The sequence below is a fragment of the Dipodomys spectabilis genome, unplaced genomic scaffold (genome assembly GCF_019054845.1).
Source record: "Dipodomys spectabilis isolate Male_0828 unplaced genomic scaffold, ASM1905484v1 ptg000783l, whole genome shotgun sequence".
Classification (NCBI taxonomy): domain Eukaryota; kingdom Metazoa; phylum Chordata; class Mammalia; order Rodentia; family Heteromyidae; genus Dipodomys; species Dipodomys spectabilis.
Window position 1 is genome coordinate 24,082,339 of NW_024871460.1, and position 102,818 is coordinate 24,185,156.

At 42.6% G+C, this 102,818-nt stretch overlaps 1 protein-coding gene across 6 annotated transcripts; it reads right to left on the bottom strand.

Moving 5' to 3' along the window:
• Nucleotides 1–9,706: 9,706 nt before the first annotated feature.
• Esrp1 (epithelial splicing regulatory protein 1) lies at nt 9,707–77,317 on the bottom strand. Of its 6 annotated transcripts, none has more exons than XM_042673175.1 (17): nt 76,825–77,312; nt 76,250–76,378; nt 74,927–75,040; nt 70,320–70,434; nt 55,278–55,376; nt 55,094–55,148; nt 53,400–53,510; nt 53,153–53,285; nt 53,025–53,067; nt 50,993–51,294; nt 49,447–49,665; nt 46,026–46,212; nt 40,122–40,290; nt 36,848–36,852; nt 23,329–23,461; nt 17,396–17,505; nt 9,707–11,359 (listed from the first exon to the last, which is right to left on the bottom strand). In XM_042673175.1, exons 1-17 carry the CDS (start codon nt 76,954–76,956, stop codon nt 11,211–11,213), a joined length of 2,205 nt encoding a protein of 734 aa, XP_042529109.1. In that variant the 5' UTR covers nt 76,957–77,312; the 3' UTR covers nt 9,707–11,210. The 6 variants fall into 6 exon arrangements, with proteins under 6 accessions (XP_042529109.1, XP_042529114.1, XP_042529112.1 ...); XM_042673180.1 differs by having other exon boundaries at nt 46,014–46,212; nt 76,825–77,282; XM_042673176.1 differs by lacking the exon at nt 36,848–36,852 and having other exon boundaries at nt 11,272–11,359; nt 23,329–23,479; nt 46,014–46,212; nt 76,825–77,317.
• Between the last annotated feature and the right edge of the window lie 25,501 nt (nt 77,318–102,818).

Sequence of the window (102,818 nt, forward strand, 5' to 3'; positions counted from 1 at the left end):
GTCAAACTGTGATCCTCACATCTCAGCCTCCTAAGTAAGTTTCAAGCCTGACCTCTTGTGTCCAGCTCCTTTTGTCTTCCATTGTTTGTGTTGTTTTCGTTTGGTCTTGTTGTATAGCTCAGGCTGAGCTCATATTTGCTATTTTCTTCCCTCCTCTTCTCAAATGCTGCAATTACAGATGTTCACTACCGCACCTGGCTTAGCAGAGCTTTTTTTTTGTCAGTCGTGGGGCTTGAACTCTGAGCCTGGGCGCTGCCCCTGAGCACTTCAGCTCAAGGCTAGCTCTTTACCACTTGCATCCCAGCGCCACTTCCAGCTTTGTGGTGCTTAATTAATTAGAGATAATAGTCTCAAGGACGTTCCTGCCGGGCTGGCTTTGGACCGCGATCCTCAGATCTTATCTTCCTGAGTAGCTTGGATTACAAGCCTGAGCCACCGGCACCCAGCCAGCAGAACTCTTAATTATTACAAAAGTTTTGTTCTGGTTCTGGGTCACCAAAAATGGTGAAATAAGCGTTTTATGATTAGATTACCTTAGAGAAAAAAAAAAGATACTAATACAGTTTATGAAGAGTGTGTATAGGTACTACACAACACAACAGTTTTCATTTGTAATGCCATATTTTCACTTCAAGCACCAGGACCGTTTCTCCAACCTTACTTGGTAGTAAATTTAGAAATGACAATAATTTTAGAGCTGGAGGGGGGAAAAGCATAGAATTCACTGAAGTCATTGAGTAATTATGGATGTTTCTTTCTTAGCAAGCAGCAAGATTGTCCTAAAAGTACCTTCATTAAGCTAGGATATTTGGGGAGAGTTGTTTTATGTTTCATTGACTGAGTATGTCATGCACCTAAATATGTCTTTGGCCTTCAGTCAGCACTGCACTAACAAAAAACAGTGGACCAAAAAAGGCCACAGGTCAAGCTGTGAAATGAAAAAAATGAGCCTTGAGAACCACAAAATATGACAGGGACCCTAGACATGGACTAGCCCATTTTTATGGAACATCAAAACTCAGTATTTTCCAAGTCTATGGTCTTAAGGTAATAGATGTACTGTAGTGTTTTATTATGATTGTTGTGAGAATTGAACCTAGGGCCTCACTCAAAGGAAAGCTGCTCTACCAGTTGAGTCATACCTCTAGCCCCTTTTTAAAAAGCTTTGTTTTGTTTATGTCTGTCATGGGGCTTGAGACCTGGGTGCAGTCCCTGAGCTCTTTTGCTCAAGGCTAGCACCCTACCACTTTGAGTTATAGGTCCACTAAAAGTTTTCTGGTGATTAATTGGAAAGAAGAGTCTCATAGACTTCCCTGCCCAGGCTGGCTGCACTCTGATCCTCAGATCTCAGCCTCCTGAGTAGTTAGAATTACAGGCCTGAGCCACCAGCACCTTTTTTTTTTACTAGTTTTGAGAGAGTTTACTTAATTTAGGAGTAATCTCCAACTTGTGATCCTCCTACCTCTGCCTCTCAAGAAGCTAAAATTATAATCACCGTCACTACACTCTGACATGCTATAATTTCATGATTACCTTGTAAATTTTCCTAGATTACTAAGAAGGGGGCAAAGCTTCTTAAAATGAGAAATGGAATCATTCAACCATTAGATGGAAATCAACAGAAAAAATTGTACCTCTAGAACCTTCCCTTGGGCCCTCAAGTCTAAGGATAACAAGAGTGGAATAGCCTACCCACAAGTCAGTGTAATCTAATATAAATGAAATAAGACATTTCTTGTTGAAAATATATTCTTTTTTCTTTCCTTCCTTCCTTCCTTCCTTCTTTCTTTCGCCAGTCAGGGTACCTGAACTCTGGGCCTGAGCACTGTCCCTCAGCTCTTCAACTCAAGGCTAGAGCCACAGCACCACTTCCAGCTTTTTCTGCTTATGTGGTGCTGAGGAATCGAACCCAGGGCCTCATGCATGCAAGGCAAGCGCTCTACCACTGAGCCACCTTCCCAGCCCCTTGAAAATAGATTCTTTATCTAAAAAGGCAAAACTCTTTAACTGCTCAAGACGTTGCATTGCCGCAGTCATTATAGGTAAGTTTTCAAGAGGTCAATCCAAAGGCAAGTAGCTTCCAGGTAGTACTGTGCATGGCTAGTAGACACATAGCCTTAAGATGACTTCAGTTGATTTTTTTTTTTCAGTCATAGGGTTTGAACTCTGGGCCTGGGCGCTGTCCCTAAGCTCTTTTGCTCAAGGCTAGCACTCTATCACTTGAGCCACAGCACCACTTCTGGTTTTCAGGTGGTTAACTGGAGATAGTCTTACAGACTTTTCTGCCCAGGCTGGCTCTGAACCTTGATCCTCAGATCTCAGCCTCCTGAGTAGCTAGGATTACAGGTGTGAGCCACCGGTGCCTGGCTTTCAGATGATAATTTTATTGACAGTTTTGCCAAAGCAACCAATGGGATGTTAGGTACCTATCCAAAATGTATACTCTTTGCTCCACTTGGACTAACCCCAAACATACCACATTTTCCCAGAGTTTCATGTACAAACTATTCTAGGAGCAGTATGATTTTTTTGCCACCTTCAAAAAGGATAAGGCTGAATCTGGAAGCAGTGGATGTTGTCAGGGAACAATGTGAAATATTCTGTGTTTTCAGAAGAGGACTGGGGTAAACTCAGAAATACAATGCTTGTCTAGCATGTGTGAAGCCCTGGATTCAGTTGCCAGCACTGAAAAAAAGAGTCTTTAGATTAGCTGTTAATTGGACCATGTAAACTTGGATGGAAGATACTATTCTTCAATGTGGCTCAGCATTAACATTCTTAGAAACATAACTAATTACTTAGTTATGTTTCTAAGAATTTGTAAGAACTATGAAATTCCAAAGTTATTTTCCTTTGTGACGTCAGGTAAAATTGGATTAAATTTCTTTCTCAGTGTAAACTTGAAAGTCTATAAATATATTAATAATTAAAAACAAATTATTTTAAAATTAAAATAAGAAAATGTAGATTAGGAGTACTAAATGAAGTAAAGCAATGGAAATTAAAATGTTCAAAGAAAATGTACCAAAAAATTACTGGCTAGCTGGATGCCACAGGCTCATACCTAAATCCTTAGCTACTCAAGAAACTGAGATTTAGCAGACCTCAATTCAAACCTAGACTCCATCTCCGAAGTAACTAGCCATAATAATAATAATAATAATAGTTGTTATTATTATTATTTTTTTTTGGCCGGTCGTGGGGCTTGAACTCTGGGCCTGGGCACTGTCCCTCAGCTCTTCAGCTCAAGGTGAGCGCTCTACCACTTGAGCTACATCGCCACTTCCGGTTTTCTGGTGATTTATTGGAGATAGGAGTCTCATGGTCTCTCCTGCCCGGGCTGGCTTTGAACCGCGATCCTCAGATCTCAGCCTCCTGAGTAGCTAGGATTACAGGCGTGAGCCACCAGCGCCCGGCCATAAGAATATTGCACTACTTTTTTTTTTTTTTTTTTTTGGGGGGGGTCCGGTGGTGGGACCTGAACTCTGGGCCTGAGCACTGTCCCTCAGCTCTTCAGCTCAAGGCTAGCGCTCTACCCCTTGAGCCACAGCACCACTTCCGGCTTTTTTCTTTTGTGGTGCTGAGGAATAGAACCCAGGGCCTCAGGCATGCAAGGCAAGCGCTCTACCACTGAGCCACCTTCCCAGCTATTATTATTATTATTAGGGTTGGAGGCATACTCAAATGGTAGAACACTAGCCAAACAAGCCACGTAAGATCTAGAGTTCAAACCTTATACCATCAAATGGAGGAGGTAGGGGGAGGAGGGAAAGGAGGACAAGAAAAGCTGCTGCCAATTAAATCTACAATACATAATGACAACCAGGATGTGATAATAATTAAAGATGACTGCTGAGGGACGTGAGGTAGATCTGATGGCAACATCTGTCACTCTGTTGATCATCAGAATTGACTTGGCTGATTGCTGGGCTGACAGGCATCCTATTCCTTCCTCACTCTCCACACGTCTCTCTCCCAAAGTTGCATTCAGTCTAGGGTATATGAGGAGTTGATCTCTCCCACTAGAACCTCCCAACAAGCCCTCAAATCTTGAGAATAATCATACTTTTTTTTTTTTCTTTTTGTCGTTGTCGGGGGGCTTGAAGCCAGGGCCTGGGCACTGACCCTCAGCTTTTTTTGCTCAAGGTTATGTTCTACTACTTTGAGCCACAGCTCAACTTGTTTTTTGTTTGTTTTTCTGGTGGTTAATTGGAGTCTCACAGACTTTCTTGCCTAGGCTGGCTTTGCACCTCGACCATCAGATCTCAGCCTCCTGAGTAGCTAGGATTACCGTAGTGAACCATCAACATCAGCTAACTCATATACTTTTTTAAAAAAGCAGTGCTGAGGATTTGAACTCAGGGCCTACCACTTGCTAGGTTAGCAAGATCCAGCTGTTTCTCAATTCTTTTTTCAATTTCTTTTTTAGGAGTCTGGCTTTCTGGGTGGTGCTCATGCCTGAACTGTGATCTACCTCCGTATAGACTTCCCATCATGTCTGGGATCACAGACACACCTCACCACATTGCTTCCTTCCATGGAGATGGAGTCTCATAGTCTTCTCTGCCCAGGCTAGCCTGGTACACTATTCTTCCAATCTCAGACTCCTTTCCATCTCAGGTCCTTGTCTTTGTGAGGCTAGCGTGTTACCATTTAAGCCATGCCTCCAGTCCCCGCTGTTTTCTAGTTATTTTGGAGATGGAATCTAGCCAACTTGAACTGCAGTTAGCTGGCCTTGAACTGCAACCCTGAGGTATCAACTTCCTGAGTAGTTTCAATTATACATGTGAGCACTAGCACCTAGCTACATTTTTTTTAATAATACAGTAAAAATTCAGAATTAATCATGATAGCATTTTTATTTGGCTTGGTGTAGTTGTATATGTCTTACCTGCTATTGGAGAGACTGAGGTAGGAATACAATTCTGAGGCTAGCCTGGACAACTTAGTGTCACCTGTCTGAAAAAAAGAAGAGGGGGGGCCAGGTGCTGGTGGCTCACGCCTGTAATCCTAGCTACTCAAGAGGCTGAGATCTGAGGATCCCGGTTCAACGTCAGCCCTGGCAGGAAAGTCCATAAACTCTGGGCCTGGGTGCTGTCCCTGTATTCTTCAGCTTAAGGCAAGCACTCTACCACTTGAGCCACAGTGCCACTTCCGGCTTTTTTCTTTTTGCTTATGTGGTGCTGAGGAATCGAACCCAGGGCCTCAGGCATGCAAAGCAAGCGCTCTACCACTGAGCCACCTTCCCAGCCCCGTCCATTAGACTCTTACCTCCAATAAACCACTAGAAAACCGGAAGTGGCACTGTGACTCAAGCAGTAGAGCGCTTGCCTTAAGCTGAAGAACACAGGGACAGCACCCAGGCCCAGAGTTCAAGCCCCATAACCAACAAAAAAAAAGAAAAAAATGAGGGGGGGGGGGGGCTGTGAGAATGTACCTTAATTATAAAGCCCTATATAGCATGTACAAGGCCCTGGGTTCAATTCCCCATAGTATCCCTACCCATACCATCATTTTTTTCTTTTTTTTGACAGTCTTGGGGCTTGACTCAGGGCCTAGGCACTGTCCCTGATCTTCTTTTGCCCATGGCTAGCACTCTACCACTTGAGCCACAGTGCCACTTCTGGCTTTTTCTGTTTATGTGGTACTAAGGAATCGAACCCAGGGATTCATGCATGCTAGGCAAGCACTCTACCACTGAGCCACCTTGTCAGGCAAAACTCTGAGAACCTTTCTTTTTTTTCAATCTTGGGACTTGAACTCAGGGCCTGAGTGCTGTCCCTGAGCTTTCTAGCTCTAAGCTAGTGTTGTACCACTTGGAGCCACAGCACCATTTCCAATTTTCTGGTGGTTAATTGGAGATCAGAGTCTCATGGACTTTGCTGCCTGTGCTGGCTTTGAACCATGATCTTCAGATCTCAGCCTAGGATTACAGGCATGAGCCACCAGCACCCTGCCTCCATCATTCTTTTCAAGTTCCTGTTAGAATATTGAGTTTGCACTCTTTGGCTAAGATTCAGATTGTGAAAAGCCTATAGCACTATATGTCCAGTGGATGGCAGAAGCAGACAAAATTATGCTCAGGTAAATTTTGTGCCTAACTGGCTATAACTACGTGTACTTAAGCATAAAAAAGTGACTGAAGCAGGGTGGTGGTGACTCAGGCCTGTAATCCTCACTACTTAGGAGGCTGAGATCTGAGGGTCGAGGTTCAAAGCCAGCCTGGACATCCAGTACAATGAGTGCCCCGAGGTGGTTTACCACTAGGGTTGTTTGGCCAGTATTTTGAATGTATTTATCATTGATAGATTTAATAACTTATGATCAACTCAAGAATTCACCCTGCCACCTCAGGCACAAGTGCTTAACCCTTCCCCCTTTAGTGTAATTCTAATAATGAAGTACCAGGCCATAGACACCCCCCCACACACACCCACACCCACAAAGACCATCAGGAAGCCCTCACTGATATCTCGCTGATGTAAATGCACGAGAGTCATTTATTACAGCTCGAGGTAATCGGTCACCCGCGGAGGAGGGTGTGCGGGTCCCTAGTCCGCTTACTTACCTCTCAGGTCCTGAACTGGCAGTGGCTTGCGGACCGCTAACAATGGGGTGTTCCAGGCTGATAGGCAAGGCCGTAACACACCCAATTCCAGTAGGCGCCGGATATGGGGGGTAATTCCCATTCTGGCCTCTCAAGGCAAGGGGTATTGTCTGACCCTAGCTGGACGGGCCCCGGTTTTAACTCCACGCACCCGCCTGTCGGTGCCTGGCTAGCCCCACGCCCCCGGTTTCTGCCCAGGCCGCAGGGAAAGCCTGTAGCCAATAGTTTATGTCGCCATCTGGTGGTGGCGGGTGCTAGTGCAGGCGATACTCGTCTTCCAGACTAAGGGTGACTTGGATGGGGCGATCTGGTTGCTCTAGAACTGAAGTCCCGCCCGGCTGGAAGTGAATTTGAGCTCCAATTTTGGAGAGCGAGTCTCGCCCCAATAGGGGGTAGAGGCCCTCTGGGCTGACCATGGGCGAGTGGGATCCGCGGCCCACGCCTAGGTTCACTGTGCTTCGGGTAGTCCATGAGTATTGGTTCCTCCCGGTAGCGCCTGCACCCAGGAAGATTTTCCGGATAGCTGGCCCCGGGGCTCGAGTAGAACCGAATGTTGAGCCCCGGTATCCACTAAGAAATCTTCGGGGGTCCCCTCCCCTCTGAGAGTTACCCTGGGCTCGGGGAGGGGGGCCGAACCCCGTCCGCCATAGTCGCTGAGTTCCGCCCCAGTGACTAACACTCGGCGGGGACTGTGATCAGACCCGTGAGTCCTGCGCCTTGATTTCCTAGGGCAGTTTCTCGCCGAGTCCTGTTTAAACACACTGGTCTCTCCGCAGCCCCCCCCCCCCACGTTGGCCATCATCTTCACCTGTATCCCTTGCCAGATCGCGATGGGCGACGCCTTCCGCCTGTAGTTCGGGCTGTGTGCACTCGGCCCGTCTTTCTCCGGCGTTTCCCCTTCCCCTGACCTATCTTTCCGCGGCCCCCTCTCTTTCCAGCTTCTCTTCCTTAGTCTCTCCACTGTTCTATACTTTCTCCTCCATGTCTCGTGAACTTTTCTCATTCTATCGGTGTCCTTTCTGCAGCTTTCCTTTAATATCAGGTGCGGCCTGAGTCGCGAATGACAGGGCGCCTCGGGATCCGTGGGGTGTGTGCCGATCAGCCTCCGCGAGGCTTTCTAAGAAGGCTGCCCTGTTCTGGCCAAATTCGTGGGCCTGCGAGCTGCTGCGCTGAGACCCGCCCTGAGGGCCGGCGAGAGACCCGGAGCCTCACCTTACCTTCCCGTGGGTTGTGGGTTGTGGTCCCGGTCAGGGCTGGGGCGCGCGATCCGTAAGCACAGGGTCAGTGGTAGGCGGCCCGTCAACCCCCGGAACCCTCTCAGCGCCTGGAGCAGCTGCTGGCAACGTCCCAGGTGGGCTGGTGAGTGAACCGAACAGTCTAGATGAATCACATCTTTAGGGGTGTCAGAAAGCCGGCCACTTCGGGTCCTCCAGTTGTATAAGTCACTCGTGGCAAAGGTTCCCCGTTGCGTCAGGGGGTCCCGTGGGGCGCAGGGCGGTACCGTGGAAGTGGGATCCGCGGCCCCCAGCACTGGCGGGAACCGCCCGGGCGCCCGCCCTCTGGTCCCTGCCGCTGCCGCTGCCCTTCCCCGCCCCGCCCCAGTGCTGCCGCGTCTCCCTCACCCGGGGAGGGCTGCCCCGGTGCCCTCCCTCTAGCTCTCCCGCCGCTGCGGGGCTGGGAGGTGTCGGAAACTGATAGGGGGGGGGAGGAGGGGGGCGGGGAGGACAGACTCTTCCTCGTTGCCTCCCTGCGACTCTTTGTCGGCCCCTGGCGTGGTAGAAACCGGAGTGAAAAGGCTTTCATCCAAGGGTCCTGCCGACCCAGAGCGTGTGCATCTGGCCAGGGCGGCCTCGCGTCTGGGGAGAAATCCACACTGGCCACCCTCTGGACGGTGTGAAGATCCACGGCTCCTTCCGCCCGCCACCCGACGTGCAAGGCGGGCCACTCCGAGCTGCAAAAGGTGACTGGCTTACTCTTCCGAATTGCTACACGTAAAGCACGTGCTCTCTTTTTCCCACGGTCGTGGAGAGAGGCGTGGCGGGAGTGGTGTCAGTCTGCCCCATCTATCCGCTGCACTAAGATACAGTATCACCGAAAAACACAGAAACAAGACGACGGACACACAGAGTCCCTCGGGTCCACCGGAGGCAGATACAGTATCACCGAAAAACACAGAAACAAGACGGACACACAGAAAGACAAAGTCCCTCGGGTCCACCGGAGGCCGATCTGAAACCAGGACGCGGCTCCGCCGGGAGCCCGCGGGCGCGACCCGCAGCGTCCCGTGGGAACTCCGAGCGAGGAGCCCGCGCCCCTGCTCCTCCAGCGAGGGCCTCGCCCTCCACAACGCGGGGCTCTATGCTCCTCCAGAAGGGCCTGGAACGCCTTCCAGGACCCACAGCCGGCTGGCAACCTAGGTGCGTCAGCCTATTCAGAGTGACAGGCCCCAGGAACGGAACAGTAACACGGTGTCCAACTCTCCGGTTAGGGGGATCCTGGACGAGCCCCAGCTGAAGGACCAGGCCGTAGGATATCCCCCCCACAGACCATCAGGAAGCCCTCGCCGCTGTAAATGCACAGCTCCAAACCCTCCGACTCTGCAGGTCAGGATTTGCGAGCCCGACCCTTCCTTCAGCAGCATTTTTACTGTGTATGAAGTGGGGGGGGGGGGGGCAGGAGAGACGGGACGGGTCATTACAACACTGGTTATGCGATTGGTGGGCGGCTCTCGGGTAAACCTTGTCTGAAGCTCACTGGCTGGGGTATGATCATTTCCAGTAGGGCAGGGACTCTAGCTTAGCGGTTACAGGATAGGTTAAATCATCCACAGTAAGCATCTTGTAGGTTGGGGTAGGCGGGGCCAATCACAGGAATGCTGAGGGCGCTATTCCTGGACTATTTCCTGTCCTAAATTGCTTCCTGACACAGTTGGGAGGTAATCGATCAGGGCGGTCTGATTTCTTATTTTTACTGTTAAATTTTCTTGGAACATGAACTGACACTCGTTTCCCAGTAACAGATAGCAGATGTTTTCCTTAGAGTTTCTGAAATCACTGCCAACTTATTTTGGCCTCTCAACAAGCAACAAGAATGTAAACATTGAGCTTAAGCAGGCAAATTTTATTATCAAATGTAACAATTCTACAAAAACTCAGTAGTATTGTAATATTATTGTCTATCTTAAGTCTTCCAGAACTTCGAGAAGAGACTATCTTAAGGCATCAAGTACAAATACAAAGAACTTTATTCTTGATGTTAAGTGCAAGTTCTCACAAATTTTCCCCAAAATTTTTTCCTTTCTTTTTTACTACTGCAGTTAAAGGGCCATAGCTGGTCAGGAAACGTTTGGCTCTCCTTTAAGATGTTAATGAAATTAATGCAAACTAAAGGAAATTAGCAGCCACAGAAATCTGCATGACATTGAATTCAAGCAAAGGACAATGTGAATAACAAAGAAATATATGCACTTAATCAAATCCTTTTCCTCTTTGGAGTTAAATGAGGCAGCAATACTAACTAGCTAGTTATTGCACTTTTGTAGCATAAACATGGCTAAACACAGTGCTAAACACAGACAGCATCAGAACTATAATTGCATCAGTGTTTACCTCAGTCTAGCATTCTGACTACCAGTCCTACTCTTTTAAGTTTTAATTAGTTGACAGGTTACTACAGAAGAAGGCTTAATGAAAGCTATCTTAATATATACAAGCATTTACTTTAGTTAGTATATTGCTTTCTAGAATACACTGTTCAAATGGTCTTATGTTGGTGATATTAAAAACTATGGGATTTCTCTTATTAAAGTTCAAACCATCAACAATGAAAAAAAGTACAATATAAAATAATACATATGAAGCCACAATATTTGGTTACAATTCAACCTAAAAATCTACATGTAGCTGCTTCATTTTTGGTTTCGCATTTTGGCCCCTACTTTCATTGTTATTTACAACTGGTACCTGCTGAGAAAAAGATCCAAAGTTTTTAACTATGTATATGGTCAAAAGGATATAGCTTTTCTTCTAAATTATCCTCAGGTATTTGTGGAGGTGGGGGAGACAGAGGAAGGAAGGGGTGTAGGAGGTGCTGCTGATCAAGCCCAGGGCCTCACACATGCTATGCAAGTGCTCCTTACCGAGCTCTATGTACCACCAGGCTGAATTGGGTGTTTCAGAAATCATTTAACTGGGGTTTGTGTGTTTGTGTCTGTGTGTGTTTGTGTGTGTTTTAACCTGTAAGACATCATGATAGTTAGGAGGTTGGGAAAATACTAGTTTTATTCCTTTTCTTAAGTTTGTGATTTAAATATTGCAAGACCTTATGCTTCAATTACTTAGCAAAAGGGTATGATTGTACAGAAATGGAAAGCAGATTGGGAATACATAAGAATAAAACTTACATAACATTTAATGGCAGAGACACTAGTGGACTATTTTTAATCAAAGACTTAAGCTTAGGAACCATCTATGATGCCACATTAGCTGGAAGTAACAGAGACATCTGATCTCAAGTTCACATTTAAATGCCTATCTGCAATCAGCAAGAAGCCAGGCATGCTGCTATTAGGATTTGGCTTTGCTGGCTCAAATTTTTCACTCCATCAAAAATAAGGCACAAAAATAAGCCAGGCCCACTGTCCAATCATAGTTGCTGAAATACTGCAGCCTGAGTGTAGACAAGCTTCCCCCAAAATTATTAGAAGTTTTCTTGTGTCTGATGGTTTTAGGTTCATCACACATCTTTCAAACACTAGGGGGAAAAAATAAAAAGTGTTACAGTCTGCAAATTTAACTTTTAGTAACCACAAAACTGATTTCAAGTTCCTAAAGGACCAAAACATTTTTAATGAAACAGTTCCAATATTTTTCCCCCCAACAACTGGCATTCATACAAGATAGGCTTGGAAAGAATAGCACTTGCAAAGAAAGTCTACACAATACTATTGTAGCTAGGATTACCTGTACACACCGTGTCTAGTTCAGTGTTGAGGAGGGGATAATCCCATGAACTTTTGTGTCTCTGAAGGCCTTGAAGTGGGATCCTCCCAATCTCGACTTTTAAGGCTAAGGCCAGAAGCCAGTGACTCACACTGGCACCATCAATTGCATCAATTGATGGTGTTTGAGTCCCCAAGTCAATACAGCACTTTGAATATTAGACACAATTTTTAAATTCTCATATAAGATATTTAAAATAATTTCTTTTGGGCTGGGAATGTGGCTTAGTGGTAGAGTACTTGCCTAGCATGCATGAAGCTCTGGGTTTAATTCCTCAGTACCACATAAACAGAAAGAGCTGGAAGTGGGGCTGTGGCTCAAGTGGTAAAGTGCTAGCCTTGAGCAAAAGAAGCTTAGGGACAGTGCCCAGGCCCTTAATTCAAGCTCCATGACTGGCAAATAATAATTAAATATTATTTCTTTTTTTAGTGGAGGGAGGGGTACCCAGGATGGAACCTAGAATGTTATACGTGCTAGACAAGCGCTTTGTCACTGAAGCTACATCCCAGCCCCTCAAATAATTTCTAACAAAATCAATTAGAAAAGAAATCCAACGGCTGGGAAGGTGGCTCAGTGGTAGAGCGCTTGCCTTACATGCATGAGGCCCTGGGTTCGATTCCTCAGCACCATATAAGCAAAAAGAAAAAAGCCGGAAGTGGCGCTGTGGCTCAAGTGGTAGAGCGCTAGGGACAGTGCCCAGGCCCAGAGTTCAGCACCCTCCCCCCCAAAAAAAAAGAAAAGAAATCCAAGAAACGATATCATGACAAACAATAAGCTCTCCATGCCAGTGATTGGTTTACATTGATCAGTATTATTTCATTCTAAAATACAGCTGTTTAGATCATCCTACCCCCACTTCATTTAATATGGTGCTGGGGGTCAAACCCTGGTCCTCACATATGTTAAGCCAGTGCTCTATCACAAAGTTATATCTCAAATCCCTCTAGATATTTTGAAATAGGAAAATTTAAGCAGAGAACAATTGACAGTAGATCTTGATATCCATATTCTCTAATTTTCTAAACTCATGCAGCAGCTTATAAATACTTCCCCTTCTACCCCAGTACTGAGGTTTGAAACCAGGGCCTCATTATCTCTGAGCTTACTTGTTTGACATTCCACCACTTAAGTCATGCCTTCAACTTGGCTTTTTGCTGGTTGTTTTTGGGTATAGAGGCTCATAATCTTTTCTGCCCTCAAACCATGATCCTCCAAATCTCTTTATTACAGGTGTGAGCCATTCTTGTCCCTTATCCACTCCCCTGCCCTCCCCCAATAAAACCAAACACTACAACTAGTAACATAATATTCACATCGTATTGTCTAGAGCTAATTCAAAAACTACAAGAAGATGTGTATACATTAGAAGAAAATACTATAAGCACTTTAAACCATGCTGGTCCCAGACCTAATTCTCTCCAATAACAACAGATGCTTTTAGTAAACAGATCTAGGATGTGAAATATTAGATAGGATCCTCTATGCTGTTTAATTTACATAATATGCACACAGAAAACTTAAATTGAAAACTTTATTTTAGCTAGACACTGTACAGCCCTGCACATGCAAATGAGAATGAGGGATGAAGATTGAAATGGAAACAGCTTTTCAGAGCAAAGTCTTATATGGCCATTTTGAAATATGGTCAAGACTAATTTTATTTTAGTGAGAGATTCTATAAACGGTAAGCAAATGTCTAAAAAGTACTGAAATACTGGTAGTGGTTTATAAGGTGACAATAATTTAGCCATCAGGTTACAACTGAAATGCTTTTCCTCGAATACATACAAATGCAGATAAGAAAGCTCTATCAATTACTCAACACTGTTGCCTACTTTTTATCTTCCATAGGCAACAGTATCTTAATTTTCCTTAAAGAAATGTCTGTCACTTCACTTCATCTCAAGCCCATAGAGAGGCCATTTTACCACTGAACGGAAGGCACAACCCAGCAAGCAAAGGGGGAGCCCTGCCTAGTTCTGGCCATTGTGGTTTCAGAGATAGAGATAAGCTATGAAGTCACAATTCCTGGCTTGTTTCTGGACCTATAAATCAGGTGTTGCCATGCGGACCTCATGGAAAACTTGGCTGAGAATAGTCCAGCTAAGTCAGTCAGCCCTGGCCCTCCAGTTATGCCTGTGAGTTCTATCTTCCTCCTTGTTAATCCATTATACTATACTGGGGAACACCTTTGTAGGTGCTTTGTACAATGTTACAATGTAGTTATGTTACAAAGGTTAGAATTTGTTTTAAAGAAGTTAAAGCCCCAGACCTGCATCTTAATCTCAGTAGTAACCAACGAACTTTTAGAATTTGGGAATGAAGCGGCAGGCTCCTAACTGCATGGCAGAGGGTGTTGGGGAGGGGGAGAGATAAAGGGAGAGAAGGGAAGGGAGAAAGAGAAAAGAGAATCATAAAAGGATGAGAAATTGTTTTGCTTCCTACACTAAAAACCTTAACACAAAGACAATTTCTACCTTTTCTTCCTAATAAGATATGTGTTAAAATTATTTTATAGCCAACACTAGTGGCTCACATTTATAATCCTAGCCACTCAGAAGGCTGAGATCTAAGGACTGATGTTCCAAGCCAGACAAGGCAGTAAAGTTCCTGTGATACTCTTATACCCAATTAACCACTCAAAAACCAGAAGTGACACTGTGGCTCAAAGTGGTAGAGCACTAGCCTTGAGTAAAAGAACTCAGGGACAGCACCTAGGCCTTGAGTTCAAGCCCCATGACAGACCAAACAAACAAACAAATAAAACAACACAAACTTTTAGTTTATAATAAATTGACATTAAAAGTATTTATATACATAAGAGTTTTATATTGTTTAAAATAGCTGGACACAGCTAGAGAGCTGCTCATGGCTCACACCTATAATCCTAGCTACTCAGGAAGCTGAGATCTGAGGAAAGAGGTAGGAAGCCAGAACAGGCAAGAAAGTCTGTGAGACTCTTATCTCCAATTAAACACCAAAAATCTGAAAGTGGGCCGGACACCGGTGGCTCACGCCTGAAATCCTAGCTACTCAGGAGGCTGAGGATTGAGGTTCAAAGCCAGACTGGGCAGGAAAGTCAGTGAGACTCTTATCTTCAATTAACCACCAGAAAACCAGAATTGGAGCTGTGGCTCAAGTGGTAGAGTGCTCACCTTGAGCTGAAGACCTCAAGGACAGCGCCCAGGCTGAGACTTCAAGCCCCATGACCTACATGCTTCATTTCTTGTTGGCACTGGGGTTTGAACTAAGGGTCTTGTAGTAGAAATATTCAATTCAAATATTCAATATTCAAATATTAATGTGGTAAAAATATTCTACCACTTGAGCCACACTTCCAGCCTAAGAATGCTTAATTTTAAGATATTTCTTGGCCAAAAGATACCTATTATTAAAATCTTTTTGTTAGAAACTATAAAAGAAATCACTTTCAAATCATAAAAGTAATCCAAATTTTACACTTCAAGGACACTACTGTTTGATCACATATTTTAATAGTTTTGGCCTCAGTTTTACTGGATCTACATGGAAAAAAGGCAAATGAGACACAGTGGAAAAACTCTTCATTTTTTTAAATCACCTTGCATAAGATTTTATAAACATAACAGTATTCAATACAGAAATTGAATTTTTATATTTTTGTATCAAATAAAAAAGCATAAATCCATATTGTAGGTAAATAATATTAGGAGCAGGGGATAGAAATTATCCTTGTGGAAAATTTCTAAAGCTGGGGCTGGGAAGGTAGCTCAGTGCTTGCCTTGCATGCATGAGGCTCTGGGTTCGAATCCTCAGCACCACATAAACAGAAAAAGCTGGAAGTGGCCCTATGGCTCAAGGGGTAGAGTCTTAACCTTGAGCTGAAGAGCTGAGGGACAGTGCCTAGGCCCAGAGTTTAGGCCCCATGACCGGCAAAAAAAAAAAAAAAATTCTAATGCTATTTCATAAGTAAACATTCCCCTAGTGAAAGTAGACTGCATTCAAAAAGTAAGGGTTATGCCAGGCACCGGTGGCTCACGCCTGTAATCCTAACTACTCAAAGGCTGAGATCTGAGGATCACTATTCAAAGCCAGGCCGGGCAAGAACATCCTTACGACTCTTAACTCCAATAAAACCACCAGAAAACTGAAAGTGGCTCTGTGGCTCAAGTGGTAGAGCACTAGCTCTTCAGCTCAAGGCCAGTGCCCAGGCCTAGAGTTAAGCACCATGACCAAAAATTTAAAAAAAATAAATAAAAAAGTAAGGGTTTTGTGGTTGAAAGCTAGAAAGCATGATCTCAACCAAAAAACGAAGGTCAACTTCACCAATAATGATAATGTCACGTGTATCACATATTTCTGATGTCATATGACTTGAAAAGAGCACACTTAACCTGTCTGATCTTCATTCATATAAGTTTCACCAAAAGAAAAACATAAAACAAATATAAATTGAAAGTCAGCCCACAAAATACTTCAATATAACTCAAAAGTGAGACAGTCATGAAAAACAAGGAAAGAATGAGTAACATAGAGCAGAAGCCTCTAAGGAGACAGGATACCCAATGCCATGTGGACTCATGAGCTGTAACCTAGAAATGCCGGTGAAATCTTAATTATGTCTATGCCTTAAATAATAGTGAATAAAGGAACAAACTTTTTTTTTGGTTGGTCGTGGGGCCTGAACTCTGGGCCTGGGGACTGTCCCTCAGCTCTTCAGCTCAAGGCTAGCACTCTACCGCTTGAGCCACTGTACCACGTCTGGCCTTTTCTACTTATGTGGTACTGAAGAATCGAACGCAAGGCCTCATTCATGCAAGGCAAGCACTTTATCACAGAGCTACCTTCCCACCCCAAGGAACAAACTTAGATTTATTAATCCACCTGATTCTCAAGACATTCCGTTAAGCCACATACGTAGCAAGTGATTTTATGCTCATTTCACAGAGAAAGGTACGTCATGTGTATATATGTACACAAAACACAGGTACATCCAACCACAGGGAGATCTGAGGATCATGGTTGAAAGCTAGCCAAGGCAGGGAAGTCTATGAGACTCTTACCTCCAATTAACCATTAAACAAACAAACAAACAAGCAGAAAACACAAGTGGAGCTGTGGTTCTAGCTTTTAGAAGAAAAGCTCAGGGCCAGGGCCAGGGCTCTGAGTTCAAGCTCCTGGATGGCATGGGGAAAAGCAAAAAAAAGGCCAGGTGCTGGTGGCTCAAGCCTGTGATCCTAGCTACGCAGGAGGCTGAGATCTGAGGATCATGGTTCAAAGCCAGCCTGGTCAGGAAAGTCTGTGAGACTCTTATCTCCAATTAACGACCAGAAAACTGGAAGTGGTGCTGTGGCTCAAGTGGTTGAGCCCTCACTTTGAGCTCAGGTACAGTGCCCAAGCCTACAATTCAAGCCCCATGACCAAAAAAAAAAAAAAGATGACTCAGGAAAAGACATGTGGAACTACTCCACGGCTGAACTGTACACTTTTAAATGGCTAATTTTATGTTATATCAAATTTACGTCTTTTTTTTCCTTTAAAAAAATGCCCAATTTATATTTCACATGGTAGACTAAATGAATGTCCAAATGTTTTCTCCTTATCCCAAAATAAAGGACAACTCGCATTTATATGTTGCTTATAATAGGGTTTTTTTCAAATGACAAACTTAATTTCAATCTCCAGTCCTTCTAGGTTTAATATACATTAAAAAAAAAAAAGAGGACCCTCTCATCTAGCCCCTAAAATATCTTCAGCTTTATAGCCTATTTGGACCTTTATAATTCAGCTTGCATGTGTACAGCCTTACCTTCTTTTCTGAGGATGGTATAACTGCTGGGGCCCTTAAATACAAACCCATTCTTTGGGTAGAGTCCTGGCCTGGTCATTTGTGTGTACAAGTCCATCCTCGGTTGCATACTAAAATGCAAATTAAAATAAACAGGATGAAAAGATGGACAACCTGTCACTCTGGATGATATCTCAGTTAAATTTCCAGCAAAAGTATAAAACATTTAGACTGTAGAAAAAAATAGGCACATACCACATATGTAACAGTTCATTCAAAATCTTCATTCCTTACTTAACATAAAAAAAAAAAAACTATCAAAATCACCTCAGGAAGAGAAGTTAGACTGGACACATGCATTAGAAAAATAAAAACACCACCAACCCAGAAAGTTTTAAAAGAGCAAACCTATAGACATCGTTAATAGTACAGTTTCCACAAGAAGACTTTTTTCTTTGTTAGAAAAAATAGTGACTCATGCTATAATCTTCACTAGTCAGGAGGCTGAAGTTTGAGGACTGCAGTTCAAAGCCAGCAAGGGCAGAAAAGTTCATGAGACTCTTATTTCCAAAGAAGTGGTACTGTAGCTCAGTGATAGAAAACTAGCCTTGAGCAAAAAACCACAAAACAAAAAAACTCAGGGACAGTGCCCAGACCTTGAGTTCAAGCCCCATGACCAACAGAAAAGAAGATAGTACAGTGTATGACTGGAAATCATAATTGGAGCATCTATTATATAATAAGCCCCAGTATTCCATACTGCCCAATAACCTTAGGAATTTTAAGTGGTATTATAATGTATTTGAAATTTCAATCTAGTTATCTTATTTGGGCACCAAATAAAAAATCTTAGAAGTAACAAAAAATACTATAATTAAAGTCAGAACTTTGACCATAAACAAAAACCAACCCTTAGGGGCTGGGAAGGTGGCTCAGTAGTAGAGCACTTGCCTTGCATGCATGAGGCCCTGGGTTCGATTCCTCAGCACCACATAAGCAAAAAGAAAAAAGCCAGAAGTGGTGCTGTGGCTCAAGTGGTAGAGCGCTAGCCTTGAGCTGAAGAGCTGAGGGACAGCGCCCAGGCCCAGAGTTCAGGCCCCATGACCGGACCCAAAAAACAAAAAAACAACATTTATCAGAAATGCAAAGACATTGTTAGTAAAGGATAATACAAAGAGCAAATGAGAAAAATTAAAGAAATAATATAAGGATACCTGATAAGCCATTCAGAATAATAAGTCCATCAACTAAAATAGGCACACAAAGATATTTTACTGAAGAAGATGATGCCCTTAATTGACAAGTACTTTCAAGACACTTGATTATCATAAAATTCTGTTCTTACCTGGCAGCCAGGGGCTCATGCCTGTAATCCTAGCTACTCAGGAGGCTGAGATCTGAGGATCACAGTTCAAAGCCAGTCTCGGCAGGAAAGTCCATGAGACTCTTAACTCCAATTAACCACCAGAAAACGGAAAGCAGTTCTGTAGCTCAAGTGGTAGAGCACTTGCCTTGAGCTGAAGAGCTCAGGGACAGCACCCAGGCCCTGAGTTCAGGCCCCACGACCAACAACAACAAAAATTCTGTTGAGCTCACTAGTCAAATAGAACTAACTCAGGTAAGGCGACAGATTTTGTTTTGAGACCAGAGGCTGCTACATGGCTCAGCCTGGCCTCTAATTTCGATCAGCCTCCTAAATTATGGGATTACAGGTATATGACACCATGCTCAGCTATGGTAGCAAGTTTAATGGCAGAATCTAAGCCCCATATCCTAATTCAACCAGTAGAATCCATCTCTCTGTAACAATCCCTCTTTCTGGCCACGGAACCCAATGACATATGGAAAACACAGTTAGAGTAGTTTTAAAAGAATTTTAAAGAAGGTAGGAAAGAATACATCAAAAAATTTAATGTACTTTACAGAACGGTGCATTTTATTACTACATTTAGTTGGGTTTGGGGGTGTTCTGTGTTTGTTTTTTGTGTTTTTTGGGGGGGTTGGTTTTTGTGTTTGGGGATTGAACTCTAAAAACCTGATGGGTCCGAAAAATGAGATAAAATGGTATTTCTTAACAGTTACTGGTTTTAGTTTCTTTTTTTTTTGTGTCTGGTTGTGGTGCCTGAACTCTGGGCCTAGGCACTGTCCCTCAGCTCTTCAGCTCAAGGGTAGCACTCTACCACTTGAGCCACAGCACCACTTCTGACTTTTTTCTTTTTTGCTTATGTGGTGCTGAGGAATGGAACCCAGGGCCTCATGCATGCAAGGCAAGCGCTCTACCGCTGAGCCACCTTCCCAGCCCCTGGTTTTAGTTTCTTCTAGAGTCATTTAGAGTTATTTGATATAATCAAAAGTATAAAATTTGTTAAATTATTTGGCCTTATTTTTGATTGTGGGACTTGAACTCTGGGCCTGGGTGATGTCCCTGAGCACTTCAGCTCAAGGCAGCACTCTACTAACTTGAACCACAGCGCCATTTCCAGTTTTCTGGTGGTTAACTAGAGATAAGAGTCTCACCGGGTGCTGGTGGCTCACGCCTGTAATCCTAGCTACTCAGGAGGCTGAGATCTGAGGATCGTGGTTCAAAGCCAGCCTGGGCAGGAAAGACCGCGAGACTCCTATCTCCAATAAACCACCAGAAAACCGGAAGTGCGCTGTGGCTCAAGTGGTAGAGCACTCGCCTTGAGCTGAAGAGCTGAGGGACAGCACCCAGGCACAGAGTTCAATCAAGCCCAGGACCAACCAAAAAAAAGAAAGAAAGAGTCTCATGGACTTTGCTGCCCAGGCTGGCTTTGAACCAGATCTCAACTTTGATCTTCAGATCTCAATCTCCTGAGTAGCAATGATTATAGGCGGGAGCCGTCAGTGACCGGCTCTCCTGGCTTTTTGCTATTCAGTTTGGTGCTACTTGGACTCTTCTTTCTGGGCTGGCCTCAAAGAACCTCTCTAGGTTTTAGCCTCCTGAATAATCAGGATTGGCACCCAAATTCTACTATCTTTTAAAATACAGAATCAGAGATTATGAACAAATTTCATTCATTTGACCAATTACTTCCTGGATATTTGCTTTTTAATATAATTACCATACTTAAGTGAACCTAAATCATTCCTCATAGCTTCAATTATTAAAGGCAGATACACTAATAATTTAACATATAAGATGAGGTAATTGAAGTTTCAATTAATCCTAATTCACTGATCCAATGTATAAAATTGAAGCACTCCAAAAATGAAGGCCAAAGCCTGGTGCCAGAAAACCAGAAGTGGCTCAAGTGGTAGAGCACTAGCCTTGAGCTTAAGAGCTCAGGGAGAACACCCAGGCCCAGAGTTCAAGCCCACTACCACCACCAAAAAAAAAAAAAAAGAAGGCCAAATAACTTGACAAACTTTGTACTTCTGATAATACCAAATAACTCTAAACTTAAATGACTCTAGAAGCAAGTAAAACCAGTAACTGTTACAAATATCATTTTATCTCACTTTTTGGACACATCAGGTATTTAGTCACAAATTTAGAAATACACGATTATGTTTGTGGAAAATACTGACAAATGCCAGCAATGACATTCTCTTCATAACTGCAATTTTGCTTAATAAAATTATGCATAAACTGCTAACTTATGTGTAAGATTGCTTAAGTTTACTAAGTGTGAACATAAATTAATCAAAAGAAATTAATCTCACTGAAAATTCAAATTCAAATATTGCTTGGACTTCCTACAGTAGAAAAATAAAAAGTAAATAAAATGTTTTCTCTAGGAAATTAAGTAGCCATTTTAATTAACTTTTGCAAAATTTATATTCTAACAAATCAGATATGAAGAAAGATAATTTTTCCCCTTTAAAGATCCTCCAAAGACAACATAATTATTTAAGAATAAAATATCTAACACCACTGATTTCTTTTGCTGGTACCAAGGCTTGAACATAGGTCCTGAGCACTGTCCCTGAACGTTTATGCTCAAGGCTAGCACTCTACCACTTGAGCCACCACTCCACTTCTGGCTTTCCTTTTGCTGCTTAATTAGAGATAAAAAGTCTCACAGACTTTCTTGCCTGGGCTAGCTTCCAATTGTGATCCTCAGATCTCAGCCTCCTAAGTATCTAGGAATTACGGACTTGAGCCACCATCACCCAGCTCTACTGACTTCTCAAAGAAACTTTTAGAATTAATAAGAATTTCACTTCTTAGATTAAGAATGTGCTAAGTCAGGCAGTAATGAAAGGGCTGAGAATGTGGCTTAGTTGGTAGAGTACTTGGCTAGCATGCATGAAGCCCTGGGTTCAGTTCCTCAGTACCACATAAGTAGAAAAAGCCAGAAGTGGTGTTGTGACTCAAGTGGTAGAGCGCTAGCCTTGAGAACAGAGAGGTTCAGAAACAGAGCCCAGGCCCTGAGTGCAAGCTCCAGGACCAGCAAAAAAAAGAAAAAGTAACTTGTCCACCTTCAACTTTGTACTATCAGTGTACTACCAACTCTCTTCACTTGTCAGAAAATATTCTGTTTATATTGAACGTCCTTAAGACAATTACAGAAACTTAGTAGGTTTGGGGCACTAGCTTCATCAGAGATAATTTTATTGTTTAAGTTTTTATTGTAAAGGTGATATACAGAGGTAGAGATAATTTTAATTGACCATACTCCCTCTACTCATGAATAAAAAATTCATAAACCTAGTCCATTCTAACTGTGAAATGGCAGACACAGCTCTTACACACTATGCTGCAAATGCTCCAATGGTTTTAGGATTTCACTATGTTTTCTAGAACATCTCAACATAAATGACTCAAGCTAACTTCAGCTCCAAGAGGAGAGAAGACATAACAGTAGAAAAAGGAAGACAATAGAAAGAATACAGATTATTTTTCAACATTGAGGGATAGGGAATTTTGGTATCAGGTAACTGATGTAAGAAAGGTAGGTAATTGATATAAGGAAAAAAAGTATCTACTCAATTAAATTGGCAATTAGCAGACATTTTTCACTGTCTTGTTAAAAAATCTTATTTTAAAATGTACCATTTTTTTAGCTTGTCATGCATCAGTTGAGGGGTGCAGCAATGGTAGAAAGTAACTGACCAAAGCAAATGTAGCTTCACTAGCATTAATAATTTCATAGGAGGGTCATCAAATACTCCAGAGCTCATTCTAAGGACCCAAGTGAGCCTCTCCAATGAATTAGGTAATGTGGCTGGGTGCTGATGCCTCACACTTGTAATAATAGCTACTTAGGAGGTTGAGATCTGAGGAATGCAGTTTAAAGTCAGCCCAAGCAGGAAAGTCAAGTCTACGACTCTTATCGCTACTCAACTGCCAAGAGCAAAAGCAAAAAATAAATAAAGACTGTAAGTAAAGCTGTGACTCAAGTGGTAGAGCACTAGCCTTGAGCAAAAGCAGCTTAGGATCAGCGCTTACGCCTGGGGTTCAAGCCCCAGGACTAGCACCACATACACACACAAAACCACCACCAACAACAACAAAAAGGAATTAGGCAATGTTTACTTGTGGTTCTTTTTTCCCCCTCTTTTCTAGGTGAGACAAAATCTTTGATTTGTAAATACAAAATACTTTTAAAAACAAACTAGCAAGTAGGGGGGTAGAACCCAGGAAACTGTATATACTGGACAAATGCTTTTCTAAGGTAGTATTCCTGATGAAAATGCTTGTACTGTTAGATGTCCTAAAACATTTTCCAAAACCAGCACAAGTATCGAAACAATAATAACCACAAACATCAAAAGATTATGTGAAAACCATTAAAACAGCCTGAAAAGCCTGGAATCTTACCAAGAGGATCAATTTCATATATGCCCCTCAGCAAGGACCCATAAGCAAATCCATTACCACACACACATACAAGAGTTTCAGAAAATCAGTTTCTTTCCTGGCTACATTCTTAGGGCAAATGAATTCAATAAAAAGGGCACTGAGTATTTTTCTTCTTCAGTCTACTAACCTGGTAACCTTGGAAGAAGTTAAGAATTTCCTTAACTCCAGTATTGTAGGCCAGGCCCTGCATTCTGACCACCGTGCCAGGCTGCGGAGGAACACCGCTAAGATTAGCAGCTGTTGGGAAGTAGCCAAGACTATTAGGCGAACCTGGGGGACTAAAGGAAGAGAAAGCACAGTGAACCAAACAGACAATGTTGAGTATTTATTCATTTTTTAAAAATTAGCTACTTAAGGAAACTGACTTTGTGAAGGTGATCTTCCTTCTACTTCTCAGAGCTCTCTTTCCTAGGACAGTGAGAATACTGTAGTAGTTTCACATTTTATACCAGTCAGAAGTTGCAGAGGGAGTGAGGTTAGCACCATTACATGCAGGATTTCCCCAAATCTCTGTTCTTGTGTTTTTTTTTTTTTTTTGGGGGGGGGGTCCAGTTGTGGGGCCTGAACTCTGGGCCTGGGCGCTGTCCCTCAGCTCTTCAGCTCAAGGCTAGCGCTCTACCGCTTGAGCCACAGAGCCACTTCCGGCTTTTTTCTTTTTGCTTATGTTGTGCTGAGGAATTGAACCGAGGGTCTCATGCATGCAAGGCAAGTGCTCTACCACTAAGCCACCTTCCCAGCCCAATCTCTCTGTTCTTAAAACAGAGAGAAGGAGCTGAGAATAAAGCTTCGTAGTCACTCAGCCACAAAGTACCACTTCAAAGCTCAGCTCATTGATAACTGGTTAATTGTCAGGAATACTAGGCATAAAAAGGCATGAGTACAAAAAAGTCACAGGAACTATAAACAGAAACCAAAAGTAACCATAGCCAGATCTAATTTTTTTTAAAAAGGACATTTCTAACTATAAATAAAAACAAATACATAAACCAAGAATTCAGCGAAGAGAAGCACACAGTACCCTTGAGTTAACTCTTCCAACATGATTTTCCTAATGTGGGAGCAGGGGCAGCTGGAAGGGATGCATAATAAATGGTTAACATGGAGGGAAGATTGATAAACACGGCCTTGGGATATTATCTGTAGCAACTATTTCCAAAGAACACAAGCCAGGTGAACTTAATTTTTTGTGGTGATTCTAGTGATCACCTTAATTTCACCGTTAGTTTACCAAGTGATCCAAATAGTTTAACACTTAATTCCATACTTGCCTCCACCCAATGTATTTTCTAAAACTATTATTGGTAGCCAGACAATTGTACTCTTAGCTACTCAGAAAAAGGAGATTAGAGGATCTTTGTTCAAAACCAGTCAAGACAAAAAATAAAAAATAAAAAACTTAATCTTCAATACGCCAGCAGAGGGGCTGGGAAGGTGGCTCAGAGGTAGAGTGCTTGCCTTGCATACATGAGGCCCTGGGTTTGATTCCCCAGCACCACATAAGCAGAAAAAGCTGGAAGTGGCGCTGTGGCTCAAGTGGTAGAGCACTAGCCTTGAGCTGAAGAGCTGAGGGACAGTGCCCAGGCTCAGAGTTTGGGCACCATGACTGGCAAAAAAATTAAAAATTAATTGATTAATTAAAAAAGATTAGCCAGCAGAATGCTAGACTGCAGGCATGGCTCAAATGAACAACTGTGAGCGAACAAGCTCAAAGTTCAAAGTTGAGAGTGCTATACAAATAAAATACATACAAACACACATGGAAAGATTTGTTAAAGTTATTGACTGAAAGGCCACTTTCTTACCAACATAAGATTATGACCGTCCATTCATTTTTTCTAAGTAATTGTCCCATTTCAAATACAAGTAAACATAAGGGAAGGCAATAAAAGTCTTTGAGCTATCTATCAAATATAATCAAAACGTATGAGCTAATAAAATAGGCCATTAGTACCAAGTACTGGTCACACTCCTCCCTCATCACTGAGATATGAACTGAGGACCTCCTGCTTACTAGGCAGGCATTCTACCAGTTGAGAATAGAGTCCTAGGCTCTATTTTTTTTTTTTTTTTTGTTTGTCGGTCGTGGGGCTTGAACTCTGGGCCTGGGCGCTGTCCCTCAGCTCTTCAGCTCAAGGCGAGTGCTCTACCATTTGAGCTACAGCGCCACTTCTGGTTTTCTGGTGGTTTATTGGAGATAGGAGTCTCACGGTCTCTCCTGCCCCGGCTGGCTTTGAACCGCGATCCTCAGATCTCAGCCTCCTGAGTAGCTAGGATTACAGGCGTGAGCCACCAGCGCCCGGCTTACTTTTTTTTTTTTCCTGGTCCTGGGGCTAGAACTCAGGGCCTAGGTGCTATCCCTGAGCTATAGTGCTCCAGGATAGTGTTCTATCATTTGAGCCACAGCTCTACTTACATCCTTTTTGGTGTTTGAGTCATAAGGACTTTTTTGCTTGGACTGGCTTCAAACCATAACTCATAGATCTCATCTCAGCCTCCTGAGAAGCTAGGATTACAGGCATGAGCCACCAATGTCCAGCAAAAGCTTTTTTTTTTTTTTGGTTATGAGACTTGAACTCAGCCTGGGCTCTATCCCTCAGCTCTTCAGCTCAAGGTGAGTGCTCTACCACCTGAGCCACAGCACCATTTCCAGTTTTCTGGTGATTTATTGGAGAGAAGAGCCTCAGAGACTTTTCCTGTGGTCTGGCTTTGAACCTCGATCCTCATCTCAGTCTCCTGAGTAGCTAGGATTACAGGCATGAGCCACCAGCACCCAGTTTAAAAGCCTATTGTTTCTTTCTTTCTTTCCTTTTTTGTTTTGGTTGGTCGTGGGGCTTGAACTCTGGGCTTGGGCGCAGTCCCTGCACTCTTCAGCTCAAGGCGAGCACTCTACTGCTTGAGCCACAGCGCCAATTCCTCTTTTCTTTTCCTTCCTTCCTTCTTTTTTCTTTCCTTCTTTTTTTTTTTTTTTGGTTGGTCATGGGGCTTGAACTCTGGGCCTGGGCACTGCCCCTCTGCTCTTCAGCTCACGGTAGCTCTTTATCACTTGAGCCACAGCACCACTTCCGGTTTTCTGGTGGTTTATTGGAGATAAATAGTTTCACAGCTTTTCTTGCCTGGGCTGGCTTTGAACTCTGATCCTCAGATCTCAGCCTCCTGAGTAGCTGAGATTACAGGCATGAGCAACCAGCACCCAGTTACAAGAGCCTATTCTTAATAAATTAAAAATAAACAGGCTGGAAATGTGGCTTAGTGGTAGAGTGCTTGCCTAGCATGCATGAAGCCCTGGGTTTGATTCCTCAGTACCACATACACAGAAAAAGCTAGAAGTGGCACTGTAGCTCAAGTGGTAGAGTGCTAGCCTTGAGCAAAAGAAGCTCAGGAACAATGCCCATGCCCTGAGTTCAAGCCTCAGAATTGGCAAAAAATAAAAAAGTCCTTGGGGCACCAGTGGTTCACGCCTGTAATCAGATCTCAGGAGGCTGAGATCTGAGGCTCACAGTTCAAAGACAGCCTGGGCTGAAAAGTCCCACCAGAAAACCAGAAGTAGCCCTGTGGTTCAAAGTGGAATGCTAGCCTCGCACAAAAGAGCTCAGGGACAGCAACCAGACCCTGAGTTCAAGCCTCACAACTAACCAAAACATAAAAACAAAAATAAACAGCAAATGAACTTTTCTGCCATAGCTGGCTTCAAACTATGATGTTCAGATCTTGGCCTCTTGAGTATCTAGGATTATAGATATGACATACCCATGTTAGGTGCCGAAGATTTAAATTAGGAGAGTGCCAGAGGAACACAACTGTGAAGGCTTAGATTGCTCTGGGCTGGCGCAGTATACAGCATATAGCACACTAGCAATCAGATCTTGGGATTGAGGGCATGGGGCTGGAGGCATGGCTCAGCCACACAGTCTACTTGACAAGTGTGAACCTCAGAGTTTAAACCCAGTAGCACTGGGGGAAAACAAACAGATCTAAAACAAGGCAATACTTGTGTCAAAGACTTTGTCAGGGTTAATTTCCCCTGTAGGTTTGTTTTGGTACAAACTGTCATATGCAAAAGCTGTATTCCCTACTCCCCCCCAAGTTAGGGAAGAAGTTGTTTTCTTTTGCAATTAATGTTTTCCAATTTAACTTGCTCACAGCCAATTATATTTACAGCAATAGCAACTTAACTGCCTAAGATTTAAAGGACATACTACTGAAATAGGTATTCCTATCTATATGTCCCCCAAGATCTTATATAATTTTATATCAAACTGAGTCATATCACACAAAATTCTGTGCAGAACAAAGGAAGATATTTAAACATACTGGGATCCCAAAATGCTCACCACATAACCACACTCAAAAGATACTCTCAAAAATAAGCTTTAGGCTGGGCAACAATGGCTCACACCTGTAATCCTAGCTACTCAGGAAGCTGAGATCTGAGGATCAGATCTAAACCAGGCAGGAAAGTCCATGAGACTCTTACCTCCAATTAATCACAAAAGTGGAGCTGTGGTTCTACTAGTAGAAGCCTAGCCTTGAGCATAAGAATCTCAGAGACGTTGTCTAGGTCCTAAAGTCAAGCTAAATTCAAGCTCCAGGACTGGACTCAAAAAATTAAAAAAAAAAAAAAGCTTCATACAACCTTGCAATAGTATTGTACATACTCTTTAATGCTATCAGGTAAACACCAGAAATAAAGATAGTAAGATAGGACAGGATTTGTAATTTGAGGATTTGCCATTTCTCTAGAGAAGGCCCAGGCACTATCTATCTTGTTAGAGAAATAGGTTAAGTAAACAGTACATGAAAGAAATATATTCTCCTTGCTGGATAGAGTCACAACATATCAACATGTGCAAGGCTTGAGAAGCCCTGCAGAAAGAACTCTGCTTCCCACTGCCTTAAATTACTACAAAGAACCTTTCTTTTTTTGGGGTCGTGGGGCCTGAACTCTGGGCCTGCGTGCTGTCCCTCAGCTCTTCAGCTCAAGGCTAGCACTCTACCACTTGAGCCACAGCGCCACTTCCAACTTTTTTTTTTTTCTGCTTATGTGGTGCTGAGGAATCGAACCCAGGGCCTCATGCATGCAAGGCAAGCGCTCTACCACTGAGCCACCTTCCCAGCCCTACAAAGAACCTTTCAATTAACAGTTCATAACACCTTCAGTGTAACGAAAGTCACATAGTTGAAAACTGACAGTATTAGTCCTTACAGGTATAAAGTCTGGACTTGCTTTTCAAGTAAAATTGACCTACACTAACCATTGACCTACATTAACTTTTGAATTTTCATCTGACATCAACAATCTCAGGAAAAGTTAACTTTTAAGTAGTTTTCCTTAATTTCGTATTTTTGCTCTCTGGACTTACAGTTCTGTTAATTCTTCTCAGGGGTCTTTGTGTGAGAGAGTATCTTGTTCTTTTTTTTTTTTTGGTCGGTCGTGGGGCTTGAACTCTGGGCTTGGGCTCTGTCCCTGCACTCTTCAGCTCAAGGCAAGTGCTCGACCACTTGAGCCACAGCACCACTTCCACTTTTCTGGTGGTTTATTGGAGATCAGTCTCACGGACTTTCCTGCCTGGGCTGGCTTTGACCCACGATCCTCAGATCTCAGCCTTCTGAGTAGCTAGGATTACAGGCATGAGCCACTGGTGCATGGCTATCTTGTTCTTTTTTTGAAACAGGTTTTCAATATGTACACCAGAGGTTATTCTTAAGATGTTCCTGCCTCAGCCTCCCCAGTGCTGGGATTACAGACATGCACCCAATCACGCAGCATTTAGGGCATTCCGTATTTACCTTTACTATATCTTATTTTTTGGGGGGGGAAGGAGGTTTCAGTTGTGGGTCTGAACTCTGGGCCTGGGCACTGTCCTTCAGCTCTTCAGCTCAAGGCTAGCACTCTACCACTTGAGCCATAGGGCTATTTTTTCTGCTTATGTGGTGCTGAGGAATCGAACCCAGGGCCTCATGAATGCTCGGCAAGCACTCTACCATTGAGCCACCTTCCCAGCCCCCCTTTACTATATCTTTTAAGATGCTCGTGTTCCAATATGTTCTCAGGTGTACATAATATCAAAATGTAACAAGCTCCTCCAAGCATAACCTTATACCATTTGGACAAAGCTCAAGTGTTCAAGGACTATGAAAGGAGTTGGGAATAAATTTTCCACAAAAAAATTTTACATAATAGAGAATTTATATACTGTTAAAAATAAGTTTAAGGGCTGGGAATGTGGCTTAATGGTAGAGTGCTTGCCTAGCAGGCATGAAGCCTTGGGTTCAATTCCTCAGTACTATAACTACCACAAGCACCAGGAGTGGTGCTGTGGCTCAAGTGGTAGAGCACTACCCTTGAGCAAAAAAGCTCAGGACAGTACCCAGGCCCTGAGTTCAAGCCTCAGGACTGGAAAAAAAGTTTAGGAATTATGCTTAAATTTGTTCTAATTATGTCAAAAATACAAAAAGAAACCTGTACTACAGTTAAAGTATTTTTTTTTTTATTTTACAACATGACAGACTTGCTTACTTAACAAGGATTGCTGAGTTGAGGACATCCTCAAATGGTAGAGCTTTGTACATAGCAAACACAAAGCCTGGGGTTCAAATACCAGTATCAGAAAAACAAACAAACAAACAAAAACAAGCCTTACATACAAAGGCAATTTTTTTAATTTGGAAAAGTATTCTTGTTGCTTGACTAAAAGTATAAAATTATCAAGGGAATGATTGTCTGACAGGCTTGTAAAAAAGATATATAGTATTTTAAGAAAAAAACCCAGAGCTGGTCACCAGTGGCTCACACCTATTATCCTAGCTACTGAGGAGGCTGAGATCTGAGGATCATGGTTTGAAGCCTGCTCAAGCAGAGAAATTTCTGAGGCTCTTAGCTCCAATAAACTATCAAAAAGCCAGAAGTGTCGGGCGCTGGTGGCTCACGCCTATAATCCTAGCTACTCAGGAGACTGAGATCTGAGGATCACAGTTCAAAGCCAGCCTGGGCAGGAAAGTCCATGAGACTCTTATCTCCAATAAACCACTAGAAAACCGGAAGTGGTGCTGTGGTTCAAGTGGTAGAGCACTCGCCTTGAGCTGAAGAGCGCAGGGACAGCGCCCAAGCCAAGTTCAAGCCCCACAACCGACCAAAAAAAAAAAAAAAAAGCAAGAAGTGGAAGTGTGGCTCACATGATAGAGTGCCAATTTTGAGCTATGAAGCCAAGTAGGGAGTCTTGAGTTCCAGCCCTAGTACTGGAACTAATCAAAAAAATAACCGAACAAGCAAACAAAAAAAGCCTTTTTTTTTTTTTGTCAGTCACGGGGCTTGAACTCTGGGCCTGGGCGCTGTCCCTCAGCTCTTCAGCTCAAGGCGAGCGCTCTACCACTTGAGCTACAGCGCCACTTCCGGTTTTCTGGTGGTTTATTGGAGATAGGAGTCTCATGGTCTCTCCTGCCCGGGCTGGCTTTGAACCGCGATCCTCAGATCTCAGCCTCCTGAGTAGCTAGGATTACAGGCGTGAGCCACCAGCACCGGCACAAAAAAACCTTTCTAACACTGCCATTTTGATGAAATTTTAAAATAAAAAATAAAATCTGAAAAAGACCACATAGTAAAAAACATTTTCTAATAAAATCATTAAGGTGCTGTTTTAACAGACAAATGTCAAGTCTTCCTGTGGCCAGTTGTTTCTTTTGGACCAGGATAATCTCTTAAAGATATACACAGGAAAGCTGGTAAGTAGGACCAAACCAATAACATAAGCTGTTTCCAAGGCTGTCATGTATTTTAGTTAAGTTCTTTTAAAAAGGACGTTTTACACAAAAGGAGTTAAATAGTTGACAGAAGTAATTAATTACCAAACTTACAGGTGTTTGGTCTGTCAGATTGCTCAGGGGAGGGGTAGAGACAATAGCAGGAAAACCCAAGGAAATATATAAAGATTAGCAAAATACTATTTTTTTTGGGGGGGGGGGGGGAGAGGTTGTGTCCATCCTGGGGCTTGAACTCATGACTTTGGCACTGTCTCTGACGTTTTTTTTTTTCTTTTCATTTGAGCCCTAGTTCTACTTCTGTTTTTTTTTGGTACTTAATTGGAGATAAGAGTTTCTTGCCCCAGGCTGGCTTCAAACTTCAATCCTTTGATCTCAGCCCCCTGAGTAGCTAGGGTTACAGGCGTGAGCACTGTGCTTGGTGCAGTGGCACAAAGCTTGGAGGCTGAGACAAGAGAGCTACTGGAGTCTGGGAGTTTCAGGTTAATCTCAGCGACCTCTTACAACAAAAATATACCATGAGACATACCCAGACACTACCATCACAAAACATGCAATGAACTGGCTGCCAAATATTTCTGTGTATATTGCATCTCTGTCATTCATTAAAAGGGGCTAACAACTGGGCGCCAGTGGCTCATGCCTGAAAATTTTTTTTTTTTTTTTTTTGACAGTTGTGGGGCCTGAACTCTGGGCGCTGTCCCTCAGCTCTTCAGCTCAAGGCTAGTGCTTTACCACTGCGCCACAGCACCACTTCCGGCTTTTTTCTGCTTATGTGGTGCTGAGGAATCGAACCCAGGGCCTCATGCTAGCAAGTCAAGTGCTCTACCACTGAGCCAACTTCCTAGCCCAATGCCTGTAATTTTTATTGAGCAAAAAGCAGCTCTGAGACAGCACCCAGGCCCAGAGTTCAAGCCTTAGGACTGGCAAAAACCACCACACACACACACACACACACACACACACACACACACACACACACACACACACACACACACACACACACACACACACACACACACACACACACACACACACACACACACACACACACACTCCACACACAAAACCCACACACACACACAACCCACACACAAAAAAACACAAAGTGCAGCCAGACACTGGTGGCTCACACCTGTGATCCTAGCTACTCATCTGACATCTGAGGATCACAGTTCAAAGCCATCCCAGGCAGGAAAATCTGTGAGAGACTTTTTTTTTTGGTCCGGTCATGGGGCCTAAACTCTGGGCCTGAGCGCTGTCCCTCAGCTATTCAGCTCAAGTCTAGCACTCTACCACTTGAGCCACAGCGCCACTTCCAGCTTTTTTCTTTTTGCTTATGTGGTGCTGAGGAATCAAACCCAGGGCCTCATGCATGCAAGGCAAGCATGCTCTACCACTGAGCCACCTTCCCAGCCCATCTGTGAGATTCTTATTGCCAATTAACCGCCAGAAAACCAGAACTGGCTCTGTGGCTCAAGTGGTAGAGTGCTTGCCTTGAACTGAAGAGTTCAGGCACAGTTCCCATGCCCAAAGTTCAAGTCCCACAACCAACAGGAGAAGAAAAAAAGTGCATATAAAAGGCCCGAAGAGAGACAGCTTAATGGTAGAATACTTGCCTAACATGTGCAAGGTTCTACATTGGCTCCCAGCACTAAAGGGTGTCAGGACAGCTTCCTGAAAACTGAGGTGAAACTATATCCATCTTTATAAAAACTCAGCTATAAAAACAAACGAACAGGATGGATTAAGGATTAAAATAGAAAATGCAGGTATCTTTCAGATGCTTGAAAAATTTTCTGATCAGTTGGAAAGAATTCCAGAATGGAACATAGTACCACTACGTGGTAAACAAACAATGCAAAAGCTTCAATGTTATTTATTATACCTATATAATACTCACAAGGCAAAAACAAAAGCAGATTTTGTAAGAAATGGTTATTCCAAGAAAAAAGTTTTTTTTTCCTTACTACACACCTGTCATATAAGCATGCAAATAAACCATGAAAATACTTAAACTTTGCTTCTTCCCTTTGCTGGCTTGAGCTGTTACTTTGTTATTAAATAGTTATACAAAAGATAAGGTGACACATAAGAAACATTTATCTTAACATTTTTATGTATTACTATGGCATTTCTCAATTGTGCTATAACATTGCTACAAAGAACAGCCTTTTCTAAGAGTGAGAGGCCAGAGTAAAAGAGGAATCTGGTTATAATAATAATAATAATAAAGCTGGGCATTGTAATACCTATCTATAATGCTAGCACTTGGGAGGCTGAAGCATGAGAGGAAATGAAAGGGAAAAGGAGAGAATGGGGAGAAAAGAGAGAACAGAGGAAAGAGAAAAGGGATGAGAAAAGCAAAGGAAAAATCAAAGCAAGACAGGAAAAGAAAAATATAAGGAAAAAAGAGCAAGTTTGAGGAGGAATGACAAAACAGGGGCCCACGAATGGATTGTTTTTCTAATTCTTCTCTGTCTTGGCTATACCTCCGAACACTGGTCCTTTCTAGGGGGGAGATGACCATGAGGTCCTTAAGGAGAAAAGGAAACTATCTGAAGATTTCTGCTTTCATTTCACTGGTTCTTTAAGATGCTGTTATGACAGTGATACATTCAGACTGGCAGGGATTCGTTTTAAGAATTAAGGTCATGGGCTGGGAAGATAGCTTAGTGGTAGAGTGCTTGCCTTGCATGCATGAGGTCCTGGGGTCGATTCCTCAGCACCACAAACACAGAAAAAGCCGAAAGTGGTGCTATGGCTCAAGTGGTAGAGCACTAGCCTTGAGCTGAAGAGCAGAGGGACAGTGCTCAGGCCCAGAGTTCAGTCCCCACAACCAGAAAAAGAATTACGGTCATTCTTTAATTTCATGTTTTCTCCTTCAATGTTACTGAAATAAGTAACCTGTCCTTATGATGAAAGACACTGTACTGTAAGAAAAAGTGGCTACAGAGCTTATCTTCAGAGTTTTCAATATACTAAGTTACAGGAGATAAAACAGAGACAAAGGTCCTGTAGTTCTAGCCGAAGGAGTCAGTCCAATGGCACTGACTTTGCATAGTTACACATCTGCCTGCTACACTACATGAGAAAGAGTCCATGTTTTATTATCTAAAATGTGTTCAATACATCACACTTACAAGGTGCTTGTATTTGCTTAAAAGGTGCTCATAGATTGGTCAATTAAACTAAAAGGCAGAAATAGAATAATTTAAAATCCATTAACTTTTTTTTTTTTGAAGCTGGGTGTTGTACAACCCTGTCATTCCAAAACTCCAGAGCCTGAGGAAGGAAGGAAGTTTGAGGCCAGTGTGGACTACATATATACATAGTGAACTTTAATCTCCAGGTCCTCATAGGTTCAAATAGCTTGCATGATGACTTGCACTCTAAGAATTGGTTAAAAATAAAATTAAAGGTCTGGGAAGGTGGCTCAGTGGTAGAGTGCTTGCCTTACATGCATGAGGCCCTGGGGTCAAGTCCTTAGTACCACATAAGTAGAAAAAGCCAGAACGGGTACTATGGCTCAAGTGGTAGAATGCTAGCCTTGAGATAAATAGCTGAGGGACAGCACCCAGGTCCGGAGTTCAGGCCCCACAACCGACAAAAAATAAAATAAAATAATAATAAAATTTAAGCTGGGCACAGGTGGTTTGTACTTGTAATCCTAGCTACTCATGAGTACTGTGGACAGCAGTTTGAAGCCAGGCTGTGAGACCTCTTATCTCCCATCAGCTACTCAGAAAAAGTCAAAGTGGTGCTGTGGCTCAAGCCTTGAGCAAAAAAAGTTCAGGGACTTGAGTTCAAACCCCAGGACTGGCATGCAAGCTCGTGCACACACAATTTAAAAAAAAACAACCAAAAAACGATTAAATTCAAATAAAAAAAGGAAACACCAGAGCTTGATTAAATATCCTTTGTATATATATAAAAAAATAGCCTTCAGTATTGCCATCTTGGACTTTTCTACCTATCAGAAAACAGATCAAAATAAATAAAAATTATTCAGGTAGCTAATCTTTTCAGTAGGCTGAAATGGCCCTATTGTCACACTAAGTTGAAAACAAGTATTGTTTCCCTTGTAGATATGCGCCCAGTCTATGGTATGAACTGTAGCAGCTCAACAGATTAAAACAGAAAGTACTTGTCTGTTTCTGGGCATCTACTTGGTTCTGTTTGTCTGTGTGACTACCCTAGCATATAGGTCACACTACACACACAGTCTTAATGTTTAGAGTAAGCCCTCCCTGCTTCTTCCTCTTCCGCAAGAGTTATCACAGTTTTTCCTGTACTTTCATCTTCTTCTATTAGCTTCCTACAAATACACTGCTAATAGATTTTATTAGAAATGCATTCAATCTGGAAGTGGCGCTGTAGCTCAAGTGGTAGAGCGCTCGCCTTGAGCTGAAGAGCTGAGGGACAGCGCCCAGGCCCAGAGTTCAAGCCCCACGACCGACAAAAAAAAAAAAAAAAAGAAATGCATTCAATCTGAAATGCTTTTTGGCATATTCCTCAATGTTTCCAATATTGATTCTTCCAAAGTCCATAGGCATGGCCTGTATCTCCATATATTGAAATCTTCTATAGGCCCTCTCAAGAGTTTAAAATTTCCATATTAAAAAAGATATATCCATATTGTTTGTGGAGTGTAGCTAAAGTGGCGGTGTACATACCTATCAATAGAAGACAAGAGTCCAGAGGAGGCTACAATGCTTGATAAGAAATGTACTCATTGTCTTGCCCATGTAATTGTAACACCTCTGTACAATATTTTCACAATAAAAAAAAAGACAAGAGTCCAATCCCAAGTAAAAAAATAAATTGATTTAATATATTAATATTCTACCCAAATTGTAAGCATTCTGTTCCTTTCCTTCTTTTTTTCTATTCTTTCCTTCCTCCCTTCCTTCCTTCTTTCCTTTCCTTTCCTTCCTTTCCTTCCTTCCTTCCTTCCGTTAGTTTGTTTTTTGGGGTTTTTTGGGGAGGGGGTAAGTCATGGGTTGGGCCTGGGCGCTGTCCCTCAGCTTTTCAGTTTAAGGCTAGCACTCTACCACTTGAGCCACAGTGCTACTTCTGGAGTTTTCTGCTTATGTTATGCTGAGGAATCGAACCCAGGGCCTCATGCATGCAAGGGAAGCACTCTACCACTGAGCCACCTTCCCAGCCCTTTTTTGTTTTTGTTTTTTGCCAGTCCTAGGACGGGAACTCAGGGCCTGGACACTGTCCCTTAGCTACTTTTTTGCTCAAGTTCTACTACTTGAGCCACAGCACCACTTCCAGCTTTTTATTTATATGGTACTGAGGAATCATACCCAGGGCTTCATGCATGCTAGACAAGCACACTAGCACTAGGCCACATTCCCAGCCCTCCCTCCCTCTTCCTTTCTTTCTTTTTCTTTCTTTCCTTTCTTTTCCTTTCTTGCTTGCTTGATCTCTTATCTTTCTCTTTCTGTGTTTTTGTCTTTGCCAGTGAGGCTTGAACTCAGGGCCTGGGTGCTGACCCTAAGCCTCTTTGTAGCTCAAGGCTAGTGCTTGAGCCCATAGCACCACTTCAGCCTTTTCTGAGTAGTTTATCAGAGATAAGAGTCTCATGGACTTTCCTGTCTGGGCTGGCTAAGAAATGCAGTCCTCAGATCTCAGTCTCCTAAGTAGCTAGGATTACAGGTGTTAGGTACCAGATTCCAGCTTACACACTTACACACACACACACACACATATGCATATATACACACACATATATACACAGATATACATAGATAGCCAGTCTTGGAACTTGAACTCAGGGCCTAGGCACTGTCTCTGAGTTTCTTCTGCTCAAGATACGTATCACTTTATCACTTGAGCCATTTCTGTTTTTTTTCTTTTTATCTGGTACTAAGGAATCAAATCAGGGCTTCATGCATGCTAGACAATCATTCTACCACTAAGCCATATTCACAGCCCTAATATTTTGTTCTGGTTTTGTTTTTGTTTTTTTGGGGTCCGGTCATGGGGCCTGAACTCTGGGCCTGGGCGCTGTCCCTCAGCTCTTCAGCTCAAGGCTAGCACTCTACCACTTGAGCCACAGCGCCACTTCCAGCTTTTTCTTTTTGTTTATGTGGTACTGAGGAATCGAACCCAGGGCCTCAGGCATGCAAGGCAAGCGCTCTACCACTGAGCCACCTTCCCAGCCCTATTTTGTTCTTGAGATTTTTTTTCAAATTATTCCATGCTAGGATGTAACAAAATGATAGAGCTGCACTTACTCAACAAGTACAAGGTCACAGGTTTAAATCCTACCATTGCAAAAAAAAAAAAAAGGCTAGATTTTCAAGAATAAAAATATGCAAACCATTATACTTGCAAAGTTTCATAAGTTTTTGTGAATAATTTCAGTAGAGTTAGGGAATTGCTATTCTAAGTAATACATTAAGCTGGATGCTGATGACTCCTAGCTACTCAGGAGGCTGAGATCTGAGGGTAATGGTTTGAAGCTAGCCTGTGCAGGAAAGTCTGTTAGACTCTTATTTCCAATTAGACACCCAAAAGCCAGAATTGAAGCTGTGGCTCAAGTGGTAGAGTGCCAACCTTGCACAACAAAGCTCAGGTATAACACACAGACCCTGAGTTCAAGTCCTACACCAGCAAATAAAAAAATATATAAATATTGGTTAATTTGGAAACATAGTGCATATTACAATTCAAAAACTCTACTTCTGGGCTGGGAAGTTGGCTCAGTGGTAGAGTGCTTGCCTTGCATGTATGAGGCCCTGGGTTCGATTCCAGCACCACATAAGCAGAAAAAGCCCGAAGTGGTGCTATGGCTGAAGTGGCAGAGTGTTAGCCTTGAGCTGAAAAGCTGAGGGACAGCGTCCAGGCCGAGTTCAGGCCCCACAACCAAAAAAAACAAAACAAAACAAAACAAATTCTACTTCTATCAAATCTTTGCATAGAAATAAAAGTGTTTGAAGATGATTATGAGAAAAGAAAAAGAAGAAGAAAAAATCACTAGCAGCTCTGGTAAACAAAAAATTGAAGTTTAAATATCTGAAAGTAAGAACTATTGTTTTGGTAGTTTTTACTTTTCAGACATCAAAATAATAAAGTTATTATACAGGTATACCATTCTTCCTGAGGCAGATAGACAAGTTTAAAAAAATGTCAAATTAGCCGGGCACCCGTGGCTCACGCTAGTAATCCTAGCTACTCAGGAGGCTGAGATCTGAGGATCACAGTTCAAAGCCAGTACGGGCAGGAAAGTCCGTGAAACTCTTATCTCTAATAAACCACCAGAAAACTGGAAGTGGCGCTGTGGCTCAAGTGGTAGAGCACTAGCCTTGAGCTGAAGAGCTGAGGGACAGCACCCAGGTCCAGAGTTCAAGACCCACAACCACCACCACCACCACCACCACCACCAATAATAATAATAGACACATTTAGATTAGGAGGTACATGAAATGGGAGTCATATACTTTTATGCACTATACTTCTATAATCTTAGCATTAAATAATGAGCACCTCAAGAACTTTTTTTTTTTTGGGGGGGGCGGTCCGGTCATGGGGCCTGAACTCTGGGCCTGGGCACTGTCCCTCAGCTCTTCAGCTCAAGGCTAGCGCTCTACCACTTGAGCCACAGCGCCACTTCCGGCTTTTTTCTTTTTGCTTATGTGGTGCTAAGGAATCAAACCCAGGGCCTCAGGCATGCAAGGCAAGCGCTCTACCACTGAGCCACCTTCCCAGCCCCCACCTTATGAACTTTAAAACCACTAGTTGCAAAAGAATTAACAGGCAGGGGACCAAAACTGCCCAAGCAATTAAGCCACAAATGTCAATTCTTCCTGCCTTGGGGTCTTCAATTCATTGCTCATGATCTCACTTCTAAGGAATTCTTTCTTTTAAAAGAGCCTAAATAGCAAGTCCATAATGGAACTGGTTATTATGGAAAGGAACTATAGAACAGATAAGTGCACCAGGCATTCCAGCCTCACATTCTGATGATATAAGACAGGGTAGGGTAACCAGAGCCCAACAGCATCAAACAATTGTCCGAGACTCCAGAAGTGAAAAAACTGTGTTGGGCTAGGTGTCTGGCTTGGGACTCAAGCATGAACAGTTTCCTCGTGCTCTTGATCTTTTTTCTTTTTTCCTTCACAGTGCCAGGAATCAAACACAGGGCACGGAGCATGTTGCGAAAGTATTTTACCACTGAGTAACACCCAAGACCTTTCCAAGTCTTCAAAGACAACAAGCTGACAACTTTCATGCCTGTTTTTCCCCCTTCATGTCTTTCTTCCAATTCTTATTGTTAGAATACTTTCAATGGCAGTGAACAAAATATAATTAAAAGGGTCTCCTGAGAGATCCCCAAACTTCTTGCATGAAGTCTACATTGGAGGAAGAAGAAAAATACAATTCAATATAACAAATGCAGGGGTCAGAGAGGTTAGTCCAGGCCATTATCATACTCACATAGAGTCACTGGCACAGATTTAAAAGGGACCCCAAATGTTGGCCAATAAATATCCCATTATTTTACAGATCCAGAAATGTTAAAGGGTTTGTCCTAGTTAAAATTTACGAAATTAAAACTCACATCTCCCAGTTCTCCAACTGACCATCTTTCCATTATACCATGCTGCTTCCCAGAAATTAATTGCAACTAGAAAATACTTAAAATATAATGACTCCATGATAATACTGTATATGCAATTCTGGATTTGTTTATACTAAAGATGTAAGAGGAAAAGAATTTAAGCCCTCAAAAATTTCAAGCAACAGTTTTTATTTATTGTGGATTGACACCAGATCATGCTATTGAAAAATAAAAATAATACAATGGTTCATTATGGATTTTCCTGTTTCACAATTTATTGCCTTGATATGGCCACTCTATCTCAAGGATCACAGAGCTACTCATTTAAATGGCTGTGCTAACAGGAGTAAATAGGGGAAGCTGAATGCATAGGTGAACTGAAAGGTTTTGCTATCCATAGGTGGTTAAAAAATAAACTTCTTTCAGTTTATCTTGAAACAATTTTCTTGGTCAGAGATATAACCAGAAAATGTAGCCTCTTAATGCTAACCTTCGACGTGGCAGACAATATTCTTTTGTGTATTTGAGGGCTGGCCATCAAAGAAGTTCTTTGTTTCAGTTCCTTCCTTCCACTTCCTTCAGAGGCTTACCTGGGATAGTACGCTGTGTAGTTCATGAAGAGCTGAGTGCCTGCTGGGTAGTAGGCTGTGGAGGGCTGTAGCGCTCGTGGACTCAAAAGTACAGAGGGTTGATAAATGGCAGCTTCTGTAGGAATCACTGCTGCTGGAGCTGGGAATGTGTAGGAGGGAGGAGACAGGCCTAAACAAGCAAAGAGAGAGCCTTTAGACATGTTCTTAACAGACACAACAGTCATAAAGGCACTCTTCTAGCTATACATTTTGAAGGAAAAGACCATTACTTTTTCCTACCATTCCATGCAACGTAGCTAGCTTTTATTACAGCATGAAATGGAAAAGATTAAAAACATTTCACTCTAAACTATACCAAGCATACTCTGCGCCACAGTGAACTGACCCAAAGGGAATAGACCAAGTTTGTTCATTAAAGGAAATTCAATACATGGCCTTTGAAACTAATCTACATCTTCAAAGCTGTTGAAGAAAATAAAAGTCTAAGCCAGACAAGATGCCGCGTGGCTTATGCCTATAACCCTATTTGGAAGCTGAGATTGGAAAGATTGCACTTCTAGACCAATCCAGACAAAAAGTTTGCAAGAACACTAATAAGCCATTAGGCTGGACATGGTAGCATACACCTGTCATTCCAGCTACACAGAAGCCTGAAACAAGGTAGACTATAGTTCCCGGTCAGCCTAGGCAGGAAAATCCATCTCAACTTGAGAAACTAAGCATGGCAGAAAGAGCCTATCCTCACAGCTTTGGCAGGATTATAGTCCATGCATGTACTTGGGAAAGAAGGGAGATGCTACCTCAAAAGTAAGCATTGCAAACAAGGACTAAAGGGGTAACCCTGCAGTAGAATGCCTGCCTAGCAACTGTGAGGCCCTGAGATTAAACTCCAGTATCAGAAGGGGAAAAAAATCCAACATGGGAAATAGACTTGGAGATCCACATGCCCTGGTCTTCCCTAAGAGTTAGCTGATAAAAAAGCTGGCTCAGAACAAATAGAAGAGAGCCCACAGATGGAAGGCACAGTTAACTTGTGGAGTGCATATTTAGAACATGTGAGGACCCAAGTTCCATCTCCAGCACCATTGGCAGGGGTGGGCTAGGGGGATCTCTTTGCTTTCTGAATCTTCCCTATTCAGAAAATCTAAAGTTAGAGACATTGCTGGTGACTAGCTTTTACATGTTGGATGAACACAACCAGCCAGACTATGTGTACTGAGAAGAGGAAACTGAGTTGACTGAATCTGAGATTAAGTTTTGCATATAGAACCACAAGATTAGATTACTCAAGCAGCAAAGGCTCATGGGAAACTTGCAAACAAAAAAAAATTTCTAAGATAACTTCCCATTCTCATTTTGTTCTTATGGGTATTCTCCACATCTATGGAGATGAGCAATTAGTCAGTGGAATATGGGGATACAGAACAAAGGACAATACTGATTTCATATTTAATTGTAGGCGCCTCTTGCATTGTGTTTCCCTCTGCCTGCCATGGTTCTGAGGACTGAACTTTGGTTCTTAACTATACTAGACAAATGGTCAACTATTAAGCTATATTCCCAGTCCTTCATTTTTCTTGAGGGTCTTGCTGTATAGTCTCAAAACTTAAATCGTCCTGTTTCAGCCTCCCAAATATTGGGATCACAGGAATGTATCATCCCATGCCTTGCTGTGGTACCTCTTTTATATTCATTTAAAAAAAATTGTGCTAACCCAGGTGCTGTTAGCTCACACCTATAATCCTAGCTACTCAGGAGGCTGAGACCTGAGGATCATGGTTCAAAACCAGCTAGGAGACTTATCAGTAAAAAGCTGAAAACTGACCTATTGCTTAAGTGGTAGAGTTCAAGCCTTGAGTGGAAAGAGCTCAGGCACAGACCCAGGCCTTGAGTTCAAACCCCAGAACTGGCACACACAAAAATAATTGCGCTAAACACAGTTTGTGTTTGTGTGTGTGTGTGTGTGTGTGTGCACATGCAATTTTTATTGTTATTAAGGAGTGTACAAAGGAGTTACAATTCCACAAATAGATAATTTACACAATTCTTTTCGGGCAATGTTATCCCTTCCTTCACTTTCCCTGATACTTATAGTTTGAAATATGATCGCTATTTTTAAGGAACCCCATAGAAAATAATACAAACTGAAGTATCATAGAAAATTATATTAACAATGTGCATATTCTGATTTTACATCTAGTGAAGCAATTCATTATAGACAATGTGGAACAACATTAAGAAAACATATAGAAGTGGCACTGAGGCTCAAAGTATTAGAGTGCTATCCTTGAGCAATAGAGTTCAGGGAGAGTTCCCAGGCCCTGAGTTCAAACCCCATTACCAACAAAAAGAAAGAAAAGGAAAAGAAAGGAAAGGAAAGGAAAAAAGAAAAAGAAAGAAAGAAGAAAGAAAGAGGGGGGAAGGGAGGGAAGGCAGGAGGGAGGGAGAAGGAAATGAAGGGAAGGGAGAGGAGGGTGGAAAGGAAGGAAGACATAACAGATATGTCTGTTCTACTTCAAAAAAGAAAAATAGAATGGTAGGCCAGGCGCCGGTGGCTCACGCCTGTAATCCTAGCTACTCAGGAGGCTGAGATCTGAGGATTTCAGTTCAAAGCCTACCCCAGGCAGGAAAAACCGTGAGACTCCTATCTCCAATAAACCACTAGAAAACCTGAAGTGGTGCTGTAGCTCAAGTGGTAGAGTGCTAACCTTGAGTTGAAGAGCTGAGGGACAGTGCCCAAGCCCAGAATTCAAGCCCCATGACCGGCAAAAAAAAAAAGGAAAGAAAAATGGGATGGTAAAAATTCTTTTTTTTTTTTGGTTGGTTTTGGGGCTTGAACTCTGGGCCTGGGCACGGTCCCTCAGCTCTTCAGCTTAAGGGAGCACTCTACCACTTGAGCTACAGCGCCACTCCCAAATGGTAGAAATTCTTAACTAAAGAGATGCTCTTGCTAAAGATTTATGTGTTTCTTAAATGAAAGTACTTCTATTTTTATATTCCTAAAAATCAAGTTGACCATAAAATGCACTTCGTTAACTTCAAAACTTTATACTCATTCACATATCATTAAATGACATTAAAATGATGAAATTTAAAAATCAAGATTTTGACAGCATCTCTTTGCCAAATGAAATTTTCAAAAAAGATCTCTCAGTGGAGAGTGTTAACCAATGTAAATGTTAAAAACTTTAACTATGTTAACAATCACTATTTTTGTATTTGCTGTGTAATTAGGCAGTGACTTAAAAGTATACTGACAGGAAAAAAGTTCAGCAGAACAAGTTCAATATTAGCAGATATACATGATTTTCTTTCTCTCTCTGTCATTCTATTTGCTGTACAATCCTGGGGCTTGAGCTCAGGGCCTGGGTGATGGCTGTTAGCTTTTTCCCTCAAGGTTCTACCACTTGAACCCCACTCTACTTCCAGCTAACTGGAGATAAAAGTCTCATAAACTGTCCTGTCCAGAATGGCTTCAAACCACAATCCTCAGATCTCAGTCTCCTGAGGAGCTAGGAAATAAGACACTGGTGCTAGGCAGACTGGTCATTCATAAAGAAATAAACTTCAATGAAGAGAAATGGAAAAACTGTGGTTAAAATTCCTGTATTTCTCTATATATCACCTTTATAATAACAATTAAAATTTTTTAAAACTAAAGCCGGGCGCTGGTGGCTCACGCCTGTAATCCTAGCTACTCAGGAGGCTGAGATCTGAGGATCGTGGTTCAAAGCCAGCCCGGACAGGAGAGACCGTGAGACTCCTATCTCCAATAAACCACCAGAAAACCGGAAGTGGCGCTGTAGCTCAAGTGGTAGAGCGCTCGCCTTGAGCTGAAGAGCTGAGGGACAACGCCCAGGCCCAGAGTTCAAGCCCCACGACCGACAAAAAAAAAAATTTTTAAACTACAAAGCATGGTAAATATGAACATAACCAGGGTTTGTATTCAAAACATAAAAAATACTGTATTTTTGAAAAATATTAAAAGATACAAAAATTCTTTGTGCTGGAGGCATGGCTCCAACAATAGAGTACCTGACTGGCAAATATAAAGTCTTGAATTCAAACCTCAGTACAACTCTACATATATATGGAAAAAGAGAGAGAAAGAGACAGAGAGAAAGACATTAGATACCTATAAATTATATACATATATGCATTCATATGGGTAACTGCCTTCATGAACTATAATGCAGGTATACATTTACTTATATACCTTTAAATGGTATATTATACACACATATCTGTACACATGAGTATATACATATGTCTACCTACATATGCATGCATATAAAATATTCTTTTGTGAACTGTGTATTGAAATTTTTTCCTTAGGCAAAAGGGAGGGAAAAAAATAAAGCGTGCAAAAAGCAGTTTTCCTTCAGGAAGAGAAAAAAGTAAAAGGATATCACAACATAGAAACCTGGGTCATACCTGAAAAGGAACTTAGTTGTTTTATTTTTCTGTGTGTATGCATGTATGCAGGTACTAGTGCTTGAACTCAGGGCCTTATGATGTCTCTTGGCTTTGTTGCTAAATGCTGTCATTCTATCACTTATATTTACCTCCATTTCTAGCTTTTGCAGGTTAGTTGCAGATAAAAATCTCATGGAGTTTGCTGCCTGGGTGGCTTTGAACCTTGATCCTCAGATCTCAGCACACTGATTCGCTAAAATTACAGGCGTGAGCCATTGTGCCCAGCTTCAGAACTTCGTCTATTTCATATAGATTGTCACTAAACAATACTGTAACAACTTCTACATTTTCAGTCATTTTTGCATAGAAAACATACAAGTAAGATTACGTCAGGATATTTTCTTAAACCTAGTTACAAACTTTCAAAACTTTATGCTCATTCACAATTAACTCTTCAAATATTCACCAACAGCAAGCAGCAGGTAAGTGGAATATTAGCACTGAAGAACTCCAAAGGGAGAAAAGGACTAAGCCCCACTGAATGTTCTACAAGTAATATTTCATAAAATTGACTAACTGGCATGGATCCCTTTTTACTATAAAGTAAAACTAATCTTCTACATCTATACTCTTTTTGGGAATGAAGCATATGTTTGAACTGTATTCCAAATAATATGTTCTTTAAACATCTCCAACATGCATAACAAGGTTATTGTCTTACATAAAGGTGAAAACTTCATTTAAAATAACAAAAAAGCCTCCAGCTTTAACATTAGATTCTCAAACATTCCTTAAGTCACTAACTAGGACTTGCTCTCTACAAATATAAATACGGGGCTTATTCCTCCCGGAACAGGATTTCAGATGGCTTGCACCCAGATGCCAACGAGCAAGAGCATGGTTTGGAATTAAGCACTGATCCTGCGACCCAATGGAAACTTTGGCTCAATTGTTTACGCATTTATGTATTTTTACTAACTCACTCATTCTAGACATCCTGGCAAGCAATAGAAATGCTCTCCAGGTTGTCACTCACAAACCACAATTGATATTCAAAAAATGAAAAGCAGGTGTCAATCATTCTTCATAAAGCTTAATGCATTTAAGAGGGGGACGGGGAAAGCATCCAATTATCCATTTATTTTCCCTTTAAATGCATATTAAAAATCTACAAAGCCAGGTTGCCTCCCAGAGTCAGTGCTTATCTGGAACACACTAAGCTTCAGAAACCACGTGCTTATCACTGGAAAAGCAAGAATAAAATTTGAAAGGAGGTATTTGGAGCATCTCTAATTATGGGTGTCCACAACCAAGGTCTTAAATGATTACCAGATACTACTGATTTCAGATGGGAAAGCCTTATATAACCACCTTGCCTGCCTCAGAAAGAACCAGGGACACAGAAAGTTATGAAAGCAGCTTAAGCACCTACCAGCATACAGCGTAGAATAGCGCCAAGACCCAAGAAAAACTTACATGGTAACTTACATGGCGGTGGGGATAAGCCATTTCGATTTAAAGTGCCCCCCATTAACACAAAGTTCATCTCCTCAGCTGAACACTGAAAGACTTCAACATATCTGTCCTTCATGGTTTTTTTATGACACTTTTGCGCAGCCATAAATGCTCTGTCCGCAGACTTCATCTGGATAAAGGCATCTCCTGATGGGCGGCCCTGAGGGTGTAGGGGAAGAATAAAAACAAAAGGAGACTGTCTCCTTCAACAAGGAAATGAATGGTTGCTTACAAAACATGCAAAGTGACAATCACCCATAGTACAGACATATTTAGCCACAAAATCTGGGTGACAGTGTGAGTGGATGAAATCTGATGTGTGTTTTATCCCCTAATGGACCACAAAACCGTGAAGGAACAGTTTTGAGAGCTCATAGCTGAAAGTGATCCTTCTTGGTTTCTGTCAAATTAGTATCCGATTTACAAGGTTTTGAAAAGGTCTCCTTGTGACTGCCAACTTCAAAATATAGGATTGCATATTGGATTCTCCCCCTCCCTCCATTCCCCATCTGAAAAATCCGATTAAGTCTCATTTGATTGGGAAAAGCTAGGAACAGAACCAGTCTTAAAGCTTTACATATCCTCCTACAGGAAATAGGACAAGCCAGAATTGTCTTTTGGCTCTCAGTGCTCATCTATCACTGACCCGCCAAGTCCCTTTTGCTTTGCTTCCAATGTTGGAATGTAGCTTAAGGGCCCAGTGTTGGGTAGTGACCCACCAGTCTTATTTGGGAGCTACACAGTAGTTTGCTAAATATCCCTATTTATAAACAACTTACAGATTTCTGTTACAAAAACTTGGAATACTTTTGCTTTACCATGAACATTTTTGTGTGGCAGAAACAGACCAAACTGGTTTATAGTTCTGCTTTCTTTTTTTTTTGTCAGTCATGGGGCTTGAACTCGGCCTGAGCACTGTCCCTCAGCTCTTCAGCTCAAGGTTAGCACTCTACCACTTGAGCTACAGTGACACTTCCTGCTTTCTTTTTTTATAGTTCCGTCTAAATGTTTCCTAGGAAGTACGTGATCCAATTACCATGCAAGTTACCATAAGAGTTGCCATACCAAGGAAATTAGCAACAAACACAGTCCAAGATAGAAACCTAACATCTTCAGGGTAACTAAGAGTTTGTCCATCATTTTTAAATGATTAGCATTTTTAAATGGTCAAATGACAGGCGAATCTGTCCACTGTTGTTAACCAAAGAGGAATGACCTCTAATGTATTAGAAACATGACTCAAAAAGAAGTAGTTCGCTGGTGATGCTCGATTGTGGAGACATGTATTCAAAAGGACTTTAACCAGTGAAGCATGCTAAGAGAGGTGTGAGGTAAGAAGGTGTGCAGCTTAAAATGAATGCAAGAGTTAGAATGAGTATGTGCTGGTGTAGAAACTAAGCAAGGGCTGAGGAAGGTTTCCGATTCCTTGTGCAAAATGGCACGTGCCTCCCAGTGAGACAAGATTATACCTATAAAAGTGACCAGACCTCCAAGTGAAAGAAAAAGTAGGAGATAACAGGAAAAAAATTTAGTTTTTCCATTATAAGACCATATTCCACTTATAATACTCAAAAATTTGTTTTCCAAAACAATACAATTTTACCTTCTATCAATTAGAACTGCTTGGCTTATGAGTATTCATATTTTTCCTGTTTAAGCTAGCACAAAGCACTGACAGCCTACATTTTTAAATTTCCTTTAACCCATAAGTTGCATCATAGGAAGAAATAGCTTACATTGACACACTGAAAGAATTCAAACAGATATTGACAGAGGACTCAACAATTCATTTCTTTCTTTTCTTTTCTTGCCAGTTATGGGGCTTGAACTCAGGGCTTGGGCACTGTCCCTGAGCTCTTTCACTCAAGACTAGCACTCTACCGCTTTGAGCGACAGTACCACTTCTGGCTTTTCCTGCTATGTGGTACTGAGGAATTGAACCCAGGTCTTCATGCATCCTAGGCAAGCACTCTACCACTAAGCCATATTCCCATTCCCAACAATTCATTTCTTAATATAGCTGTGTGCCTGTAAGCTCCACACACTGTTAATAGAGGGCATAGATACAAATTAGCAATAATTTTACATTTTATTTATTTATTTATTTATTTTTGGTCCGGTCGTGGGGCCTGAACTCTGAGCCTGGGCGCTGTCCCTCAGCTCTTCAACTCAAGGCTAGCACTCTACCACTTTGAGCCACAGCACCACTTCTAGCTTTTTGCTTATGTGGTGCTGAGGAATCGAACCCAGGGCCTCATGCATGCATGGCAAGCGCTCTACCACTGAGCCACCTTCTCAGCCCAATTTTACATTTTATTGACTAGAATTTGATGTCTAACATATTAACAAAAAATTGTGAAATGTCATTATATAAGAACCTGTGGATACAAAACACACAGGATGTTCATGTTGTAAACAGATTTGTCTGTGACCACTGACATGAAAACAACAGAGATGCTGCAACAAGTGTTATATGCACTGCTGTTATATTTAGTTCTTATCTGAGACTACTGATAAATAGTAGATTTATGTGATGAGAAAAATCAAAGCTGAATTTCAATTACCATGTGAATTATCATAGTAATAGTATCCTTTTCTGGAGTATACTCTAAAGACTTCTTATATGCATGTGTATGTGTATATACATATACATACATACATATATATATATATATATATATATATATTTTTTTTTTTTTTTTTTTTTTTTTTTTTTTTTTTTTGTCGGTCGTGGGGCTTGAACTCTGGGCCTGGGCGCTGTCCCTCAGCTCTTCAGCTCAAGGCGAGCGCTCTACCACTTGAGCTACAGCGCCACTTCTGATTTTCTGGTGGTTTATTGGAGATAGAGTCTCACGGTCTCTCCTGCCCGGGCTGGCTTTGAACCGCGATCCTCAGATCTCAGACTCCTGAGTAGCTAGGATTACAGGCGTGAGCCACAGCGCCCGGCTTACATATATTTTAAAGGTAAACACAGTAAGTATATTTGTTTGTTTTGGGACCGGTCGTGGGGCCTGAACTCTGGGCCTGGGCGCTGTCCCTCAGCTCTTTAGCTCAAGGCTAGCGCTCTACCACTTGAGCCATAGCGCCACTTCCGGCTTTTTTCTTTTTGCTTATGTGGTGCTGGGGAATGGAACCCAGGGCCTCAGGCATGCAAGGCAAGCGCTCAACCACTGAGCCACCTTCCCAGCTCCACAAAAGTAGAGAAACCACAAAAGTAGAGAAACCCTCCATGTGTGTGTGTGTGTGTGCGGGGGGGGGGGGGGGGGGGGGGGGGGGGGTCTAAAAATGAGTCCCTATTATAGTTTTTTTTTCCCTCAACAAATATTGATTCTTTTAATAAAAGAAAGCATTTTTTCACTGGAAACAAGCAGGTCAGCTACCCAACTTTTTTTACCTGATGATTCAATACCATGTGAACCCCATGGGTACGTATATCTGTAGAAAACTCCCCCAGGAACTCCAGGATGTCCTCTATTGTGGCCGCATAGGGAAGACCTCGAAGGCGTATACAGTCTCTAATGTTGGTAGGGTGCACAAATTGCTGAGGTAGTACTGGAATAATGGGAGGTGTTGGAAGTGGGATGAGAGGGGCAGAGGAGAATCGATTCAGCACCTATATGCAAAGCAAAACACAAGCGATTTAGTCTTCTTGTTCTAATGCCGTCTGCAGCCGAGTAATGGATTCACCTGAGAGCTGGTTAGAAATGCAGTCCAGAAGCTGGTTGCAGCTCAGTGACACAAAGCTTATGCTTAACACATACAGAAAAATGTATACAAACTTAATATATACAGAGTGCACACTTAATATGTGCAGAGAGCACATGCTTAATGTGTATAATGCCAGAAGCTGAAACCCTAGTACAAAAACCAAGAGAAATGCTGTCTCTGCTCTACTCTAGAAATTTTTAGCAGGGTCCTTGAGTGAGTTAAGTGCATTCAAGTTTCAGAAGTACTGATGGAGACATCTGGGCAATTCAGCTGACAAACTGTGGTACCTACTTCTGCCCAATGTATAAGAAGACATGTCAGAATCTAAGGTTGTGTCAACCTGGACAAGCACAACAATTATGACAAGTATCTTAAAAAAGTCAGCTGTTTGCTAGCTACTCAGGAGGCTGAGATCTGAGGATCACAGTTCAAAGCCAGCCCAGGCAGGAAAATCCGTGAAACTCTTATGTGGCTTAGTGGTAGAGTGCTTGCCTAGCATGCATGAAGCCCTGGGTTCGATTCCTCGGTACCACATAAACAGAAAAAGCCAGACGTGGTGCTATGGCTCAAATGGTAGAGTGCTAGACTACTCTACCCAGCCCCGGACACAAACTTTTAAAAAGTTAGTAATCATAAAGATAGATAATAACTGATTTTCTATATGACAAGAAACAACTAAGCATTTTATAATACCTGCCAAATACCAAAAAAAAAAAAAAAAAAAAAAATCAATCAAAAATTGATGGTAAGCTTTACTAGTATGCTTGTGCAGGAATATCTTTTCTTTGTAGAAGAAAAGCAAACAACCCCAATGCACAATAATACAAGAATGTATAAATCAAATATGTACCTCAATGACATTCATTTGAAGATGAAAAATTTTAAACACAAGCAAACTTTCAAGGTATGACCTACAAATATTAGACAAGAATACACACAAACTATTTCCTGTGCATGCAACAAGGTAAGGCTCCTTTTTGGTCACAGAATGAGACTATTTCATGCACCAATACTTACTACATTCTCCAAGTTTTTAGACTGAATAATGTATGGTAAAGAACAGAAGTTAACACTCATTACATGTGCCAATACCTCATCATCATTATTTTTTCCCATGACATTGTGATTTTCATTTAAGAAGTACTTATTAAGTAAACAAAATACCACAACTTAATCTAAAACAATTAAAATGAAATTGATGTGAAGGTTCCCATCTACTCTTAAAAACCAACCTGCTGAACTTCAGCTGCGGTGCTCCTGAAGAGCTCAATGTATCTTTTACCCAACAAGTCCTTGTGCTTCCTCAATGCATTCTGCGCATATTCCTCACAGGCAAAGAGCACAAAAGCATCGCCTGTTGGCCTACCATCTGGGTAGGTGACAAAAAGGATGCCTTCCTTTCCTCCAGTGATGGGGCAATGCTGACCGAAGAAGGCCACCACTTCCTCAGCTGTAGCTGTGAAAGGGAGCCCTCTCATCCGGACAATGACTTGATTTTCCTTGGAGAGAAACTGCGCAACCTCATTGGATGTTCCTAGGGAAAACAATTATTAGCGAAAGCAGGGGGAAATATAGTCAAGACAACAATTTTGTCAAATATATAATATAAAATGCCAGGCAATGTTTTGAATTAAAAATAACTACACTCAGCCGGGCGCTGGTGGCTCACGCCTGTAATTCTAGCTACTCAGGAAGCTGAGATCTGAGGATCGAGGTTCAAAGCCAGCCCGGGCAGGAAGGCCATGAGACTCCTATCTCCAATAAACTACTAGAAAACCGGAAGTGGTGCTGTAGCTCAAGCGGTAGAGCGCTCTGAGCTGAAGAGCACAATGACAGAGCCCAAGCCCAGAGTTCAAGCCCCACGACCCACCAAAAACAAACAAACAAACTACACTCCTACTGAACTTATACTAGCTTAGGAGTAAGAATTTTATTTTCCCTCAAATTTTGAAACTCTTCCCCTAGCATTTTCATAAAATGCCCATTAACTTAGGAAGCTGACAAGATAAAATAGTATAAAAATTATCTGTATTTCAGGCAGGGAATATGGTTCAGTGGTAGAGTGCTTGCCTAGCATGCATGAAGGCCTGGATTCGATTCCTCAGTACCATATAAACAGAAAAATCTGAAAGTGGCACTGTGGCTCAAGTGGTAGAAAACTAACGTTGAGCAGAGGGCTTAGGGATAGAGCCCAGGCCCTGAGTTCAAACCCCAGGACTGGAAAGGAAAATTATCTATGTTTCTCAGGGATGTATGAAGTCATCATAGTAGTCATAGGTCCTGGGTAGGGTTGAGCTAAGTAGTACCATGTGTGATGAGCTTGCACAAAGCCTTGCATCCAATTCTCAAGAACCACAACAAAAGTAACAAGTAGCACAGGCCCTTGGGCCACAAGGCCTGAGCCTAAATTCTATTTGCTAGGTTATGACATTTGTGAAGTTTAGTTTCTGTGCCTTAGTTTCCTCATCTATAAAACTGCCTTCTTTATAAACTACAAGAAAGAAGTAGGTTGATACATTTAGGAATTTGAGTGTGTTATTTTCCTTTTTGTTAAAAAGTTTACACATTCAAGGAAAGACCACAGTGTAGTTACATACTTTGGGAGTAGGAGTTTATGATCATAGTACATTAGATATGAAAATACAATGAAATCATTATTTTCTATAACTTGCATATGCTAATAAAATACAAAAATAATAAAAACTTCAAATAAATTATGTGTGTGTGTGTGTGTGTGTGTATTTTTTCCAGTCCTGGGGCTTGAACTCAAGGCCTGGGTTCTGTCCCTAAAACTCTCTATTCTCAAGACTAGCACTCTACCACGTGAGCCACAGCGCACTTCTGGCTTTCTGGTGGTTTAAGTTGAAGATAAAAGTCTCACACAATTTCCTCCTAGGGCTGGCTTTGAACTGGGATTTTCATATCTCAGCCTCCTGAATAGCTCAGATAACAGGTATTAGCCACCAATGCCTGGTTTTTATTAGTGACTGCATATGAACCTTTCACCTTGTGCATCTTTATTTTTGATGGCTATTTAACTACAGAAAGTTAGCTTACGCCTTAGGGCAAATGTTACAGTACATTAAACTCATTGATACCATTAGTGATTTCTTATTATCTTAAATAGAAAAAAAATGTTTTCATGTTTCCTTGGGAAATTTTTAAAAAATCCATAATGTTGCACATCTATTTAGTATATATGTAAGGTTTTAAGTTCTTTTTTTTTTTTTTTAGCTAAAGCCATGTATTATAAAGGGCACTTACCACCAGCAATTTTAAGAAAATCTTCACCTGTGGCTTTGTAAACCTAAGAGAAAAAGAGACGTGAAATCATGGTTTTGTAAGCCTTTCACCATTCAACAAGTGAAGTGTCGGGCGGCATGAGGACATACCTCAATGTACCGGGTCCCCATGTGATGTTTGTGCCTCTGCAGTGCTAGGTCTCTGTGCTCCTCACTCACAAACCTAACCAGAGCTTCTCCATTCCTTCGACCCTGAGCATTTAGACAAAGTGCTGCACCTCCCCTTTGAAAAAAATAAAACAGATGGCTGCTAGAAAACAACACAGTGAGGAGAAAAATGAGAGTAAACCCTAAATTCCTTCAAAATAGAGTAAAACACAAATCAAAGAAAACCAACTTGGCAATATTCAGTCCTTTGAAGAATCTTGCAATATCTTGATCTGAAGACTGCCAGGGTAAACCTCGTGCCCTGACTACAGTGTTATCATCAATAAGTTCCATCTTGCTGCTGTGGATAAGCAAAATATGAGGTTGTAGTATTAGTGCTTGTAAGTCTGACATTTACTACTCCACCCCCTTCAAGGCAATTTGTCTAATTTCAGGTCTCTTTTATCTGGAGTTCAGATAAACTAGCAATACTGACTTCCTTTGTAACTTTGGAAACTGTTTGGGTAGAAAGTATTCTTTAGTGAGGTCACCTAAATCTGGCTGCATATGTAGGTCCAATACAGCCAATTCACCCAGGAAACCATCTATTAGCTAAAGAACTACTTGTTTGCCATAAACTCAAAAGCTCCCTGGATCAATTCATAGGAAGCAAAGATCTTCCAATCTCCTCATGGCCTGATCAAAAACCAAAAAGGACAGATTAAAATCTATTCTCAGTATACAGTATACAGGGGTTAAATCCCATTTGGCAGCAGAACTAGTGATTAACTCATTTCAGGAATGTGTCTATGAAGTCAGAAGTCTGCCATTAAGATGTTTCCCTTTCAAACCAGAGAGCCATCACAGAGTGTTTATGGAAACACTTTAGAGTCCTCACACCTTAATGAGTCATTTGCAAATCACCTATTATGCATTTTGATACCTTTTGATGTTCTTTCCTCATATTCATATTTTCAGTAATCCTACATGTTTCTAATGAGTTACTTTCTCCACAACTGAATAGGCTTCAAAGTCTCTCTATGGGCAAAGCTATGACAACTTTCTATTCATAAATTTCATACACTGTAGTGATTGACAAATATAACAGAGATATCACCATTTCATACTCTTTGCTGGTTATTTCCTTTGGTTTAATGACAGGAGTGGTGGGTCAAGTTGCAGAGCACTTACCTAAGCAAGTACCAGGCTTTGAGTCTAAATCTCAGTATAATCTATCAATCTATCAATCAAACTTTTAAGAAAATGAAGAATATGATGAACATACCTAACTTATCTCACCAAAAACCATAAACTTTTAAAACCTATGATTTTTTTCCTTGGAAGTTTTCCAATTGGGTAGACTTGAAGAGATTAAAATAACAATCACAAATATAAACACAAGATCCAAAAGTGTATCTTGTGAATGACTGAAGAGGCCACACTTCACATTTTTAATGCCAACATACAGGCTTTCTTTAAGTAATAGCTGACCTAACAAAAGAAACCACAGCACAAACATTTAGTAAAGTTACTAAAATACAACAGGGGCTAAATGTTGCAAAATGAGTAAGCACAATTTTTTTTGTTAGTACTTGGGACTTAATGTAGGATGCTGCACTTGCTAGGCAAGCACTTTTGCCACTAAGCTGTATCCCAGCTCAAGAACAATTTTTTTTTAACTCAAAAGAAGCCAGGCACCGGTGACTCACGCTTATAATCTTAGTTACTCAGAAGGCTGAGATGTGAGGATCTCAGTTCAAAGCCAGCCCAGGCAGGAAAGTCTGTGAGACTCTTACCTCCAATTACTCACCAGAAACTTAGAGCTACAGCTCTAAGTGGTAAAGTGCTAGCCTTGACAGGGACAGCGCCTAGGCCCTGAATTCAAGCCCCATGACTGACAAAACACAAAACAAACCCTCAAATGAATACTATTCAACTTCTTACCAAGTGCCACTTTCAAATTTGTAGTTTACTCTCTCTGGATCTGAAAACCTGTGATCTAAAAATGGGGAGAACATAGAAGTCATTATTTTACCTACTTGAGAGTAAAGTTGTAGGAAGAAATTCAAATAATAGTCAATAGTGGGATCAGTTACCAGAACTAAATTATTACAATAGTAATACTCACTATAAGGCTCTGAAATCATTGCTAAAATTATATTTCCCATATCTTCAACTTGAGAGGCTCCATATCGGGAGACTGAACTATTCTTCTCAAAGTTTAAACCTTTGAAATTAAGTTAAGGAAACATTTTGGAAAGGTAAAATAAGGGTACTGATAGCCCTAAATTTGGCTCACACAGAGCCAAGAGTCCAGAGCTGCTTCTCGTCAGTCAAATTCACCTGTACTCCATGAAGACTCTGATTACCCATTTCAATCAAATGCCCAAGTCAGTCCAGTCCTGTCCTGCTTGCCAACAAGATTTTTTAAAAAGGCTATTTAGGTAATAACAAATGGCAGGTCTAACAATTAACCCACACAGAGAATGTGTGTATGCAGTCAGAATTCTACATTTCATACTATCAAGAAAGCAAAGAATCTTTCAATGTATCCATCTTTACTGCATAAATAAGACAATTACTATGTAACTTAAAGGTAATGACACTCAAGACCACAAGACATTAAATGACAAATTTTGTCCTAATATCCAAAATGAATATTTTACATTATTGATGACCTTTTACTCAAACTTCCCTTCCAAAATACTTTCATATCTCTGTTCTTTCAATGTAGCAAATGCTAGTCCTTTAAGAGTAAATTTTAGAAACAATTCGAGGACCCAGTAGTCACACATACCTGCACATGTGCATATATATATGCACATACATACATACATATATACACACACAACCTATGTTATCTGGGAAACCTCTAGTCTCATTCTCTAAAGTGCTGGAAATATATTCATGTGTCACTATGTCCAACTAAAATAAGGTCATGTCAATATATATACACTGGGAAACATATGGCTCAAATTGAAATTGAGGGTAAAACCAGAATAGGTGTTTATTATTTACACTCCAAAATAAGTATGTATCTCCATCAAAATATTTACCTTATGAAACTAGCAGTCATTGCATCTTTCATTTCACTACTATAGTCATTTGTATCATATAAGTTTTATAGTGAAATATAATGTATATCAATTTAAGAATGAAATATAATAGTATACACCTGTAATCTCAGTACTAGGAAGGCTGAGGATCATGAGTTTGAGGTCAGATTGTAATAATGTTATCATACCAGAACATTCACCAAGTAACTTCATCACAGGGCATCTAGTTAAGATACATCTAATCTCATAAATGGTAAAAGATATCTAACTTTCTTACTTTTCATATTGCACCAGAACTGCCACATAGTACCAAAGCCTTCCCTAACTGCTCTAGGCTACACCATCGATTTAAGAGCCCATCAAATATAATCTTGCCAATAAATTACTTTTCTTCTGCATAGTACACTTCCTATGTGCTGATATTTAATCTGTATGCAGCCAACAGTAACTTCTAAGACCATATTGACATAAACAGATCCATTCATTAAATGCCACTTCATATCAATCACCAAGCCTTCCTTCCAATTTCTACAATAGCTTCCCAAGTAGGTAAGAGTAAGCAAGATGGAGAAAGCAGAATTTTAAAATGTTCCCCAATTCACTTAGTCACCCAGCTGGCAGGCAATGGAACTTGAATTACAATTAAACTCTTATTTGATTATTTCCCTACACAAAGGTTAAGAAACTTGTTTTGAGCAGTACTAAGGTGCTTTTTAAAAAAGATTTTTTATGGTTATTAGAAAGGTGATGTACAGAGGGGTTAAAGGTACATAAGTGAAGTGAAGAGTATATTTCTTTTTGGACAATGTCACTCCTTCCTGAAGGGCTTTTCTAAAGCACAGATAAAACCCAAGTGAGTAAAACAGAGATCCAAAGTGTAAAGTCTCCTATCTGTGAAGTTTATTTGTAGCTAAAGAATCGTTTTACTAAAGACTCCTTTTTAATTAAGAATATGGTTTTGGCATTTGGCCAACTGGGTTCTACATGACACGTACCAACATGTTTTCCTTTGCGCATCACACAGGGAGGATCAGCAACTCTAAGCTGCTAACAACTTTGAAAAGTCACCAGACCTCCTGTGTGCCCAAACCGCCTCCTTTTACACACACACACACACACACACACACACACACACACACACACACACACACACACACACACTCGTCCTTTCTCACACTTGTTCAATACATAATCTTTACCTGAACTGAACACAAAAAATAAAAGTTGTTCTGTGGAACTGTTTTAGTATCAATCCCTATCAAGGGATCGTCACATTTAGAATTACTGGCTTCACGCCTGATCTTGAGAGAAGGAAAGATGAGTCTGGGCCTCCTAATTTATGGCTCGTCATGCAACTTACTCATTCTGCCCTTGAGGCAGCTACAACAGCACAAACAGGCTCAGCCAGCTTTACAAATGAGAAATGCCAGGAGGGACTGAGGAAGGGTACAGCCCAGCAGGGTGGGAAAAAACATTTCAGGCCATCACTGAGCAAAGCTCTACATTTATACAAAGATTAGAGAAGTGAAGACTGTGTCTCTCAACAGGGGGAAGTTTACCTTAGCATCATCTTTGGTGAAACAGGCTAAGAACTAACCCATGCTTTCATTAGCTACAGGTATAATTCACAGAGAATCTACAAAGTTCATTAATATTGTTTAGACATTGAAAAAGTTCCTCCTTGACTGACAGAAAATGAACACATTTAGTTTCAGGACACCTAGTTTTCACTCGTAAGTAGCATCTTGTTCACATTGCTTTTACTTTGTATCCAAGAGAATCACACCTATAAAATAACAAATTGTAGTAGCTGTTCAACAAGCAAGTTTAAACTCTCACAAGTACATCTCACAAAACTCTACCTCAAGGTTACACTTACATGTTAGGGACCCTGTAGAAAATAACTTTGTAACATCCTCTTTTACTGTTTTCTTTTTTTATTTTCAGCATATCATAACTATAGAGGTTGTCAGACCTACTTAAATGCCCATGGTAATGAACAAAAAAATAACAAACCTGTAAACCATTGCAAAGAAAAAGCAACATAGTACTCCAAGTATGCAGTACTCTAAGTACTGAGTTCCATACAAGTACATGAAGTAAAAAGGAAGAAGAAAGCAATAAATTATTCTTTTTTGTTTGTTTTTATTTTTTAGTTGGTTATGGAGCTTGAATTCTGGGGCTGGGCGCTGTCCTTGAGCTCTTCAGCTCAAGGTGAGTGCTCTACCACTTGAACCACAGTACCACTTCCAGTTTTCTGGTGTTATTTGGAGATAAGTCTTACAGACTTTCCTGTCTAGGCTTTTAACCATGATCTTCAGATCTCAGCCTCCTGAGTAGCTAGGAATACAGGCGTGAGCCACCTGCTCCTGGCTTTGATTATTCTTAAAAGAGTTGTATAAGTTAAAAAAAATTTTTTTTCAACAGGGTCTGGTTTTTTTGGTAATGGTGAATTCCTCTTTGTTTTTGATGCCAGAGATCTAACATGCACTTTACCACTATCTGTGGCCCTGAGTTTCACACACAGCCAATCTGCTTTACTTTAAACTGAGCTTTGAAAGAAGCAATCAAGAATGTCACCATGAAAATGTACCAGCAGGAGGCAAGGCAACAAACCTTTTATACCAGCAATAAAATGCTAGGCAAAGGATCTAAAACCTTAGTTTTAACTCTACTTCTCAGTTCTACCTTTCCAAAAGAAAAAAATAAAATCCTTACCTAAGAAAGACTGTAGGAGGTATTATTGTAATGAGTGAACAAAATTTCAAACAAACTTGATGAGTGAAATATACCCTAGAAGAAATCAGATGTAGTAGTAGAAGTTAACCAGCGAACGAGATCAAAGACTTTATTTCATAAAAATACATTTAGACTAGGGATCCCCTTCAATCTGAGAGTTTGAGAGGCTTAACATGCACAAGGCTATAGACTGGATACTCAGCCCTGAAAACAAAACAAAATAAACAACAAAAATGACATTTAGGGCATGGGAGCACATGCCTGTAAATCCCAGCTACACATCAGGTAAGGCTCCAATATCGCAAGTTCAAGCTCAGCCTGAAAATCATAATGGGAACTTGTCTTGAAAGAGATATTTACTTGAGATAAATAAATTAGAAACAAGGAGACTTCATGAGAATGAAACAAGTGTTCTATCACAAACAAAATCATCCTACAGTAGTCAAGCTCAAAAAAAGCAAAACATATTCTTTGAAACCAAAACATATTCTTTTATAATTAAAATAAACCATATGAAATCAACCTAACTCTGAGGGATGGCAAAGAATATACAGTATTTCAAGTCACTTAACTTATTACGGACCACAAGCCAATGTATTTGCCAACTTGGTTTACAACATGCCAATGTGATACCAAAGATAACTCCTTCCCCTCTAGCTAACAAGGTCAACTGCTAGCACAGCTTAACTGTACACTTAAGGATATTCTAAATCCTTTTCATATGAAGAGGTATCAAGGAAGTTTCAATGCTTCCCTCCACAGAATTACAATGGCCCTGTTCAATTAATCATAAATACCTAAGGGTAGAATGAGCCAAATTCACTATGTGTGTATGTACATACACATATACATGCATATACACCCGTGCATGCACACATATTTTAGGAGGAAGGGAAATAGAACTGGTGTTACAAATCAGGGTTTGGTGATTGCTAGACAACCACTCTCTCTCTAAGCCTTGCCTCTAGCACACACATTATTTTACAAATAGAAAAGCCACATTAACATTGCAGTTTACTGTACTAACATGCTTTGAACACCGTCTCGGAAGTCTCCCATGAGGCTGACGAAGTGTAAAACAGTTTAAACAAAGTTTGAAATTAACAAGGAAGTCCTTTTCAAAGTCACTGACAGCCGCCGATAACCTAGTGAAGTCCCCAGATCCCAGTCTCCAGGAGGGTCGGTGGACCACACACAGGCTGAAGGATTACTAACACAAGTCCTTACAACAACCTTTCCCATTTCAATATGGGGAAGCAGGCTGACAGTATAACTGATTTGTCCCTGGTAATTATGACTCTAGAACTCATTTAATTAAAATGCTATTAAGACCATTCCCTGTATTTTAATTTTCATTTTTTTAAAAATTTTCAATTTTTTTGCTGGTTTTGAACTCAGGGCCGGCCACTGTCCTTGAGATTTTGTGTTCGAGGTTAGCATTCTACCCCTTGAGCTACAGCTCCACTTCTGGCTTTTTTGGTCATTAATTGGGGATAACAGTCTTATAGACTTTTCTGCCCAGGCTCACTTTGAATGATGATCATCAGATCTTACCTCCCAAGTAGCTAGGAGGACGGGCATGAGCCACCAGCACCCAGCTTTAGTTTTATTTTTTTGTCAGTTGTGGAGCTTGAACTCTGGGCCTGGGTGCTGTCCCTACGCTCTTCAGCTCAAGGCGAGGGCTCTACCGCTTGAGCCACAGTGCCACTTCCTTTATTTTTTATCTAAGAGAAAAAACAGGCCAATGCCACTATGTCAGAGTACTTGAAAGTACAAACAAATCCGAACCCTTTATGCTCACCAGGAAGTGGCGTACACATATCCTTACTAACTCCTGGATGAGTTAATTATTTTTATCCTGCTACTAGAAAGCTGTACTGAGAAATTTAATTCACCAATCATGTCAAATAGCACAAAGATGCAATGACCAACAATCAAACAGAAATTCATAAATTTACCTTTGCATTACTGCAAAATGGTTAATGACTATATGCTTTGAAAACCAGGATTATCTAAATTAAAAAAAAAAAACACTATCTTTTAAGAAGAAATGACTTGCTAAGTAGATGAACAAATGTCCTTAAGTAATATCATCCAATTATAGTGGAGAAAAAAAACATATATTTTTGAAAAAGAATGTCATTTCCATAAATATTCCATAACCAAATTAAGGAAACTACTATAAGTATCACCAAGAAACTTAAGATCATTTCTTCCTTTAAAAAGAAAACCGCCAATGGGATGAGAAGGTGGCTCAGTGGTAGAGCGCTAGCCTTGCATGCCTGAGGCCCTAGGTTCGATTCCTCAGCACCATGTAAGCAAAGAGAAAAATGCCGGAAGTGGTGCTGTGGCTCAAGTGGTAGAGTGCTAGCCTTGAGCTGAAGAGCTGAGGGACAGCGCCCAGGCCCAGAGTTCAGGCCCCATGACCGGACCCCCCCCCCCCCAAAAAAAAAAAAAAACGGCCGGATGCCAGTGACTCATGCCTGTAATCCTAGCTACTCAGGAGGCCAAGATCTGAGGATCACGGTTCAAAGCCAGCCCAGGCAGACTCTTATCTCCAATAAACCACTAGAAAACCAAAAGTGGAGCTGTGGCTCAAGTGGTAGAGCGCTCACCTTGAGCTGAAGAGCTGAGGGACAGCGCCCAAGCCCAGAGTTCAAGCCCCACAACCGACCAAAAAAGAAAAAGAAAAAGAAAACCAAAACCGGCGCCGGTGGCTCATGTCTGTAATATTAGCTGCTAGATAGAGATCTCAAGAGGCTGAGATCTCTATCTACAATGAACCGCCAGAAAACCAAAAGAAGAGTTGTGGCTCAAAGTGGTAGAGTGCTAGCCTTGAGCAAAAGAACTCAGCAACAGCACGCAGGCCCTAAATTTAAGCCCCATAACTGACAGAGAAAGAGAGAGAGACAGACATGGAAGCTGGGTACCAATAGTTCATGCCTGTAATCCTACCTACTCAGGAGGCTGAAATCTGAGATAGGATCATGGTTCAATAGATTTTTATATTTTTAGTTACCTTTAATGTTTTCCAAAGAAGCTTAACTACAATTTTTCCATTTGTCTTTCTTGTAGAAGTTTATTTCTTTAAGACTGAATAATATTTCAGGCACTGGTGGCTCAAGCCTGTAATCATAACTAGAGGAGGCTGAGGACTGAGGATCATACCAGCTGGGGCAAGAAAGTCCATGAGACTCTTCATTGCCAATTAGCACTCAAAAAGACCAAAGTGGAGGTGTGGCTCAGTGGTAGAGCATTAGCCTTGAGCAAAAACACTCAGAAATAGTACCCAGGCAAAAAAAAAAAAAAAAATCACAGAACACGGCTATGCCCCTCATTACACCATCTTGCCTGATTACACATAAAGTCTTACAAAATGCAATGGTACAGTTCATCTGCTAGATAAGGTCTTCTGAGCTTTGATTGCATAATGCTAAAGCAAGCAACACACGTGCAAATGGAGTAACTAAGAAGGCTAATAACACCAGAAATAGCTTTCTGACCAAATACAAGAGGGAAAGAAATGTTAAAGAGCCAGAAACCCTTAAGCCTTTTCTTTCATCAAAGTGCTCTTACTTCTTTATTTACATAGCACATTACAGCTCACAAAGCTTACATTTGGGAATAACCAAGGCAAAGTGAGACTTAGGTATAACTCCCAGAGTAGCAAGGACTTCTCAAGCCTTTATCAGGTGACCCTAGAGAGCTCAATCTTTAGTCTCCTTTTCCACTACACAATGACAGATTTGGGGCTGAGGATGTAGCTCAGTGACAGAATGCTTGCAAAGAAAATGACAACATTCTCATTTTATCTATTAACATTTTGGAATACTGTATATTCATGTTCTTTTTTTTTTTTTTTGTCGGTCATGGGGCTTGAACTCTGGGCCTGGGCACTGTCCCTCAGCTCTTCAGCTCAAGGTTAGCGCCCTACCACTTGAGCCACAGCACCACTTCCGGCCTTTTCTGCTTATGTGGTGCTGAGGAATCGAACGCAGGGTCTCATGCATGCGAGGCAAGCACTCTACCACTGAACCACCTTCCCAGTCCCTATATTCATGTTCTTGTACATTGAAAACATACTCAAGGGGCTGGGAAAATGGCTCAGTGGTAGAGTGCTTGTCTCACATGCATGAGGCCCTGGGTTCGATTCCTCAGCACCACATAAGCAGAAAAAGCCGGAAGTGGTGCTATGACTCAAGTGGTAGAGGGCTAGCCTTGAGCTGAAGAGTGGAGGGACAATACTAAGGCCCAGAGTTCAGACCTCACAACCAACCAAAAAAAAAAAAAAAAGAAGAAACAAAACAAACTCAAGCCTTTATTCCTTTGTTTACAGAAACAAAGTTATGTTAAACAACAATGCAGCAAAACTATTAAAAACTGATTAACTGTATGTTACAAGAACTACTTCTCGGTATTTACCCCCTCCCCCAAATTAAAATTTCTGCCCACACAAAAATCGTGTAAAGGCCATTTAGGGTAGTTTTATGCATAACTACCACAACTCAACTGAGCTCAACAAAGTTGTATTTCACTAGGACAATGAATAAACTGTAGTACATTTAAGTAAGAAATATCAGTATCACAGAAAAGAAATGAACTTCTCAAGCACAAAGGACCCTTAGACATATATTAGGTTAAAAACCCAATATGAAAAGATGGCATACTGTTTGTATTCCAAGTACATAACAATCTGGAAAAGACTAAAATTAATTTAATACAATAAAAAGGTTAGTGGCAGGCATGAATAGGTGGTATAAAGAAGCTTCTTAAAACAATAAAACTGCCAGGCCACTACCAGTGGTTCAACTCCTGTAATCTTAGCTACTCAGGAGGCTGAGATCTGAGGATTGCAGTTCAAAGCCAGCCCAGGCAGGAAAGTCTGAGAGACATCTCCAATTAACCACCAGAAAACTTGAAGTAGTGCTATGGCTCAAGTGGTAGAGTATTGGCCTTGAGCTGAAGAACTCAGGGACAGCACCCAGGCCCAGAGTTCAAGCCCTACAATGGACAGAAAAACAAAAAACAATAAAACTATTTTTATTATAAAGTTTCTCTTAAAAAAACACAAAAAAACTATTTTTTAATTAATTAATTTTTTTGTCAGTCATGGGACCTTAATTCTGGGCTTGGGCGTTGTCCCTCAGTTCTTCAGCTCAAGGCTAGCGCTTTACCACTTGAGACACAGCGCCACTTCTGGCTTTTTCTGCTTATGTGGTGCTAAGGAATCAAACCCAGGGTCTCATGCATGCAAGGCAAGCACTCTACCACTGAGCCACTCTACCACTGAGCCACCTTCCCAGCTCCACAAAAAACTATTTTTTATAAGTTGGTACTACTATGTGTTCTGACACAATAGTAGATACACATTATTATACATCTGTCAAAACCCAAACAATAGCCAAGAGCTAGTAATTCACATCTGTAATCCTAGCTACCTCAGGAGGCTGAGACCTCAAGGATCTCAATTCAAGTTCAGCTGGACAGAAACATCCACTAGGCTCCATCTCCAAATAATGGGGGCGGGGGGGGAGAATAAAAAGCTGTCTACAGGGCTGGGAAGGTGGCTCAGTGGTAGAGCGCTTGCCTTGCATCCCTGAGGCCCTGGGTTCGATTCCTCAGCACCACATAAGCAACAAGAAAAAAGCCGGAAGTAGTGCTGTGGCTCAAGTGGTAGAGTGCTTGCCTTGAGCTGAAGAGCTGAGGGACAGCGCCCAGGCCCAGAGTTCAGGGCCACGACCGGACCCAAAAAAAAAAAAAAAAAAAAGCTGTCTACAGATATAATCAAGTAGGACAGCCCCAGTAAACAAGCAAGCCAAATAAGCACCAAGGTCCTGAGTTCAAATACCAGTACCATTAAAAACAACCAAAAAAAAAAAAAGCCCAAATAGCATACACTAGAAGTGACTCTAAACTATAGACATTGGAAGATAATTTGTCTAAGTAGGTTCAACATTAACAAATGTACCATCCTTATGTACCATGCTGACACTGGGAGGTTGGATTGTATGGAAAAGACAAAGGGAAGAAGGGATTTGATTACCACCAACAAAAATTAATTAAAAACCAAGCTCGGCTGTGGTGGCTTACTCAGGAGTCTGAGGTCTGAGGACTGGGGTTGGAAGTCAGCCTGAGCTAAAAAGTCTGATAGTCTTTTATCTCCAATGAACCACCACGAAGCAGGAAGTGAGTTATGGCTCAAGTGGGAGAGTACCTGGCATGAGAAAAGAGCTAAAGGATAACACAAGTCCTTGAATTCAAACCCTAATGTCAGCATCAATAAATAAACAAGAAGATAACTATTCCACACTAAGGAGACTTAAACATGTCAACCTGCATTCCCTTACTTGTTCTTTTGGAAGTGTTGACAGGAACCTTAACCTCATTAGTTAACCGGTGGAACAGATAATTCCACAGGAGATGGCTTTCCACCTACTCGGCAAAACCATTAAAGATGTGCAATGACTATCTTGATGTCCCCAAATTCATGACCATTTTTGTGTTAAGAAAGTAAGTGCTGGGGCTGGGAAGGTGGCTCAGTGGTAGAGCACTTGCCTTGCATGCATGAGGTCCTGGGTTCAATTTCGCAGCACTACAGAAGGAAAAAGAAAAAAGCCGGAAGTGGTGCTGTGGCTCAAGTGGTAGAGCACTAGCCTTGAGCTGAAGAGCCGAGGCACAGTACCCAGGCCCAGAGTTCAGGCCCCATGACAGGACCGCCCCCCCCCCCCCAAAAAAAGAAAAATGAAAAAAGAAAAAAAGAAAGTAAGTGCTAGCCAGGAGCTGCTGGCTCACATTTGTAATCCTAGCTACTCAGGAGGCTGAGATTTGAGGATTATGGTGGTTCAAAGCCAGCCTGGGCAGGAAAATGGGTGAGACTATCATCAACTGCCAAGCAAAGCCAGAAGTGGAACTCTGTCCCAAGTAGTAGAGCACTACCTTTGAGCAAAAAAGATCAGGGACAGTGCCCTGGCCCTAAATTCAAGGCCCAGGACACACACAAGAAAGCAAGAAAGTAAGAGAGAGAGACAGACAGACAGAAAGGAAGAAAGGAAGGAAGAAGAAAGGAAGAAAGAAGCAAGAACAATGTTTAACAGTCTGAAAGGGGGCTGGGAAGGTGGCTCAGTGGTAGAGTGCTTGCCTTGCATGCATGAGGTCCTGGGTTCGATTCCTCAGCACCACATAAGCAAAAAGAAAAAAGCCGGAAGTGGCGCTGTGGCTCAAGTGGTAGAGTGCTAGCCTTGAGCTGAAGAGCTGAGGGACAGCACCCAGACCCAGAGTTCAGGCCCCACAACCGGACCCAAAATAAATAAATAAATAAAATACCCCACGACCAGACCCAAAAAATAAATAAAATTAAAAAATTAAAAAAGTCTGAAAGAACAAAACTCTTCACTACAGATTTTTGTGGAAACACATGAACACAAACTTATTATGATTAATTGACCTCAGAAATTGGTTTAGTGGGGGCTGGGAAGGTGGCTCAGTGGTAGAGCACTTGCCTTGCATGCATGAGGTCCTGGGTTAGATTCCTCAGCACCACATAAGCAGAAAAAGCTGCAAGTGGTGCTGTGGCTCAAGTGGTAGAGTGCTAACCTTGAGTTGAAGAGCTGAGGGACAGCGCCCAGGCCCAGAGTTCAGCCCCCATGACTGACCAAAAAAATAGAAAAAAGAAAAGAAGAAATACACAATCACAGGAGAAAGCGAGACAATAATATTGACAATAATAAACATCTGTCCAAATGTAACAATGAAATTCCCCTCTATATTATTCATGTAAGCTAATAAAAAGAAAAGAACTACAAAATGGTATCCATTTTTAATGAATAGGTTGTTAAATGTCCATGAGATTCCTGCTTCAAATTTCAGGGGCAATGCCCATGAAACAGTTCAACTTAGGTTATTCACAACTTAATCGTTTTGCTGTAGTCAAATATGTCTGGTTTTCATTGCTGTGGCACTTGAAGATGAACTGCTAGAGTTTGCTGATAGAGCCAGGATTAAGAGAATGACAAGGCTGGGTATAATCCAATTCAGAATGCTGAGATTTGAGTTGCAGTTCAAAGCCACCCACACATACAATTTTGAGACTTTTATCTCCCACTAATCAGCAAAAGCAGGAACAGAAAGTATGGCTTAAGTAGTAAAATACCAACTATGTACAGAAAAAGCTAAGCAAGAGCCTGAGTCCCTGAGTTCAAGCACAAGTTCAAGTCCCTGATACCAGCACAAAATAAACAAAAAAAGAAGTAACAAAAAAACATGCACACCAACCTAGTCATTTAATAAAAGTTCAGGGGCTGGGAAGTTTGCTCAGTGGTAGAGCGCTTGCCTTGCATGCCTGAGGCCCTGGGTTCGATTCCTCAGCACCACATAAGCAAAAAGAAAAAAGCCGGAAGTGGCGCTGTGGCTCAAGTAGTAGAGAGCTAGCCTTGAGCTGAAGAGCTGAGAGACAGCGCCCAGGCCCAGAGTTCAGGCCCCACGACTGGACCCAAAAATAAATAAATAAATAAAGTTCAGATAATAAAAAGTGCTACAAAGTGTTGGAAAACATAGCACACAGTAAAAAAGAAACCCAAGTAACCAATCTTTTCATTTCTTTTCTTTTTTCTTTTTTGTGTGTCTTCCAGTCCTGGATTTGAACTCAGGGCCTGGGTACTATACCTGAGCTCTTGTGCTCAAAATTAGCCCTTTACTTCTTGCAGCCACAACTCCATTTTTTTGTGGTGGTCAATTGGAGATGAGAGTCTCATGGACTTTCCTGGTGGGCTGGTTTTGAACCATGATCCTAGGATCTAAGCTTACTGAGTAGCTAGGATTACAGGCTTGACGACGCCACCTACTCCCAGCGTCCAGTAACCATTTCAAAGTAACATATCAAGGTAAGGTGCTAGAGCCAGAGGCTAGCCAGCCCAGTTTCGCAGGAAAGTCCACGAGTATCTTATCTCCAATTACCCACCAGAAAACCAGAAGTAGTGATGTGGCTCAAAGTGGTAGAGCACTAGCCTTGAGCAAAAAGAGCTCTGGGACAGCAACCAAGCTCTGAGTTCAAGCCCCACAACCAACAACAAACAAATCAAGAAAACCAAATTGCCTAAAGAACCATCAGATTGTAGCAATGGACATTTTTATTGTATATTCACTTATAATCATTAATCTTCACTTTAAGGAGAAACTGAGGGGTTAATAGCATGGCCCAAACAGATAGACTGCCTGTCTAGTATTTATGGCCCTGTGTTCAAACACCAGGAGAGAGAGAGGGACAGAGGGGAAGAGAAAAGAGAAGAAAGGGGGAGAGGGAAAGTGGAGGAGTGGGAGAGAGGGTGATAGGGAGGGAAGGAGGGAAGGTGAGAGGGAGGGAGGGAAGGAGAGAGTGGAGAGAGGAAGAGAGCGAGACAACTGAATAGTTGGATATAACATTTTTTCCTTTTTTTTTCCTTGAGAGGCTGGTCTCGAATTAATAATTCTGCCTTATTCTCCAAGGCACTGGGAGTATAGGTATGCACTAAAACACCCAGCAAGGTAACTTTCAATATACTGTCTTTTTCACTGAAGATGTCTTTCTAAATTAAGAGGGCAAGGGTTGGGGTTAGCTTAGAGGAGGAGCACTTGCCTAGCAAGTGCAAGGCTGTGGGTTCTCTCCTCAGCTCTGGGGGCGGAGGGGGGGGACTATAAAAGAACAAAAGAGAAAAACAAAAGGCAATGAAATTAAAGCATTTGAAACTTTTCTTCTAGTATCTACTGACCATTTATGTACATTTGCTGGGGATAGAAACTAGGATTTCAAGAATGCTAAGCATATGCTCTCCCACTAAGCAATACCCAGCCCTGAATTTTGTTTTGCTTTGTAATAGTATATTAAATATTTCAACATATGCTAAGAATGAAACTGTCCCTGAAACTGTGTTTAATGCCTTATCTCCAATGTGACTATATAGGGAGATAAGGTCTATATATGGAAATAAGGTCTTTAGTGGGTAATAATTTTAAGTGCGATCATAAGAACAGATGTTTCCAGCTGGAAGCAGGAGGCTCACACCTGTAATCCTAGCTACTCAGGAGGCTGAGATCTGAGGATCATGGTTCAAAGCCAGCCCGGACAGGAAAGCCTGCGAGACTCTTATCTCCAATAAACCACCAGAAAACCGGAAGTGGCGCTGTGGCTCAAGTGGTAGAGTGTTTGCCTTGAGCTGAAGAGCTGAGGCACAGCGCCCAGGCCCAGAGTTCAAGCCCCAGACAGACAAAAACAAACAAAAAAAACACAGATGTTTCTAATCAGATAGAACAAAACCAAGGTTATGGCTTTTAAAAATAATGAGGAAGTTTAACACTAACCATTTACAAGCCAGGCATGGTAGTACACGACTATAATCTCAGCCTTTCTGGTGTGGCAAGGCAGGAACATTAGTTTGAGGCCACCCTTGGGCAGGTGTGGCATCTACAACAAGTTCTGAAAGTAACCTAGATGGACTTGGTGATATTCTCAAAGTAGATGTCAAGGAGTCATCTGCATTGTATTCAAGTTTGCATTCTGATATATTAGCACATAACTGCTTATTAGCATTTTGAAGATCATTCATGACCATAAGATTTAAGACTTTAAAATTTACTTTTCTAATACATTATGCATCAAATACCCTATCTTAGTAATTAATGAATTTGGTAGACAATCTGGACCTCATTTTATCATTCCCAAATATATCATGCTAGAGTGACTATAATTGTGAATATATTACAGAAACTCAAGAGGCTAAAAGCAGTAATCGTTACTTAAAAAAAATAATTTTACTAATTCTTTTTTTGTTTTGTTTTGTTTTTGGGTCCGGTCGTGGGGCCTGAACTCTGGGTCTGGGCACTGTCCCTCAGCTCTTCCGCTCAAGGCTAGCGCTCTACCACTTGAGCCACAGCACCACTTCCGGCTTTTTGCTTATGTGGTGCTGAGGAATCGAACCCAGGGCCTCAGGCATGCAAGGCAAGCGCTCTCCCACTGAGCCAACTTCCCAGCCCCAATTTTACTAATTCTTAAGAAGCCAAAATGAACTCAAGACCAAAGGAATGAAGAGCAAATAGTGTAGAGGTGTGCATCAAAAATAGTCTTCACATTCTTCTGCAATTCACCACCATCACCATCAAAAAAAGTCAAAAACCAAAAAAATTCCACCGTCTGACATTGAATCTTATCTTAGATGTAATCACCTCACAAAAATCTACCTTTAAGATCATCCAAAGTTCACGTTCACTTAGTCATAACCACTTCAAAAGACAGGGCAATTTCATCCATGCACTGACAAAGTTGAAAGCATTTAAAAGTTCCTTAAATACTGTTTTTTTCTGGATCTATATTTCAGCCGATTCTTGGGTAATCTTTTAAAGGATACACTCTGTCATTGCTGCAATGTCCAGTTTCTCAATATCAGGTGAGCCAGGGCAACATTTCTTGAATTCTTTTCGAAGATCAAAGAAGGAATAGAAGCATTCAGGTAGTAATACGTTCTGAGGAGTACAAGGTAGAGATTGTAAACGGAACTCAAGTACTAACAATTAAATATAAGTCTATCATACTGCCACCTGAGCTATGACCCAGCCCACAACATTTAGAAATATATGACTCATCCAGTGCATTATATGTATGGAAATGTCACAATGAACTCTACCTTGTACAATTAATACATGCAAGAAAAAAAGAACAAAAAAAGACTGTAGCCAACCATAAATGGCTCACACTTGTAATAATCCTAGCTACTCAGGAGGCTGAAATTTGAGGATCATGGTCCAAAGCCAGTTCTTGCAGTAAAATTGTTAAGACTCTTACCTCCAATTAACCACCTAAAAGCCAGAAGTAGAACTGTGGCTCAAGAGGTAGAGCGCAAGTCCTGAGCAACAACAACAAAAGCCCAGAGTCCAATTCACCCCGAGTTCAAGCCCCAAGTTCCATAGACACACAGACTCTGTGTAGGAGTAGCTTTTTCTTAAATATTGGGTCTAATTATTATATTAGTTCCTGAATACAAGCCTTACCAAAAAAAAAAATCTTGTTTTAACAAAATAGACTGGAACATTAGTGCTATTATTCATCCCATTCAAAACATTTCTGACGCTATAACACATTTGGGTTCTTACACTTTCAGCCTATAATTATTTTAGAACATCTGTGTTTTTAGCTGTCAGTTGTCTCACAGATGCATAAGTTTAGACAAAAAGTTAACTTATAATATTTAGTAGAGTTCTAACTACTGTGTCCTAGTAATATATACTTTAGTATTGTTAGTTTAAAATGGTAAACACTTAACTGAAAGATTATTTTGGTCACAAACAACAGACCACATTCGTTTTCCTGCACACTATTTTGATTGTGCCTTGGAACTCAAAATGAGACTTTAAAATGTGCCTCACAGGTCAGGAGCTGTACATCAGTGATAAAATACTTGCATAAGCAAAACTTTGCATGGGTTTGAGCCTCAGCAACAAACAAAAAATAAAAAGACTGCTTAAAAATAATTAGTACATATAGATTATTTATTTTAATAATTTATTGCAAGTTGTTGTTTTGCTTTATTATATAATTATTTTATATTTTTTGTTTAGAGATAGGATCTTCTTAAGTAGCCTAGTCTGGCCTCCTGCCCTAGCCTTCTAAGTTCTAAGATCATAAGCATGTACTACTATACCTAGCTAATTCTGAAAAACAAAATTTAGATTTAGTAACTAAAAAATATTTTGTATATATTTCTACTCACTTGTTGGTTCGAATATAAAGGAAATAAAGGCTTTAATACTTATGAAATATCTCTGCAATATCTCATCTATCCAGCATATTCTTTGGATCCTGAGATATTGGCCTTTTGTGCTATATTTAAAGCTACAGGCTATAGTTGGGTGCTAGTTGCTCAAGCCTGTAATCCTATCTACTGTGGAGGCTGAGATTCAAGGATTGCAGTTTGAAGCTAGCCTGAGCAGGAAAGTCTATGAGATTTTTATTGCCAATAAACTACTCAGAAAAAGCCAGAAGTGGGGATATGGTTCAAGTGGTAGAATGCTAGCCTTGAGCAAAAGAAACTTAGGGACAATGTCCAGGCCCTGAGTTCAAGCCCTAGGACTGGCAAAAATTAAAAAAGAAATATAAAAAGAAAGGCAGCTCAGTGATGGTTGTTCTCGTTTGTATTCCTAGTTATCAGAAGGCTGAAATCTAAGGCTCATGGTTCAAACCCAATCCAAGCAGAAAAGTCCACGAGACTCTTATCTCTAGCCAGCAAAAAGCTGAAAGTGATGTAGCTAAGTGTTAAGAATATCAGCTCCGCAGTAAGAAGGAATCAAGTGAGAGACCTTAAGCACCCTAAACACCCAAACATATATATGCATACATGCATGCATACATACATACACATACATACATACACACACACACACACACACACACACACACACACACACACACGATGTTTGTAGTAGTAACTCCTACATACAGTGGTAAGAAATCCATTTACATAGCTGCATCTATTTAAAATAGTGAGCATCTTATTTACTACTTATAAAAATGTTTAAGGTACATTAAATCATAATCTATAGAGGTCTGTAAAAATGCTTTTCCTATGCATGGTGACTTGTGCTTGTCATCCTACCTACCATGAAAAGAATGAACAAAAGGAAGGATCAGAGTCAAGGCTAGCAGGAGCAAAAATAACTAGTACAAAGAGATCTGGAGATGTGACCCAAGTGGTACAACACCTGTCGAGCAAGCACGTCTCGTTCTAAATTCAAACCCCAGTACTGCCAAAAAGGAAGGAAGGAAGGAAGGAAGGAAGGAAGGGAGGGAGGGAGGGAAAGAGGGAGGGAGGGAGGGAAAGAGGGAGGGAGGGAGGGAGGGAAGGAGGGAAGGAGGGAAGGAGGGAAGGAGGGAAGGAGGGAAGGAGGGGAGGGCAGGCAGTTTTCTAAAGAAATCTGGAAGAATATATCCAGAAATGTTTATTTTAGAAAAACTTTTTTTGGATAGGCACCAGTGGCTCAGGCTTGTAAATCTAGCTACTCAGGAGGCTGAGATCTGAGGATCATGGTTCAAAGCCAGCCAGAACAGGAAAGTTAGTGAGATTCTTATCTCCCTCCAATCAGCCACCGGAAAACCAGAAGTGGCACTGTGGCTATAAAGTGGTAGAATGCTTGTCTTGAGCTGAAGAACTCAACTTTTTTGTGCTCTAGTCCTGGGCTTGAACTCAGGGCTTGGTTAAGATTTTATTCCTCTCCATATGTTTTTTGAGAAATAAACTCTCGTATATCTCATCTCTATTTCCGGATCAAAGATACAGTAACTGATCTAAACCTTCCATAAAATTATTACTAAGGACCTTGTAAAAGGCAGAGAAACTTAAGTTTCTCCTTTAGACTTGGTTTTTTCTTTTTATTGTTTTCTGGTTTTTGAGCTGAACTACAGAATCCAGGCTGATTTCAAACTCGGATCATCCTACCTCACCCTCCAGAGATCTGGAATTACAGGCATGAATCAGCACAGCTGGCTTCTCTTTCAGACTTCAATTATACATTTAACTAACTCCCCAGGTTTCCCTACTTCAGGGACTGAAGAGAAAGATACTATGCCCTGGCTCTATTTGTCTACCTTATCAATTGTCAAACTCCAGCTTTCACTGCAAAATTTTCCTCAGTTACCTAAATGTATTTTCTCTTTTCAAGCTCAGCAACTGCCTTTTTGTTTTACTACCAAAAAAAAAAAAAAAAAAAGCTACAGTCCAAATTAATTTGCATTAGCAGTAATGACATGTTAACTATGATTGGCTAAAGTGGGTAGCTCGCTCTAGGCTGTTCTACAGTGTTTACGTGTTCTTCCCAGTGAGAGAATTCACATTCTGCCTAGGATAAAACTGCATTTTATCACTCCATAGTCTCTTCCAAATCAGGAAAGTTAGCAAAGGTGAAAGATAAGTACAAGCACATTGATGGACTTGGTTTTGAACATTTACTTAAAGTCAAAGTGAAGTGCACTGTAATTAATATTTAGATGTGATTTAGACAGTCTTGAATGGGGATTTTTTTTTTTTTTCCTGTTCATGGGGCTTGAATTCTGGGCCTGGGCGCTGTCCCTGAGCTCTTGAGCTCAGGGCTTTACCACTTGAGCCACAGCACCACTTCCTTAGGCAGTCTTTTTAATGAAGTTACTAGAAATAATTTAATTTAAAAGATTAAAAGATTTACTTGAGTACTTTTGCTCCTCCTTTTTTAGAATAAACCATTTTCACAAATGGAAATATAATTACATATTAAAATATTATTTTCCTTCCACACTTGGGGAGAAGTTCAGACCCTTCATTAGCTCTGGGAAAGAGAAACAAGTACTTTGAAAAGTAAAGTTCATACCTACACACACACAAAAAAGGACTGTAATGTCACCAAAAGGTATCTATAAAGTTATAAAAGTACTGCAATCCCAAGCACCTGTGTGAAATAGTCATGTATTTTTAATTGTGATAAAACACTAAATATTAAACATTTTCCCATATTACTAATTTACTGTACCACTAAACACCTTCCCCAGACCCTCAATCAACAATTTTCAAGTGTACAATTCCATACAATTAAGTACTTTCACTTGGATGTATTTGTGTGTGTGTCTGTGTGGCTATGTGTGAGACCACTCATTCTTGGGGATAGAACCCAGGAATTTTCACATTAAGTGAGCTACAACTTTAACCCAGCACATTAAAATTTTCCAAACATCACATCCACCCTTTGTCTTCCCATACTGAAATTCTGCACCTATAAGACGGTTATCCCTCGTAGGCAGGAACTCATAAAAATATAATAAGAATAATTTGAATAAATCATTTTTTAAAAAGCCTGCACTCGCTCGCCAAAAGCCCAATCATTTTTCCAGAGGCCAGCATAAATAGAATAACTTGGATACTTTTATTTTAAGCTTCCAGTCATTTCCAAAAAGTATGGGTTTTTTTGTTTTTGTTTTTCAGAAGCCAGCACTCACCTTCTTGGAAGCCTCGGGATGCAGGATTTGCCTGACATGAAGTTGTCCATCAGTACAGAGACAGAAGGAAGTTCCTACCCCAATATTCAGTTCATTGCTTACTGACTGGTTAAACTGTAAGAAAAAGACGTCCACAGGGAAGGATGCAATAGACACAGGATTTATAAATTCGTCAATGTCGCACTTGGCAATAACCTGGGAACATCGTGGTGAAGACGCTAAAGTGGGACACCAGGGCTGGCAAAAGATGACCAAGAATCCTCTCCCATACACTGGCCAGCTGGCTTTGGGAAGGCCGCTTTCTCGAGGCGTTCCCTCAGAGTAAGTGCATAAAGCCTTTGGCCCTCATTTCCACCGCAGCCCGCGCCCACCGCCTGATCTTTAGGGTACATCCGTCAAGACCGGCCGGGACGTCTTTGTCACCAGCAGGTTGCTTTCACATTACATCATCATTTTCTGATGTGACTTTTTTTTTTAATGTTTGGACGTGCCAGGCTCAAAGTATAAATTTAAAATAAACAAAAGTGGGTAAAGACCTTCGTAACGGCCGGTCACTTTTCTTAGAATAGACCCTAGAAATGATCATTTTCTTCCAGAATTCCAAACTCGTGTGCGGGGCAGAGGCCGCGAGCGTGCGGCGCCGCAGGTACGCCGCGCCCCGCCCTACCGCGATTCCCGCACTCGTCAGCACCCCCCCCTCTCCCGGGGAGAAGCGTTTTTGAGGTCATTTCAAGCCCAATAAGGGGATTCCAGCAGTTCCCCGGTGACCCGGCCAGCAGCCCTACGAGTTCCGACCTGCAAACCCGCCCTGGGATTGGATCGAGGCCACGGAAGAACGACGGAACCGAGCCTTTCTTTTAGGAGTTCAGAAGACGGAAACCAGGCGGGCTTTCGTGGTGGGAGCACCGAGCGCGGGGCGAGTGCGCGCGGGGCGAGTGCGCCCCCGGCGTGCGCCCGGCGCCCGAGCTGCGGCCCCGCCGACCCGCGCGCCACGGGGTCGAGATGCGGGGACGGGGACTCCGCGCTGCACCCACACGACCGGTGACACGCGGCCCTTCTACCCCCCCTCCCCAGGAACCACTCAGGACGCAACTCCACAACGAACAAAATTTGGATCCCAAATCTTGGGATTTGGGGGGTGGAGACACCCCTCCCAAAGGACGTCCTTCGGGGCCCGCGAGGGTGGCGCCCACCAACGCCACGGGGAGTCTTCCCACCCCTGGGACGGGGGGGGGGGGGGGCGCCCCGAGAGGGCGTGGAGCGGGCGGTGGGGTCGGGCCCGCTCGGAACCCGGGGGAAGGTGGCGCGGCTCAGGGCTGTCACCTGTCGGAGGGCTTGGTCCAGCTGCGGCGCGGAGGACAGGCTTTCGGCGTCTATTTTAGTTTCTTCTTTACAATCCTCCGTCAGTTCCAACTGATCCGGTCTAACTAGTACTTCGTGCAACTGTCCCACCTCCAGCAGGGAGAGAAGGGTCAGTTTTCCCCACCGTCAATTCGGAAATGCCCTCCCCACCGCCCTCTCCCGCCCGCCTGCGCCCCGTGAGGGGTCCAGCTGCGGAATCACAGCTCGTTAGACGCCCGCGGCTCCGGTGGCCCCGGGCCCCCTCCCCCGGTGTCTCGGGAGCCCACCCCCGTCGCGCCCGCGCGTCCTCGGACCCGCCGCGAATGCAGCTCGGCCGCGCCTCGACACCTGGGCCAGGTTTCGGGAGAGTGAAATGGCTCCAAGGCGGGTGGAGAACAAGTTTGGTTTTACTCAGGATCTCGGTAGGCCTCGGGTCCGGCCGCACAAGCGGGCAAACCAGTCCTTCCCCCCCCCCCTTTAAACCTATCCCCTCTCCGACTTCTTCAAAAACGTCTTGCCCCGTTCCCAGTCGCTGAACAAAAACGTGGTGAGGTTACCTTCTTGTTCGCCAGATCCACGACTTTCCATAACAGCAGAATCAGCTCCTTCTCATCCGAACCCAACTTGGCTCCGGTGGCCCCAGCAGTGATCCCGAAAAGCACCACCAGGTAATCCGGAGACGCCGTCATGACGATAGGTGGGGAGGGGGAGAAGGGGGGACGGGAGGAGGTGAGGAGGGTTGGAAGTGAGAACGAGAAAACCTGTGCTTAAAAAAAAAAAAGTCCTCTTCTAAGAGAAAAAGAAAGAGCGCCCACCCCCCCCTCCTCGCTGCCGCCGGTGCGAAAGGCGGTAACCAACCACCCAGCCTACACCTGGCCCGGCCGGGGCTCCACGCCCAGGGCAGGAAGGGGGGTGGGAAGGAGGGCGCAGGAGGCCAGGCCTTTTTGTATTCAATTGCCCGTGCGTCGCTGCTGAGCCAGGAGCCCGGCTGCACCCCCGGGAGGCGCGCAATGGCTGAAAGCTTTTCTGTTTGGGGATGTGGCTCTACCTGCCCGCCCCTTCCCCTCCCCCACGTGGTGCAGGTAAGAGACACCTGGCGGCGCCGGCCCATTGGCTCCTTCAAACCACGACGTGGCGGGGGGTGGGGTGGGGAGGGAGGTGAAGGCCGCCCGGGGAAGGGAAGGAGGAGGCGGGAGACAATGGCTGGATGAATGGAGAAGGCCTGGGAGAGAGGGCAGGAAGGGGAGGCCAGAGGGGCGGGGAAGAGGTGGCTGCCACTCGGAGGGTAGATCGAGTCAGACTGGGAGAGGGTGAGGGGGGGTCCCCGCTGGAGGTTACCGGGGTTGTGTGTTAGGGGGCGGGGGTGGAGGGAAGGTTGGCTGTGGGGAACGACGCCCACGGTTCTGGAGGGTCGAGCGCAAAAGGCCAGGCGCTGGGAAGCGAAAGGAGGCCAGAGGTGAGGCCCGGGCCACCGAGCCGCGCAGGGTGCGGCGCCCAAGAGGGCGAGCCGCGGTGGGAGGGACCGGCCAACGGCAGCCGGGAGGTGGCTGGGGCAGTTGCCGAACCCCGGAAAAGCCGCTCCTCTGCCTAACACACCTTGGAGTGCAAACAGCGGGGGGAAGTCCAGCCGGCCCGGCCCTTCCCCGGATCGGAGCCGGGCGCACGCGCCCCCCCCTCCCCAGCACGCGACGCGTCCCGCGGCGGAGAGGGGGTGGGGAGGAACCTCTCCCGGGGCGCCGCGCCGCGGGACGCCCGGGGCTGGACGCCCGGCCACCTGGTCACGCCCCAGGACGCAGTTACTCACCGCGCGCCCCACCGCTGGGGACCCCCGAGAGGAAATCCAGGCTCCTGGCTCCCTGCTCCCTTCTCTCTCAAGTCCTGTAATTGCTACCTGTTTGGTTTCTCGCGGCTGCTAGTTGGAGGCAGCAAAGCCCTCCTTCAGGGCTGGGGCGCTCTCACTTTGATTTGTCTGAGGCCCGAAATGAAATTGCTCCTGCCTTCGTCTACCTAATAAAAGTTTGCCTAAATCTGGCCAGACCCAACTTTGTTCCTTCACTGGGCGTTGGAATCCGCAGGCCCTCCGTTCCCGCCTCCTCTGGGGGAGTGTGACTTCCCGGGGTCCCAGGTGAACTTGCTTCTCTAGCTCCAGCTTGGTGGGCGCCGTGGCCGGAGCGTCGGCCAGGCCCTTTCTCGCCAAAGCCACCAAGGGGACCGCCAGGAGCTAGGTCCCGTTGACGGTGTGGAAGGGTAGTTGTCCTCCAGCTTTCTATTTCTAACTTGGTCTGTTCTTGGGGAAAGAGTGCGTCAGAAGCGTTACAGATTGGACTCAGGTGTTCGGGGCCTTGGCATTCGGGATGTGGAATCGGCCACACACACACGTCACGGCAGGAACCCACTCCCCCGTACAAATGGGGAACGGGTCAGGCATGCCGGTCAGGGGAAGCGGGAGACCCCCGCTTTCCCCGTGGGGGCTGGGCCGGAGGCCGCCGCCACCCGTTTCCTGGTAGGACCAGGCTCGCCAGGAGGCGGAGCGGCCCGCGGGGCAGGTGGCAGCTCGCACTCCCCACCCCGTCCCCGGGGCGCACCCCGGCCCGGGCCCAGCTCCCACGCTCGCCACGCGGCTCGGGCCCGCGCCGGCTCTGGGTATCACTCTGGTCGGCGGCTTGGTTGCTGGGTCGCGCGTTGGTTTCCCTCGCTGGGACTTCAGGATGCTCAGTCACAAATCGTCCTAGGCTGGCTCTCGGCGGCAGCCGGGCCCCGCCCTGGCCTTGGTATCACAGAGCCAACCTAGCCAGCCCTTGGCGTCGCGGGGACAGGAACTGGGCGCGGAACCAGGCCGTGAGGGACCTGGAAAAACCACCCAGATTGCATTGCAGTGGGCGAGGCTGCTTGGAGGAGCCGGTTCCCCCGAGCCACGTCCCCGCGGGGCTTTGTCGGTGCGCACGGTTCCCAGGTGCGCTACTCCATCTCTCTCTATCCGGCGAGAGAGGTGCCACCTCCAAGGGGGTGCGGGACCAGGTGCGTGACTCTGGCGGGTACACCTGATCACCCGTGGCAACTGGAAGGCCGGACTCCAGGCTGGGTATTGTTGCCGAAAAAGTGATCACAACAGCTCAGGAAGAACAGCCCCGCTTTGGTGTTTGGATCCATTTGTAGCGCTTTTGAACAAACTACAGATTTATTGAATCCACGTGTTTACTAGAGGATTCCACAGCGTGTTATCCAAATTGGAATCTTGAGTCTCACACCTGGCCTTCTTTGCACTTTCTTTTCCCCTGTTTAAGGAAATTGGATCACTACCTTCTGGTTTTATTTATTTAGTTAGTTTGTGCAACTAGGTTTACAAGAATATTGTTGGAATTGTTTTAGAATATATTTTCTTGGATTGGAAAAGAGCCTGGCATCTTAAGTTGGACTCAACAAATATTTGTTGAATGATTGAAATACACCCACCATTTTTGCAGCTCTTTGTCTTCTGATCCCAGGGCATAGTTCAACACTGTAAGAATGAGATTCTCAAAATGGGAGTCCATGGTTAATTTAAATTTCAGATGTTTGTAACGACTAGGTGATGATGGTTCACAATTTTGTTTTATTACATTAAACTTGTAAAGAGAAAGAATGGCAAAGAAGGAAATCTCTGCAATGCAAGCGAATTGTTGTGGCTACAAAAAATGTTTTATACCTTTCACCAACATCTATTTTGGTGGTTGGCGGGAGATCGAAGAACTACATTTTTCCTCAAGTCTGTACTCAAGATCGTGCCTAAAAAACTCCAAACCAACAAAGAACACCAGGGACTCAAATTGAGAAACAAGGTACAAAATAGAACTAACTTGTACTCTAAACATATTAAAGTCTTACAAGATAAAGCCTGAAGACTGTTTTGGATTAAAAGAATTTAAAAAAATGATCCTGAACCTGGGTTTTGTTTTGTTTTTGTAACAAATGCTAATGAGACAATAGGAAAAATTCGAATAATATGCATACATTATCAGTGATAATAGTCTATCAGTGATACTTTCTCAATTTTTTTTGGGGGGGGGGTCGGTCATGGGGCTTGAACTCTGGGCCTGGGCGCTGTCCCTCTTCAGCTCAAGGCTAGCGCTCCACCACTTGAGCCACAGCACCACTTCCGGGCGCTACTTCCGGTTTTCTTGGGGTTTATTGGAGATGAGTCTCAATGGACTTTCCTCCCTGAGTGGCTTTGAACCTCAATCCTCAGAGCCACGCAGCCCCCGGCGTCTTTCTCAATTTTTTGTAACATCATCATGGTGCAACAGGATATTCTTATTTTAAGAAAGTAGCCAAGAGCTGGGCACTGGTGAATTACAAATTAGGACTACACTGGATTACAAATTAGGGTTACACTGTGATTATTACCCAAGTCTGTAAACCTAACTACTCAGGAGGCTGAGATCTAAGGAGCAAAAGAAAAAAACTAAGAGAAGATCCCAGGTCCTGAGTTTAAGCACCAGTCCCAGAAAGAAAAAGAAAAAAGCCTAGAAATATTTAGGCATAAACAGGAATCACACTTACAAATTACTCTCAAAAAATTCAGACAAAACATTTATTTGTAGATAATGAAGGTATGGTAAGATGGAAAGTAGGTGATTATACTATTCATAATGGTTCTATAAGACTACAGTTGTTTCAAATTTAAAAGTTAAAGATTTTAATGCCTTTGTTATGGTGCATAACAAGGCTCTGAGTTACAACTCTTTCTGTGCTAACTTCTAATAAACTGAATACATTTTATCTTTTCCTTAGTGAATGAAAGAAAGATTTAAAAAATGATCACTTTTCTATATAGTAACAATTTCATGTGCTTTAAACATGTTAACCTTTCCTAGACTATAAGCTCTAAGGTTTCATTATGATTCTTGCTTTGCTGCTCTTTATCTTCTTTACCTTTTTTTTTTTTTTTGTAGGTAGTAGGGTTTGAACTCTGGGCCTGAGTGCTTTCCCTCAGCTCTTCAGCTCAAGGCGAGCACTCTACCACTTGAGCTACAGTGCTCCTTCTGGTTTTCTAGTGGTTTATTGGAGATAACAGTCTCACAGACTTTCCTGCCCGGCTGGCTTTGAACGCGATCCTCAGATCTCAGCCTCCTGAGTAGCTAGGATTACAGGCATGAGCTACCAGTGCCCAGCTAATCTTCTTTAACTTCTTTAGCCTTTTCCTTGTCAGTTTTCACAGAGCAGCTCTGATGCTGAACAGAATACAAATGTGTCTGGTAGGGCTCACTTTTCACACAGTGCTACCTGTGTGTCATATTTTTTTTATTGGAATGAGTTACCTTTTTTTGTTACCATTATAGAATTAACATTGTATTTGCTCACTCTTGTTTGTTTTGAGAACTCTGTATCTTTTTTTTTTTTTTTTTTTTTGTCTTTTCTTGGTACTGGGGGTTGAGCCCAGGATGTTGCACTTGCTAGACAAGCGTTTTGCCACTGAGCTACATCTCAACCCTATATCATTCTTAAGTTACATGAACTTAATTGGTTTTTTCATAGCTGTAAGAGAAGATCCTCCAAATGTAAGTCAGAAGTATGAAATATTCTCAAATTATTCAGTGATGATAGCTGACCATATTTGTGGAAAAACTGGAATCTTGGCATTTGGGAGGTAGAGGCAGAAGGATCCTGAATTCAAGACCACCATGGACTACAAAGCAAAACCCTGATTCAAAATAAAATGGAACAATGGAACATCTTATTAAAAAACATCTGAAGGAAGGACTGAAACCCAAAATTCTGAAAGCTATACATCTGTGATACAGTTCAACACAAAATAATTTTCAATAAAAAGGTTCAACATAAGCCAAGCTCAGAGAGACAAAGAGTACATGTTTTCTCTCATATACAGAAGCTAAATCTAAAATATACTGGGACCTGATAAATTATACAGGACTCTAGGCATTCACACACAGTGAGACTAGAGGATATTCTTCGGGGAGGAACACAAAGGTGCAATGCCTATGTGCTTCTGATCATATAAACTGTAACTTACTATAAAGCCCAGGTTGACCTCTAATTTAAGATCCTCCTTTCTCAGGCTCATGAGTGCTGGGATTTATAGGCATATATATACTTATAATATATATAAATATAAAGATGTATAAATATATAAAATAAAAAATATACTAAGCAAATAAAACCCTATGTTTTGAAGCTAACACAATCACTGACATTTCTTAATTATTCTCAGTAGATATAGTTCTAAGAGACCTCATTTTATATCCTCTTGCAAAGTCTACTGTGATTTGGGCAGGTAAGGAGAAGTGATAGTAAAGATAACTAAATATAGTTTTTATCAATTACTCTGTTCATTACACATTTAAACAAATTACTGGTCTGAACTTTTATTATTACAATTATTATAGACTGTCTATATGGAAAAGCATGGGTTTAGTAGTTGGCCCGGCCACTTTCTATAGACATGTTCCTTAACCTCAAAAGAACTGTGTTTCTCACCTGTTGATGATGATGCACAGTTTGTAAGTTTTAAGGGAAGAGGTAATATGTAAAGTGTCTTCCTAGTGCCAGGCACTGGTGGCTGTTGGCTGTAATCCTAGCTACTCAGGAGGCTGATTATCATAGTTCAAAGCCAGCCCAAGCAGGAAAGTCCTTGAGACTCTTATCTCAAACCACCAGAAAACCGGAAGTGGCACTGTGGCTCAAGTGGCAGAGTGCTAGCCTTGAGCTGAAGAACTCAGGGACAGTCCCCATGCCCAGAGTTCAAGCCCCATGACCATCAAAAAAAAAGTCTCTTCCTAAAAGAACACTGAGAAACAGAAGGTTACTACTAAGGAGGGCTCAGGAGGGCTCCTTGGGGCTAGAGATGTAGCTCAGTGGTGCAGTGCATACTTAGCATGTGAGTCCTGCATTCCAAGAGGGGAGGAGTATCTTAAAACCACAAAAGCCATTGACTCTGGCTTTATCTGAAACTAAAGACACCATTCAGGTGTTTAGACAAAACTTTAATACCTGCAAAATACAGAAAAATACAGATGGGAAATGTGCTAGGAATCTGGACATGGTGACATATGAGATACACTTGATCTTTGTCACTGAGTCCAGAGAGCTGGGCACTAGTGGCTCACACCTGTAATCCTAGCTACTCAGGAGGCTGAGATCTAAGGATTATGATTCAAAACCAACCTGGGCAGGAAAGTCCTTGAGACTCGTATCTCCAATAAACCACCACAAAACCAGAAGTAGTGCTGTGAGCTGGAGAACTCAGGAACAGTGCCCAGGCCCAGAGTTCAAGCCCTGTGAAAAAAAAAAAAAACAACCCAACCAAACAAAAACAAAACCGTGAGTCCATTTATCTGGTCATCTAAAGGGAGATTTACTCTGGCCATAGGACATCAAAGCACAGCTTTCTTCCTTCCATGGTCTGCCTCTTTGAAAATCCACAGAGATGGGCTGGGAAGATGGCTCAGTGGTAGAGCGCTTGCCTTGCATGCCTGAGGCCCTGGGTTCCATTCCTCAGCACCACATCAGCTGTGGCTCAAGTGGTAGAGCGCTAGCCTTGAGCTGAAGAGCTGGGAGACAGCGCCCAGGCCCAGAGTTCAGGCCCCACTACCGGACCACCTCCCCACCCAAAAAAAAAAAAGAAAGAAAAAGAAAATCCACAGAGAAAAGAGCATGCCAGCAAACCTTTCTTTTAAGTCTTGGTGAGGTTGACAACAGCAGGTATTTCCAGAAGAAAAGGAAGTATTGTTTTCTTACCTCCTTCCATGAGAATGCTCTATTTTTGGCCAGTTACTCTGGCAAAAAGTAATACAAAGACCAATAAATGTTTGTCATCCTGCTTTGTGTCCATGTGGCTGTTAAACTGTCAGAGTATATTTGGCAGAAACTTCCTGCTATTGGGGGACAATGGCAATCATTTTATGATGGGCCTGTGTCTGCTTCACTTGCATATCAGTGATTTCTCATCTGTGATTTTGGAATTGAATTAACATCTGCATAGAATGTTAGGCACAATGGATTATTTATTTACTTTTTTATTTAAATACAACTAGATTGAATCCAGCAAAATGTTAGGGACAAGAAACACAATTATAAATAAATACAAACAGAGTTTATGCCCTTATTAAATAGGGAAGAAAGCCAATTAGGAAGACAAATAGATCATAAGAAGAATCTTAAGTGTTCCAAAATTTCAGAGCCCTGCAACTGTACAGGAGTGGGACAAAATGCCATTAGGGAAACAGAAAATGTTCCTGGAACAGTGACATTTAAATCCAGTGGCAGTTACAATCCACAGGTAGAGTGGAGATAACCAGATACAGGAGCAAGTAAGGAACCAAGATTTGTAAAAATCAGTGATGCAAGGCACGCAGTATCCAGAAATAATTACGGAAAGGGCCACAAGATAGCAGTGGAGGTAAGGCTTTGGGAGTTGTTCTTGACTTTTTCAGAGTCCACTCATTCCATTCTTCACAGAACTACAGAATCTATTTTTTTTTTTTTGTCAGTGGTGGGGTTTCATTCAGGTCCTAGGCGCTGTTCCTGAGCTCTTTTGCTCAAGTCTAGCACTGTACCACTTGAACCACAGCACCATTACAGCTTTTTTTGAGTAGTTTTTTTTTTTTTTTGTTCCGGTCATGGGGCCTGAACTCTGGGTCTGGGCGCTGTCCCTCAGCTCTGAAGCTTGAGCTAGCACTCTACCACTTGAACCACAGCGCCACTTCCGGCTTTTTTCTTTTTGCTGATGTGGTGCTAAGGAATGGAACCCAGGGCCTCAGGCATGCAAGGCAAGTGCTCTACCACTGAGCCATCTTCCTAGCCCCTCTGAGTAGTTTATTGGAGATATGAGTCTCACAGAATTTTCTGCCAAAGCTGGCTCTGAACTAAAATCCTTAGATCTCAATCTCCTGAAGAACTAGGATTATAGGCATGAGCCACCAGTGCCCAGCCAGAATCTTTTACTTGAATGCTTGCAGCTATCTTGCATACTATGTACTAATTTTCCCAAGAAATGTACAGTGGCTCTTAAATTATTGGATTTTATAATATTTAAATTTTAACTAAGGGGCAGGGAAGGTGGCTCAGTGGTAGAGTGCTTCCCTTGCATGCATGAGGCCCTGGGTTCGATTCCTTAGCACAACATACACAGAAAAAGCTGGAAGTAGGCACTGTAGTTTAAGTGGTAGAGCGCTTGCCTTGAGCTGAAGAGTTCAGGGACAGCACCCAGGCCCAGAGTTCAAGCTCCACAACTGACAAAAAAAAAAAAATTAACTAAGAAAAGGACTGTGCTAGAGGTGTGGCTCAAGTGGTAGAGCACTGGCTAGCAGGGTAAAGCCCAGAGTTCAAACCTATATTACCATGAATAAAATAAATAAGTAAATCCAAAATTCAAACTGAATTGGAGCACTGGGGAGTAATGTATGTGCCCACTGGCTCATATTTCAATCCACCTATGAAGCTTAACACTTAAGCCTACAGTAATTACCCTCTAGACCACATTGCTTAAATGCTACTCCACACTTTATTTCAAGTAAGCACTGACTTTCTTTCTTTTTTTTTTTTTTGGGGGGGGGGGTCTGGTAGTGGGTCCTGAACTCTGGGCCTGGGATCTGTCCCTCAACTCTTCAGCTCAAGGCTAGCGCTCTACCACTTGAGCCACAGCGCCACTTCTGGCCTTTTTTTCTGCTTATGTGGTACTGAGGAATCGACCCCAGAGCCTCATGCATGCAAGGCAAGCGCTCTACCACTGAGCCCTTCCCAGCCCCTCCCTGACTTTTTTTGCTCAAGGCGAGTGATATATCATTCAAGCCACAGCTCTACTTCCAGCTCTTTTGGTAGTTTAGTGGAGATAAGAGTCTCACAAACTGCCGGGTGCTGGTGGCTCACGCCTGTAATCCTAGCTACTCAGGAGGCTGAGATCTGAGGATCGCGGTTCAAAGCCAGCCCGGGCAGGAGAGACTGTGAGACTCCTATCTCCAATAAAAAAAAAAACCACCAGAAAACCGGAAGTGGCGCTGTAGCTCAAGTGGTAGAGCGCTCGCCTTGAGCTGAAGAGCTGAGGGACAGCGCCCAGGCCCAGAGTTCAAGCCCCACGACCTACCAAAAAAAAAAAAAAGAGTCTCACAAACTTTCGTGCCCAGACTGGCACGGAACTGCAATCCTCAGATCTCAGCCTCCTGAGTAGATATGAGAGGCTGAGGCACTAGTGCCCCACCTTACTGGAGTATTATAAGGAATGTCTTATCAATCATGCTGGCCTAAGAGAGAAGAGTAAACACTTCTGAAACCAAAGAACTGTTCCCAGGAATAGAAAATTCCTTTCTTGCCCAAATTTGTATCCCTGCTTTAGCTGCTAGCAGAGGCAGTATCTGATTTCAATCGATACGTTTCTGCAAGCAGTATTTTGCATCAAGCCATCTTTCTGAAAGGCAACACAAAAAAAACTATCAGCACTAGCTCCCTCTGAGAATAGGTTCTAGGGTCTGATGGCAGTGTGAACAGAAAGGAGACCTTTCTCTTTATATATCACAAATAACAATAAGCCAGCTTTTGTTTATTGAGTGGATACTACCTACCAAGCACCATTCTAAATACTAATCTCATTATCTCTAAGACTTATTTAATTTGTAACAGCCAAATAAGATTGAGGTTTTTACACTCGCTTTAAAGCTGAGGAGGGCTGGAAACATGGCTTAGTGGTAAAGTGATTGCCTACGATTCCTCAGTAGCACATACACAGAAAAAGCCAGAAGTGGCACCGTGGCCACTGTAGTAGAGTGCTAGCCTTGAGCAAAAGCAGCTCAGGGACAGTGCCCAGGCCCAGAGTTCAAGCCCCAGGACTGGCAAAAATAAACAAATAAATAAAATAAAGCTGAGGAAACCAGAGGAGAAACACAAATATCTCAGGCAAGTCTATTTGCATATATCTGAGTCTCTCAGTTACTTGGGAGAATGAAGTAGGAAAATCACTTAAGCCAGCTTGGGAAGCATAAAGACACTATCTCCAAAAGTCAATGAAGGGGCTGGGAAGGTAGTAGAGGTAGAGTGCTTGCTTAGCATGCATGAAGCCCTGGGTTTGATTCCTCAGTACCACTTAAGCAGAAAGTTGGAAGTGGCACTGTGGCTCAAATGATAGAGGGCTAGCCATGAGCTGAAGAGCTGAGGGACAGAGTTCAGCCCCACGACTGACCAAAACAAAACAAAAGTCAATGAGTTGTGAACTCATGGCATGATGGTAGTGTTGTGCCTAGGTTGCAGGACCCCCACCAAGAAGACCACCGAGAGTGAGACTTTACTGCTGTTTTAAGGTTTTATTTAAACGGGCTGCAGCTCAGGCCTCATCCTATACTCCAACACAGCAGAGCCTAGGAGGAGAGCTCTGAGCTGAAGATGTGCAGGGGTTATAAAGGCATACAACCAACTAGGTGTTTGGATTACCACTACATGTCGCTCTGCTAGAAACAAGCAACAAGTGGTCACTGTCTCAAAACTTTAACCCTTTATTCCCCCCCCGACTTTGGTGCTTAGACACAATCTTGTAGCTCTGGCCCAAAACTAAACTCCAACAGCTCTTGATCTTGAACGGGTGTACTCCCTCTCTGACCTTAGCCATACTATTAAACAACAATACCAATAACAATCAGTTCATTTTTCTTTCTTGAGGCGTATTCGGAGTGGTTGGGTAGGATGCTTGGAGACTTCCCATGTTTCCCCATGGTCATCCAGGGCAAAGGGGTCAGCCGGTCTGGCGTGGGAGCAGTGGATCCAAGCAGCAATGCTGTCCACCTTAAGGGCAGTGGGTGTAGCCAGTAGCACCATGTAAGCTCCCTTCCACTGTGGTTCCAGAAATCTCAAGTTGTGCCTTCGAACAAACACCCAGTCCCCTGGTTTAAACAAATGGGGGGTAGGAATAGAAGCAGAATCATGTAATGCTCTAAGCTGGGGCCACACACTCTTATGCACCAGCTGTAAATAGTCAAACTTACACAGACATTCAGTATCATCCAAATCAGCAAGCAATTCAGTCTGAAGACTAGGGATAATGGGTGGAGGGTGTCCATACATTATTTCAAAAGGAGTAAAGCCAAGCTGATAGAGTGAATTTCTTAATCTAAACAGGACAAAAGGAAGGAGCGATACCCAGTCTGCGCCAGTCTCCAAGGCCAATTTAGTTAAGGTCTCTTTTACAGTCTGATTCATTCTTTCTACCTGCCCTGAACTCTGGGGTCTATAAGCACAGTGCAATTTCCAATCCGTCCCCAGTGCCGCAGCTATTCCCTGACTTACTTTTGAGATGAAGGCCTGTCCATTGTCCGACCCGATGGTGGATGGGAAGCCATACCTGGGTAGGATTTCTTCCAGGATCTTCTTAGCCACGACGTTTGTGGTCTCATGCTTTGTTGGGTAAGCTTCAACCCATCCTGAAAAAGTGTCTACAAAAACTAGCAAATATTTATATCCAAATTTTCCAGTTTTAATTTCTGTGAAGTCTACTTCCCAATATTCACTTGGCCTCCACGGAGGCGAGCACATTTTGTAACCAGTTGATTGGGGGCACTGGTGAGCTGACAGGCTTTACAATTTAACAATGTCCCCAATGAGTTGATTTCCTTGCCTAATTTTTACTTCTGAGTGTCAGAGCAAGTCCTGCATTCTTCGGGTTCCCTCACCAGTTTTCCACCAGTCTTTGTTTCCTTCTCTGTCCGGGGGTTTATAGGCCATGGGAATTTTCTTTATCCACTCCAAGTCTTCTTGGGAGTACTGAGGTTCAGGAGGCATAGCTTGTGGCCCTGGGTCTACTAGAGTCAGTACTTCCGCTCTGGGCTGGAGGGCCGCCTCCTTAGCTGCCTGTTTGGCCAATTTATTTTCTTTGGTTATTGAATCAGTTCCCTTTTGATGGCCAGGGCAGTGCATAATGGCAATATTTGCTGTTCCCATATGGCTTAAAATTCCATCAGTTGTCAGTAGTCCCCTCTCTTGGTAAATGGCTCCATGGACATGCACAGTGGCAAAAGCATACCGACTGTCCGCATACATGCTTAGTCTCTTTGCTTTTCCCATTTGTAGGGCTTTTGTTAGTGCCACTAGTTCTGCTCTTTGTGCAGACGTTCCCTGGGGGAGTGCTTCTGCCCACACTATCTGTGTCCGTGGTGACTGCTGCACCCGCGTACCTTTTTCCCTCTCGAATGAAACTGCTGCCGTCTGTGAACCAGGTATGCTCAGCATGCGATAGTGGTGAGTCCAACAAGTCTGGCCTCTTTTCCTTGGCCCGTTCTCTCTTTTCATGCTCAATTTCACGTTCTCTGTCCTTCCTTTCCTGTCTTTGCTCCTCTGTCTCTTACTGTAAACCTTTTCCACCACGGCTACTAGATCCCTAATAGACTTCTCATCAAGTCTGTCTAGAGCTTTCAACTTTCGCTTTATGTCTGGTGCAGCTTGATTTATATAGGCAAACATAATCATCTGAGCCAACTCCTGGGTCTCAAGATCATATGGGGTATATTGACTAAAAGCTTCCATGAGCCGCTCAAGATATGCTGCCGGACTTTCACTTCCTCCCTGTCTAACATCATAAACCTTGGCCATATTAGTAGGTCAGCGAGCTACCACCTTGAGACCTGCCAACAGAGCCTGGCGGTAGACGAGGAGTCACTCCCTACCTTCAACCGCATTGTAGTCCCATGTTAGTCGGATCTCAGGAAAATGGACAGCGATCAGGGCAGGATCCGTGATGGGGACTCCTGTGGGGCCAGGGATATGTTTCCAGGCCACCTCTCAGATATGGTCTCTCTCTTCTGTGGTAAAAAGGACCTGTAAAAGCTGACTACAATTATCCCAAGTGGGCTGATGAGTAAAGAGAATAGTTTCAAGCAAATGAATTAAATCCTGGGGTTTCTCAGAAAAGAGGGCATTTTGGGTGCACCAATTGTGTAGATCACTGGTAGAAAATGGCCAATATTGGAGTTGCTGTTGACCATCCGCATCCACAGGACCTACGGCGCGTAAGGGAAAAACAGCTGCATTAGAAGGGGGGTTGATCCCATGGGGTTGTCGAGTGACTGGCCCCTCAGAAACTTTAAGGGCAGGTGCTGAGGGTTCGGCTGCTGGTTCTATAGCTCCCTCCTCCTCTTGAGCATTCTCAGGTTCTGCAAAAGGAACCTGGGAAGGGGAGTATGGGGGAGGAAACATTTCTTCCAAGTTATCTCCCTAAAAAACTGGGGGAGTACAATTTCTTTTGCTCTTTCTCAGTTTCTTTTTGTAAGTCTAGGGGGCTAGATGGAGTGTTGCCCATGGTTTCCAGTCTTGTCAGTCATACAGTCCAAAATACAAACAGTACAAACAAAATACACGCAGGCCTGACAGTTACGAAAAAAGCTTACAAAGTGGAGATCTTCCAAATTGGTCCACTGACTCCTGTCACAGCAGGGTTCCACACCCACGCCCCACAGCAGAAGGAATAGACCCACAGTGGGAGAGTTGGGCCTCGGTTAGGAGGCCCTCTTGGTCAGTTCTGGCCCAACACCGAACTGACCCCCGCCCCACAATTCACACGGCGAGGTTCCAAGGACCCCCACCCCACAAGAGGATCTGGGACGTCTCCCAGTTCCTCCAGGGTTGTCATGCAAGCATGTCTGCTTCGAGCAGCAGTTCTCACAAAGGGAAACAAAAGTAAAACATACAAATGACAGGACAAGACAAATTAACAAAGACAGCGCTGTTTTACCTTTGGAGTCTGAGGTCTCAGGGGTCTTTGGGGGGGAATCCAGATGAGCCCCCACTAATATGTTGTGCCTAGGTTACAGGACCCCCACCAAGAAGACCACCAAGAGTCAGACTTTACAGCTGTTGTAAGGTTTTATTTAAATGGGCTGCAGGAGAAACCCTAGGTCTCCTTGGCTCAGGCCGAAATTTTCTGAATAGAGAGACCCAGAAACACAACAAATCAAAGAAAGGTTGGACAAATGGGATTGCATAAAGTTGCAGAGCTTCTGCAGGGCAAATGACATAGCTAGCAAGATCAATAGAAAGCCCACGGATTGGGAGAAGATCTTTACTAGCCATACAACGGACAAAGGTCTCATATCTAAAATATACTTGGAACTCAAAAAATTAAACCCCCCAACAACAAATCCTCAAAGAAAGAACTGCCCAATAAATAAGTGGGCGAAAGACTTAAAGAGAAACTTCTCTGAAGAAGAAAGAAGGATGGCCAATAGACACATGAAGAAATGTTCAACATCCCTAGCCATAAAAGAAATGCAAATCAAAACAACATTGAGATATCACCTCACTCCAGTTAGAATAGCAAAAATCAAGAACTCTAACAACAACAGATGCTGGAGGGGATGTGGACAGAAAGGAACCTTACTTCATTGTTGGTGGGAATGTAAACTTGTTCAACCACTTTGGAAAGCAGTATGGAGGTTCCTTGAAAGACTTCACATAGAACTCCCCTATGACCCAGCAATCCCACTTTTGGGCATTTACCCAAATGTTTACAAACAAGACCACACTAAAGCTACCAGCACAACTATGTTTATTGCAGCATTATTTACCATAGCTAAGATATGGAACCAACCCAGATGCCCCTCAGTAGATGAATGGATCAAGAAAATGTGGTATATATACACAATGGAATTCTATGCCTCCATCAGAAAAAATGACATTTCCCCATTTGTTAGGAAATGGAAAGGCTTGGAAAAAATTATATTAAGTGAAGTAAGCCAGGCCCAAAGAAACATAGGTCCCATGGTTTCCCTTATTTGCAATATCTAGTATATGTATGAGTCAAGCGGAAAAGGTCAGATAATGTGATGTTAGGAAAACGAACCCTTAAATATGTATTTTAATGTTTTTGTTTCTTTCATGCATGTGTGTCTAACGCATTTATAAGATTATTTCTTTGTTGCTTTGTATGTCCCTCCCCCACAGTGTAACCCCCGCTTTCACTATATTTGATGTCAGTATAACTTGTGGAGGAGATGGGGACAAACAAGTTGTTTAAGGATTCAGGTGGACCTGTTGCAACAATGAGAAGTACAAAATGTCATGTCAAAAACGAGCTTTACAATGTCGGTGTTGGGGGGGGGGAGGGGGGGAAGGATTGGGTGGGGGGAAGGGGGGAGGCTGGGAAGGGAGGTAAAGGGTAAACAAAGGAGGAGGCTGCAATGCTTGGTAAGAAATGTATGCATTATCCTGCCCATGTAATTGTAACCCCTCTGTACAGTATGTTCTCAAATAAAATAAAATTATATTAAAAAAATAAATAAATAAATCGGCTGCAGCTCAGGCCTCGTCCTACACTCTGACACAGCAGAGCCTAGGAGGAGAGCCCTGAGCTAAAGATTTGCAGGGGTTATAAAGGCACACAACCAACCAGGTGTTTGGATTACCACCACGTGTTGCTCTGCTAGAAACAAGCAACAAGTGGTCACTGCCTCAAAACTTTAACCCTTCAGGTAGCACATCTGACTCCCTAAGTATAAACATTGACTCTATGTGACCATTTTTGGCCTTCATCACAGAATTTCAGTTACCCAGTAAACTTGAGAGTTCATTTTCCACACGTTCAACTGAGAGCCTTGGACCTCAAGGTTCAGGAATGGCCATCTCTAAAGACCGACCAAGCTGATGGAACAAGCAAGGAGTCTCTGCATCTTTACATTCAGGAACTTATGGAAAAGAAGGACTTATTGGACAAAGAGACTTCTCAGTTGATAGCAGATTGCATCAGTGTGGATGAGCAGGGAGATCGCTTAGTTCCATGCATATATTGACTACACAGATGTAGGTAGGACAGGTGCTGCTGAGCAAACCAGCATCCATCTACAACGTCACCACCAATGTTGTATCCAGATTTTTTTTTTTTGGGTCCGGTCTTGGGGCCTGAACTCTGGGCCTGGGCGCTGTCCCTCAGCTCTTCAGCTCAAGGCTAGTGCTCTACCACTTGAGCCACAGTGCCACTTCTGGCTTTTGGCTTTTTGCTTATGTGGTGCTAAGGAATCGAACCTAGGGCCTCATGCATGCAAGGCAAGCACTCTACCACTGAGCCACCTTCCCAGCCCCAGATTTTTATGATATGAAAAACAGAACAAAAGCTGATAAGTTCTGTCTATGGCCCACAGGGTTATGTGAATGTAGATATCAGAAACAGTGAGAAGGCAAGTACAGGCGGCTCACGCCTGTAATCCTAACTACCCAGTAAGGCCGGGATCTGAAGATTGAGGTTTGAAGCCAGCTCAATCAGGAAAGTCCATGAAACTCATCCCTAATTCAAGCCCCAGTAGTGACTCAAAGTAAAAGAAGAAGAAACAAGGAAAACTGAACCAATGAACCTACAGTGTTTCTAGTGAGAAAATGGTAGAACCTCTTTTCGAAAGAACCCAAGTTAGAGCAAAACACCAATAATACATGCACAAGCCTGCCACTAATGGTCCATGCCTATAATCCCAGCTTCTCAAGAGGCTGAGATCAAGGATCATGGTTCAAAGCCAGCCCAGGCAGGAAAGTCCGTGAAACTCTTATTAATCACAGAAAAAGCCAGAAGCAGTTCTGTGGCTTAAGTGGCAGAGTGCTAGCCTGAGCAAAAGAGCTCAGGGACAGTGCAGGCCCAGAGTTCATGCCCCAGTACCACCAAAAAGAAAATGTAGAAATAAAAATAAATAATGTATATACATCTAAAATACTCTAGTGAAACCACTTAGTGCGATTTTAATACACACCAAAGAACAAACAAACAAACAAAAGTGGCAGCAAAGTAAAATAGGCTTTCTTAGAACAGTGGGTACCTGAAGAATGGAGTTAGGCAAACGGGGTGAATAAAGACGAACATACTTGAAGTGATTTGTTTGCATGCATGAAAACAGAACAATGAAGTCTACAGAAATTGCTTTAAGAAAAGGGGAAGGAAGAGTGATAGAAGAGGTAAGACTGATTGGGATATATTTATCCTTGTGTGGAAATGTCATAGTAATCCCCCACTTATGCAACTTACTCAGACTAATTTTAAAAATTAAAAAATTTTAAAATTTTTTTTGTTTTTGGATAATGTGTGATGCCTAAAAGAATAAATAAAACACTATCAATCTGAAAAAAAAAGAACCCAGGCTACTACAGAGGCTGAAATCAGGATCACAATTGAAACCCATCTCAGGCAAAAAAGTCACAAGTCTTCAAGAGCTGAGTGCTAGTGGCTCACACATGTAATCCTAGCTACTCAGGAGGCTGAGATCTGAAGATCATGGTTCTAGCCAACCCCGGGCAGAAAAGTTTGCAAGACTCTCATTTCCAATTAACCACCCAAAAACCAGAAGTGGAACTGTGGTTCAAAGTGGTAGAGCACTAGCCTTGAGCATAAAGAATTCAGGGACAGCACCCTAGGTCCTGAGTTCAAGCCTCATGACCAACCAAAAAAATAAAAGAAGAAAAAGACCCCACTCAACCAGCTAAAAGCTGGCCAAAAAGTGTGGCCAAGCACTAACTTTGAGTAAGCAAGGTGAGTACAAGGCCTTGAGTTCAAGCCACCATACTGGCTGTCTCACACACACACACACACACACACACACACACACACACACACAGAGTCAGGATCCTAGAGAAGTCCAGGAAGAAGAGGCATTCCCAGTTCCAAGGTTTTTGAAATGCCTCAGTAGTACCTGTGTGTGAGTATTTATTTGTTTTTTATTTTTATTTTGTCATGGGGCTTGAACTCTGAGCTTGAGCACTGTCCCTCAGTCTCTACCACTTGAGCCACAGCACCACTTCCGGTTTTCTAGTGGTTAATTGGAGATAAGAGTCTCATGGACTTTCCTGCCAGGGCTGGCTTTGAACCATGATCCTCAGATCTCAGCCTCCTGAGTAGCTAGGATTCCAGGCATGAGCTACCTGCTCCTGGCTTTACATCTATTTATCAATAAATATATTAACAGTAGTTTTAAAACAAAATCCAAGTAAGTGTCACCTGTTTACAATCCTAGCATTTGGAAGGCAGAAGCAGGAAAAGGACAAGCTCAAGGCCTGCCTGTATTACACAGTGAGATCCTGTCTTAAATACAAAAAATCTTGTCAAAACGACGTGAATGATACTGATGGAATGAGGACTTCTACCTAGTATCTGACTCTCCTGAGATCATGCTTTGGCTTCTATACTGCACAGAATTTGCACCTTAGCTATTTTAGAAAACCCTGTTAAAGGGCTAGGGAAGTTTGCTCAGTGGTAGAGTGCTTGCCTTGCATGTATGAGGCCCTGGGTTCGATTCCTCAGCACCACATAAGCAGGAAAAAGCCAGAAATGGCACTGTGGTTTAAGTGGTAAGGTGCTAGCCTTGAGCTGAAGAGCTGAGGGACAGCACCCAAGCCCAGAGTTGAAGCCCCATGACCGCCATAAAAAAAAAAAAAAAAAAGAAAAACCTGTAAACTGTGCACCAGTGGCTCACATCTGTAATCCTAGCTATTCAGGAGGCTAAGATCTGAAGATCACCGTTCAAAGCCAGCCCAGGCAGCAAAGTCCATGAGACTCTTATCTCCAATTCACCACCAGAAAACCGAAAGTTGCGCTATGGCTCAAGTGGTAGAGCTCTTACCTTGAGCTGAAGAGCTCAGGACCAGTGCCCAGGCCCAGAGTTCAAGCCCCATTACTGAAAAAAACAAATTGGAAATGGAACTGTAGTTGACAATGGTAGAGTGCTAGCCTTGAGCAAAGAAGGTCAGAGATAATGCCCAGGTCCTGATTTCAAGCCCCAGGACCAGCAAAAAGTAAATAGATAAGAAAGCAAGCCTGGAACAGGTGCCTCATGCCTGTAATCATACTCACAACACTGAGATCTAAGACTCGAGTTTTGGAGTCAGCCCAGGCAGAAAAGTGTATGAGACTCTTATCTCCAGTTAACCAGAAAAAAAGCTAGAACTGAAGATGTGGCTCAATCGGTAGAATGCCAGCCTTGAGCGGAATAAACTAAGGGAATAAGCTAAGGAATAAGCTCAAGGCCTTTCATTCAAGCCCTGATACTGACACCAAAAGTAATAAAATTCTGTTACTAAACAAAAATGACTCATATTGTGACTAAGTAAAACATTTCCGTCACTGTCATTTCCCTATGGCAGCTTGGCTACAGCATACCCACATGACCAATAATAATAATCCTGCTTAATATTTTTATCTTATCCATTTTTAATCCAATAAGCTACACATTTTGTTTTGTTTTATTAGTCTTGGGCTTGAACTCAGGGCCTGGGCTCTGTCCCTGATAGCACTGTACACAGAACCACTTCTGTTTCCTAGAGGTTAATCAGAGATAACAATCTCACAGACTTTCCTGCCTGGACTAGCTCTGAACCATGAACTTCAGATCTCAGCCTCCTTAGTAGCTAGGATTACAGATGAGAGCCGCCACTGCCCCCACCTAAATACATGTTATAACCTCAGATTATAAAATAGCCACAAATTATGAAGAACACTTTGGACACCTGAAGTGACATTCTGCAACAACTATACATACCATGTTAGATATTAAATGCCATGTTGCTGGGGGGGCGGGGAGGAGAGGAGGATTGGATGGGGTCGGGGGGAGGATGGGAAGGGATGGGAAGGGGAAACAAAGGAGGAGGCTACAATGCTTGATAAGAAATGTACTCACATCTTGCCCATGTAATTTTTTTTTTGGGGGGGGGGAGGGGGTCTGGTTGTAGGGCCTGAACTCTGGGCCTGGGCGCTGTACCTCAGCTCTTCAGCTCAAGGCTAGCACTCTACCACTTGAGCCACAGCGCCACTTCCGGCTTTCTTTCTTTTTTCTTATGTGGTGCTGAGGAATCGAACCCAGGGCCTCATGCATGCAAGGCAAGCGCTCTACCACTGAGCCACCTTCCCAGCCCTTGCCCATGTAATTGTAACCCCTCTGTACAGTATTTTCACAATAAAAAAAATTGCCATGTTAGCTATCGTCTTTTTTATTTGGAAAAGGCTTCAGTAGCTATTTTATTCTAATTCCCTTGTTTCACAAGAGGCTGAAGAAGTGAAATGGCTTGCCCAACCAACGCGACACAACTAATTAGTGGCAGGACTGTACTCAGCTCAGGTCTCCTGGCTCCCAATCCAATGCTCTTTCTCTGTTGTGTCCATGGCTACCCAGACACTGTGATGCCTCTGAGAATATGCTAATTTTTCAAGATGGGCCTTTGAGATGTCTTGTGTAACTAGTTTTGCTTAAAATTAGTTCTCTTGTTAAATTTCTGTATTCTAGTTTCTTTCTTTCCTTCCTTCCTTCCTTCTTTCTTTCTTTCTTTCCTTCTTTCTTTCTTTCTTTTTTCTTTCCTTCTTTCTTTCTTTCTTTCTTTCTTTCTTTCTTTCTTTCTTTCTTTCTTTCTTTCTTTCTTTCTTTCTTTCTTTCTTTCTTTCTTTCTTTCTTTCTTTCTTTCTTTCTTTCGAGTTTCAGGGCCTTTTCCTGCCTGGGATGGCTTTGGATTGTGATCTTCAGATCACAATCCAATCACACCCTCCTGAATAGGCTGAGATTATGGGCATGAGCCACCGACATACAGCTTAAAAATTAATCTTGTAAGAAGAACATCCTGGAATGGCCAGGTGCTGGGAGCTCACACATGTAAGTGACAGTCTGTAAGCTCTCAGGAGGCTGAGATCTGAGGATCTCAATTTCTAGCCAGCCTGGGCAGGAAAGTCTGTGAGATTCTTATCTCCAATTAACCAGCAGAAAACGAGATAGTTCAAAGTGGTAGAACACTAGCCTTGAACAAAGATGTTCAGGGACAGTGCCCAGGCACTAAGTTGAAGCCCCATGACTGAAAAAAAACAACAAAAAGACCTGGAGTTTATCTTCACGACTTAGAATTAAGTAATGATTCCTTAAATGTGACTGCAAAAGCGCAAGTGACAGAAGAAATACATACACAAATTGTGCCTTATCAAAACTGAAAAAAAATTCTTGATGCACACCTGTAATTCCGGCACTCAGGAGGATAAAACAGGAGAATCTAATTTGAGTCTAGCCTACATAGCAAGATCTTGTCTCAAAACAAAATAGCCTGGTGAGTTGGCTTGTGTCTATAATCCTTGTTACTCAGGGATTGAGATCTGGAGGACTGTGGTTTCAGGTTAACCTGGGCAGAAAAGTTTGCTAGATTCCATCTCCAACATAACTAGCAAAATACCAAACTGAAGGCGTAGCTCAAGTAGTATAGCAACAGTTGAACAAACTGAGTTAAAACCTCAGTACTGCAAAAAAAAAAAATCCCTACATATACAAACAGAAGAGTGAACACAAGAAAAATGCTCCACATTATTATCACCACGGATCAGAGTAAGAAAGAAATACCACTTATCCATGTTAAGCTGCCTAAAATTAAAAGGCAGAAAATGGTAAGTGTTGGTGAGAGATGGAGAAAATGGAATTTTCTTACAGTGTTGGAAGGATTATACAATAGTATAGCTACTTTGGAAAATAGTCTGTTCTTCAAAAACTTAAACACAGGTGGGTACAAGTGGCCCACACCTGTAATCCTTGTTACTCAGGAGCCTGAGATCTGAGGATCACCATTTGAAGCCAACCCAGGCAGAAAAGTCCATGAGACTCTTATCCCCATTCACCAGAGAGCAAGAAATGGAACTGTGGTTCAAGTGGTAGAGCACCAGCCCTGAGCTAAAAAGGCTCAGGGACAATGCCAATGCCCAGGCCCTGAGTTCAAGCCCAGCATAGGTGTGCATACTCTCTCTCTCTCTCTCTCTTGAACACACACACACACACACATACACACACAGAAAGAAAGAGAATGGCCAGGTACCAGTGGCTCATGCCTGTAATCCTAGCTACTCAGGAGGCTGAGATCTGAGGATCTTGGTTCAAAGCCAGCCCCAGCAGGAAAGTCCATGAGACTCTTATCTCCAGTTAACCACCAGAAAACCAGACGTGCTGCTATGGTGCAAGGGGTGGAGCAGTGGCCTTGAGCTGAAGAGCTGAGAGACAGTATCCATGCCCAGAGTTCAAGCCCCACGACTGAGGAGGAGGAAGAAGAAGAAGAAGAAGAAGAAGGAGAAGAAGGAGAAGAAGGAGAAGAAGGAGAATGAATAATGAAAAGAAAGGAAGGGGCTGGGGAGGTAGCTCAGTGGTAGAGTACTTGCCTTGCATGCATGAGGCCCTGGGTTAGATTCCTCAGCACCACATAAGCAGAAAAAAGCCAAATTGGCACTATGCCTCAAGTGGTAGAGTACTAGCCTTGAGCTGAAGAGCTGAGGGACAGAACCTAGGTCCCAAGTTCAAGCCCCACAACTGGCAAAAAAAAAAAAAAAAAGGAAGGGGGCTGGGAAGGTGGCTCAGTGGTAGAGCACTTGCCTTGCATGCATGAGGCCCTGGGTTCGATTCCTCAGCACCACAGAAGCAGAAAAAGCCGGAAGTGGGGCTGACGCTCAAGTGGTAGAGTGCTATCCTTCAGCTGAAGAGCTGAGGGACAGCCCCAGACCCAGAGTTCAGGCCCTATGACTGACCAAAAAAAAAAAAAAAGATTTCATATGCAATATTCCATTTGATATTCAATAATAAAACACCAGGAATTGGGTAGTAGGAAAGGGATGGCTTGGGTCAAGAGGAAAGAGTGCAGCCAAGAGTGCAATGTAAGGGAGGCAATGGTTCACACTCAAGAGGCTGAGATTTGAGGATCAAGGTTTAAGGCCAGTCTGGGCAGGAAAGTTAGTGAAACTCTTATCTTCAATTAATCACAGGAAAAGCCTAGCTTTGAGCAAAAAGAAGCCCAGGAACAGTGCCTAGGACCTGAGTTCAAGTCCCAGGACTGGCACACACAAAAATTCAACATATATCCTAGAAAATTAAGGATGAGGGAAGGTGTGAGTAAGAATAATGAAAGGGATATTGATTAAGATATATTGTATTCATAAACTGCTTTGTTAAATTACAACTTCTTTGTACAACTACTTAAAGATAATAAAAATAGGCCAGGCACCAGTGGCTCATTCTTTTAATCCTAACTACTGAGGAAGCTGAGATATGAGGACTGTGGTTTGAAGACAGCTAGGGCAGAAAAGTCCCCATGAGACTCTTATCTCTAATTAACCACCCAAAACTGAAAGTGGAGCTATAATTCAAAGTAGTAGAACCCTAGCCTCGAGGAAAAGAGCTCAGGGACAGTGCTGAGGCCCTGAGTTCAAGCACATAACTGACTAATAATAATACATAAAGGGAGCACAGGAATGAGATTGGAGAGGTTAAATGATTTCTTCAAATACACACACAGCTTTTAATCAGAGAACCCTATTTGCAAATCCAGCCATGTACTCTTTTCTTCCTTCCTTCCTATCTTCAAGTGGTTATACAAAGGCGTTTCTGCTGGTCTTAGGGCTTGAACTCAGGGCCTGGGTGCTGTTTCTTTTGCTCAAGGCTAACACTCTACCACTTTGAGCCACAGTACCACTTCCAGTTTTATGGTGGTTAATTGGAGATAAGAGTCTCAAAGATTTTTCCTGCCCAGGCTGGCTTTGAACTTGTCTGCAGATCACAGCCTGCTGGGTAGCTAGGATTACAGGCGGGAGCCACCAGCATCTGGCACACAGACAGGAATTCCGACTTCACAAGAGAACAGCTTGCTTCTGTGTTTAAATAATAAGGCAATGGAGAACCCTTAGGTGTTTTTTGTTTGTTTTTGTGTGTGTGTGTGTGTGTGTGTGTGTGTGTGTGTGTGTGTGTGTGTGTGTGTGTGTGTGTGAATATAGGAGTTTAAACTCAAGGCCTTGCCCTGAGTTTTTACATTTTTATTTCTTTTTTGCCAGTACTGATTCTTGAATTCATGATCTGAGTGATGTTACTAGTGTTCTGCTACTTAAGCCACAGCTCCACTTTTAGCTTTTTGGTTGTGTTTTATTGGAGATAAGAGTCTCCTAGACTTTTCATCGGTGGTCAGGCTTTGAACCATGATCTACATATCTCAGCCTTCTGAGTAGCTAGGGTTATAGGCATGAGCCACAGGCACCCTGTGGACTTTGCTTTATTTACCTTTCTTCCTCACAATTGGTGCACTACTATTTGAGCTACTCCTCCAGTCTAGTATTTTTCTGATTAATTGGAGATAGATTCTCATGGACTTTTTGGCCTAGGTTAGCTTTTTTTTGGGGGGGGGGGGGTGTCCTGGTCATGAGCCTGAACTCTGGGCCTGGGCGCTGTCCCTCAGCTCTTCAGCTCAAGGCTAGCGCTCTACCACTTGAGCCACAGCGCCACTTCTGGCTTTTTTTTTCTGCTTATATGGTGCTGAGGAATCGAACCCAGGGCCTCATGCATGCAAGGCAAGTGCTCTACCACTGAGCCACCTTTCCAGCCCCCTAGGCTAGCTTTGAGCCTCAACTCTCCAGGTCTCATTGCCTTCTAAGTAGTTAGGACTATAGGTATAATCCAGAGATGCCCAGCTCTTTAAAAATTCTAAGTCAACTAAAAGTATGTTTATTTTTAATTTTATACGCAAGCAGCCCTCAAGAAGCACAGTAATGAACCCAGCCAATGAGAACATTGTGAAATTTTGTTTCTGTGAGACTTATAAGTACATGGTTAATAAACGGAGAAATTAAATTGTTAGGAAGTAGCCAAATGTATAGTTCTTAACTAGTAGAGGCCACCAAAACTGTGTTGTAGAAGACCTGTACTTTACCCTAGAACCACTTGCCTGCATGTGAATGAATGGCTCCCAGCCCAAGTCAGCCTGCCAAAAGCCTGGTACACTGGGCACGTAAACAAAAACCAAGCCCCAGTTTTTCCAGCTCACTGTCTACCTAGTGAATCAAATAATTAAAATACAATGGCAAAGCTATGTGTAGTGGCTTGCCTATAGTCACTGCTACTACAGGCGGAAACAGGAAGATTGGGGCCTGAAGCCTGGCAACTTAATGTGACCCCCATCTCTTTAAAAAACAAAAATAGGACTGGGAATGTGGCTTAGTGGTAGAGTGCTTGCCTCCCATGTCTGAAACCCTGGGTTTGATTCCTCAATACCACGTACATAGAACCAGAAGTAGAACTGTGACTCAAAGAGATAGAATGCCAGTCTTGAGCAAAAGAGCTCACGTATAGTTCCCAGGCCCTGAGTTCAAGCCCCATGACCCACTCAAAAAAAAAAAAAGTTTGGGAGGAGATATATACAATTATCAACAGTGTTTCTAGGAAATGACATTAGAGACTGCCCTTTTACTTAAAACATTTCTAATTATTTTTAGTGTGACTAAAACTTATGAACTCCATAAAGATATTTCTGTTTTGGTAGAAATGCACTGTGGCTCAAGTGGTAGAGCACTATCCTTGAGCACCAAGAGATTAAGGGACAGTGGCCAGGTACTGAGTTCAAGCCCCAGAACAGACAACAAAAAAAAAGACATTTCTGTTTTAGGAAAATGGTTATTTGACTCAAAGGATTCTGTTTTTTTGTTTGTTTTGGTGATGGTGGTACTGAGGTTTGAACTCAAGGTCTTATATTTGCTAGGCAGGTGCTCTACTACTTGAATTTTGAATTCTTAAAAGACTATCCTTTGGCTGGGAATGTGCTTAGTGGTAGAGTGCTTGCCTCCTATGCA

Bases quoted from the DNA above. Each gene is read 5' to 3' on its own strand.
- Esrp1 (XM_042673180.1), bottom strand. From the start codon at position 76,956: ATGACGGCGTCTCCGGATTACCTGGTGGTGCTTTTCGGGATCACTGCT. The intron at 55,149-55,277 runs GTGAGTATTACT...CCCCATTTTTAG, and splicing joins AATGATTTCAGAGCCTTATA to ATCACAGGTTTTCAGATCCA. The intron at 17,506-23,328 runs GTTAGTAGACTG...TTTGCATTTTAG, and splicing joins ACTTCTTCCAAGGTTACCAG to TATGCAACCGAGGATGGACT.